Source organism: Phoenix dactylifera, chromosome 3 (assembly GCF_009389715.1).
Source record: "Phoenix dactylifera cultivar Barhee BC4 chromosome 3, palm_55x_up_171113_PBpolish2nd_filt_p, whole genome shotgun sequence".
Classification (NCBI taxonomy): domain Eukaryota; kingdom Viridiplantae; phylum Streptophyta; class Magnoliopsida; order Arecales; family Arecaceae; genus Phoenix; species Phoenix dactylifera.
In genome coordinates this window covers 20,926,399-21,057,945 of record NC_052394.1, presented here as the reverse complement: position 1 = coordinate 21,057,945, position 131,547 = coordinate 20,926,399, and the positions used below count along the sequence as shown (strand labels likewise).

At 38.6% G+C, this 131,547-nt stretch overlaps 12 protein-coding genes and 1 pseudogene across 19 annotated transcripts; 7 read left to right on the top strand and 6 right to left on the bottom strand.

Moving 5' to 3' along the window:
- Positions 1 to 3,297: 3,297 nt before the first annotated feature.
- On the bottom strand, positions 3,298 to 13,636 carry LOC103718312 (U-box domain-containing protein 43-like). The gene is made up of 5 exons (XM_008807068.4): positions 13,112 to 13,636; positions 12,218 to 13,009; positions 11,441 to 11,747; positions 7,256 to 7,726; positions 3,298 to 5,016 (listed from the first exon to the last, which is right to left on the bottom strand). The coding sequence occupies exons 1-5, from the start codon at positions 13,559 to 13,561 to the stop codon at positions 3,899 to 3,901; spliced, it is 3,138 nt and encodes a 1,045-aa protein (XP_008805290.1). The 5' UTR covers positions 13,562 to 13,636; the 3' UTR covers positions 3,298 to 3,898.
- A 4,172-nt stretch (positions 13,637 to 17,808) lies between these two features.
- Positions 17,809 to 25,009, top strand: LOC103718302 (selT-like protein). Its single transcript, XM_008807060.4, has 4 exons — positions 17,809 to 18,118; positions 18,223 to 18,293; positions 20,122 to 20,437; positions 24,640 to 25,009. The coding sequence occupies exons 1-4, from the start codon at positions 17,960 to 17,962 to the stop codon at positions 24,754 to 24,756; spliced, it is 663 nt and encodes a 220-aa protein (XP_008805282.1). The 5' UTR covers positions 17,809 to 17,959; the 3' UTR covers positions 24,757 to 25,009.
- A 6,026-nt stretch (positions 25,010 to 31,035) lies between these two features.
- LOC103718297 (probable ubiquitin-conjugating enzyme E2 23) lies at positions 31,036 to 42,253 on the top strand. The gene is made up of 8 exons (XM_008807048.4): positions 31,036 to 31,319; positions 36,908 to 39,043; positions 39,252 to 39,392; positions 39,485 to 39,955; positions 40,192 to 40,261; positions 40,352 to 40,491; positions 40,644 to 40,955; positions 41,618 to 42,253. The coding sequence occupies exons 2-8, from the start codon at positions 36,908 to 36,910 to the stop codon at positions 41,885 to 41,887; spliced, it is 3,540 nt and encodes a 1,179-aa protein (XP_008805270.2). The 5' UTR covers positions 31,036 to 31,319; the 3' UTR covers positions 41,888 to 42,253.
- Positions 42,254 to 46,271: 4,018 nt separating this feature from the next.
- LOC103718285 (UPF0051 protein in atpA 3'region-like) lies at positions 46,272 to 53,002 on the bottom strand. 4 transcript variants are annotated; one of them, XR_003387859.2, is made up of 5 exons: positions 51,445 to 53,002; positions 47,861 to 48,106; positions 47,665 to 47,768; positions 47,505 to 47,570; positions 46,272 to 46,682 (listed from the first exon to the last, which is right to left on the bottom strand). XR_003387859.2 is itself a non-coding variant. In XM_008807030.4 (2 exons), the coding sequence occupies exons 1-2, from the start codon at positions 52,891 to 52,893 to the stop codon at positions 47,888 to 47,890; spliced, it is 1,668 nt and encodes a 555-aa protein (XP_008805252.1). In that variant the 5' UTR covers positions 52,894 to 53,001; the 3' UTR covers positions 47,593 to 47,887. The 4 variants fall into 4 exon arrangements, 1 of the variants encoding a protein (XP_008805252.1); XR_003387858.2 differs by adding an exon at positions 47,075 to 47,276 and having other exon boundaries at positions 46,284 to 46,682; positions 47,665 to 48,106; positions 51,445 to 53,001; XR_605802.4 differs by having other exon boundaries at positions 46,278 to 46,682; positions 47,665 to 48,106.
- Positions 53,003 to 54,342: 1,340 nt separating this feature from the next.
- On the top strand, positions 54,343 to 60,464 carry LOC103718277 (internal alternative NAD(P)H-ubiquinone oxidoreductase A1, mitochondrial-like). The gene is made up of 8 exons (XM_008807020.3): positions 54,343 to 54,838; positions 55,248 to 55,467; positions 55,718 to 55,878; positions 56,087 to 56,152; positions 57,355 to 57,518; positions 57,968 to 58,082; positions 59,756 to 59,935; positions 60,015 to 60,464. The coding sequence occupies exons 1-8, from the start codon at positions 54,422 to 54,424 to the stop codon at positions 60,165 to 60,167; spliced, it is 1,476 nt and encodes a 491-aa protein (XP_008805242.1). The 5' UTR covers positions 54,343 to 54,421; the 3' UTR covers positions 60,168 to 60,464.
- Positions 60,465 to 60,599: 135 nt separating this feature from the next.
- Positions 60,600 to 70,350, bottom strand: LOC103718267 (pectinesterase/pectinesterase inhibitor PPE8B). Of its 4 annotated transcripts, none has more exons than XM_039124962.1 (7): positions 70,003 to 70,350; positions 68,366 to 68,397; positions 67,782 to 67,820; positions 64,965 to 65,045; positions 63,385 to 63,473; positions 63,179 to 63,249; positions 62,588 to 63,050 (listed from the first exon to the last, which is right to left on the bottom strand). In XM_039124962.1, the coding sequence occupies exons 1-6, from the start codon at positions 70,074 to 70,076 to the stop codon at positions 63,223 to 63,225; spliced, it is 342 nt and encodes a 113-aa protein (XP_038980890.1). In that variant the 5' UTR covers positions 70,077 to 70,350; the 3' UTR covers positions 62,588 to 63,050; positions 63,179 to 63,222. The 4 variants fall into 4 exon arrangements, with proteins under 4 accessions (XP_038980889.1, XP_038980890.1, XP_026665007.1 ...); XM_026809206.2 differs by having other exon boundaries at positions 63,179 to 63,229; positions 64,965 to 65,042; positions 70,003 to 70,329; XM_008807002.4 differs by having other exon boundaries at positions 63,179 to 63,229; positions 70,003 to 70,326.
- Positions 70,351 to 71,530: 1,180 nt separating this feature from the next.
- LOC103718258 (gibberellin 2-beta-dioxygenase 1) lies at positions 71,531 to 75,099 on the bottom strand. The gene is made up of 2 exons (XM_008806990.4): positions 72,976 to 75,099; positions 71,531 to 72,127 (listed from the first exon to the last, which is right to left on the bottom strand). Exons 1-2 carry the CDS (start codon positions 73,870 to 73,872, stop codon positions 71,819 to 71,821), a joined length of 1,206 nt encoding a protein of 401 aa, XP_008805212.2. The 5' UTR covers positions 73,873 to 75,099; the 3' UTR covers positions 71,531 to 71,818.
- Positions 75,100 to 78,035: 2,936 nt separating this feature from the next.
- Positions 78,036 to 81,190, bottom strand: LOC103718250 (monothiol glutaredoxin-S12, chloroplastic). 2 transcript variants are annotated; one of them, XR_605797.4, is made up of 3 exons: positions 80,721 to 81,189; positions 78,575 to 79,137; positions 78,036 to 78,311 (listed from the first exon to the last, which is right to left on the bottom strand). XR_605797.4 is itself a non-coding variant. In XM_008806974.4 (2 exons), the coding sequence occupies exons 1-2, from the start codon at positions 81,135 to 81,137 to the stop codon at positions 78,631 to 78,633; spliced, it is 924 nt and encodes a 307-aa protein (XP_008805196.1). In that variant the 5' UTR covers positions 81,138 to 81,190; the 3' UTR covers positions 78,036 to 78,630. The 2 variants fall into 2 exon arrangements, 1 of the variants encoding a protein (XP_008805196.1); XM_008806974.4 differs by having other exon boundaries at positions 78,036 to 79,137; positions 80,721 to 81,190.
- A 466-nt stretch (positions 81,191 to 81,656) lies between these two features.
- LOC120110098 lies at positions 81,657 to 82,788 on the top strand. Its single transcript, XM_039124033.1, has 2 exons — positions 81,657 to 81,772; positions 82,252 to 82,788. The coding sequence occupies exons 1-2, from the start codon at positions 81,676 to 81,678 to the stop codon at positions 82,545 to 82,547; spliced, it is 393 nt and encodes a 130-aa protein (XP_038979961.1). The 5' UTR covers positions 81,657 to 81,675; the 3' UTR covers positions 82,548 to 82,788.
- Positions 82,789 to 88,771: 5,983 nt separating this feature from the next.
- LOC103718880 lies at positions 88,772 to 90,921 on the top strand (annotated as a pseudogene).
- Positions 90,922 to 91,511: 590 nt separating this feature from the next.
- LOC103718240 lies at positions 91,512 to 99,798 on the top strand. Its single transcript, XM_008806963.4, has 3 exons — positions 91,512 to 92,585; positions 98,804 to 98,874; positions 99,370 to 99,798. The coding sequence occupies exons 1-3, from the start codon at positions 91,566 to 91,568 to the stop codon at positions 99,488 to 99,490; spliced, it is 1,212 nt and encodes a 403-aa protein (XP_008805185.2). The 5' UTR covers positions 91,512 to 91,565; the 3' UTR covers positions 99,491 to 99,798.
- A 1,310-nt stretch (positions 99,799 to 101,108) lies between these two features.
- Positions 101,109 to 106,876, bottom strand: LOC103718233 (asparagine synthetase [glutamine-hydrolyzing]). The gene is made up of 13 exons (XM_008806953.3): positions 106,667 to 106,876; positions 105,496 to 105,634; positions 104,518 to 104,613; positions 104,114 to 104,255; positions 103,793 to 103,983; positions 103,273 to 103,434; positions 103,115 to 103,195; positions 102,786 to 103,007; positions 102,464 to 102,598; positions 102,297 to 102,377; positions 102,021 to 102,107; positions 101,775 to 101,882; positions 101,109 to 101,622 (listed from the first exon to the last, which is right to left on the bottom strand). The coding sequence occupies exons 1-13, from the start codon at positions 106,744 to 106,746 to the stop codon at positions 101,377 to 101,379; spliced, it is 1,770 nt and encodes a 589-aa protein (XP_008805175.2). The 5' UTR covers positions 106,747 to 106,876; the 3' UTR covers positions 101,109 to 101,376.
- A 10,355-nt stretch (positions 106,877 to 117,231) lies between these two features.
- Positions 117,232 to 121,172, top strand: LOC103718225 (protein ESKIMO 1-like). The gene is made up of 5 exons (XM_008806941.4): positions 117,232 to 117,800; positions 117,894 to 118,065; positions 118,217 to 118,416; positions 118,511 to 118,666; positions 120,395 to 121,172. The coding sequence occupies exons 1-5, from the start codon at positions 117,361 to 117,363 to the stop codon at positions 120,762 to 120,764; spliced, it is 1,338 nt and encodes a 445-aa protein (XP_008805163.2). The 5' UTR covers positions 117,232 to 117,360; the 3' UTR covers positions 120,765 to 121,172.
- The last annotated feature ends 10,375 nt before the right edge of the window (positions 121,173 to 131,547 follow it).

The following is a 131,547-nucleotide window of genomic DNA, read 5'->3' as shown; positions in this document are numbered from 1 at the left end:
TCTCTGAGAGACCAATTAATTATTACACCAGTCCTCCAATCATGTTAATCTTCTAGCTTGACTCTTGAATGAGTCACTGGAAATGCTAATGCTAGAAATAAAAGAAAAACATGGTTACCAATGTCGCTGCATAATATTGTTACTCTGTAATTCATATATATTTCTCGAATTAATCATGATTAAATAGTAAAATTCATAAACAATTGAATAATATTTTGTAATAATCTATCCAGGAATGATTTACAGATTCTTATGACTCCAAAAAAAATCAAGAATGCTTCAAAAAATTTCAATAGTAGAAAATATTTTTCCTTTTGAACCTAATATGGTGTCATCCATATGAATGTGATAGGAGGATCTTATTTCAACTAAATAACAATGCTAGCACTTTTACCTGGTAACTTAATTATGAGCAACAAATTCGCGTACCTCCTAATCTTCTGTCATTATATCCTTTTCGCCGAGCATGATCATGTGTTTGACATAGGGCTAAATATCGTCTTATTTATTTTAAATCTCTTCATACAGGCCTCTCAATGATTAGAAACATAAGCATCCAAAGCCAGTCTCTTCTATAATAACATGTCAAAAACTTTAATATATTCAAAACTGTAGTATCTTTACATACATGAAGATATAAGGCAGTCCACATCTTATGAAGGTGCCAGCTAGCCCATCGATATTATCTTTTACTGATTAATTCTACCATCAGTGCCTTCTTTTAGCTTAAATTTATCTAGGAGCCTAATCTAATAAAAATATACTCAAGTTGAGACTTGGATGACTAATTAGAGTAGGTTAATGAATGATTACAGAATACAGAGTGCTGAAAGAGTAGGACAAAAAAGAGAGCTTGGAGACAAAAGGATTTTTAAGAGAATCATTTAGGTTGAAGCCATCCACTAATACAACCTAAAACAAAACTTATTTCCAAATACAAAAGAATAATAAAAATTCGAGGCAAGAACTCCAAAGCCAATATAAGAACCGGCTGACGAGGAATCAATTCTATTTTAGTTGAAAGCAATACATGTTTAAAAATCCGGACAGGACATGACCCTTTGAGATGTGAACAGAACTTGCAGAGGTTGCCTCACTTGGTTACTGACAGCAAGTCAGCAACTGGCATTGAGTGGTTCAAAGCTGACAGATGAAACCATAAATATTCCCTAGGACTTTGTTTTAGCTAATAAATTGCGAGTGATTATGAGCCTTAACACCAAAAAAGTGCTTCATGGATGCAAGTGAGAATTTCTAGGAGACTAAGAGCTTTTTCTGAATCTCATCCATCTTTTACCTTTGGAAATTAGCCATCCTTGGGAGAGATGTAGGACTACCGTTTCTCAAAACACTAGAAATCTGAAAGTCTTGTCCCCTTCACTCCAGAAGGGTCTATCTAAATCTAACCAGTGATTTGGCCTTCTCTGCTACCTGGGTCCATGGGATTTTTTTTTTGCTAGTCCCTCCCACACCATCTAAGTAGCAATGTTCTAATATGGCAATCAATATATGAATTATAGCTCTTAAGTGAACAATAGCAGATTGGAACATGCATGACATTAATATGGTCACAATCACATAGCCTATGATAGAACATTTTTTACCATCACATATTACTGCTGGAATGGAACAAGTTACCTACTGTATATGGAGTTTATAGCCTGAATATGCCGCTCCATTTGGTCTCATGAGAGATGAGGACTCTCTGACTGTGTAGCAACATTTGTGTATTGCTGCAGGCCTCCATGAAACAGCTGTTCTTCAACCAGGACTGGCTGCAGGGATTATGAAACAGGTTTCTACCCATCTAGCGTCCAAATTCTAATTGGTATTGAATTTTTCTTAGAACTAAATTTGACATTCCTACACAATATCAAACTTCTATCTGAAGGGATTTTTCTTTTCTAAAATTTCTTTTCTTGTTTGCATAGTATGGTTGAACAGTCTCATGATCTGTATCAACTTGAGTAGGACAAGCATACATTACCTTAGAGTGTTTGCAGCTCAGCTTAGTGGGAGATCCATAGAGCATACATAATGATTTAAAAACCTACCCTTTCTTTTTGAGAAGACATTAGCTTTACATTTACCAAGATGTGAAGCAAGCACCCAATATCACGTCGAAGAGGCCTCAGAAGTAGTCGCATTTCCGGCGCAAATTGCAAACCTTTCTGCATCTAGGTTAGCTGAACCTTTGCTTGGACAAATAAACATCAGCGAGTATCTTTAACAGTTTGTTGCATAAAACACCCACAGTACCTGTTGTAATGTTTAGATGCCAAAGAAAGTTCATCTGTATTTCTCTGTATGTAGTGAAGCCATCCATTGTACAATTCACAGCCCTTTCCAAGACCTCAAACTATCATAAGCTGATGGTCTGTCTGAAATCATCTATAGCCTGTTTTCTTGAACGAATGTCTATAGCCTGTTGAATCTAGGTAACTAAGCAAAAGCTAGGTCCATGCCCAGCTATTGGCGTCATAATGCCTTTAACGCATATTACATCTGTTCTTCCATGGAAGCCATGTCATTGATGGTTGCAAAAGGGATCCTATATTTGCAGATGGACCACTTCTGAACATCCTTACAAAACATGCATACTGAAAACTTTAAAATATTGATTTTTTATGCTAGAGATGTGAAAATGCTATGTATTTGCTTCCCATGTCACAGCAGCATCCATGCACTCAAAAATGGCACAACTCTGTTGTATCAACTGGAATTCTGCATTGCTGGCAGTCCCCAATGTGTGGCACTCCATTTACCTCAAAGCGTAAGCAGTCTACCAAGAGTAATCTTCGGAAGAAAATTCCCCGAGTTTAAAGAACCAAGAGAAGTCTACCAAGAGCAAGATGATTTATCCTGAGATTGGCTGCCCATGGCACCATTTAATTTCTAGCACATAAAAGGGTTCGCCTAATGACAAGGTCCCTTGCTTTCATGTCCTCACCCAAATGAGTGCAAGAAAGGCATAAACTACTCTCATCTTTAATATTTCTTATTTTAAAGATCATCTCAATGGGAGAAAACCATGCTGGTTGAACTCCAAATATAACTGAAATATATGTCGTGGCAGTCCTGAACAAAATGCAAGGTCAACATGCTAGTTTCCTTCACTTTCATCCATTCAACCGCCCTTCTTCAGCTAGTCATTAGATCCATGTTCGTGAGCATAATCTGGCACATGCTTGAGAAAAAAAAAAAAGAGCCGAAGGACCCATTCAAAGATATGCAGCAATTACATCTTTAAAACATCAAACATATCCAATTATTTGACAATAAGCTGGATTGCCTATCTTGAAAATATAAGTGACGGGGAAATCAATAACAGAAATAAAGAGGTTTTCCCTGTGCTGAAATTGTCATTAGTCACACAATCTGACCAATAACAGAAGGGAAAAACAAAGAATCAATTAATTCATTCTACAAATACAATTACAAAGTAGCAGTTTAAGCAGAGTTATAAGGAAATCTTTTATATAATCAAGACCATGTTACAGCAATCTGGAGCCTCAAGTTCATCGTAGTTGCGGTAAGCTCTGCCATAGCTTACTATACATTTTGCTTACATTAGAAACTTCTTATTGTAGAACTTAATTCAATCCTCGTGCATACAGATGCACAGCAAGGAGCAGCAGGCACCATCAGGCTTGAAACTGATGTATCTGCTGACCAAAATTGTTAAACACCTTATCTTCAAAATTCTACACATGGGCATCTTCAGTGCCTACCGATCTCATGTCCCGGAGATTTGCACCAATAAGCAGTCCCGTACAGAATCAGTCCTTCTGACTTTTAATCCAGCGGACTTGCAATCTTCTTACATCTGTATTTTCCACAGTTACATCAGTCAATATGACAACAAATGCATGCAGCTAATTTAGTTTAATCAGATAACTCATCGATTAGTCCTCCTCCCACGACTTGGATTTGAGTTTCTGCCTCCAACACCAGATAATTGCCTTAGATTAGTTAAAACAACCTGAGCATGCCTTCTGGTCCTGGGAGTCCCTTGTTTCAATGCTTCCACCAATGCTGTCACCAGACCTTGATCAGTTGAATAGATTTGGACAAGACTTTCTACTTGGAGGAACCTTTCCACCATTGATATCACTTTTTCCTGAAGCTCCCCTGGTCTAACCTCTTTGAATAGATAGATTGCAGCATCAAAAAAGCCGAGCTGTTCTAGTTCATTAGTTGCATTCTTAAGGTTTTGAGCATCTGAAACAATTGTGGAAAGTGCTTCCACTGCTGCTATTTGAACTTCTGTGTACTGATCATTCATAAGATCAATCAGTGGCTTGATTGCGTTTCCTTTCAGTAAGCAAAAGGAACTATCATCCTCACACACCACACCATGTAGCGGACATGAGACAGGAACCATTGGTGGCTTTCCACATATCAAGACGAAGGGAGCACAAAATCCACGGGGAGGTTGAGGTTCTGAGTCTCCAGTTGCAATCAATGCCCTTGCAGACTCAGAGAGGTACTTCAAACCAAGGGCTGCTCGCTCTTTTGCTCTGTTATGTGAACGACTGTTGAGTTGTTCCCGGAAAATGGTCATGAGGTGATTTTCTTGAACAAGGGCCAGTACGGATGGATCAGAACTCCTTGCATAGTGCAATAAGAGGCCAACAAGCCCTTCCACCATGCTTCTAGCATCCTTGTTCTTTACAGAAGAGCCGGACTGTTGCTCCTTGATATTGCCAACTATCCATTTCAGAAGATCAGGTCCTAAAATTGTTTTCACCTCCACATTTGAAATGGGAAGGTTGGCAAGTAGGCACGCTATTTCACATTTCTCACCAAATGAACATTCATTATCCAATAATTTTCCCTTTAGTAATGGAAGCTTGTCAGAAGCTTGAAGCTCCTCAGCAAGAACTTGGCCTAGTCTTTGAGACAATATACTTACAAGCCTAAAAGCATACATTCTATGTCCAGCCTCTGAGTGCTCAAGATAAGGTGTAATTATCACAATGCCATTCCCGCTTCTTATATAAGTAGCTGCCGTATCTGTAAAAGTAGAAAAATACAAAGGGAAAAACAGCAAGCAGGTAGTAAAAAAAACAAGATACCAAGAATTCTTTTTTCTTAGAAACAAAAATGCTAGAGATAGAAGTAGCACACTTGAATTTGAAGCTTGATTAAAGAAGCAAAATTCAAAATGGGTACCTTTAAGTCCAATGTCAATTTAACAAACAGAAAAGAGAGAGACGAGGTAAGCTGACTGAAGGCACTATAGAGAGAGAGGGATGTCGGTCTACAATCTTGTGGGAAGGATTTAAAAGTGCAAAATATGGGATGGTTCATTTATATTAAGAATCTTAATGATTTTTTTAAAGCCTAAAAAAAGGATTAAGAGTTTTCTTGCTCATCATGTGGCTGCAAAAGGAAAATCTAATAGCAAGAAACACTTCTCCATTCTGATCTAAGATGTAAAAAATATCCAAACATAATATATCCAAAAATGTCCAACTCTTGGCTTGTAGATATAAAGATGTATGCTTCAGATCAATGTTCTAAAATCTTGATTTTTAGAACCCACCATGATTTAGCAGCCTAGCTCTACCACTGCATCAATTTTGTCTCCACCTGATCTGGATGCAAGAGTTGTCCAAAATGTTTGACTTTGGGTTTTAGGGTACTTTAGATGTTGCATAATGGTGGGAATTTCTCAGTAACGTCTCCAAGAAAATAAGTTACAACACTAAGTATCCTAAATGCAATCTTATGCTGCCATGATACTGACACTAAAGCTGAAATTTTTTTTAACTATCTTCTATAATGCCTCGAATGGACTAATTTATCCTTTGTTAAGACACGTAAATTCAAATATGCACAATATTAATGAACGCCATGTATGTAAGGTCAAGTGTAGGACATTGATTATTGACAATAAGTTGCAACATTAAATCAAGTGTTGATATAGGGTTGTTCACCGTTTGATGGCCTAGTTAACATATTAAGGCCTGTTTGGATATTCATATAGGATTGGGCTGAAAATCCTATAGGAATCGGGCATATTGGCTCATTTAGCTTGCATTTGCTAAGAGCACCTAGATCCTAGACTTTGGGCTGCCAAAAGAAAAAAAGATATATGAAGATTTTTTTTTCTTCCCATAGAATTTGGGCTGGATGGAGTATGGTTGATACAGGGCCATACTTAAATGGACAGCCCAATCCACGAATCCTACAGAATTTTTAGCCCAATCCTGTGAGAATAGCCAAACAAGCTCTTATTTTTTTTATGGTTTATTATGATTAAATCTTTCGTTAGTTTTTTTTTTAATGTTGAATCAGTTGAATAATAATTCAAGCTTGAACTAAGCTTTAATTCAAGCTTGAACTGATCTTGAATCAATCGTACACTGAACTGGGACCGACCTTTTTTCAAGCTTGATACAAGCTTAAACTGATCTAGGCTTGACTTAAGGTTATTAAGCCGATTCAAACAGACCCATGCTATGCCCAGTTTGAAACTAAGCTCAAATTATACTTGATCAAATAATAAATGATCCACACTTGAAATCAAAATTCAGAGTCAAAAAAAGAAAAAAAAAATCAGGCCAACCTTGATCAGTCCCAGACTCAGTTACAGCCAGCAACTGACAACTTGAGATTAGGAGAATCAGGATTGGACTTGCATCATTTTCTGCATAAAATTCGAGAAGAAGCAATGCATTTCTACCCTAAGCACTTCATTAGTACAATAATCAACTTATAATTGACCAAACCAATAAAGTTGTCGGGTGTTGATACCGATGAATTGGGGTGGAACCCAGCCATCTCTTGATCTTGGCCAGGCTTCCTCCATTGCTAGTTCTCAAAATAATAGACTAATCTCACACCTAAAAAGCTAGGAGAAATACATCTGTTAATTAGGAGAACATTTGGAATCGTATATAGCCATATATGATCTTGAAATTATGATAAATCAGATTTTGTAATAGTTATGCACCTAATTCCAAGCTCTGGATCATTTGTATGTAACACTAATCACAATAAACAGCTCTTTGACATGCATATTGCACCCATAATGATGGGTGTGGATTACAAGCTAGTTCTCAATCCAGTGACTTCAGACAACTAATGTGGATGCCTAAGCGACTTATGATTCTCTTTATATTATTCTCTTGGTAACTAAACCACTAAACAATAAACCCTCAAAAGATTGCTCAATTCAAGAAATTTATTTTGAAAAGCCAGCTAACAGCAATTCACAACTACATTAAATCTTGAACGGGAAGCACACCTGATGCCTGAGGAGAAGATGCAATTCCACAAAGAATCTGAAGAACAGAAGCCTGACATTTGCAAGATGAACAGGATAGAAGATCCAAAAGTCTATGTATGATAAACTCTGACTGCACTTGATGCCCTTCTTTGTCTGCAAGTGACAATTCCCAGTGCCCCGAGTTTGCAACAATATTTGCTATTATTGAAGCTGCCAAGTCTTTCAGGTCAGAAGGATCATCTTGCTGTGTTGCGAAAAGAATTTTCAAAAGTGCTGGAAGCACACCCAAATTAAGAAGAACAGTAGCATTATCATCCAAGGTTGATAGATTATATAATGCCTGCAAGCTAGATGCCCTTTCCTCTTGCCTTGATGAAAGCATATCAACCAGTACTTTTCCTCCCTGCCTAGCAATAAAACCTTTGCCATTGCTTGTCAGAGTCATCTTCCCCACAAATGATGCAATCTCCATTCTAACATCTCCAGAACCTATGATCCAGAAAGAATATCAGATCATATTGCAGAAAGCTACTCCTGATTTGAAGACTATTTGCAGGAACATTGCTCATTAGCATGAAAAAAGGAAATGTCTAATAGTTGAATATCTGAGATGATGATTTTACGCAACTCTGAGACCAGAATACATATTGAATCTAATGAGATAATGGTTTTCACCCGTTGTTTCTTATTTGTTTTAAATAAAAAAAATAATGTACAAAAGGCAGTACTAAACACAATACTATGAAACCAGAATTATCTAAAGAAGAAATGCTAGCATTGGAAGAAAGCAAAAGAATATTTGAGAACTGGAAGAATTCCGTATTTTCCAAATTTTCTTACAAAATAATTTCATCTGCCCATTTCCAAAGCAGACTTACAACTGGGGGATTAGGGCCAACATACATTCATTCACATATCCATCATACAACTTCTAAACAAAATGGTTAAAATTACTTACAGAAAAGTTAAAAACGGATTTCAAGAGGTCCAGGGTTCAAAACCCATGGTGGTGTCCCCACCATATTTCTCAAAAACAGATAAGAAATAAATCCTCTATAAGAGCCAGTAATCTTTTAGTCAGATGATTGACATAAATGTTAGAAGGCAAAATATCTTGACATGGTTTCCACCAAGGAATACTACTGCACTACTCGATGCCCCTTGTACCATACAGATGACAAGCCAATACTTGGAACACCCCTTGCTACTGAACTATACCAACATGGTCGTTGGTATCACCTTTGCCATGATGGCACCAACTACTATACCATGTTGGTACAGTATGGTACATATCAATACTGTATCCTACCAGCAACCAACGGGTGCAAGTACCGATAATTAGATTTTCAAATTTGCTTTATACTAATGTGAAAATAAAATGTGTACAAGTCTATAGCTATAGCTTTTGTATTTATTGGCAATGCCAAGACATGCATGAAAAGTGTGAGTACTTACACAAATACTGTGATATTCCCTGCACCACCTAAGTTATCTTTCATTACATTAGTTTTAAAATGCAGTATAGATTTTTCTAGACATTTTTCACAATATCCACACATGCTAGTTCATATGTTTTCCCTATCTTTATTGACCCTTTTATGCAGATTCAAGCAATTATCCTTACAGGTGCCTCCTTACATATTGGTGTCCTGCATCATGTCATCCCAATCTTCTTCAATTTTCCTTCACTTGATCCAAAGCTTACTGCTTCGCTTACATACTCATTCCTCACCCTAGCCTTCTCAGACTTACCACGCATCCATCTCATCATTCTCAAATCTACCATGTTCATTTTGTTTGCTTAATGATTGCTGCTTCGTAAAATCATGCCTCAATTGCCAAGGCATGTGCTGGCATGCTTAAGAGAACCTTTCTGCTTATCCTCATCAATCTATACATTCTTTTGTATAACAAATCCACCAAAGAAATAAGTATCTCCGGGCCACCAAATCAATTAAGGCCTCATTTTTATTTCCTTTTTTCCATTGGAATTGCATTCCACATACTATCTTTGCATTCTACTAACCTTTAAGCCCTTGCCCCCAAGATGTTTTCCATATTTAGCATTATACCAACAACCTAAGCCCAGATAGCATTGACAATATCAGTCACGAGCCTGTACAGAAAAGGAGGATAAGGGTGGGCACGGAGGCCGATATCTCACAAACTTTATGTAGAATATTAGGTTTTAGTCAAAAAAGGGGCCTGATAAGATATCAGATTTTGTTCAGGACCTAGAGTCAAACCTAAAGCTCCATTGCCCGCCCCACCCCGCGAATGATTACAGAACCATGGATGTAAGCTTGTAGATCTGGTTCCAATTCAGGTCCCAAACATGTTCGATTGCGGATATAGCTAAACCAACCCTAATCCAATCCATTGCCACCCCTAAATGTGGAGGATTGATGACTAGCAATTAACTAAAAAATAACGATCGAATGCAAAATGAAGTGAAAAAAGCAAAAGGATAAGGTTTCAGTCTGGTTTTGCCCATTCATCACTACAGGAAGCATAAGATTGGCTCACTAAAAGAGAGAGCCAAATAATTTGCCAACCAGCGGATTATGCAATTTTAAAAAGGGAAACTATAGAAGGTTAAAAATCATCCAAACACCAAAATGAAACAAATAAGGATAAAAAGTAAAAAATCTGAAGCAAGGGATGATGACCAAGGTAGCAGTTGCAAAAACAATTGGAGACAGGAATATGGCATATGAGATATGCAAGGAGGAAGAAGAACTAGACAGAGTTTATAAATTTGACCCATTTATGAGTTTCATGCCCGGAACAAGAAGAGGACAAGGATAAGACAGTCAAACTAGAAGCAAGCTGATATAAAAAATTAAGATCACAAACAAATGTGGGACAAGCAAGCCATTGAGAAACATTAGAAAAGAAACAAGTAACAACTGGGAAGAATTTTTTGCACAGTGAATTAGAAAAGGATGAGAGATAAGGGGATCATGCAGGAAGAGTGTAATCATCATTTATAATGATGAGCAGCTCCAAAGTCTATTGTCCATGATGATGGTGATCAATGAGAGTCACTGAGTTTAAAAAGAAAGCATTATTGCTATTGGAGAAGCCTCAAAAGGTACAGCTTGATTGCCAGTTCATGCGCCATGAGTGTCAAAAGAATTATTCACCAACCACCCAAGTTGTGTAAAAAGGTGTACTTAGTTTATAAACAAATATTTTTTGTTGGAAGAAATGTAAAAGCACAAGACTTATTCTATTAAATGTAAAATATAGGTGATTATACACAAGAGGGGCATTGTCCAAAGCATATTAGATCAATACTCATGTCAATCTCACTAAGTGATGGCCTGTATCAATCCATGCCAGTCAGCAGGTATCATGATGGGCTACATACAGCATTTGGTCTACACTCCTAGATGTTAAGTTACAAGGCTTTAGTTTTTTTATTTTTTTAATTTGAGTACAACAAACCCAGCCAACAACTGTTTATTCAGTTGGTTGGCACGTCTCTCCTAAGAGCTTGCCCCTAGAAAAAGGTCTGAGGTTCAAATGCTAGGTATTGCTCAAAATAGTACGGCATGTCCCGTGCCAAAAGAACTCAAGTCCTTGAAGTCAACCAATAAGGAGAACAATGATAACAACCGAATCTTACAACATTGGCACTATCCACATGGAGCAAAGTCCATGTGTTTGACCGGTTCAAGACCCTTAAAACATAACACTATCCACATGGAGCAAATTCCATGTGTTTGACCAGTTCAAGACCCTGAAAACAGACATGGGGGAATAAAGAAAAAAAATCAAAAGCAAATATGTTACAATGCACCAAAATATTCAAAAAGAAACAAGAAAGAGATGCCACTCACAAGGGGCACAAAAGGTTTAGAGCAAGAAATAATCATATTATGATTGATATCTTTTTTTTTATTCATGTAAATTAGTCCTATTAACAATTATATATAGACGAACTGACTTGATATGTGATAAATTTTGAGTTAACTATGGCAACAGGAAATAGCAGATTGTTAATTGACAAGGTAGACAAGCATATGTTGGACAATCTAAAAGTGATACAGTTAAATTTTGATGATTCCAAAAAAAAATGCAATTGGAGATAGGATTTCAAGTTTAAATTTTACTGCTATCTTAATTTCCCAATAATTCAAGCAATACTCTAGCAGAGGACTTCTAAAGCCATTAAAAAGAAACAAATCGGGGGCATACCTTTGCAAAGTTGAGTGATTAATGGTTGAAATCTTCCTGCCATTGCTAAATGTTGAATATTCTCTTCCACTCTTTCGATGTTCTTTAGGACCTCCTCGGCTAGATTAGATAATGTAGGGCATTCTGAGTTTCCAGCCATACTTGAGAGAAGAACTAAAGCCCCTTTCTCCAGTGCTATTTTTTTGCAGTACCCTTCATCACATGAGAATTCAAGCAATAGCCTCAAAGCATACTCTTTTTCCATTTCTGAATGCCCAGTCAGACTACGTATCGCCAGTCTAGTTATACCTTCTTCGATCATAATTAGCTAGAAAAATAATACCAAACGCTTATCATACTAGATGCCATAAACAGGAACTTATTGGTGAACGGTAATTTCAGCTAAAGAACAGCACCTACTGAAAAACATAGAAACATGCACTGCTCATTTGCAACGAACAAATGGTAACCAAATTATGGTAGATGTTTGGTTCAGCTTTATGGGAGTTTTTGTTATCGGCAAAAAAAGAATTTCTAAGAAAAGAAGCATAAAAGCAAAGAAAAAACAAAGAGTTTAGGATTATAAAAAGAAATTAACACCCTTTGCCATTCGATACAACCATAATGCATTTATATGTGTCAGAATGTTTAAGTGTTGTTGTTGTTGATCAAATCTTCTCGTTTATCAAGATAAAACCTTATCATTGTTGAAAGGTGGCATAGGCCGGTGCATGAATTAATCCATTTGAAAGCTTAAAGCAATAGCAAGAACGGCGTTCGAATAAAAGCTAACCATACCTTGCTCTCGTCATCCTTGGTCATGCTATGCATGGCCATAAGTGCCTTGCCCCTCAACTGCGAACCCATTCTCTTCGACTGTCCGTCAAGCATCTTCACCACAAGACCAACAATCCCTGCATTCCTCACTCTATACCTGCTCGACGGGTGCTCCTCGGAGATCCTATAAATATTATCCAGCATCCTTTCCAAGCACTCGAGTGGACAGGACGATCCCTCGCCAAGATACTGCAATGCCAAGTTGATCTGGATCTCGACATTCCTATTAACCCACTCCTCGATCGCCCCAGCGAGTCCAATGTTAGGCTTCAGCTCCAGCGAGCTGAGGACCTGCCCGGTGACCGGGCACGTCGGGTCCCGGCCGTCCTCCAGGCACCGGTCGAACCAGTACCGGATTGCGGTGCGCTCGTAGGTCTGCGACGACTCCACGACGACCGGATCCTTCATCACTTCCTTGGTAAGCGGGCACAGAAAGTTCCGGAACGGCGGAATGTGGGCATCATCCTCGAAATCGGCACCGGTAGATCCGTCGGCGATGCAGGGCTCCATGGACCAGCTGTCGAAGATCTTCTCGAGCGACATCAAGATCCGCCGCTCGGCGACGGTGCTCGAGCCAGAGAGATCGGCGCGCAAGAACTTGATTTGCTCCGCGAGCTTGCCGTGGTCGGTGGAGTCCATCCCCAGGGCACGGGCGAGATCCATGATGATGGCGCTCTGCACCGCCTTGCTGCTCTCCCGCACCTCCGCCTCCTTCTGAAGCGTCGTGTACACCCTCTCCTCGTTCTCCGTCACCTTCTCCCGGCCCAAATTGAACCAAAATCAAACAAAGATAAGATTTTTCGGTAAAAAATCGAGGAAAAGGAGATCGAATCGAATTGGGGAACGATGGACTACTCGGAGATCGGCTTTCTGCATGTCGTGGGAAAGATCGGCGGCCTTCTTGCGGAGGTCGGGGATGGGGGAGAGGGGGGAGTCGAGGAGGGCGAGCCAGGAGGCGATGGAGGCGACGCGGTCGCGGAGGGACGAGCAGAGGGGCTTGCAGTTGATGAGGACATAGATCCGGCTCCGGGAGCGGTAGGCGGAGAAGGCGGCGCGGGTGGCTTCGAGGTCGCCGGCGACGCCGCGTAGGGCAGTGTGGACGGCGGGGGAGGAGGAGAGGAGCTCCGGCGGGGAGCGGGCGAGGTGGTGGGCGACAAGCTGGAGGCGCTGGGCGAAGCCTGCGAACCGCCGGGGCGGGTCCCACGCGAAGTCGTCCTCTCCGCCGCCGGAGGGTCCCAAAATCTCGGAAAGGCTGCGGGTGATGGAGTCCAGCGCGGCCGCCGGGGAGGCAGCGGGCGACGTCATCTTCGGGAGGCGGTCGGTCGGTCGGTCGGGTCTGGATGGGAAGCAGCTCCGCTACATTGACTCTAGTCCTTTACTCGTTCAGCAATAAAAAGAAACTCAGAGAATAAAAATTATATAAATTAAGCGGCGATGGTCCTTCTTCAATCTTCATGTAGGCACCCCTTAGGTGAGTGACACGTCACCCTGATAAATAGTATTAAACGTGAATTACAATTTTTATTAGTCATATAAATTTTAAAAAAATAAAATTATGTAGAATTCGAGCTACGAAATAAATAGATTATTATAGTTTCAAATTAATTAATAAAAAAAGCTATCACATATATCTGTTAGTTTACATCAATCCTTTTCCAACAGTGCAGGGTATTGACGCTCGGAATGAAATCATGGCCAGATTTTGAGGAGACATCCCATCGGACACGGACGATGCCGGCGATCCAACACCAACGGTATAGTTGCCAGAGTGAATGCGTGTCTCGACTCTTGAAGTCCCGCATCATGAAGGCGCCGTCGAGGACGCCTACGGCCCCTGGCTGGCACCTGAGCGTTGAGGGCACAAAGTTACCAGGGGATGGAGATGTCTCCGCTCCGGCGGTTCCCATCTCTCTTTATGCGTTGAGATACGTGAAATATCTGATGTGGCATATTTTCACAGATTGTCCATGCAAGGTGTCGTAAACGTTCTCCGTAGAATTTTTATTTTCGGCTAATATAATAAAATAGTAGGCTGCGGATTGGATGGTTGTTTATATGGCCAGTCATTTTTATAATATCTTATGGGCTAGAGATGGAGAGTTATTCTGGGCACTTCGAGATATTTTGTTTTTTGACTTTGTTGGATGCAACCATACTTGCTAAGTAGAAAAGTTCGCTAGAAAATTTTTACATGCCACGATGATCCATATTAGAAGAAAAGTTTTGTTGGTAGATTCCCGTTGAGAACATAGACTAGCGATCTCTTTCTTTAACACATTACTGATTTTACAGGATCTTCCTATCATCGTTATTACAACATGCAATGATGATGCCGGTGAACACAATCTACATAAGAAATAATAATAATAATAATAATAATAATAGAATAAAAAAGCAATGCCATGAGACCCAATTAAACTACCAAAATATGGCCGGATTTGATTTCTGGATTACCATCATGTTGCAGGTCGATGATACCATTGGGCCGCGTTGGCTTTAGAAAAAGTGGATTGGATTCGGTAGTGACGTGAAATACCTGTTGACCGGGGGGAAAGTGCAGCATGGGTCAAAAACTTTCTTCTTCCGGGCGAAAGAATGATTTTTTTTTTTCCGACGTGAACTGTTAAATCGCACCATAACTGCTTCAAGATCAAGCAGATAAAATAAATATTGAAATGCTTTAAGATTTTGTAATGCGTAACCCAATAATTGGCATCGTAGAAAGATACAACCCAAATCAATCTGCCGCAAGTAGCTTGCAGCTACAATGAAGAGATGCATATTGAGAGGCGCAATTAGATCGAGTTAGGTTGTATATAAATTACATTAGATGCGGATCAGATCAAAAATTTGTTAACTCAAATTTGATTTATTTATTAAATAGGTTAAAATTTTTGCTTTGAATTCGGCCTGTTTATTGAACAAATAATTTGACTCAATCTAAATTATTCATTTATTAAATAGGTCAAATCAGATTAAATAGATTAAATAAATTTTTAATAGATTAAATAGATTTAAACAAGTTAAACCGGTTAAGTTAGTCGAGTTAAATGGGTCAGAAACAGATTAAGTTTTAAATAGGTTAAATAGATTAGATTATGATCCGACTTATTGTTGAATTGGTCAGAATGGATCAAAGATCTTTCCAACCATATCTCAATTCAATAAAAATATAAAAAATCATGCGATATCGAAGTTAATAAAACGAGTTCAATATTTTCAACCATGCATCATCATAATATTCCAAAATAAAATATATTAAGTAATAAAATACTGTTCGTCAAATTAGTGCATCATGAATAGTATGATTCAAATTTATTAAAATAATAATGTTACACTTTACCAATAAATCTAAAAAAAGGTCACATTACTTATCTTATGAGCGAAACCAAACTACATGTCCAATTGATTTTCAAAATTCTTTTCAGAATCTCAAATTCTAGGGAGCACTTAATTGAAATTTTCGGTGAGTACTATGAGCCAAGACCATTGAAAGTCAAGAGAAAAAGGAAAAGGAACCAATAGTGGTCTAGTAGTGGTGTTCCACAAAATCTATCGTGGTGAGACGAAAGATGATGTAGATGTCTTTAAATAGCTGTTGGAGGCTAGGTTTTCTAGCTCTTATAGAAAATTAAGATAGAGAAGGAGTCTATCTCCCACTCCAAAGAGCTATCATTTTTTCTATCTCCTATTCCAGGTCGAACAAGATTGTATCTTTTTTTTTTGTCCATCTCCTACTCCAACTTTTACATCTGGACCAATCAAGTGGACTATGCTCGGTTTTTTATTAGTTGGGCTGGTGCCTATCATAAAAAGGAGAGATTATAGAGAGCATAGAGGAGTTTGGGAAGAACTTATAATAGAAGGTCTTGGAGGCTTAATTTCTTGCTCTAGGTTGTCACCATCGTGTCATAGTCCCACAACCCTTGACAAGGGATGTCATATGGGATGATAAACCTAGAATAGTTCTTCACCCAATAGCCTTAGCTTTTGGAATGTGGGACAACCTTATTAGTCATGTGGGCCCCTCACTAGGGAAACCAAGGACACGTAGGACTTGAGACATATGTAGGCCCCCTCTCTTGTGAACGAGTTGCACTACGATAAGAGCATGGCAAGGTTAGGTAGAGGAGATTATCATAGTTCCATCTTCCTTTATAAAGAAGTGCCTCATGGCATTATAAACTAGACTAGTCCTCTACCTAATAATTTAAGTTTTTTGATTTGTGAGTCTGTAACAATGGGCTTTTCTTTTTTCTTTTCATCAAAGAATAGCTGTGAAAGTGGCAAAACCTTAATGCAAGTACGAAAGCCATACAACATCACTATGTCAATATAAGAAAAATAAATGACACATCTAAATCATCTTCTTGTTGCTTAAATAAATGTCTAGCGTTAACATTGATAGCGTTAAACGAAAGAAAATTTGAGCTCAAATAATGTATTTACATTACCTGATATCTTTGTTGATGACAAGGTCTCTCTAATGCTGCATTTTGTTTTGCCCCAGCAACATGTCTAGTGAAGAAGATTGGGAATGTGCAGTGGCGGAGAATGGGAGGCGAAAGGGTGCAAAAGGAGGGGGCGCTTGATGAGGGGTTTTTAACTTAATAAAGGGGTCAAACTTTCTTTTCCCCCATTATTCCCATATATAGAATGGGAATCTCAAAACTACAATTTACTAAAAGAAGTATGGTGGAAACCTATGTCTGTATAGATGATGAAAACTACAGCACATAAGAAAAGGTCCATTTTTGGTAATACCATGGAAGACGTTCTAAATCATTTTTTTTTTTTTAGTAGGATGAAAATAACCTTAAAGTAAATACAACATGAATAATCCAAAAATAAAATATCGGAAGACAAAAATAAAGGACCAAATGATGTCGACAGAATGATTGGATATATAAGGAGCAACCTAATCCATAGCTCCATTCGTCTTCCGATATACATGGAAAACCTCAAAACTCATCAGGTCCCTTACAGTGTTCCAGATGTCCATCAGCATATGGGGAGCGGCTGCACATCCTCAACCATCTCACAACCATGCTAGAGTCTTTCTCCAAAATAATGTGGTTAGCCTGAAGGGCACGGATCGCATATCTAATCTCTTCCCATGCTCCACTTGGTTCAGTCATGGAGACAATATTGCCGTAGAGATGGCAGCCCTCGGTCGCCAAGACGGATGAGCTCAAATCTCTCATCACAAAACTTAGATCCTCCAGCTCTCCCTCCCTCTAAAATGTTGCCATCAAAATGGATCTTAGGTGCGTTGGGGTGGAGGCTTCTAAGTGAAGAAGAATTTCAAATCAACATTCAAAACTTGGAGGTGGAAAAGGAGGTTGCTTGATTTGGGAAGGTAGCAAGGCTTATTCAACCCCTAAATTTTAGGAACAAGGTGAATCACCTTTGACAAGGGGCCATTTATTCTTGAAATTTGTGGATTGGAGGATATTGGATTGTCATTCACTATTGGTTTTTCTCCTCCTTTTACATGATTTCTTATTGCCCCATTGCCGTTTATCTAGGGCCTAAACTGACGGTCACGATCAAGCCCAAAACCTCTTGGTCCACGAGACGTTTCCTTGCGGTGAGGAAAGCTAGAAGATCGGAATACCAGTACTAGTAGCCTCGCTTCAAGAGTTTTGCGTCCGGAAATCAAGAAGTCCCCCCAACCGGAGGGTGCGGTTCTAGCCGGCGACGATGGATCGCGTCCAGCTTCTCCTTCTAGGGTTTCCCGTCTTCCTCTTCTGCTCCGATCTCGTCAATCTTTTCACCCCTCCTCCCCCGAAGCAGCACCACCACCACCACCACCCGCCGCCCCCCTCCATCCACGAAACGACCGATTTCTCCGCCACCCAGGTATCTCCCCCAATCTTCGCTCGATTTCTTTCTCTTTTTTCCCCTATATTGTATCTTTAGTTCGTTGATTTTGCTCCCCCTGTGCGTTTCTTGAATCTTGGCAGAGTAATCATGCCCGAGGAGTGTATTACGGCTCCGTTGTGGAGTTGAAATTCTGTGTCTCTTGCTCTTACAGGTAAGTCCTTCTCACTTTTATTGCTTTACCTTTCTTTTTTTTATGGTTTATTTTGTTTTATGGAATTGTTTCTAGTTTTAATCTGACCTAGAACGTTTCTATGTAACCTACAAATTAAAAGTATCATCTTTGTGATCGTCTACAGTGGTAGAGTCTTTTAAGAAGAAAAATCGAAGATGATTATACCATTATAGAAACCACTTGATACCAATCTGTTTGAGAAGTAATTTTCTTGAATCCAGACAGTATAAAGGTGTAGTCTTGATTTTTCTCGATCCAATTATAATAGAAAACGGATTTGTAGAAAGCCTTTATAGAAAAGTTTCTTGATTTCTTGATCCAGTTACACTTGATACCTTTGTAAAAAACCATTGGATATCGGACAGTCTTCAAGATAGCAAAAAGGGGGCTGGAAGTTCATTTATCAGAAAAATTACAAACTTCTTGTTCTTCAAAAATTGTAAAATATTTTAATATTATGTAGATTTGTTATTTCACCGGATACAAATGAATAAAACAATTTTAATCATAATATTGTGAATGATCAAACCCAAGGCATAGAAAAGATTCGAAACATAACAATGCAATGATATAACAACATAGATGTTAGTTAAGGACAGTTTTTTGGGTGTCAATAAGTGGAGCTGGCATGGCTTATTTGCAGTCCGAACCTGAGCTCAGCTTGGGATTTTGATGCCATCTTTAAACTTGGATCAAGTCCTGGTAGCAAAGAAGATTAAGTCAAGCTAGGGTAGAATCAATGTTTGATTCAACTTAGTAGTCGTAGTAGATAATTATAATTTAGAATAGCTATCCTACTTTAATCATCATTGTACTATTATGATTTTGAAAGACCTTTGGGTGTTTTTATGACAATGATATAAATTGTGCTCTCGTTAACCATAAAAAAATTAATGGCAAAAATGAGTTACCTTTATTAACCCCCCCGGGGCAAAAAAGCCACCCCTCTATGAAGCATGTACATGGATATAATACATCAATGCAATACAATGCCTACAGCAAACCTTGAAAAAGTAAACCATATGGCTAGGAACAACAAATATATATTTTTAATTTTTTTTACATATATATGTGTAAAAAATACCCTTAAATCCTAGTAAGCTGTCAAAATAATATACTCCATATGTTATAAGCATCAACATCCACAAAGTCATTATCTAGTCATCATTCAAATCCATAGACCACAATTTACACTCCGTTCTTTAATATCAACATCAAAAGCTCCAAAATTAGCCATTCATCATTAAAAAGCTAACATTCATAGAAAATGAAAGAAAGAAAAAATCATTCCCCTCATTATTGGATGCATCCCAAAAGTATCTTGAGCGTATGAAGGAAGAATCAGGAGAGTTTTTTTTTTTAATAAAAAAAAGGATATATAGTTTAAGTATCCTAGGAGTATCCAATCAATAATGGTATCCGGTGCATATTTGACATGGATGCGGCATGTGCTTGAAGTATCCATGCTTCCTATTTCTTGTATCTTAGATTCCATTGCTTGTTATGTTTGACGGTCATGGGATTGGCTTTCTACTGCAAGCTCCTATTTGTTTTCTTACGTGGGAATGGAAATGTAATCTAACCTCCCTCATATACTAGATATCCAACAATTAATTTCTAATGCGACTAAAATGCTTATATTACCAGTAAAGAATCTAAAGTTCATGCTTTCTTCCATGAACTTATGGATAATCACCAAAATGGCAACGCTATATATTTATATTCCATGTAACAAGCATGTATGAAAATGGGATCTTCATTATCTGATCATTTTTCATAAATGATTACAAGTATTTCATTTTGTCAGGGGAAATGCAATGACAATGAAGAAAATGCTGGAAACTTCTTTTCCTGGGATAGAAGTAATTCTGTCAAATTACCCCCCAGCCCTTCCAAAACGTCTGCTAAGCAAAGTGGTTCCTATTGTTCAAGTAGGAGCTATTGCAGCTGTAGTGGCGGGTGATCAGATTTTTCCTAGGCTAGGAATAACACCACCTCCATGGTACTTCAACTTGCGTGCCAATAGGTTTGGAGCTATTGCCACAACTTGGCTTCTAGGCAATTTTGCACAGTCTACGCTGCAGAGTACTGGTGCATTTGAAGTATTCTGCAATGGTGACTTGGTAAGAGACCATGCTTACACCTTTTATGGCTAGTTTTAACTTATTTATTTTTGGCACATGCATTCATTTGATGCTACTTCTAAATCTATCTAGTTTAGACAAACAAATATGCTGTTGGTGTTATTATCTATATATTGGCAGCAACCAATCGAGCATTAGCTGTTTCAGAATTCATTGAAAAAAGCTAACGTCATATGTCAGATAATTTTCAACTGTTACTTTCGCTTCTTGGTTGGTGAAATTTCATAAATTTTATCTGCATTATTGTTGCATAAAATAACTGCACATGCTTCAAGAGGAACCAACCTTCCTGGAAAATACTTTGTTTTTGGTGTTATTCTGCTGGTAAGGCAGTGAAAAGTGGATCGTCTATGGGTGATAGAGGGAACAAAGTCCAGTATGAATCTTCCAAAAAAAATGTCGACATTGATGGGTATTCATGATGGTAGTCTGTCAGTGTATCACCTAATGACTTTGTAAATGGTCCTTCTTTCAGATTCTTAGATTTATTGCTACATTTCACTGATGTCTGGAAAGTGACTGAAAAAGGTGGCATTGTGCAAATGGACAAATGAAATATTATCTTTTGAATTCACATCCACTGTTTGAAGTACTCCAAATTGAAAATAAAACCAACTAGATTGCAGCGGTATTAGGAATAGGTTGCATGACTGCATCTGTTAAACATCAATCATGTTATCAGACCATGTTGTGCAATGACTTAGTATTCCCATGTGTGGTTACATGTACCTTATCTGTGAGTCGGATCAGAAGTTCAAGTGTCTTCCTGTCATGTTGGACATTTATATAAGCCCTAAAGCTTACTGAACTATTGAATGTTGCTGTTAGTGACAAAAAAAGGGGAAAAGAGAACAATCTATTCTAAAATATTGGTCTGTTCTTTTAAGCTCCTGTGTGATTTACCTCCATTATCCCCAAGTTGGAATTTTGGCTGTCATTCTTTATGTGAATAGGTAAACTTGTTTTGTTTTGCTCTTCTATATGGGTGACAGGGTATGATGAAAGTTACTTTGTAAGTTTGTATTTATTTTCCATCTGTGGCATGTGGCTTACAATCCTTTGTTAATGGGAAATACATGGTTGTTTTTTGTTTTATAAATATAACCTGTAAGATTAAATGGTCCTTGTTTTCTTAGTTGAAACATTTGGTGAGCAATTTCTCAATTAACTAAGGAATTTTAAAAATATAATTTTGTTATCAAAAAGTTGTTACATCCAAGATAGAGGGAGGAAGTCTGACCATAACTGGATTCAGCCTGCAGCCTAGAGAATGCTACTGGGGACTAATTCATCGTAACCATGATAATAGACACTCAATGGTCATATCTTAGAAGTTATAGTTATGGTCTCATCAATGAAGGGCCTTATTGTGTGAGTCTCAACTAATTCTGTGTATGCTTTTGCCTATCTGTTAGCTAGTTTATATTGTAACTAGTTACAACTACTGTGTCCATGTTGAGTTTGTTACGTGATTGTTGTATGGTGTTCTTATGCTTTTGCTCTTAAAATTGCTTATTAATTAGTATAGAGTTGCTGTGTATTTTATCCTAAGAATCATGCATCCAAATATTCTTCTCCCTCCTCTTGGCGACATTTACTTGATGTACCTATTTCATTTTCCATTTATGTCTAGCTGCAGACAAACATGATATATGGTTAAATATATGCATTCTCTGGATAACTTGTGGATGTTTCCTTCATAATTTATTTACAAGCACTAAGTTTGTCATGACTTCTACTTGTTTTTTTTTGGTGATGCATGATTTCGCCTCCTTAAATTATATTAATTATATTGTTGGTACTTGGTACTTGTCATGCTTATAAGAATATTAATCTAATTCATGATAATGGTTTTCTGTGAAAGCTCTCTGGTGTCTAAGTTAGAAAGAAGAAATGATTATTCTTCATTGTTAATCATCAATTTCACAATCACACTGTTGTCTCCCTGACTTTTGGACTCTAAAAGCCCTTGTACTTGTCATCCAATGACAAGCCTTTTCATTTATGATGTTTATCTTGCTTTTCCTTCTGTTCCTTTAATTTTTATCCCTTCCATTTTTTTGGGATGACCAAATGCAAAGGAAGAGGAAATAGTTGCTCATAAGTTCTTGATATATGAGATTTTATTCTTACCAACTAGAAAATAACTACCATCCAGAATGCTTTTTTTTACATGATAAATTGAGTCAGTGAAATTGAAAGCATGAAAAGCTTTGGTTTAGTTGTAGCCAATCTGAATTATGACTTTTTGATCAATTATCTAGCTTCCATCACCAGACTCCCACTTTGCTTTCATATATGTTTCTTCACGAGGACATGGAGGAAAAATATATACACAGCAAGTCAGTGTCTGTTGTGCCAATACCGGTTGTCCAGCGGCACGAGTCGGTACGGGCCTGCGTCGTGCCATGTCGGGCCTGTACTGAGACAGTAGAAGAGACGGGGGAGAAGAAGAATGGAAGAGAGAAAAAGAGAGAGAGGATGAGGCTGAGGGAGGCAAATGGAGGGCTGGAGAGCCACCACGCGGAGGAGGCGGGGGGGCTCTGTTTCCTCCGCGCAGCGGCTCCCCGGCCTTCGCCGGCCGGCCTCCACCTTCCTCTGTCTTCCTTCCTCTCCCTCTCGCTGCCTCTCTCTCTCTCTCTCTCTCTCTCCGCCTCCCCCCCCGGCGTCGTTGGTCTCATTTTCGTTACCGGAACCGTCCCGGTTCGCCGCCGGTACGGTTCTCAACGCCCTAAACCAAACGATTCGGGATGGTTCCGCCAACCATGCAGCACCACATAAATTGAAGAAACTTTTGTTTATTTCATCATTCTTGATGATCATATTGTTTCATGATCTTATAGTAGTATATCAATTGGAATGTAAGGAAGATAATAATTGGATGTTATTATCATATGCAAGTAACATTGCCAAAGGTATTTGTAATTTTTCTTGGTGTTAAAGTTGCATTACTATATGCTAGAATTGAATTATCTTAAAGCAACATGTCGACATGATTTTACTTGGTGCCTTGCCAATTGCTTCTTTGCAAAATGGCAAACTTTGGATGAGAATGCTAGGTTATTAAAATTCCTCGAAATTAGATCATCTAGTTAATAGAGTCATCTGTCTCACAATAACTTAATCCGTATATTACACTGGCAGTGTAGCATATGCACTTTTCCATGATGCCTTATTGTACCAAACTGGCTTGGCAAAAATACTCAAATCAAATTGACATTGCAAAATCGAAGGCTATGCAAATGCTGACGAAGCAACAGTTTCATCAAATAAAAGAATGGTGTTATCTTTCTACAGTGAGAATATTTGCAGTTCAAATAGCAACAAGCTGCATGTTGTTGCTAGTTTTGAGAATGGAGGCAAAAACTTGTAACGTTACTATAAGATTATAGGCATGATATTGTATCCCTAACAAAATATTTTGGATCTAAGGTTCATAACTGAGCATCAATTTTCATTGCAAGCAATCGGATTTCTCCATAAGTGGAACCAACATAGAGTTAGAAAAGAAGAGTATTCTAATTCATTTATTTATTTCACAAAGTGAGCTAGTGGATGTCTTTAATCTCTAGAACCTATCAATTAAATGCTAATTGTTCTAAGCTACACATGTAGATGTGTAAGAGGCCGAGATGGGCCTATAATTTGGCTAAAAAAAATCAACTTCATCCATCCAAAACTCGCATACTGTACTCAGGTAGTTTGGGTCCCAAATCTGATGCATGATTTGTCTAATCAGCTTAGGTAGAGGTCTTGCAAAATTGACCTTGTCTGTATATGTCCACCACAAATAGAACAGATTAAAATAGTTCACGATGTTGAACCAGACTCAAAAAGGTGGAACCTGATTCATACATGAACTGGAATTCCACCCAACTGATTTAACAATTGGATCAGTGTCGAAACCATATCACAGACCTGAAACCAATTCAAGGCACATATGGGTTATGCCAGATCTATAGGTACAGCTAACTATGTATTTTATTCTAGTAATTCAAATCATTATGATTTAGGGCCTCTTTGGATGGCCACTCAGCCAATGCATTGGAAACTACCAAAATATTCTTGCGATTATTTTTCTGCAGGTGGTTTATACTTTTTGCTTCTTGATGTTTCCTACAATCATATTATGGTACTTACAAACATCTTTTCTTTCTTTATTTTTTCCCCCAACCTTGTAGGTTTTTTCAAAACTGCAGGAGCACAGGTTCCCTGGTGAACTCGAGTTGAAAGATTTGATTGCCAACAGGTTGCCTAATTCTGCACTTGGGAAGAACCTTGGAAGTGTTTGGTCCTAGCGGACTGCAGATTCACTTCACGAAAGTTAAACACCACCTGATCAGTCCACTGATGTATGACATTTATCAGGAAAGGGATAGAGTTAGACAACTTCTACCTCTCCAAAATTTAGTTCTTCTGTCCTCATACTGTGTCCTTGCGCTCTGTATCTGTTGGTTCTCTGAATGATTTGAGTTTTTAAGGAGCTTTTTATATATATAAAAAAAATGAATCTCTCAATCATTGAATAATCTACTGGCAAAATTCCAAGAATGCTTTGGAGTTTGGAGCAGGTATTCACTAATCAAATGTCATCTGCCAGGGTTCCGATAATTAGGCATATAAAAAATTTCACCAGCTGGAGAAAGGACTTGTGTTTCCTTTTTGTAAACGCTGCTGCTGCTGACCTGGTACTTTGATTGCTATTATCATGCTTGGGTTCACATAATCAGCTTTAAAATTGTTGTAAGTTTAATGTTATTCTTAAAACTGGAAGTCAGAGCTGTTGGCGTAACCATCTCAAATATGCCATGTTTTTGATAAAATTATTCCTCGTTAGGTATTGGCAGGCAGCCCGTCCACAGGGTAAGCAGCTGGATTTTTATGCATTTTGGTGGATGTTTGTGTGTTCTATTGTGATTTTGATATCTTTTCTTCTGCGAGCATTTGTGTTCACTTTGGAAACCTCTCCACTGCAGTTATTGCCTCCACTAAGCTGAAAGATGATCTGTCGAAGGCACATACATTAAGAATCACTAGCTTGTGGAATGTCTGATTCCAATTTTAGAATGTCCATCACAAATGACTAAGTACGAAGTTTTCGAACATTCAGTCATTTGAGGACATCATTAGGATTCTCTATCAGAAAAATTGATGTTGGTTCATTTAAACGTCGGCAGAAAGAATGATGAGGAATTTTTCACGAAGTTGAAGCTAAAAACAAATGGCTCCGCCTCTGACCATGGCTGCAATTGATTAGATGAAGGAAAATTGTAATGGAGCTCCAGTATGTATCACAGAGTTCAGACCTAGCTCGAGTCAGAACAGGTTTACTGAATTGTGTTGGGTTCTTGCTTATCATGAAAATGTTGATGTCGAAATTCCTTCCTCGGTGCCACACTGTAGTCAAGTTGGGCATGGATGTAACACAATCACGACGGTGACCCAGCAAGACACAATCAATAGTCAGCAAGACCCACCAAATGACTGTAGTAGGTGAGTCTAAATTGCAACCAAATTTGGTTCTCATTGGATCCAGGTCAAGTTAGGCTACACTCTGGAACTGTTTGTAGTGCTTTTTGTGCCTAGATTTCATTTTGAGGAAGAAGCTATATCCATTACAAAATATGGAGAAATCCTGCACGAAAATGGATCAAGACAAACAAAGAAGCAACACTAACCAAATTAAGTATGATAAGAATTAATGCTTTCCAAGAGATCAAACCAGGGCTAGCCAGATTCAAGATAATAATAAGTTCCATGGAAGTTGTCAGCCAAAGGAGGGAGGCCTAGGTACTAAAAATCTTGAGGATTGGAATCTTATTAACGAAGATCGGATGAAGTCGTGGAAGCTTATAACGTGGCATATAACCGTTGGCGGAAGTCAGGTCTCAGATGTCTGAAATCTACGACCGGAATCTCACCACTGTGGAAAGAACATGCAAAAACTTGACAGGCTTTTAGAACTGTATTGCATTTAAGGTGTATGGTGATTGCATCCGCTTTTGGGATGGACTCGAGGCTGCTAACGCTTCTATTCTCTCAAACTCTAGATTCATGTCTGCAGAGTGAAAGCGACGTTGGCTTCTCCATGGAAATATATGGTAGGGAGCTTCGATGGTGCCTTGATCTCAAAGGGCCACTCAGTTATGAAGCTGACCAGGAACTCAACACCCTCATTGAGCTCCTGGCTAATGGAAGGCCTACAAGGGCAGCAGATAAGCCTTTCCGAAAGTTGAACACCGAACAAGACCTATTCTTGTGTGTCATCGTTTGTCAGGTGTATCAGTAGTTGTGGCCTGCTTTGCTCTTGCTTCAAGGCCCCAGGAAAGTGAAAGGACTGGAGAAGATTAAGATACCCAATTGGCTGCTGTTATAAAGAAGGTTACACACCGAGGATCTGTTACAGAGGAAAGTTTGGCTGGTTTGTCTACATGTCCACTGTGTGAGTCAAAGCCGGAGTCTGGAAGACCATCTCTTCTTTCTTATCAACTTTGCTAGATCCATTTGGGCGACAATCAAGTCTTGTATTGGCTTCAAGGGAAGACCAGCTTCTGTGCATTCTCTCTGGACTGTATGGAGGAAAGAAGAATCGCTGTGGGGAAGATGAAAGCCTGGGACCAGCCTCTAATGGCTATTATTTGCTAGAAAATATTGAAGGAACGCAATGACAGGGTGTTGTTGGGGAGAAAGAAAATGGATTGCCTGTGCTGTCACAAGGATGCAGAGAAGCATTACATCATGCTTGAATGTTCTACGTGTTTATTGAAGAACCATGACTGTAATCTGTAAAACGCTTGCCTTTTGTAATCTATAAATGTTCCTCCTCTATTTTACACAAAAAGAAAGTTTCTATGACAAGGGGAATGAACTAAAAGTACCTAAATCCTTTCAAAATCAGAGCTAATTGTTGTGCTGCTTATAGAATCTCGACAGAGCATACCAATCCTTTTTGCCTACCGAAACCTCCATCCTCCCACTTGCTAATCGACTTGTCGCCTCTTCTTCCAAATTCCATCCCTCGGACTCTACACACGAGATGGGGCAAACATTTTGGCCAATTTCATTCCTGTTGGGTGCATACAATATATTTTTTTAACAAGTTTCACCTTTTTTTTTATCAAACTCATTCTTTGTTTTAAAATACTTTTATATTTGTCCATCTAATATTAGGGTGCATCGGACAACTGATAGAAATATGGTTCGAGTTCATCCATTTATATCCATTTTATTCTTTTGTCCATTATCATTTGTTTCTATTTTCTATATATATCTTATTTTTGCTTTATTATTTTTATGTGATATTTCATTCTTTACTCAAAAATCATGATAGTTATTTGTTATTGATTTATTCATTTTTTTTAAAAAAATACTAAATGTGCACCGTATGTATTTGTGTCCTAGTAATAACAAAAAACAATTAAGCCAAATTCAGATTATGGCTAGTTATGCCTTGTCCTCAAAAATATTGTAAGTGCTTAATATTAGCTCATAAGAAGTTGTCTTAATTATATAAATAAACATAAACAAGAGTAATTTATGAACTAGCACTAGGTAGTATTGTTATCTTTGTGAATGGAAACTCATGTTGTACATCTGAACAAGCTTTTTGCAAACTACCCTTGCAACTATAGTTTATTATACATTTGCCTTCAAAATTCACTATTTGCATCTATACCTTTCAATATATATACTATATTATATGGATACTCTTTTTGTTAGATTTTTGGTTGATGGTGTTAGTAAATAACCATTTTGAGGATACAATAACTTTACTAATCTTTTGCATTAATATTCTTATAAACTTCTAAGTTTTTACTACAAACTGAATATTAAATATTTTCAGGAGTATTAATGTAAATGAATAATAGTGTCAAATGATATTCAAGCATAGGGGAATTCATGCAAAAAAAAGGATCATTTGAGGGTACACATAAAAATAATAATTTTTTGAGGGTAAATATGTAATAAGCCATATTCGCAAGGAGGTTTTTTTGCCAATATAGCTTATTGCAAATAAAAAAAAATATATTTAGATAAATAAGGACCGAAAAAATAGTTGGTATTCTAAAATTTGATTCTATTCTTTAATTAAAGATTTATTTATAATATCAACATTTTTTTTCGAGATATAATTAGTTAAATTAAATCTTATGTAGTGCTTCATTTGATGTCCAAATTATAAAACTGTACTCGCTGTGTCGATTCCCTCTCTTCCTTTGCCATTTCATTCTGATTCACATTCTAATTTTCTTTCAATTCTATGAACCAAACATGATGGTGTGCTTCCACCTCAAAATGATTCTTTAACGACTTTGTGCAAATCAAATATGCTTTACTCTTGATGCCTTTCCTTACACGATTAGGCATACTCTTTACAAGATGCTATTCCTTAAGAGCCACAATAGGCTATGCTTATAAAAAAGGCAGTATCAGAAGCATGTGCATGACTCAAAATTAAAGTATTATACGACTTTCTTCTTGAATCATTTATGAGTTGAAATTGTCATCACATATGACATTACATACACGTTGCTCGCCACTATTACCGGTCACCAAAAAAGTCTCTGCTCAACCATTGCAATCAAATGATTTATTTGCTCACACTAATCTCCCGTGAGTTAAGGCCAACAGAATCAAAAGAGAGGATACAACTCAGTGGAAAAGGAACAGTAGTATGGCTAGTCCAGAAGGTCTCTCCGGAATGATGGGCTGCATCAAAGGTAACCTAGTCAGCAGACCTATTCACCTCCCTGTACATATATACAGTCTGAAAGGCATCACACTTTCTCATCAGCCAACAAATTTTTCGAATATTTAGCATGCTTGATGGATGAGATTTGCATGCCTAGGCCTAGTGAAGAAGTCAAAGTGGAGTCATCTTTTAACCCTTGAACTAATCAATTATAAAGAAAATATAAAAACATATATTCTCAGCTGCTGGATTGAGATCTAACAACAACACACATTAATTCAAATCTGTACACGTGCAAGCCAGAGAAGGCTGCCGGTTGCACGTGCCACCAGTCCCTTTACTTGAAAAACAAACCATTCCGACTTAAATGGGCCTCCAAATTAAGTAAGCTGTGCACAACAAGCCCAGGCTCGGCAAGATTGGGAGCGATCCAAGTACTGTTCAAAATAAATAAATGAGTAAATTATAAAAACTTCCTTGAGGATTATTTTTACTAGCACTTATACTCGATAGTTTGTAAAACTCACACTTACATCAAGTTAGGTTAACAGCATTATGAATCCGTTTACCTCATATAAAAAGTCAAAATTGCTCATGAGCGATGAATAAAATTACAAAAAATCTTGAGATTAGAGATAAAATATACTTATATCTAATAGTTTGAAGAACCTGCGCTTATCCTCCTTAGGTTTATTTTGATCTAACACTTTAACTCATAGTTTAAATATTAGCAAAATCATTAACTTAAATGGAACTTAAATGCCACACCAGAGAAAATTTAGAAAATGACAAACTAGCTTTTAGTAATATAACATATATCTAAGGTGGAAAACAGCACTGAGTCTAGAGTTTGATCTTGATAAATCACTAGAAAAGGATTATGTGCAAAGGAAAAAAAACAATCTTGATTTCTCAGGCAAGTAGATGCCTCTAAAATTTTCTGTTATAAGAAATTAATATCAAGAGTTTTATCGGTTGAGCCAGCCTGTTTATGGTCCAAGCAAGGCTATCGAACCGCAACTGATGCATCCTCTAAAAAAAGAGTTTTCACGTATATACTGATTTAGATTATTTTGATGATAGACTGATAAAATTATCATAATTCTACGTATAGACATAGGAATCGTCATTCATAATGATAATGTTTAAGGAATCATGTCTACAATATTGGACAAGTAAAATTTAAAATCAGCAAATGATACATCGGCATTCCTGATCAAGAATAAGATTATGAATGCTCGTTGCTGGATGCTAGTCAAGAATAAAATTATGGATGCTCATTGCCAGATGCCAATTGGTTAGAAAGGTTGTCGTCAGTCGTTCGTTAGGAAGAGATGCTTATGGTGGGATGACGAAGCAAGAAAGAAATCATGGCTACTCAATCTAAGAGAAAAGAAGATTCTTAAAGACTAAAGACTTCAAAAAGATCGAGGAGTCAGGAAAGTAAAAAAAGAAGCATATTTTTTTATAGAAGTGATTTTGACTTTTTACAACACATAAATAGTTTTCTTAACGCTGTCAATTTAACGGGATAAAACAGTAGATTTTATAAAATACTGGGTATAAAGATAATAAACCTAAACCTTCAAAAAAAATTATAAGATTATTTTAGTTATTTTAATTTTTTTGCTAATATGGCATTTAGGCCTAACAGTTTGGCTAATACTGTCTTAAGATATGGGGCAAAGTATTGGATAAAAATAAACTTTCAGAATAAACATAGATTTTTTATATTATTACATGTAAATATAATTTATTCTCTAAAAGATTTTTATAATATTTTAAATAAATAAAACAAAAGAAATAGGATTTTGGTTAGAAAAGCGAAAGGGAGAGAAAGAAAAACATTTTATTTTGCTTTATACATATATATAGGGCTGTCCTCCCATCTAGCTCCCATTTCTCGACCGCCTCCTCGTCCTCCTCCGCCGCCTTCTCCACCGTCTCCGACGCTGTCCTGGAGACGTCCCCACGCCACCCTTCCCCTCTCCCCCGAGATCTTCTCCGCGGCCCGCTCTCCTCCTCCGCCTCCTCCCGGCGCCGCTCCCTCCGCCGGCAAGAAACGCGGTCGTCTTCCGCCGCCATCCCGGCCTTCCTCTCCGACGCCTGAGCGAGACAAGATAGATACCTTGTCCGCATCCTCAGCCCCTCCAGCTGGAACCGTGCCTTGTACGCCCTTCCCACCTCTCTTTCTTTTTCTTGATTTCTTTCCCTGGGTCTGCGTGTGGATTGGGGATAGGTGCACCTCCGATCAGGTCTTATCTTTTCTTTCTTTTGGTTCTGGATTTAGTTCTTGATCGGTTCTTGATTTGGCTTATCATTTCATCAGAAAGACCTGACTAATCACAAGATTTTAGATGAAAGATCGGTTTTTCGTTGTTCTGTCTCGTCGAATTATTTCTTTACTTGATCATTTTCGTTTTTTTTGAGGTGATTGTTATCTATACAGACAATACATTGACTGCTCATCTATTTGTTTTAACAAACATGGATGAAAAGCTTCGTGTGCATTTGTCAAAGGAATAATCTCGTATGAAATTTTGGCTGGTTCAGACCTTCTATCAAGTCTTTTTTCGTGTCCTAATTCAAGCTTCTTATGGTTTTAGCATCTCAAGAATTGTCTGTGATATTTCGCGACATTACGCTAAATAATTTAGCTTCATTACATCCAAATAGCTTTAGACTGCTATGCATCCAAAGTGATGCTGATGTAGTCGCATTTGGAATAGACCAAGATTGTTCAAGAAGTTCATCATTTAGGTATGATGTTGTCTTGTAGCAGCATATGATTACTACCCCAGATCAAGCTGTTAAAAATCAAAATACAAAGCAAAACCAACTTAGAAACTAGCTTGTTTAATTCTGATGTAAAATATGATGCATTTGTGATAAGAGATTATGTTCCCTCATATGTGAGCTAATGTGTTTAATGTGTCTTCTTTTTTTTTTTTTTTTTGCTAAACCGGGTGATCTATACAACACGTGTACGGATACACCCAATAAAATCGGAAAACAAAACATCCCGGAGCTTCCGAGGCAGCTCCCCGTCCCCAGCCCATAAGGTACTACCGGCATGGTTAGCCACATATGTGGCCACCCAATCCGCAGCTCCGTTGGCTTCTCTAAACACATGCTTCGCCTGGACCACCCCTCCGTCCCTCATCATCAACCAGATATCGCGGATCAAGGGATGGTCGGCAGCACCGACTCTCAGACCCCCCTGGATCCAACTAATGACCGTAGCCGAGTCACCCTCCAAGATGACTGATCTAGCTGAGAGCACATGCTGAGCGTGTCGAAGACCCGCCTAGGCAGCTCTCAGCTCCGCTTCAGGAACCGTGCAGTCAAATACCTGACAGCCTCCCGCCGCCACTATCCTGGAGGTCGGGTCCCGAATAACAAAACCCGCTCCACCTATCGTGCCACCATCCAGCACGGACCCATCAAAATTGACTTTGAGGAAGCTTGCGGGTGGGGGCTCCCAGGTGAAAAACACCGTGTGAGAAGCTGCCGAGGCAGAAGGGGAACCCCAGATATCCCGAGCTATCAAAAGTCCATGTAAGGAGGAAGCATGACTAATCTCTGCCGCCTGCGCCCGGGCGCTCTCCGCCACGAGCCTTGGCGACTTGCTCTGCTCACCAAAGGTTCGAGCATTCCTGGCCAGCCATATCTGGTATGCTGTGCAGGTCGCTCTAACCGCCTCTTGGCGTGTCAATGGGTTACCCAACCACCAGCGGATAGTTCGTAAGAACTGGTCCCCACGGGTCCAACCCTCCCATGGCAGCCCCGCCGCACACCACGCTGCCCTCGCCCATATGCACTGAAACAGTACATGGTCCACCGACTCATCAGCTCCGCATGCCCCGCACTCTGGGGGCATCCTCAAGCCCCGTTCGCTCAATACTACTCTTGTCGGAAGCCGAACCCAGGCGACCTTCCATAAGAACAGTGCGACCCTCGGATGGAGGCCTAGGCGCCAGACCCAGGCACACTCCGGCCCTGGCTCATGCTCTGACCGGAGCACACGGGAGAGGTCCCCCACCCTCACTCCGGTCCTGCACGACGTGCTCCACACCCGGGTATCCGGACCCACATACCCCGAGATCGGAAGGGACCTAACCCTCTCAGCCAAGTGTGCCCCAAACATGTGACCCAACCTAACCTCATCCCAGGCAACTCCGCCCGGGACATGGAGGTCACAGACCCGCAGTCCCTCCACTGCCTCAATGTCAACCATAGTCGGCCAGAGTCTCAAGGGTAGGGCACCCACCCATGGGTCACCAACCACATCAATACTCTGCCCATTGCCTATCAACCATCTAGTGTTCTCCTCGACCGTGGGAAGATATCTGGCGATCTCTCGCCACATGAATGAACAGCGACGCCCACTGCGAATCGCCCCTGCAGTGCCAGTACGGCCATATCTGCTAGCCATGGTCTGACTCCAGAAACCCTGTGGCTCCAGCGTGAATCGAGCTGCATGTCGGGCAATCAGCGCCTCACGTCGCTCCACCAGAGACAAGACTCCGAGGCCACCCTCACTCACTGGTAGGCAGACGCTCTCCTATGCCACTAGATGCATCCCGTGACCCCCTCCATACGACCCCCACAGGAAGCTCCGAAGTAGCCGCTCAATCCTCATTAGCACTATTTTCGGAACTACTGTGTTGGCCATGAAGTGGACAGGCATGGAAGCTAGCACTGACCTAATCAGCGTCAATCTACCCATCATGGAGAGTGAAGATGCCCTCCAACCCTCCAGTCTGCTCTGAATCCTCTGCACCAGACCAGAACACTCCGCCACCCGTAACCTCCGACCCGTGATGGGTACTCCCAGGTAACTCCAGGTCCCGTCCTGATCCGGCATCCCAAGTAACCCCCGAATCTCCTGTCTGACCCTATGCTCAGTGCTAGGGCTGAAGGAAATTGTTGACTTCTGAAGGTTTACCTTCTGACCCGACATAGCACAGTACTCCGCTAATACTCTCCTGAGTACTCGTGCATCCTCTACCTGCGCCCTGGCCAGGAGTAGACAATCGTCTGCGAATAGTAGATGCGATATAGACCGAGACCCTGGGGCGGAAACAAACGCCTCCAGCTCCCGGTTAGCACAAACACCCCGCAGAGCCCGAGACAGGACATCTGAACAGATGATGAACAAATATGGGGATAAAGGACATCCCTGTCTAAGCCCCATAGTAGATCTAAAGAAAGGGGAGGGCGTGCCGTTGATCAAGATGGAGAATCTCGACCCCTGGACACACCCCAACACCCACTCAATCCAGGTCTCATGAAAACCGAAGCACTCCAAAGCGCGTCGCAAGAAACTCCACCGAATTCTATCATAAGCCCGTTCCATGTCCAGCTTGACAGCCATCATACTTCGTCGCTTAGAGGCCCGTCGCAGATCCCACATCATTTCTTGGGCCAGCATGACGTTATCATTTTTTAATGTGTCTTCTTTAGTCTTTAAGCTTAACGTGGCAGAGGAGTATTTTAAAATTAAGAGAATTGACGTATTGTCTTTGAACTGACTTAGAAAACTGATTGTTTGTGCATCATATTTTAACGATCATTATCATGTAGGCTTGATGCAGAGAGTGGGACAGAAAACGAGAAAATTGTTCAGACTCATTTTTGCATGGAATAGCCTATTTTTCAATTTATCACAAAAAATTGCCATTAAATAAAGCTTTTTTAAGGTGGGAAAATAATTTTGGCACCAAAATCAATTTTGGTTAACTCACTAATGATGATTTTATGATTCATCGCTAAAACTTATGTCATTAGTAATGACATTTTAACATAGTTACTGTAGATATATATCCTTAATGATAAATTTATAGAGTGGTTAATAAAAGTCTATATTTTTAGTGATGATATATTATGTTGTCATAATTTTGGTGTCAAAAACAATATGGATCGAATCATTAAAGAAAAAATTAAAATTCATCGCCATTTCTCAAATTGTATGTAGAGTGGTGTCAAAAGTCTATGTTCGCTAAGAATGGGATATTTCTGGCATCTCCATCAAAGTCCTGTCCTTGATTTATGCATCATGTGGGCAATCCGAGTCATCTGTTCTCAGCCGCATTCCCTGTAGATTCCTCCCTAGGGATCTGAAGAACAGTTGAGATTTAACTGAGTTGGCAAATATCTTTACCACAGTATTCTTCCTCTCATTTGCTTTTCTACTCCATACATTGTAGTATTTAATGCAATTTCTAGCCAACATCAATGTTAGTTTGGAGATTGTTTTGACACAGTTGCATAATCTCAAACCTTTTCAATATTTTATAATATCTTAACATGGTGAGAAGTACATGGACTCACCCTTCCTTTTACCATTTACTAATTAATCCTTCTGGTTGTTTTTCACTATATATTTGCTGGAGATAACCATAACTTGCATTTATTCAAGAGCTTTTGGCTGGGAAATTCCTAGCTTGCTATTTGGCGCCAATGCTAATAACTGAATTCAATATGGAATGCCAGGACAATAATAACTGTTATGCTAGCAAAAATATATTGTTTAAATTTTATTTAGAATACCAATAATGTTCTGTATATTCATAGTAATGATGCTAGGTGATGGTTTTTCTTTAGTATTGAAGGACTATGAGATATACAAAAAGAATCGGAATTTTTAATATATCTCATTCTCTTTGAGCTAGTGGAGTGAAGCAAGCAACATATTTATCTTGCTTCTTTCTAACTTCTCAAAGAGTTCTATTGAAATTTCAATGTTTGGCGCTATTTAATAATGTTATTTCGGCACTTATCTCTCAGATGGAGAGAAAAAAAGGGGTGGTGGGTGGGTGGATGGGTGAGTGGGTTTTGACGATAGCACTTTCTAATATGCTCTGCAATTTGAATCGGAAAAGCCATTAAATCCATGCCAGAGTAAATCCTCTATTGGTACTGGTTGAGGACAGTGCATAATGCTAGTGATGCTATGCCAACTGAATTACTTTTAGTGAGGTCAAGATCAAGTGAGCTAAAATCTGTGAATGTTACCTTTTTCCCAACTTCCTATAAATACTCGGGGAAGTCCTGATAATGCATATTATTGGGCAACTTGCAAATTTAATTGGCTTCATCTTAGGTGCTTTGGTCAACAAGCTCCTTGTTTGAAGAGAGAGATGGTTGTTACCTCTCCCAACTTGAGGTCATGACTCATTTAGACTCAGATTCACATCATTCATTATATTCTTTAATTATTAGAGATATCGAGATGAACTATAGAACCACAAGCCATAAAATAGTAAGATATTCCACTTAGATATGTATTTTGTCACATGAATGAAGGGAAAGTGGTCCCCATGTTTGATCATGGCTCTTAGAAGCTAGCCTTGTAACTAGATAAAATTCACGCTTCTGGCATTTGGAAGGTGCATTTCCTCTTCATAATAAAATTACCAGCTAGTCCAAAAAATTATTTGCTATTTTGCCCACTTTTCTGCACTGCAACTTGTATAATTCTTAACTTAATCAACAGCTTGTTTGATCCCCTGGAAACCCTACACTGCACAAAAGAGGGGGGGGGGGATTGTTATCTATCTGAAAAGATGTTTGGAGTTATCATCTGTATTTTACACCCATATCTGAGCATTATTTGAAAATCAGTTGATTGTGGTTTCATTTTCATTGTTAACAATAGAATAACTTTATATTGACTAATTTGATAGTATGTCTATTGGTTGTTCTTTTTTTAAAGAAAAAAATATCAAAGAAATTTTAACTGTATCATTCATCAGATGGAAACTAAGCAGCATCTTGCTGGTGATGGGCTTTCAAAATGTACTAATTCAGTGGAAGTGAACAATTTGGTGGATCCAATGGAACTTGCAATGGATGGTACTGGCTCTGTAGTTGAGAAGAGTTCTGAAAATGGGGAGGCAATTAAGTCTAAAGAGCTTGCAGGAAGCCTGCCTAATGAGGCATTTGTATATAGGCAAGATGTTGTCAGATGCAAAAAGAATGAAGGGTTGCTCGGAGTTGTGATGGAAGTTGCTGGAGACTCAGATTCTGAGGGCAGCATCACAGACGACAGTGACAGTGAGGAGGATGAACATAGGAACGGTGGAGGCAGTGGTGGTGGTGGTGGTGGTGATGGTGCTGGTGATGATGACAATGATAATGAAGATGGTGGTGAAAGTAATGATTCTCTACCAGATGGCCAGATCAGAGTAACTTGGACTGATGGTTCTGAAACAATGGAGAATATTAGCGATATCACAGTTGTTGATAGAAACTTCTTGCATGGTGATATGGTTGCTTCTGCTTCAGATCCAACAGGACAAATGGGACTTGTTCTGGATGTTAATATCATGGTTGATCTACTAACAGCAAATGGAGAGATTATAAAGAATGTGTCTTCTAGAGATCTCAAACGGATAAGGGAATTCACTGTGGGTGATTTTGTAGTATTTGGACCTTGGCTTGGTCGAGTAGATGATGTTTTAGACAATGTGACTGTGTTGTTTGATGATGGATCTGTCTGTAAAGTTGTGAAAGCTGATCCTTTGCGTCTCAAGCCAGTTACAAAGCCAGTCATTGATGATGCCAGTTGTCCATACTACCCAGGTCAGCGTGTTAGGGCCGTTTCCTCATCTGTTTTCAAAACTTCTAGATGGATTTCTGGCTTATGGAAAGCTAACCGTCTTGAAGGTACTGTCGTTAAAATTCAGACAGCTTCTGTGGTTGTCTATTGGATAGCTTCAGCTTACCTTGGTATTGGTACTGATTCAGCAACTGTTCCTGCTGAAGAGCAGAATCCAGAAAACTTAATTCTGTTATCCTGTTTTTCATATGCAAATTGGCAATTAGCTGACTGGTGTCTCCTTCCATCACCTCCACAGCCATCATCCTCGGTTGATGATACTTCAAAAGCCGGTAAAGAAGACTCAGGAACAGATGTTCCAGCACAAGCAGCATCATTTCAGGATGAAACTGTCGAGTCTAGTCAGGTAGCTAGTTTGGATGTGCTTAACCTTCAGTCAGCTTCTGAGCATGTGGGAGATGGATATTGTGAAAACACCAAGACAACCGAAAATATAGAAGGAAATTCCCAGCCCCAGTATAACAATCCAGTGGTTCTTGATAAGATGAATAACTTAGGTGTAAATACTGGAACAGAGTCAAATGCTTTGCCAGAATGTTGCTCTTGCAGTACTTCATCATCAGTTTCAAAGGAACCCAGTCATGAAAGTTGGCCTGCATACCGCAAAAAGCTGCGGAAAGTCTTATTTAAGCGAGACAAGAAGAGTCATAAAAGAAACGAGACATTTGAAAGAGCTCTTTTCATTGTAAATACCATGACAAAGGTTGATGTGGCATGGCAAGATGGAACTAGAGAATTTGGGTTGGAGTCAACTTCTTTGATTCCAATTCACAGTCCAAATGATCATGAATTCTTTCCTGAACAATATGTGGTGGAGAAGGCCTCGAATGAAGGAGATTATTCTTCTGAAACAAAACGCGTGGGTGTTGTAAGAAGTGTGAACTCAAGGGAGCGAACAGCATGTGTGAGGTGGCTTAAGCCTGTTTCCAGGCCTGAAGAGCTGCGGGAGTTTGATTGTGATGAAGTGGTGAGTGCATATGAACTTGATGGGCATCCAGATTATGATTATTGCTATGGGGATGTGGTTGTTCGCTTGCCCCCAGTTTCAACTTCTGGTGATACAATCAATATTGAAGGTCATGTGGAGAAACAAGAACAACATGCTGATCCAGTGGAAACTGAAGGTGATGGTAGCAGGGAGAATGATGAAGCAGAGCAGGTCCCAAAGGATGAAGATTCTTCAAATTTTGCATGTACATGGGTAGGAAATATAATTGGTCTTGAAGATGGCGATATTGAAGTTCAGTGGGCTGATGGGACTGTCTCAAAGGTATATATCTGCCATATTATGGGGAATAGGTAGTTATACTTACATTGACATGTTTTGTACGACTGCTAGTACTAAAAGTTTGCACCATTTGGATACGTTAGATATCTTATTGTGGTGCAAGCTATCAATATGCTACATCTTTCCCTTAAATTTGCTTTCATCCTAGTCATCAGAAACTTGTTATTACATTCTTCACCTGTTATTTTAGGTTGGACCTCAAGCAATCTATGTTGTTGGTAGAGAAGATGATGGAGACTCATTTGATGGTGGAAGTGAAGTTAGTGATGATGGCGCTAGTTGGGAAACAGTTGATGAAAATGAAATGGATACACACGACAATACTGAAAAGGTTAATTCACATATCATTAGTTTTATTGCCAGGCTTTTTTTTAGTATTGACTATATCTATGATCCGTAAAAGTGTAAAACCATTATGTTCAGGAAGTTGATTCGCAAGGTCGTGTTGATAATTTCGTTGAAAGGGAAACTAGCACTATAACTTCCGAAGAGGATAATAATGCTGGACGAAATGGGCCACTTTCAATGCCTCTAGCTGCTCTTGGCTATGTCACTAGACTGGCCACTGGATTGTTTTCTCGTGGTAGAAAACAATCAGATCCATCAGGTTTAGATCACATGATTGAAAATGAATCTGAATCTGATGAGATTCTCGAGGTTTCAGAGAAAGAAACCAATTATGAGGCCAGCTACGAAAAATCTGAAGCCCTTGATGTTGTGCAAAATGTGCACAAGGTTGCTGAGGTACATAGTCAGACAGCAACAGCAGAAGATGCTGAGGAAAAAATGGAGGATGTTCCAGATAGCTCCACATCTGATGATCCTCATAGCTTCAAACACTTTGATATTGCTCAAAACCCATTGGACCATCATTTCCTTGGTGGGACTGGACAGGTAGCACAAACTCCTGTTCTAGATGCTTTTCTCATTTTCAAACTATTCATTTTTTAAGTTAATTGCACCTTTTCTTCTTTAAGCATACAATCACATCTGTTGCATGCAGGACTTTCATTTATCTTGCATCTTTGAACATATTTTCATATAGAATTACAGATGTGATAAGTATTGTTGGTTAAGGTATAGGTAGTAAATGCCCCAACATATATTAGGCTAACAAAACTAAGTTACAGAGCACTGGTGGAAGAAAGTGGGTGAAAAAGGTTCAACAAGAATGGAGCATCCTTGAAAAGAACCTACCAGGTAAGTCATGTAAAATTGTCACTCATCCAAAAACTTGTAAATGAATATACTTTTATGTTGTGAAGATCTAATTCTTTATTGTGATTACAGATGCTATTTATGTCAGAGTTTATGAGGATCGTATGGATCTCGTAAGAGCTGTAATTATTGGAGCATGTGGAACACCTTACCAAGACGGCCTTTTCTTCTTTGACTTTCACCTTCCACCAGATTACCCTCAAGTTCCACCGGTAAATAGAACCATATTATTTTATTCTCTGATACTCATGTTGAATAGTGGTTAGCTCTCACCAAGTATCTGGCTAAAATACATCAAAGGTGAACCTGTTCAAATTTCAAATTGCTTTTCACTTGCTTCTAATACTTCTTCTCAACCCTGCAGTCAGCGTACTATCATTCTGGTGGTTTGCGTGTAAATCCAAATTTATATGTGGATGGGAAGGTTTGCTTAAGCCTTTTAAATACATGGACTGGCAAAGGAAATGAAGTTTGGGACCCATCGTCCTCGAGCATCCTTCAAGTCCTAGTTTCACTCCAGGGCCTGGTTCTCAATTCTAAACCATATTTCAATGAAGCAGGGTATGAGAAGCAGGTTGGGACTGTTGAAGGAGAGAAGAATTCTTTACCCTACAATGAGAATACTTACTTGCTAAACTTGAAAACGATGTTGTATCTGCTGAGAAGACCTCCCATGGTAAAACAAATAATATGTTATCATATTTCTTTTTTGATCTATATCAAACTTATGTCAGGTTTTACTTCTGGTTGATTTTATTTTTGCTTTCTCACTGGTGCTCTTTCTTGTTTCATGATGATAAATTTGAGCATTTTTATATCAGGATATTTTACTTGCTTTAGGTGATTAAAAAAATCAACTGTATTTTCCATGACTTGTTTGAAATACTCGACTTAATTTAAGCTATATTATGATTGATTATTATCACTTCAATTTGATGTTGAGACTAAAAACATGATTCAGGCATGTTTGGAGAAATTTCACAAGCATATTGCAGCCATATCTTATTCTTCCTGCATGTTTAGCTCCATGCTGTTATTATGATGTTGTTTCCGGTAATGACTATTCACAGGCTTTTGGCTCTAAGTGCAATATGTTGTGGCTCATTTAATCTCATATTACCATCTGACAAATACTTGATAATGAAAAATTGACTACATTCTTGTAACTTTGAGTTTCTTTATCATTTTTTTTGTGAGAAATTCTTTGATGTTATTTTCTACTGTCATTAGTATTTCTTTGAACAAGTACTTATATGATCTTACTTGAATATAAAATGTATTATCTATTAGTTTTTTATGATCTCTTTCTTTTTTTTTTCCCTAACTGTGATGGACTAGCATTTTGAAGAGTTCGTCAAGGACCATTTCCGAAGGCGTGGTCATTATATTCTTAAAAGTTGTGAAGCATACATGGAAGGCTGTGTCATCGGTTCCCTCACAAAGGATGCTTGCATGACTGAGAAAAGCAGGGAGCATTCTTGTTCAGTCGGTTTCAAGCTTACACTAGCAAAAATTTTGCCCAGGCTGATCATGGCATTTAAGGAAGTTGGAGTTGACTGCCACCAATTTGAACACCTGCAGAAGTCCGAAAACATCCCAGAAAGTTGAGCTGCCAAAAGTTTTCTCCTTGGTGTTGTTTCGTCAAGGTGGTTTTTACATGCCTCATATGGTTTTGTCTCATGCACGTGGACATCTACTCACAATTTTCTTGCTTTCATGAAGCATTTGGGAATCAATTCCTGAATGCTGTTTATTGTTTCCTCTGCCCGTTTTGGAAACTGGGAGCCAATCTGCCTTGTATTCTCCCCATTATTTTGAACTGCAAGGGCTTCTTGGAAGTTGAACTGCAGCTCCTTCATGTTATAACCTACATTTCTGTCATCGTTCACATTATTCGAAGATTGAAGAAAATAAACATGTCCGCCTTTTTTACAATGAAAGTTGTAGGTGCATCTGCTTATGCTGACGGCCATACACTTTATGTTCTGTATCTTGTAAAAGGAGGGGGGGGGGTGGTGGAGGGCGTGAACAGCCGGATGATCAATTTGTCAAGAAATTATATCCTACACCACGTGCACCATGCCAAACATCCTTTCTATAATTTCTTGATGATTGCCCCATAGAAAGAAGATGTGGTGATTGGCGTGGTGCATGGCTGCATGGTACATATATTTTTTTTTAATTTTTGTATGTGAGGCTTATCTATTCTTCTACTTCAGCTGAGACTCTTATTTCAGTTTGCAGCCTTAATAAGTTTTTTTTAATATTTCTTTTATTGGTACAGAACATAGTTGTGCAGATTGTCCCAGAAAAAGAATCTAGTTGCGCAAAATATTTGAATTGTCTGTTTGCTATAGCATGGATGGAGAAGAAATTTGTGGAATGGTTTGGTATGGCTGACCTTAGACAGAAGGGGTTTTCAGGTCTCTGATGCCTATTGATCTCTTTTTTGCACTGCAACCATGCCAGTAATCTAGCTCATCTGAAGAAAATATGGTCTTTAATTAACCGAGTCAGAGGAAGAGAGGTCTTAGGAGCAACCATGCCCTTTTTTCAAGGTTTTCCTGCTTGCGTTCATAGGTTTTGCATCTCCAACCAGGTCTTTAGGATTTTTTTTTTATTTTTTGCTACTGGTCTTTAGGGTTTTAAAATGCCAAGAACAATGCCAAACCTGATGCAGTATTGAAACAGGGCAATTCTCAGCCAGCTGAAAATGTATCTTCCTTTTTTAAATAATATACGGATTTTCTCTCCTCCATTCTCCATCAACTTAACATGTGCATTTACGACTAGCAATCCTGAGAAATAACAATTTGAGAGTGATGGATTAGAGTTTGTATTTGTTTTGCAGCGAAAGAAACAAGAAACAGACCAGAACATAGCAAGCATTCAAGCAAGGGATAGAATAAAGACTACCCACATATTGGCAAGGCCAAAAAGCACTTTCTAGCCCTCCAAAAATACTTTTAGATAAAAAATGGTGTTTTGTAAAATTTCCGAAAAGTTGTTTCAGCTTTTGCGGAAAGCTGAAAACAGCTGTTGGGGGAAAGCTCCAATTTAGAGCTTTCCGAAAATGCCGTTTTCAGCTTTGTCGGAAAGCTGTATTTTTGACAAAAATGCCCATATTAAAATATAATAATTACATAGTTTGTTCCTTTATAAACCTAAAAATCTGCTGGAGCCAAGAACCTTAGCCGTCAGATTTCCTTCCGCAAGAAAAATTGTTAGAGAGATAAATGGTCATTCGAATGATGAAAAATTAATTTACACTAATAATTAAAATATTTTATACCTTTATTATTGTATTATACTATAAATATTGTTATATTACATTACATCATAATACAATAATATGTTATTTTAAATAATTTATTATTATGTTATATTATGAAAAATTAATTTATACCAATAATTATAATATTTTATACCTTTATTATTGTATTATACTATAAATATAATATTATAATACCTTATATCATAATACATTAATATGTTATGTTAAATAATTTAATATTATGTCATATTATGAAAAATTAATTTATGCTAATAATTATAATATTTTATACCTTTATTATTATATTATACTATAAATATTATATTATATTAATTACATAATAATACGTTAATATGTTATTTTAAATAATTTAATATTATGTTATATTATGAAAAATTAATTTATACTAATAATTATAATATTTTATACCTTTATTATTATTTTATACTATAAATATAATAGTATAATACATTATATCATAATACATTAATATGTTATGTTAAATAATTTAATATTATGTTATATTATGAGAAATTAATTTATACTAATAATTATAATATTTTATACCTTTATTATTGTATTATACTATAAATATTATAGTATATTACATTACATCATAATACATTAATATGTTATTTTAAATAATTTAATATTATGTTAGATTATAAAAATTAATTTGTACTAATAATTATAATATTTTATACCAATATTATAGTATTATATATAAATATAATATCATAATACATTATATCATAATACATTAATATGTTATTTTAAATAATTTAATATTATGTTATATTATGAAAAATTAATTTATACTAATAGTTATAATATTTTATACCTTTATTATTCTATTATACTATAAATATAATATTATAATATGTTATATCATAATACATTAATATGTTATGTTAAATAATTTAATAATATGTTATATTATGAGAAATTAATTTATACTAATAATTCTAATATTTTATACCTTTATTATTGTATTATATATAAATATAATATCATAATATGTTATATCATAATACATTAATATATTATTTTAAATAATTTAATATTATGTTATATTATGGAAAATTAATTTATACTAATAATTAAAATATTTTATACTTTTATTATTGTATTATACTATAAATATTATATTATATTATATTACATCATAATATATTAATATGTTATATTATCAAAAATTAATTTACTCTAATAATTATATTACTATTATGCTATATTATAATAATATTATTGTATATTACAATAATATTATACTATATCATATATTTATGCATTAATATATGTTATGTTTTATTATATTCTGTTGTATAATACTATGCAATGTCCTTTATGATAATTTTGTCTTACAAAAGTACTTTCTTAGTTTGTTTATCAAACATATATTAAAGTGCCATAGCACTTTACAAATGTAGTTACCAAACAGCAAATAACTTTTTATAACAGCTCTACTTCAGACAGTTCTACTTCTAACAGCTCTACTTCCAACAACTCTACTGCCCACAGCTCCCCCAAATAGGGCCTTATTCATTCCATGGTATTTGTCAGATCCAAGGTAATACTTAGAATGTATCATGAGAGAAGAAGACCACATAAATCATGGTCTGAATTACAGATTTAGACCATCCAGACCTTTCACAGAATCAGTGTACATTAAAAGAGCAAGGAGATTTGGGTTCATGCGCATGGATCGTGATGTTGTTTAAATGCATTATAGGATCCTCCAATTCTTTATCTCATAAAAGCACAGCGAAAATCAACTTCTATATAAACTATTCTGCTGGGAAGAAGGCTCAAAAGACTGAAGTGCCAGTGCCCACCACCAAATTGCACCAGATTAACTAGGAATCGAATATTTATACGACTTTCCTTCCAAACTTTTTATGTTCTCTCTGAAGTTTTCTTCGGTCATCCTATGAATGGGTAAGAGAGCAAAATCATATGTGACCCTCTCAGGCTCCGCTACCGGGACAAGCATCTGAGGACAGCACAAATGAAGCAAACAAGGAGATGAACAGCAGCGTCTTGCAAGGATTTTCTTCATTCAGAAAGAGTGCGTCACTTGCGTCTTTTTTCCGCATCGGAAAGCAAACGAGACTTCACAAGTTCTTTGTGTATGTACTCCCGGTAAAAATAGGAGAACTCTATTCCATTTCATCGTTCAAGAACAAGAAAGACGCGCACCTCGAGCAGAGCCCTAAGGGAGGACAAGGTTGGGGAAAGATTTGACCAGCCCACCCAAGCCCAGCCGCCCCTAGGAAAGCCTCGGGTAATTCATCAATTGTTTCAGCTCGAGGGTAACATGCTAAAATATCTACTGGTAAGGCTGGACAAACCTAGACCAGCTGATTGGAATAGTATTTCCATCCCAAGCACCATAACATGCAAATGAAGGCCAATGGTGGATGTGGATGTCACGAGAAAAGGCTGCAATGGAAATCTTGTAAGTACCTGCAGTCAGAAATGGGCTAACTATGGCACCCGAAGTTGGTAAACATCGCTCATGCTGGAATAACTGATGAAGGTCTCCTTTTTTAATCAAATTATCTTTCTTTCAATTTTTTTTAAAGAAAAAAGGGAAAAAGCCACCTAATATTCTTCAAAGAAAGACAAAGAATACAGGAGGAAGGAAGAAAGGAAGATTAAACAAAGTGTGATCTAAAAGATGAAAAAGATGCAATCAAAAATCAGGCATTCCTAATGTGAGAATAAATCTAGAGAAAAATTTCACATTTCCATGTTGCCATAAGTAATTCAGGAAATTTCTCGGAAGTTGCTATTGGTTACACAAAATTAAAAATCCTCTTTTTGTATAAATCATGTTCGATTTAGAAGTATTGTTCCCAATGTACCCGCTCTGTTTAAATTCCTCAGTGCATGTTCTGCTAAAAATGATATTAGTGGATGATTCAAAAGAGCTTCCAACTCCAACCCCTTCTGTGCTTCTTAATCAGGTCCTCTAAGGTGTAGCTTCATGTGTGCTGCCAAATTCTCTGCAGTTTGGATTCCTTACCCATGCACATAGTGCTTTCACTGAACTGTAGCTTATTTGAACCATCCATTAGTTGATTAAAATTTTGAACCAAGGGCCTCATTCAGCTACAAATATGGAACCTGAACCACCATGAGAAAACCAATAAAAGGTCAATCTAATTGTCATGTATCTGGAAGACGCATGAGATTCTTGAAAGGTAAAAGTTAATTAACAGACGTGTGCACATCAGCATACGATTCTTGAATGGTAAAATTTTATCATTATACAACAGCATGCCTTTCAAGATCCTCAGTTTGAAAGGAAAATAATTTTCCATATTTGTTGGGTCCCAGCCACGGATTTATTTTTCTCTAGCAACAAGAGTTACTTCTTGTCAAAATGTTGCTCAGACAACATCACGAAGCTCACACGATAATCGGCATTTATAACCACTAGGGACTTATTTGGATATTTCTACAGGATCGGGCTGAAAATCCAGGAGAAATTAAACCTGTTGGCCCATCTAACTCACATTTTTAAGGACCTGCAGCCTGCCAAAAATCCAGGAGAAATCAGGCCTGTTGGCCCATCTAACTCGCATCTTTTCGGCTGCAGGAAGAAAACAATATCTTTATGGGTCTTTTTTTATTCCCACAAGATTTGGGCTGGGAGGCCTTTGGTTGATAGAGCCATGTTTAGTGCAGCCCAATCCACAAGTCCCATAGGATCCAATCCTGTAGAAAAATCCAAACAGACCCTAAAGATGTTATATACTGCTTGTCAGGCCACCTCAACAAGTCATTTTACTAAGACATTCTCATCACAATCATCATCACCCTGCAATTAATATTATTGTGTGCAGTGTATCAGTGCTTGATTAGTGATTACAATGTATACTGTATATAAATCATTTGCTGCTAATTAGTCAAAGACTCAAAGGAATGAAGTTTCAGAGCACTTACAAATTCTGCTCTATGTGCTGGCAAAACCTGCATACAATTCGGCTTCAGCCAACAAACACATGCAATCTGAAAGACATGATATGACTGGTTATCAAGGTGATAAAAATTTTGGGTAATATTACATGTAACTCAGAATAGATAGGGTATCACAATTTAATACCTTTAATTCATATACTAAGCAGCTGATTCCCCGCTGACAAAAAAGGAAGAAGAAAGGACAATGAAGACCAGTACTATCAATTCCTCGTGATATTGGCACAGGATCTACAATATTGCATGTCCATTTACTAATACTTATTCACCCTTTAATGCTATACAAATGTTGACCTGTAGTCAACTTACAAACAAAAGCTCACCGGTCCATCCACAGCAACAATCCACAATTATCCCACAGAACCCTCCAGCTTTAGATTCATGAGCGCATTCACCTCTGATGCAAACTCTAGAGGAAGCTTGTCGAAAACATCCCTGCAGAACCCACCAATCATGGCTGCAACAGCCTTTTCATGATCAATTCCCCTCTGCTGAAAATAGAATAGCTGATCTTCACCAATCTTGGAAGTGCTTGCCTCATGCTCTACACGGGCAGTGGGGTTCTTTACCTGTTTGATATACAGTCAATTGATGAGCATGACAAGAAATAAGCAATTACTGTATATATTAGAATTCTAATAAAGATAAAATTGTAAGATGGCATGTATTAGCTGGCACTTATACAAGTACAGTGGATGGACGCATTGCAACAAACAAGAAACCAACAATACTAAGACTGTTTACTCAATTCAAATAATGCAAAAGAGCTTTAAAGGAAGTTGAAACTCATGCTGGAACATTAATCGATGTAAACAAAATCAAAATTAGCGCATCCTTAAAAGATTGGGTTTTTGAAAACCTGTTCTGCCATACCTTTTTGCCTCTGCATGTGGCATAACAAGATTATTTCTGTGAATGACCTGAGAATGCTCTAACTTAACAGAAACCAAATGCACATAAAACAGTCCTTTAAAAGTGTGGAACAGGAATTCTAGCAGTATTGAGAAAGGAACAGCCCTTAATTCATAGCACGAACCTTGTATAACAAAATGGACAAAGCTTAAACCATCTTAATTCAGACTATAGAAGTAACAACTCATTAGAAAAACAAGAAGGCCGATAAGAAATAACATGAAATCTCCCACTCTCCAAATGAGGAATCTATGGCTGTTTTATCCAATTTTGAGATGGCAGGTTAGTGGATGTACATCCTACTAAATTTTCATTAAAGATAATTTTTTAAAAAAGTGCACATCATATAAACTCAATCCAAGTTTTTGTTGATGAATTTTGCATTTTGACATGCAAACTGAAATGGAGGATTGAAATGAGCTGTCCTCTTAAAGACAAAATAAAATCAACTTTGTCTCAGGCAAATTGTAACAAACAGAACTATGGGATACCGAAATTGACAGAAACCAGCCACTTTGATTTTGATCAAAGAGTTTGATGTCTCAAGCTGAAGAATGAACACTAAATCAAAAAATTTCAAACCTTTGCAAAATACAATCAAAGCACCTGATGTATCTAGGTCCATTGCATGCAAAATTTGTCCATTCCCTACAGAAACCTATAGTAAGTGGAATTCCAATTCAATTCATTAATCATTTGCACTGGATTTAGTGATCCACTGCAAGATTACATGGTACAAAGACAAGTATTCCAAGACTGATGTTTCCCAAGCAAACACAATGTGAATCCAGAGACATCTCATATAATGATCAATCTCCAGAGCTATGTCCAAGACAGAATGCAGATGGAGCAGTGCTCATATTGAAAGAAAATATCAAACCTCTGAGCTAATTTTCATATCCCCTGGGGCTCCATTGCAGGGTCAGTAAAAAGAGTGCAAGTGCACAGTGGGAAAAGTCAGACACTACAAATGCACAAAGCATGGCATTAATCCAGTCCCTTGGATATCACCAATATCCTAGCTTAATTCTGAGTCGCATGAGGTATCAGAAAACCAAGATTAATATTGGAGACTGCATGTTTTTTTTGGCTTTCATGATTTCTTTTTTTTTTTTTGGAGGTGAGGGGAGGGGGAGATGGGGGGGAGATGTACATACAAAATATACAGTTGGACATGTATATTATTAGATATAAGAAAAAATAAAAAAAATACTTTTTAATATAATGTAGAATCTAATGAATCCTTATTTTTACCTCTATCGAATCATGCCAAACAATTAAAATCCAATAAAGATAGTTATTAAATCATCAGCACCATATAAAAACATTCCCCTTTGAGTAGCTGTTAATACGAATAACAGAAACTTTGTTATAGCCATCTCCGTACAGTCAATGTACTCTACAGATAGAGGAATACATAGAGTTGAACATAGTAAAATAAAAAATTGAAAAATTTCACTGAAATTGTTCATTCGGAAATTCCAACTGCTAGTTTTCAGATACTAGATATCCATCCTAGCCACTATGGATGTATTTGTCCAATTGACACTTCCAAAGGAATCAATGTTGGATTTATTGGATCCTTAGCAATCCGTGCGAGGATTGGTCATTGGGGATTTATAGAGAGTCCATTTTATGAAATATCTCAGAGATCATAAGAGGCACATATGGTTTATTTATCACCAAATAGAGATGAATATTATATGACAACGGCAGAAAATTCTGTGTCCCTGAATTGAGGTATTCAGGAAGAACAAGTTGTTCCAGCTCGATGTCGTCATAAATTCCATCATAGATATTTATATTATATTGGATGTTAACATGGTATTTTGTATTTCAAGACAGATACTTGGAAGAGCTCGAAAGATCATCCAGCAGGTACTAGGTGATATATCTGAAAGGGAATAGGAGATTTTCAGAACAAAGCCAAACCGATGGATGATGTTAGGAAAGGATGTGTACTGTTCATTCATGGCATGCAATAAAATTGACCTCGTTTTGGAGTGTGAGTTGGTCTAGCTTTTGACATTCAATCCTTTCTTCCTTCCCCTGCTTCTGACTTGCTCTCTCCTGGTTGACGAAATGATGCCATTTTTTTTGCAGTTTCGAGTTTTAAAACACCTCTACTGCTGCTGAAATGGGGCATCAATGTCAAGCTCTCTGGAACCATCTGATCAATCATTAAAGATTGAAGCCCTCGTGTTCCATCATATCATAATAATCTAGTAATTACCCTTCATCAAACCCCCCTCTGCACCAATGAGCAACAGTTCTACAAAAATCACAACCCTTCATAAAATGCCTCAATGCAATGTCAAGTACCTTTATGAATTTGGTTCAAGATCCCATTTGCCTTTCGGATGTGATGCATCAATCTCTTCTTCTATCCATATGACCAAATAGCCTCCATGAAATTCACAACCCTGAACAAAATCCCTCTCCCAGTCTCATCATATACTATCAGAAATCTGGATCAATTATAGATGCACCACACATAACTTGAACCAAAACCTTACCTTCCTGAGACATGATAATCATTTGTAAATCTTGTTTTCTATTCTCAGGTATCATCAATCAACACAAATCATTCACCAGAGTATTTTACATGCTGGATATAAATATGAATGTTCAAGTTTGGTGTCAAGTTTGTTAAGAAATAATATTGAACCAAAAGGTAGAAGTAATTTGCCAATTGTCACTAAGCAAAGAAGTTTATATGCGTGTGTATTGAAGTTTTAAGGAACTTCAAACTTCAATCCACTTATTGGAGTTTAATCAAAGAATCTCAGGAGGCGCTTATTCGCATTTTTTTTTTAAAGGAAAGAAAATAGATACAATTAAAGCAATCCACATTCACAAATGCCCTTTCATTATATACCCAACACCAAAGCATATTGGTTGAGCAGAGGGAAAAATGGAGCTAGCCCCGATACATCAAATCCTATTAAAGTAAACCATATTAACATCAATGCTAGCCCTGGTTTATGGGACATACCAGTATATAAGGATATGTGTTGGCACCGGCTGTGTCACCAATAAGCATAGAATCACACTGCGAGAAATTCCGAGCATTTGCTGCCTGGGGCTGGACCTGAACAAGACCTCGATAGCAATTCCTGGACTTGCCTGCCGAGATACCCTTGGAAATGATCCTACTCCTCGAATTCTTCCCGACATGAATCATCTTCGTTCCGGTGTCAGCCTGCTGATAATCTTTTGTCAGCGCCACTGAGTAGAACTCACCCATCGTATCATCCCCCTTGAGAACCACACTGGGGTACTTCCATGTTATCGCAGACCCAGTTTCCACCTGGGTCCACGAAATCTTTGATCTATTGCCATCGCAGAGGCCCCTCTTCGTCACGAAATTGTAGATGCCACCATTCCCTTCTTCATCCCCTGCATACCAGTTCTGCACCGTGGAGTACTTAATCTCAGCCCCCTCGGCGCAGTACAGCTCCACCACCGCAGCATGGAGCTGGTTCTTATCATAGGACGGAGCCGTGCAGCCCTCCAGGTAGCTGACATAGCTCCGCTCGTCGGCAATTATAAGGGTCCTCTCGAACTGGCCCGTCTCCCGGTCATTGATCCGGAAGTAGGTGGAGATCTCCATAGGGGAGACGGTGTCCTTGGGGATGTAGCAGAAGGAGCCGTCGCTGAAGACGGCCGAATTGAGGGCGGCGTAGAAGTTGTCCCCCGGGGGGACGACCCGCCCGAGGTAGCGGCGGACGAGGTCGGGGTACTCGCGGATGGCCTCGGAGATGGAGCAAAAGATGACGCCTTTCTCCGCGAGGGCCTCGCGGTGGGTCGTAGCAATGGAGGTCGAGTCCAGGACGGCGTCGACGGCGACGTTGGTGAGGCGCTTCTGCTCGTTGAGGGGTATGCCGAGGCGGTCGAAGGTGGCGAGGAGCTCGGGATCAGCCTCGTCGAGGGAGTGGAGCTTGGGCTTGCGCTTGGGCTCCGAGTAGTAGCAGAAGGACTGGAAGTCGATGGGTGGGTAGCGGTTGTCGGACCAGCGGGGCTCGCGGAGGGAGAGGAAGCGGCGGAGGGCGTCGAGGCGGAAGCGGAGCATCCACTCGGGCTCGCCCTTGAGGGTGGAGATGGAGCGGACGGTGTCCTCGGAAAGGCCCTTGGGGATGGAGAACGTCTCGATATCGGAGACGAAACCCCACTTGTAGTCCCGCTTCAGGAACCGCTGGATCGGGTCGTCATCCTCGCGGCCGCCGTCGCCGGGGGGGCGGCTGGGCCGGCGGTCGGTCTGGACGGCTCGGATCCGGAGGGAGGGTTTCTTGGGGTGAATTAGGGTTCGGTTAGGGCGGAACCCCAATCTTAGCCCCGGATCGAGAAGCGAGGAATTCGTTCTGTTTTTCCTATTATAAGGGTTTCGGATTTTGGGGGAAGCGATCGCCGGCGGGGTGAGGAGGGAAGAAGAGGAGGCGGCCATGGAGAGAGAGAGAGAGAGAGAGATGAAGTGGATATGAGAATAGAGGTGGGAGAAGGGAGAAGAGAGGGGGCGCGTGGAGGGGATGCGGCGAGGGATGGAATCGGGGTTGCGATAAGCTCCGCGTCGCCCACGTGGATTGATTGGAAGTGAGTCGGTTCCTTGGGTTTGATCCGATTTCGTTGGAACGAGATGTTCGAGAAAGTTACGGCAACAACTATGATGTCATGCAAGATTATTAATAAGCATGATTTAAAAGCCGCAGTCACCAAAGAAGCCCATCTAGAAAAATAAAACTAATAAAGTAAGCCTTCGAGGAAAAATATTCCCTACATGCAAAAAAAAAAAGTGTATAAAAACAATAAAAAATAAAATAATTAAAATTAGATTAAAAAATTGATCTCCTCATATAATTAGACTTGACCTGTTTTGTATCAAGTTTTTAAATGGAGTTAATTGAATTTGACGAAAGTTTATTTAAAAAAAATAGGCTCATTCTCTCAACCTTAGCAAATGAAGACCCATTCAAAACATAAACTTATCTGTATATAAAAAAAAACATAAACTTAACATATTTTACCAAGCAATTGGTTAGATATGGATATAAATTTCAAAATAAGAGTCAATTTAGCATGAACATAACTTGGAATAAAATGTCCAGTGCCGCTTGGTAGGAAGGTGAGGCCTTGGATGTTAATAGTTGACTTGACAGTGGTTTGATAGTATATATCAAGTTAATATAAAAATTTAGTATTATGCTCTCGAACAAATAGAAGTAAATTTTAAACATAACTCTTCATTAGATGTCTCTAACAAATTGAAATGTCTCTAAATTTTTTTAATTTTTCATGCATGCACAAACATATTTAGGATGTGTTAGAAAACCATCTCCTATGAGGATCTCCTTGTAGATAGGCTAGAGGGAGGGATGCGTCATATTATGCACCACCTGTCATCTTCTCACAAATAAATGGTGGTCGAAAAAAAAACCTTGGGAGCTGCACTCAATTATACTAACAGTTCGAGGGAAGAAATTTAGTGTCTAACTTCATGAATTCAATGTGCATGTGAACTTATCCACCTATCTCTTGTTACATGTTATGGGCCCTGATTACGTACCCACCACAAGCTCCAAACTTACAGGATTACTACTTCTCAGAACGGTTTGATGGATTTTTCAAGCTTTATACTTTTTTTGTTGTCGTGGCACACCGAACTACCTAAGATTTTGTAATCCATAAACATTTATCTGGAGGACCATCCATAGCTAACTTCTTGGATTTTAGAGAGCCCATATTCATCGTCAAACCTGACAGCGCACATTTATCCGGACCCACAACCCCGGATCAACCATCGGCTCCAAACTACGCACCGTGGCCCCACCCGACCGGGTCCCAACATCATTCATCACCATCCGTCCATCCATCCATCAAGCCGACCGACCCTCCGCCAGCTGTCGCCCTGCTGCTGCCGCCTCCCTCTAAGAACTCCAGCGGCATGGAGTCCGGATCCGTGCTCGGATCCCGTTCGCATGGCGTGGCTCCAAACCCTCGCCCGTTCCTCCCGCTCTCTGCTCTCCTCGAAGCCCTCCCCCTGGAGCCTCTCCGCCTTTCGCTCCGCCGCGACGGCGGCGAGCGGTGTTGGCGGCTTCTCCGGGCTGGGGCCGACGGAGGCCGGGAAGGACAAGCCCAGGCTGGTGGTGCTGGGGACGGGTTGGGCGGGATGCCGGCTGATGAAGAGCATCGACACCAAGCTGTACGACGTGGTGTGCATCTCCCCAAGGAACCACATGGTGTTCACCCCTCTCCTCGCCTCCACCTGCGTCGGAACCCTCGAGTTCCGCTCCGTCGCCGAGCCCATCGGCCGGATCCAGCCCTCCATCTCCACCACCCCCGGTTCCTACTTCTTCCTAGGCCGATGCGCCTTCATCGATCCCGATTCCCACACGGTGAGTACTTCTGAGTACTAACTTCTGATGAAGGACTCCCCATATCGTTGAGAAACAGAAGAAACGGTCAAAAATAACTTTAGCTCGAGCATGATAACAGTAAATGGTGTCGAAAAGTTTCTACCTTGCTGTATGAATTAGAGTAGTATCGTCATAAAGTGTTAAAGTTTCTACCTTTTACTTGGAATAGAATATTATCACCCTGTAAACCAGGATCTCACTTGCAGATTGGAGACAAAAGAGAAAAACCCGTTGATTCTAGAAGACTGGAGGACTGCTGCTTTACCTCTGATAGCTTAGAATCAGAGGACTTGTTCCTTTATACCATTTGATGTAGAAATTTTAGTTTGGTAATTTATTAAGTATTTTTTGTCTATAAAGTTAAGTTTTTTTTGTTTTGCTTTGAAAGGTGCATTGTGAGACCGTTACTGATGGGAGTGCCAGTGACACTCTGGAGCCATGGAAATTTAAGGTTTCATATGACAAGTTGGTCATTGCATCCGGAGCAGAGGCCTCGACCTTTGGTATACGTGGTGTAAGAGAGCATGCGGTCTTTCTCCGTGAGGTTCACCATGCCCAAGAGATTCGCAGGAAGCTCCTTCTCAACTTGATGCTGTCTGATGTGCCCGGTATGCCATTTCAGAGGATAGGAAACATCATGGATGTTATTGCATTAATTAGTACCTTGTGTAAATTTGTTTGCTTATAATGATTTCAGCCTGCTATGATATTTATTTTTTGCAAATAATGTTATGTAGTTCAAACACCGCCAAATCCTGCATTTGTGCAGTCTTTGAACAGCAAATATTAGGTTATATAGTGATTTGGTGTAATGCATTTAATACTTGTTTTTTTTTTTTTTTTTTTTTGCAAATATAGGCGTATCAGAAGAAGAAAAAAGAAGACTGTTGCACTGTGTTGTTATTGGAGGTGGTCCAACTGGTGTTGAGTTCAGTGGTGAACTTAGTGATTTCATCATTAGAGATGTTCATCAACGTTACTCCCATGTTAAAGACTATATCCGTGTGACCCTAATTGAGGTTTCCCTGTGATACCTCTCCAGCATGATTTTATGAACTTGAATTATTTTTTCCTCTATATCTCTTTTTTGTTCCTCTAATAGAGTGTTTGATGCTATAGCTCATAAAACATCGCCTAATTTAGTTACCTGAGATATTTATTTCTAGTCAATCTTGTCAAGAACATATGTGGATAAAAATCATCTGAACTCTTTCTTTTTTGTGTTAGGCAAATGAAATATTATCATCTTTCGATGTTCGACTCAGAACATATGCTACAAAACAACTCACTAAGGTCAGTGATTCTAAGCAAGAGATTGTGCAATCTCTTCTTTTGTTGATTTTCAATTGCTGTTTGTAAATTGCTTGATTGCTCTCTGCATTTCCATCTCCCTTAGTCCTGAATTTACTTCAGAAACTTTTTATATGAAGAGCATTATTTTCTTTTATGCTGCTATTGTTTTCAATGTTCATTGCTTTTGTATTGACCTTGTATTATCCCTTGTTAAATTGCTATTCGATTCTTTCTCCTTGAGAATTCAGTTCAACCTCAATGGCTCCCATAGAAGAATCAGTTTTATTTTCTCACATCTAGACTTTTGTATGGTCAGAAACATTTTTTAAGTATATATACTCTTATCATTTTGATTTATGTAATATGTGAATGCACATGCTCCATGGAACTGTCTATTTTGCGCTAGCATGGAAAGGAAGGTCATGATAGACTCTGATACATTATAGTTGTATAAGGTGTGATTTCTTTTTATCTAAAGTATGACTATCGTCTATGTTTCTGCGAGAGATAATGGAAAGAAGCTTATGGTCATGATGCTGCTTTAATGGATGGCTTATGTTGTCAAGTATTCATGGAGGCAAACTAACTTTCCATGGATAGAAAGCATGCTTAAGTTGCAGATTAGAGACTCGTGATAATTATCCTTCCAAAAACGGCCATAATGCTACAGAATAAAGGGCTATCTCTTGACCCAGTTTTATCTAGTTAAAAAAGATTGATGGTATCATGATTCAATCACTTAATCAAAGAAAAATAGTCAGAGGCACGTAGATTTCAAATAATAAATTAGATACTGTTTTTTCTGATTTTCTTTTGACTACTTTTCAGGGCTCTCTTTTGTCTCCCTTGTTTGCTTGTGCATGCATGTGTCTGATGAAAGATTAACCTTCTCTTTTATTTAAAGAAGAAGTAGAAGAAGAAAGATTAATCTGCTCGTACTATTTCTCTTTTACATTATATTTTACCAGATCCTCTTTCATTTTACATGCATATGTTTCTTCTCATATGCATGAAGGATCGACATGCTCTTAGTATTTCTCATTTTCTCATTTTATTATATACTATCAATTCCTCTTTGTTTTGTGCATATTTGTTTCTTTTGCATCTAACTTAGCATTGCTAGAGTATGCAGCCACTTCTATTGGCAATAAGTGACAATTAGATTTACAAAATCTGATTTTATGCATTCTGTATTATCTCAGTCTGGAGTTCGCCTTGTGCGTGGAGTTGTTAAAGATGTTCAACCTCAAAAGATAATTCTTAATGATGGCACAGAGGTTTCATATGGACTGCTTGTGTGGTCTACCGGTGTTGGTCCTTCACCATTCATCAGTTCTTTGCAGTTTCCAAAATCACCAGGCGGAAGGTAACATTGTTGACGGAGGATTGTCCTATAAGAGATCTAGGCACTTCTGTTAGGCACAAATATAGAAATTAGAAAATTTTTATTTAATTTGGGAATTAGAAAATTTTATTTTTATTTGGACTCTAGGACTAATATTTTGTGAGGACTTCAATACTTTATTTTTATGTGGACTGTTACTAGGATTTTAGGCCTATATAAATCCACTGCTATGTAATTGAAAACACAAGTTTGTATTATTGAGATTTGATAGTGTTGAGTTGCCCTCTCCCTCTGCCTTCTTCTCTTTGCAAATGAGGTATAAACTTTCCATTTACTCGAGGGCTGAGCTGCATGCAGGCACAAATCAAACATTAAGGATGAGCAAAGCAGTTTCACATAATGTCATGACATTTTATGCTTCTACAGCTCATATACGAGGGATGTCTCATAACTTGTACATTCCTTAACAGGATTGGTGTTGATGAGTGGCTTCGCGTCCCCTCCGTGCAGGATGTTTTTGCAATAGGAGATTGTAGTGGATTCCATGAAAACACAGGCAGACAAGTACTGCCAGCATTGGCTCAGGTTAGTTAGCATCTCACTGTTTATTATATTCTTTTCTTTTCCCCACTCGGTTTGCATGAACAAACAGGTGCATACCTGGAGCACAATGAGCCATTGTCATGCTGCCACTGAAACTCATGCTGTTTTTGAAGGGGAGTCATGCTAACTGCATCCTCTTTCTTCTAGAACAAATTTATTTGGATAGAATTTCCCTCTGGACTTAAAAGGACTCTTCCCGAGATTCCTTATGACTATACAAGTATACAATTTAACGAAAAGAAATAATTTCCTCCAATGTTGTATTGTCTTTTTAACTGACTTGGTTGGCGTTAAATCTCTAGATGATTTCATCTTTCTAGGATTCACCAAGCTTGTGGGAATTAAATCTTAACCAGCGCATTCTCATGGTCTCTGATAGATTTGACAACTTCCCCCAACTTAAAAAAAAAAAAAAAAAACAACTTTTTCTCTTTCTCTCTCACCTGTCCATGCCCTATTTGTTTCTCTTCTTTATATGTTCCTGTGACTTCTTCTATCCCAAAGTGCCTCAGAGTTGCTTTATCTCATTTCTTCATTTTTTTTTTCCTAATAACTACTTGACCTTTTTCAATAAGATAATTTGTCTATCAAAAAAACTGTTTCAAACCTGCAAGATTAGACATTCTACCTCAAAATTAGGAAATTTCAGAATATTTCTGAGGTTGCTAAGACAATTACCCCCGTAAATATCATCCAAAAATTGAGATGCTTTCCAAAAAGAATACAGTTATAATGGCTATCTACAGAGAGCATGTTCAGTTGAGTTGGGGTTGTATCTTTCACACAAAAGAAGGATTCATCTTCCTTTGCGCGAATCCACGATCATCCACTGGTCACTTTGAGATCTGTGCAGATAGATGAATGGCAGAGTTTGGAATGCTTTGTGATCCGCGCAGTGGATGATCCAACCGTGGTTTCGTGCAAAGGAAGGAGAAAGATAGGCCTCGATTCTATTCAGCCTAGGGTCAAATGCCACCAGCCGTAGCTGACCAATAATGCCCTCTAAAAGTAGACTTTCAACAATTACTATCATCCAGAAAAATTAAGATACCTTCTGGATAGAATATAGTTACAATGGCTATCTGCAGATAGCATATTCAATTCAGGGTCAAATTCAAACTGTCATAGTTGATCAATGCAAAATGTTCATTGCAGAAGAGGCTGGCCTCTGCCTTGTTGTATATCGGTCTCTTGAAGACTTCTCGGTTTGGTTAGAAATAATGAGATGCAAAGTGCTGATTCAGATTTCTTATGCAATCAAGCTTACCCTTGGCATCCCACTAAATCTAGATGTGTTGTTGCGAGAAATTAGTGAAGGCTTTTGGCTTATTTTCCTCTTATTTTAACATCCACAGAGGGCTGTTGAATGACATCATAAACTTCATTTATTATGTTTTATCCAATTAGCAACCATGTGATTTTACCAAACAAAACTGGGAGAGATGAAGCTGATGACTGTATGAAATATTCTGGAATGAATGGATGGATTGCACTTTCTATCTAGAACATCATATAATTTAAAAAAATATGTGGGAGAACTAATTTTTTTTATTTACATAATATAAATGGCTGGAAATGCTGAAATCTGTAATTACTTTTGTGTTCTCACCATGTCTTAATTTTAAAGAACTCTTAAACTTGACTGTTCAAAGCAGGTAGCTGAGAGACAAGGGAAATATCTAGCTGCCCTATTGAACCAAATCTGTAGAGCAGGTGGAGGGCATGCACATCATGCTGCAAATTTGGAACTAGGAGCTCCTTTTGTTTATAGGCATCTGGGCAGCATGGCTACAGTTGGCAGATACAAAGCTCTTGTAGATCTTCGTCAGAGCAAGGTTAGTTTTCCTACGTAACTTGTGTATATTATCGTTATCTGAATTCTGTGATGAAACTAATGCAGTAATTTTCCCTCAGGAGGCAAAGGGACTGTCTCTTGCAGGATTTATTAGCTGGTTCATTTGGCGATCGGCATATCTAACTCGTGTTATAAGTTGGAGAAACAGATTCTATGTGGCAATTAACTGGGCAACAACGTTTGTATTTGGTCGTGACATAAGCCGCATTTAGCATAAATTAGAAAGGTAATGCAGGTATACGTTGCAGCAATTGCTTTTCTTTTCCCTTTTCTTTGACCTCAAGAGCATTGAAATGTATCAGGACTGGTTTCCTGTTGCCAATGTTTACTAAATAAAGTGGCATTTGCCATTTTTATCAGCCTCAACTTCTAATGATTTAGGCGCAGATGCAAAAGGGTTTAATGAAATTGGAATACCCCTGATTTTTGATAAATTGTAATGAATGATCCTCCAATACTTCTTACACTTGTTCTCTTATTCAAAATGAGCAGGTGCATCTATTTTCTTCCTTTGGGTATGATCCTATTACTTTACACCATTGTGGGCATTTTAGTTTAGCTGCCAATGTATCAAATACGATCATTTGCAAATTTATGCTCCATGTTTCTTATATGTTTTGTCATGTTTATGAAACCATGTGGATTCATTGTATGGTCATGGAAAACAATGAAAGACCTGATTGTCCATGGGCTTGCGCCCGAGGATGACGCTGTCCTGGAAGACGGCGGCGGCGGCGGCGTTGCTGATGATATACCGCTGCGCCTTCATAGCCCTTGAAGGCGCAGCGGTAGCCGAGCCCGGTGCTTCCCGGCTCCTGCCGTGTTCTCGAATCTAATGTTCTGGGCTATGAATCCTGGAGCGCTCACAGCTGCACGATCGGTAGTGCTACAACATGCCATAGATTAGAACAATGATGGTAATTGCTGTCCCGAGTTTAAACAGGCTAAAGAATCGAATCGGTGGAGTTTAGTTTAATACAAAGAGAAGAGTAGAGTAGAGCTCTCACCAAACGAAGCAGATCCAAAGGTGGACCAACCATCATAGTTTCTGCGATTGCCGGTGATGATCGTGTCGAACATCGAATCTCCAAGTATCATCAGATTCTTCTTCTGCCTCGGCACCACGACATGTTCCTCGTATATGCCTTTCTTCCCGTAGATCACGTAGCGCTTGTCGCTGTAGTCGGGTGCAGACCTGACCGCCTCTGTTATGGTTGTGAAGTTCCGGTTGCCGTCGGTCGCAACTACGACGTCAACGCCAGTCCCATTCACAGGGGATTCGATGAGTCCATGCAATGATGCCATGGCATCGTCAGCTACGATGCTGATGTTGCTAGAATCAGTTGGAGCCCTCTCGATCGAAGCCTCCACCATCTTCACGCATTGCTCATAGATCAGCTCGAAGAAATCGGCGACCTCGAGGAGCCCTCGGAGGCAGGTGTCCTGATTGGTGAGGGCGGCGGTAAGCCATGCGACCACATTGGCCTTGCTGCGCGCGGTGATGCTACCGTTGCCCGAGACCGACCCGAGGGCCCAGTGGAGCTCGTCGGATGAGAGTTGGAGGAGCTGCAAGCAGTCGTTGATGGCATGGCCGAGGCGAGAGCCATTGACTGCGCCGACAAGATTCGACATGATGGCGGTGGCCTTCTCGACCTCGTCGATGGCATTCCTTATCGAGTGGAGCGTGATGGAGTTTGGTGAGGGGGAGTTGGTGGGGGGTGGGGAAGAGATGAAGGGAGGAAGATGAGGAAGAGAATAAGCGGAGTGAGTTTGGATGGAACGAAAGATGAGACATGTAATTATTATTATACGAAAGATTGATATATGTAATATATTTTCTTAAATGAGATGGATATTTAGGGATGTATATTTATGTGTACATATCTATGTGGATTTATTTTAGCTGTGTTGAATAGTCACTATGAAATTTTATAATTTTTGCCCGTATTCTGGTATTGTTTATAGCTATTCTTTATTTTAAATTTACTTCATCTATATCGACGTGAGGTAGGAAATTTTTACTAGACTGTAAAAGTCACACCACATCTTTCATTTTACCTTTTCAAAGTTACAGGATGCGTAGTTGGCTACAATTGGAATCATAAGGGAAAGAATAAGTAGATAGAACATTAATGATACCAATCAAATATTATGAATTGAGATTATTATTATCTAATTATGTTGAAGTTGTGATGAACTTTCAAATCTTACATGTTCATGACAAAGAATATGCACCTAACTCGAACTTCTTAATTTATTTGAAGTAACAATGGAAATGTTCATGCAGGTTGCTACAATTTGCTATTTAAACCTTCGAAGGAAGAAAAAAAAAAGGAAAACCAAGGGACTCGAACATGCGACATCCAGAAGGAAACATTATCACAACGTAGTCCAATGTAGCTGGCCTACATCAGCCATATGCTAATAGAAGGTACTGATGCAAGCATGTCATTATAGATAAAGAGTGCTTCCATAAAAATAAAAGAGCCCATCTCGATGCGCACATTCTTCCGGAGCATTCATGATTTTGTGAAGACAAAAGGGAGATAGCATAGCAGAGGAGCATGCAAAGAAATCACATATGGTACATCATTTTGTCCCAACTTCACCCAAATCAACATTCAAATCAGCATAGCAAATAGCACGCATGGAAATTAAAAATAGTACAACGTATATTCTGCTGAATTTAAACAAACTCCCCTACATCCATAGCCATGTCAAGATACAAGAGAAACTGTGCTGCTCATGCTCCGAGCCTGGCTGGAAATAAATTACATCTGCCCAAGAATCAAATAATCATATAATCATTACATGGAAGGAACAAATAACAGACTATTTTCCCCCTACAAAATTATTCAGAACTTAGAACATATAGCCATAGTTGTACTTAAAACAAACGTTTTTGTCGATCACACATCAGGCTGGAAGTACAGTAAATCTGCTCAAGGAGACAGCTTCTGAACAGATCCGACCATCATAACTAGCTCTTCAGAAATGACTCAAAATCCTTCAGAAAATTGGGGCAAAAATAAAATGATTGAGCATGACATTTCTCAGTTAGCAGGCTGGTTCTGTGGGTTCAAAACAGCCAGAATCTGCATAAAGGAACATCAAATCTCTTATTAGTATTCAACTATTCATCTGCATATCAAGAACATTTTTCAACATACCCAAGGATGTATATTGAAAATTTTGTATATAAGCATGATAGCATGCCATCTACCTTGTCTGTGAACTCGCGAAAAGTCCGTCCTTCCATGGCCCTAGTCAATTCCTGTGAATAGGTGAAAGGTACTTTGAGCAAGTTAAGGACTAATATTGAGTTAACAACCAAATAGATAACCCCATGGGTCTAATTTCAAACATTTAAAAGTCAATTTCAATTAAGAGGAATAGACCAACATAAAGTTGTGGTTGTGAATAAACTACATTTTCTGGCTTTTCAGAGCTGTCAATTTTCTGTATTAATTTACGTAGCTCTCCATCCTTTAAGGCACCTAGAATTTCGCTGGATTCCACTGCATGCAGAGAAATGTCATGAAAAGAGCCATGTATAACCAGACAAACACGAAATGGGAAAGAGAATTAACATGTCAGAAAATGCAAGCAAACAAAACTGTCATGCTAGCCTGCTCCTAAAAAGTAGATACAGAAAGAAAGAAATGAATACATAAATATATGAGTTAATACTAGATATATTTAAAGAGTGACACAAACAAAAGGCAGCCCAAATGAACTAGATTTGTTGATACCTATCAGGACATCAAATTTTATAATACCTTATTTACTTAGAACAAACTGACACTCACTAGATATCTGAAAGTATATGATGATACCAGAAGATGTTATGAAGATAGCAGTAGCCATCAACTTAACAAAAGAGACTGTAAAGACATCTAATGCAGCATCGTTTTTACAAGCAAAGTATGGCTGCTCCATTATCATTGAGTCAGGAAATATGGCTACAGAGGGCCTCCAAAAGTCTTTTTCACCTTTTATGTTACCAAAGTGAGGTTATAGAATGTACAGAAACCAGCTTTTAGATGGCAATCCAGAATTTATGGGTTTTGCACGACCCCAAATGATTACTCCACTTTCGGGGCAGCATCTGATCAAAACTCATGGTTAAGTATCAAACAAGCCTATCAAATGCTCCTAGGGTTGTCCAACTGTTGCAATATGTGCCCCACATGGCAGCATAGATTATGTGACACATTTCAGGAACCCGAGGAAATATGAGAGCATGTTGACCCCACCTACCCACTTTTTGTCACCTTCTGCAAGAAAGCAACTCATAAAACAACTGGTTTGCAACAAATACAAAAGCTGAAGACCATCAAAAACAGCTGGTCTGAATTCATCTTTCAGAAGCAAGACTAGGAAGTTGTCCTGCCAAGTTCTAAAATTACAAAATACACTCATTTTGCACTAATAAGGAGATCACCGATCTCCATATTACAAGTTTTATTAGGCAGATCTCTCTCTCTCTCTCTCTCTCTCTTATATAGCCATGGTAGCAATCGTCAACGAGATATATCCTTGTAGAGGAAAGAAAACAGGTTTACGCAAAAGTGCACGAGCCAAGACAACTGTAAGCGCAGGTTTTCCACCTCTACAAGTTTTGACAAAACCCCAATTACCACCAAATTACTTATATTGTAGAGAACTCTCATAGCAATGAGTTTTCTAGACTCTAGAGGTTGAAGTGCTGAACACTTCATGGCAACTGGACACATGGGCACATGGCACAGATGTCAAATGTCCAGGAGAAACTAATCAGCAAACATAAAGACAATTTTGACCACCAAAATTCAACATCAACCATAATATATTTCAAAAATAATACATCGTGGGTTCACAAATATGCAATCCAATACGTTTGAAAAGGAAAAGCATGATTATATTATGTCAATATGATCTGTGAAGCATGAGAAAGAGTAAGTTCTAAAGCTTGACATTAAAATAATGCACATAATTGAATCTGCCATATAAAGCCAGACAGACAGTACCTATAGATTGAAATTGTTCTTTATCAACAACCCAGTTTGGTTCATCTACTTGATATGATCTTTCAGGTAGCTTCTGGACTGCTGCATAAGATGAAGAATATAGACATGTACATGAGGTCATGTTTGGAACAAGTGGAATCCCTTCACAAGTATATATAGCTGACAATATACTTTACTGCAAACTAGAAACTAGCGACATGCAGTGCATGTTTGAGTAAAGATAATGAATAACATAAAATATACAAAATGAAATAATTAAAAAAATTAAATATTAGATTAAAATAAAACTTAAAAAACAAAATAAAATAAATTTAAAGCAAAATGAACATAAAATACAAATAAATAAAATAAACCAAAAAAAGAAAATATTAAGAAAAAAATAAAATATTAGAAAGAAGATATCTGACAGACAAATGTGATCAGATCAACTATTACTCAAACAGAGCTTATTTTTCCTTTTTTCTCATGTCCCCAGTGGAGACAACATGGCTCAGCAAACATGGCTAGATGTATGGTGGTCCAAGTGCCATGGATAGAGTGTTCCACAATCTCAATGGTCAACAATCTCATCAACACTTAGTCCTGCCCTAATCCCATTTAATCAAAGTATGTGCCAACTGTATTGTGCCATGAGATTTTTTTAGAGAAAAAGATAGCTTTGAGGGCTTCATATTGGGTGAGCTGTCTCATGATTCCTCAAGTCTCATCTCCCATCGTCTTCTTAACTAGCCAAAGGAAGACTGAAATGGGAACTTCGAGATATGTGTCAGAGGCAAGCTCTCCTCAAGATGACGATCTTGGTGGTGACATAGGGCACAGCAGCTAGTTATGTGAAACCCTGTCCTGTTTGGATTGGGGATCAGAAAGAGAGGTATTGGAACCCTCTGGATCTGACAATGGAGAGCTTAATAAAGTTAAAACCACTAAATCTAATTCAGAATTTCAAAGTTTCCCCTTACATCATTTGCAATGGACTAGGTTTTCAACTTAAATTATAAATCCAATTTTATGGTTAACCATTTATAAATGGACCCGATGTTCAACTTTGAAGGACTAATTCTCTTATATTCCTATGTATATACAATTATAAATATGCCCATGTCATTGTGCTTGAATTTAACAAAATCGTCTGTTGATATAGTTGGAGTATTTTTTTTTTTTTTGCATAAATTGTTTGATACACCCCCTTTCAGCAAACTTATCTCTTGTTTCTCTCAAAGAAAAAGAGTTACATGATGAAGAGGGAGTGTAAATATCTATGGAAAAACACGACACAATATTTTTTATTCCCAAATGAAAAGGATGGCAGCATATTATTAAGAGGTACGACTAAACATTTTGAATGGCTAAGAAAAAGGAAAGATCAATTAGAGAGAGTGTGACTGGTAGTAGTCCATATCATGTAGGCAGCTATACTAGAAACTAGAAAGTGTAGGTAGAGAGAGGGAGGGAAGGAGAGATTTCACGAAGGATATCAATCAAGAGAGAAAATTAATGGTGCCAAACAAAGAAAGAAACCTGATCTGGAAAGAGAGAGGTAGAAAGAAGGAAAGGGAAGAGACATGGCCCATCCTAAGACCACAAATAGAAAGGAGAAATTAGTTCCTTCAGGATATCAACTAGAGAGCATTTTTTTCTTTTTTTATAGTAAATCTCAAAAGTTCATTCTTTTTAGGTAGGAAAAATTGCTGTGGACAATCACATTAAAAAGGAGGATAACAAAATCGATGCCCAAGAAGAGTGAAGATAAGTAATTTTAGAAGCATAGTTATAAAAACTCAATAGGACCAACCAGGTCGATAGAAAAACCAGTGAATCAGATCCCTGGCTGGTCCAGGTTTCACATGGAACCAGAAATGTGGTTGAACCAGCTGGGAACCACTGACCTGACCCCATTTTTTAGGAAAAATGGTGAACCAAGTGGGTCAAATAAGGGTGAACTGGCTAGCTTTAAAAAGTTTCAAAAATAGCGATAAATGCATGGTTTTGTAGAGATTCAAACTGTTGATCATGGTTTGCTTGGAATGCTCTCAATCAATAGGACAACAATTCATTGCTAGGACCTTAACAAGCGATAGAAATTATATCTAGGCTTAATGTTATTCAAAGATGCTATTTACTCAATATTTTTAATCATCAATTCTTTCCAATAAACAAGAAAAATAATCAACTCCTTTTCTCTATGGTGCAAAATTAAAGATAAAATATATGCTTCATTTTATGCATTTGGATACTTTTAAAGCTTTACTATTTAAAATAAAAATATCAATCAATTTTACATATTTTCCTACCTTATATACAGCTTTGATTGTGTTTTTTAAAATTAAATAAATCATGATTTATCTATTTATTATGTAATTAGAAAATAGTGTAGAATGTAAATCAGTATGTTGTATTATTTAAAATGAAAAATCATAAATATTTCTCATTAAACAAAGAAAAACAGATATAAATAGTTGTGCATATTTATAAGTTATAGCTAATTATGTACATATTTTGATTTTTTTAAATATTTTTAATTATAATCCAGTCCAACTAATTAACCCGGTGGTTGGACCAATGACCTGGACAAATAAACCCTAGGTAGGTCATCAGTCTGGTCTTTATAACTATTCTCAGAAGTTCTGGAATGACATATATAAATTTCCAAGTGATACATATGCACGTGCACACGCACAATAAAAAAATGATAACTAATAACAAATGAGAAGGAAAAATCATATCTTAGCATATAATAAATGTCTGAAATTTAGAATGAACAATTTGATGTACAGAAATGAATGTAAGTTTAAATATATGAAGTTACATAATTCTTACTCAATTCTTCCTCAGGGACTGATTTCTTGCATGGATTTTCTGCATCAATCAACAAAGAAATTCTCAACAATGGGCAGAAGATAAAGAGAAATTACATGAAAAAGTGAAAAAGTATAGTGTGATAGTTGTTCAGAGTATAGTGTATACTGCAAAACTGCAAGAAAACAGTTTTTTGAATGATAAGTTAATGTCCAATTTTTAAGGAACTGCTTGCTATGAGTGCCAAATGGATGTGGAATAACCAGGGATATTTGATTGTAGAACAAGATGAGCTACTCTCTCACTAAGTCATCAGGCACCAAGGGATAAATGGATTACCATGAAGCCTCAAACAGGTTCAACTTGCTTCCAACATGTTTAGGCAAAAGTTGTGTGTACAGGATGGTGCCAAGTGACCCAGAAAGAAATCAATGGCCAATAAGAATTTACAATGATCTACACCCTGAATACTGTGTTTTTGCACTATGCATACCCCCAGATTGATTAGAGCAAAACATTGTAGTTCAACATTTTAGGGTTGAAGCAAATTTTTGAAACTCTTTGAGCATAACAATGCAGGAAAGTGAAATTGAAAAGGGCAGCACCTTTATGCTTCTTGAAACATCCCAAAGAACAACTGCATGTTCAAAAAGTACAGAAAACAACATATCAGTAATGTTGCAGAGCTAGCACTTCAAACCAAAATATTTCTCCTTAAAAGAAAACATTAAAACAGATTCCAACTCCAAGATTTAAAAGTTAAAATTTCGTGGGGCAATGATGAAGAAAAACAAGCATCATAGCTAATGGTAAACTAAAAAGAAAAACTTGGATACCCAATATACTTGATATCATGACCTAGCCTTATCAATATGTTGGCTTTTTGGAACACAGTCTTTTTAGCCAGATACCAAGAAAAACGGAATCAACAGAAAAAAAACATATGATTTGATGGGCTTTTTAGTTATCTACATATGTTTTATACAGCTGTGACCTACAAGAATACAAGTTTAGTTTCTTTTTGTTCAACTTTAACAATTTATTATGCCCCCGATTTTTAATAATTCATTCTTTCTGAAGTGAGTCTAGTCATTGTTATGGTCGTATGGAAATTATCATCCTTCCTAATATCTCCATTTTGTTATTTCCATTCATAATTTTGTTCATCCTTGATATGTGCTTTTGGCACCAATGATTCCTTTACCCGAGAAGTCCATATCCATGTACAGATCGAAGTACATATATCCATATTGACCAAATTTTCAACATGATGGTGTAAATCAATGTTTAAACAACAGGATTCATCAAATTTTTGCTCCATCATGATACTAGAGAATGTCAATTTACATCAATAACCCTTAGCTTTTCCTTCCTCAATCAGACAGCACTTTCTCAATGATTTGAGCAATTAGCTGTATCTTTCTCTCATATGAGCACCCTTTTCACCATCAAAAAAGATAATATCTTCTGTTCACTTTGTAGAATCATCAAAAGAAAAATAATCTCAGCTTGAAATTCCATCTAAGGGTACGTCCTTGATCATATAACAAAATCAACTTAAATGGTTCTCAATAACCTATGCTCTATCAGCTCTACCTATAACAGCAAGCATAAGCTCCCATGAGTGATCTCTCTAAATTTTCCTTGTCAACTCGATCACCATGTGCTCAATTTGTCAACACATTATTTTTCTTTGCTCCAGAACCTAGATATCGGGCCTATTTCTTGCTAACACACGTAGTTGTGGCAAGACTTCTTGTTTATACCTAGAAGCGTATTCTTTCAAGGTCATTCCATTTCTCCTATCCTTTTTCACGTGCCACAACTTCTGCTACTTCTCTATAAGGTTAATCATTATATATCTAAGATGAAAGCGTCCTGAATACTAACAGTCTAACGAAAACTGCACATCTATAATTGATGCGAAACAACAGAATATCCCATGTTTTCGTCGTCTAAATTCACAAAACAGGAAGACCCTAATGTTCTCCAAACCTCCTTAAAAGAAAAAGAAAAAGAAAAAGAATTTATAATCAATAGAGTTAAAAGTGAAACTTTTAGCTATTTGATCCATAAATCCGAACACAACTAGCTGGGACAGTTCTGGATGGCTACGCTTATGACTCCGCCGATTAAAAAACATAAGAAAAAAACCAATTTTTCTAAATAGAACTATTGCTATGAGCTGAAATGAAGAGAGAGAAGAGGGGGGTTAGGGTTTAGGGATTAGGGTTTTTCTTACTAAGGAGCGAGGCAGATGGGGCATTTGTACTTGGATTGCGCTTCTTTACAGACCTCACACGTTCGAGGGGCCATGTGTCCCCGCACAACGACTCCTCGACGGCCTCTGGTGTTTGATCGGTGAAGAAGCGATTGGAAATTGCAGTACTCCTCCCACTGAGGAACGGCGCGAGCGAAGATTATGGCTCCAGATTTTGGGAGAGAGAGAAAGGGGAGAGCGAGGAAAGGAGGCGAGGCAGAGGAACGCCGGAGGGAGGGAAGCGAGGAAACAACGGGGATTTGCCTCGGTTTCGATCGATAAAAATAAAATCAGAAGTAGTCGGTCCGAAACTATATAAACAGCATAAAGACGGCAACTAACATGCCGACTTTATATAGGTAAACTCTTCTTCCAAACCTAAATAAATTCAGCACGTTATTTTTGCTATTTTTGCTCCTAGTTAGAGATGAATGGATCACAACCACCAATCTTTCGCACCCATAAAGCCAAGATGCAAGCAATTGAATGGTTATACTTTTTGAAAATGGCGCACTATGGTGGCCTCTCTTTTGGGTCTAGGCTCTTATAAGAACAGATAGAAAAGACAATAGCCGTTCTTTTTTCACTACACTAGAGAAGGTTCTTAATTGATGTTTTGCGACATGGGTATGATGGATTTAGTGTATAAGGAGTTGAGATTACTTAGGTTATGCCTTTTTCTCCTTTTTGACAGATTATGTTGTGTCTTTTTAATCATATTAAGCCTCTTGCGTCTCTACGTAGCATTCTCTCATTAATGCATAGTTTCTCTTACCAATGGATCATCTCAAAACAATTAATAACCACTATACTTAAAATAAAGGCTGCAGATCTAGACTAATAAGTTGTCATAGGTTACAACTAGCAGCATTACGCACCCATGAGCATTGGTGGAGAGAGGTTGGGTTCATATCAGAAGTTCAAAGAATGTCCAATTGAAGTTGGGTTAATAATATGGAAGACATATCAGACCATAACAATAGCAAGACAATAGCGTGATTTGATATTGTTACATTTCACAATAAATACTATTCAGCTAATATGAAAATTTGACTTTCAAAAACTTGATTTTATAAATTTGATACACAAAAAAGGAGAATCATTATTTTTGGTATATAACACTCATTAATACAGAAGAAAAAAAAACCCTCAATACTGGCTATATTTAAATATCCATTATATGTAGTATGAGAAAATAATTAAGGCTTTTGAAACCATTTTAATGCATAGAGCAAAAATAAATTATAGTGACCACAATTTTAAATTTTGCTATGCAAAAGAGTGAAACAAGTGAATGCCCAGATGTCAGTGTGGCAACCATTTTAAATTTTTAATTGCCTTTCCCATTTCATGCAGCTTATCAGCGCTCCTGATCAAGGTGGCATCAAAATATTGCTACATACCATGATATTAAGTAACAAGTCTAATTAAGGTACAATCATAAGACTGCATCAGCCAAAGTAAAACTGCATTTGTCGCTTCACAATCCACTAAGATAAAGACAATGTAATGGCAACAAAAATCAAATTCAAACAATTTATCAACTAAAGGATTACAAACATCCATCAAAATACTTCCTCTTTAACCATGTAGATCCCATAAGCCACAAACTGAGAGCCAGTGTATATAAGGGTCCACCATTTCAGAGGAAGAGACAACAACATTCTAAGTGACAAGGAGGCATGCTAAAATGAATGCTAGAATGGAAGAAATAAGAGTAGCTCAAACATGGTAACAAGTGATGAGATGATTTCTTCTTTTTTTTTCTGTGAGAAGAGATCAAAAGATTAAAATTATCTCATATCCGGTATCTGAGCAGAGGATCTTTGAATGGGAAGCGTTCATGATAAATCCTCCAAGCATATTCCTCCAGAGTAAATGTTCGAAACTTTCTTACACCATCATTACAACCTCCATCACCAGCATCAGCAATACTCTGGTCACAGTCATCTACTGCAAGTGGCAACAATGGAGAGATGACACTATCCAAAGGCAAGGTCACCAACAGAGACAAAGAAACGCGGCCAGAATAATTGGAACCGTCTGAGCGCAGGGAAGTGCGTTGAGGTCTACCCCTCACCTTTTTGAACCTTGCATTGCTCCAAACCTTCCAAGTAAAAATTAGAGCATGTGTCACAGATCTAAAATGCTGCAATAGAATTTGGACACGGCATCCAACCAGCCTTTAATATGGATACGGCCTACATGTTTTTAGTTCTCAGAATTTAGTTTTGAGAACATGTCATCTTGGTTAGTGTAACTATAAATCATGCCTCTTAAAGGAGGAGATATTTCTTTCGTTATGTGCAGTGGTGAATGGGCTAGGTTGGGCAATGAAATGCAAATATGTGGCTCAGATATCTCATTAAGCCTGAAAAACCATCAGCATTTAAATTTCATGCATACATATACTGTTATATATAGTACATATTGAATAATTATTGATAACTACTATGTCATGTTCTTTATTGGTGCATTTTATCTTCTATCATGTTACAGACTTATTCCTCTTCATAAATTAAAAAAAAAAAAAGCTACGAACTGTGTGTGGAACCGTTAAGCAGTTTGTGGTGGTCTTTGATTGTGACAGAGAAGTTTTATCTATATATACGATCATAAGTGTTAGCTATACATGATGGATAATGTATAGAATTATAGTTTACTTGAATAGCTTTTGCTAAACTGAGTAGAATAGTGATTCTTTTTTTTCTTTTTTGAAATCTCCACGAGTGGCAGAGTAAGCATGTCCGCCAGTCACGGAATGAATGCAACCTCGGCCAGTTCTTTCCTTAGATATCGATTTGACTATCAACCAACCATGCCTTATTCCAGATTAAAAAAGAAATGGCAGTTTGGCTACAGGATAAGGAGGATAATTCCAGCTTGTTCCGCACTATCCCCAAACGAATATGGGGATTATTACAGGAGGAAGCTTGGGTTATCAGTCGAACTCACCTGAGCGATATCTCCGAGGGTGACAAGGATCGAGTCAGCACAAGGCTCGACGGGAATCCACTCGCCTGAGTCCCCGAGCACCCAACTCGGCTCTCTCCACTCCTTCATCTCGTACTGCAGGCTGACCACATATGGATAGCATTTGCTCTTCGTCGTCGTCCCCACCTCCATCCCCTCCTCTCCCTCCCCAGTACTCGAGCACTCCGAGACCCACATCAAACACCTCGCCTTCCTCTCTCGAAACGGGCTTTCGGGAAATCCTCCGGCGATCGAGGACAGCATCTCCACCACCTCCAATCCCACCCTCTCCAATCCCTTCGCATACTCCACCAAAGATGGAAAGGATTCGAACCCATCCCAGCCGGCTTCGAAGACAAAGATCGAATCTTTGTCATCGGACTCGTCGCCGTCGTCATCGTGATTGAAGCCCAGAGAAGAAGGATTGGTGGTCGCAATAGTGCCAGAGTGGAGGAGGGATTGGGATTCCAGGAGGGCGGACGCGGGGAGGTGGGAGGGGAGGCCGTGGTCGGCGAGGTGGAAGAAGCCGACATCGGCGGCGGCGGAGAGGAGGAGGTCCGGTCGGGGTTCGAGAAGGGATATGATAGGAGGAGAAGGGTTGGGGGGATGGGAAGAAGAGGGGGAGGAGATAGGGGAAAGGCGGGAGTATTTGGGGAAGGAGGAGGAGAGGCTCGGCGTGATATGGAGTTGGTCGAGGAAGCGGGAGAAGGCGGCGTCGGCGTCGGCGGAGAGGGATTCGGACACTTGCTGGTTTGATGGTGTCGGAGGAGGAGGCGCCGGGGTGTGGCCGTGGACACCGCCGCTACCCTGAAGTTGGTGACGGTGGGTGGAAGTGTCGGCGGCGGCGACAGCGGTGGAAGTGGAGGTAGTGGAAGCCATGGGGGAGGAGGGGGAGTGCAAGGACGGAGACAAGACTGAGTTACGCTTCCAGAAATATTAGATGAGACTAGGATCCAAGGAAATCCACATGGATTCCTACAGCAACCTATACTAACTTTTCATAAAATTTTGCCAATATAATGTCGCCACCTTGCAGCGGTGGTAGACTTACCTGTCCTCCTTTGCCAGTGGAAGTCAGTCATTCTTTTGATTTTTATATGCTTACATATATTTTGGAGATTTGGCGAGTGGGTCGGAGGTCAATAGCCATTAAAGCTTGCATAGAATATACATGACCTCGTCCTGTCCCCATCGCCCTTAATTAAAATTTTTCCGAGGCAGAGTGGGCGAATTCATAGTTATTAATGGTGACGGTTACGTTTTAGCTTAGCTGGGGTTCTGCCACCAGGTTGCATGGCGGCTTCTGATGTTTTGGAGGTGGAAAGGTGGGCAAGGCTGGCTTTTCTTAGAGAGAGGTTTACTAGTTATATACTCTAAAGCAGCTTGGAATAAAAAGACTGAATTGACCAACAAGATAATTACAAGAGAAGAGACACGGGTACTCTAAATGGATAGTTTGATGCTTCACTTACTCCCCAAAGTTTATTTATATTTCGTGTTAATCTTTTTTTTTATTTTTTATAATGTAAGTGAAGGCTAGTGGGCTGAGTCCCAGTAGCCACCAAGTTTTATTGCAAGATGTAAACATATAAAAATTTCAAATAGCATACACAGATTCAGCTGTGAGAAGAGGCAGAAGAAAAGCATCCACCAAAGAGAAAATTGGGCTGGCATGCACTAAGGGGAACACTTTCCTAGTTAGCAGCTTATTTAGGGGGATGTCTTCTCTCGATTTATTATCAATTAGCTGAAGGAATAAGAAATTTGGTAAGCATATGGGGCCCACAATAACCAGAATATTGTACTCAATAATCAGGACATTTGGTTTGAAAAGGATCCACCACAAATCTACAGTTGGCTTTTATTCAACTCTCTCTCTCTCTCTCTCTCTCGTGCACATTATGGGAGCCTAGCTGGTGTCACATTTGTCAACCGCAAATGGGCGACAAAAAGGCTTATAGACCAAATCTATCTCATAAACCTTTCCACATGAGTGTAAACTTGGTCTTTAGAGCAGTTGAACGTGTCTTGGGGAATAGAAGAAGAATTGAACGTACTATGAATTTTTCTTTCTTTTGGGGAGGGGTGCAAAAAGCATATCCCTACTCAAGCACAAACTAAGGCCCTGTTTGGAAGAGCTTTTGGAGGGCCAGAAAGCACTTTTTGGCCCTCCAAAAGTACTTTTAGATAAAAAACTGTGTTTGGTAAATTTTTCAAAAAGCTGTTTCAGCTTTTGCGGGAAGCTGAAAATAGCTTTTGGAAGGAAGCTCCAATTTGAAGCTTTTGGAAGGAAGTTGTTTCAGCTTTTTCGGAAAGCTGTATTTTTGACAAAAATGTCCATATTAAAATATAATAATTACATAGCTTGTCCCTTTATAAACCTAAAAATCTGCTGGAGCCAAGAACCCTAGCCATCAGACTCCCTTCCATAAGAAAAGGTATTTTTCTTTTCAATTTTTGTATGCATCTCTTGAACCACATTTTAGAAGAAAAAAATTTTAATCCTTCTCCGTACCTTCCAAAATCAATCTATTATTTTTTAATATTTTATACCTTTATTTTTGTATTATACTATAAGTATAATATCATATTATATTATATCATAATACATTAATATGTTATATTAAATAATTTAATATTATGTTATATTATGGAAAATTAATTTATACTAATAATTATAATATTTTATACCTTTATTTTTGTATTATACTATAAATATAATATCATATTATATTATATCATAATACATTAATATGTTATGTTAAATAATTTAATATTATGTTATATTATGAAAAATTAATTTATACTAATAATTATAATATTTTATACCTTTATTATTGTATTATACTATAAATATTATATTATATTACATTACATTATAATACATTAATATGCTATTTTAAATAATTTAATATTATGTTATATTATGAGAAATTAATTTATACTAATAATTATAATATTTTATACTTTTATTATTGTATTATACTATAAATATACTATATATTACAGTATATTATAATACATTAATATGTTATGTTAAATAATTTAATATTATGTTATATTACCAAATATTAATTTACTTTAATAATTATATTACTATTATGCTATATTAACATAATATTATTTTATATTACAATAATATTATACTATATCGTATATTTATGTATTAATTTATGTTATGTTTTATTATGTTCTGTTGTATAATACTATGTAATGTCCTTTATGGTAATTTTGTCATACAAAAGTACTTTCTCAGTTTGTTTACCAAACACAAAACAAAGTATCACAGCACTTTACGAATGTAGTTACCAAACAGCAAACAGCTTTTTATAACAGCTCTACTTCAGACAGCTCTACTTTCAACAGCTCTACTTCCACCAGCTCTACTGCCAACAGCTCTCCCAAACAGGGCCTAAATGCTTTAGTCATGTACAGTTAATTAAAATAATAAAGATACCATATTGTAGCATGATTATAACATATTAACTACAAATTTGTTTATGACCGTAGCCAAATAAAACTTTTTCATTTGCATCGCAATGCTAGATGCCTAGACCTTTAAGAAATCCAGGGTCGCATGGATTAGTTGTTTTTAGAGAAATCCAACCCAGCAATAAGGTTAGTCCAAAGAAAACTCCCTCTACAAAAGGAATCTCAGACTGCCTTCCTCACATCCCTCCTCTCGTTCTCCTAAAGGTCTCAATCTGTTCATCTCCCCCATGCGATTGCCAACCTCAATAACCCAAATAAGAGTGCGAGAATTGGTACTGGATCTTGGCTCTCATACGAGTAAGCTAAGTGGCTCCCCCCCCCCCCCCCCCCCCCCCCCCCCCCCCCCCCCCCCCCCCCCCCCCCCCCCCCAAATTTCTCCTTGAACCTGATAAACAATAAATCATGGGGAGAAGACTCTAATCCAAGAAATATATCAGAAGACCATAAAAAGTTCTGACGAATGGAGCCATGGACCCTTATTGTCAATTCTGTCCTACTTTACCATCCGCTTTAACTATTGCATAAAGCCATAAAAAGTCCCACTTATGAGTGCCCTGTGTGCATGTTTGTTAATCATGTATTCATGCAAGTATATGTTGATTAAAATTTAAGATGATGATGAAAATCCACAACTGGGTGTCAAGGGCACCATATATAGCAACGAAGTTGGTCGCAAATCCACTTTGTATGTTGGGTTCTCTGTCTGATGGTGAGTGTTCTGTTTGAGTTGATTTTCTTTGTGTATTCTTGTTCTCGTTTTCGTACAAATATTAACATTTGGTGAGGATAAGCATAATGATGTATTGCTGCAGTTGTGATTCTTCTTTTTGCACTTTTAGTCACTTTTCTTTTTATTTCATTGTCTAATGAAACGACCCGTGGCATACCACCCTTTCCAGGAGAAAGATAGACTACAAAGGATCATATAGAGGATCTAGCTGATGCAATCATCACTAATTATTGAAGGCACGCCTTCAAAATCAATGAAAGCAAAAGCAAAAACATCAACTCTTTCGGTCTTGAAATATAGTTATAATTTTTGATTAATATAGATGTTGCCATATAGAGTGAATTCTCCTCGCAGCTATATATCTTATACTTGACAATAAAATGAAATTTGCTAGGATGGGGAAAGATATATCAACGGTGGAGAGAAATTAGCTCACCGGGCGATCTAAAACATCTTCGAGCTTTCATCAATTTATTCAAGACTTAAAAGCATGCGGTCACTCAAAGAGAGGCTCAAGAAAGTTAATGCAGACATCCTAGCCGTAGCCTCTTTGTGAGTGAGTACACAAAGTTTGATCATCTCTAGTAAACCAGCACATCCTTTCCTAACAAAGTTTTTCGAAATTTTATGAAATCATCATCTTTGAAATGTTAATATATGGTGGACAGCATGTCCCCAGAAGGAAGCCAACAAGCTTGAATTACTCCTTCCAGGGTCCAAACATTCCTGCAACCTAGTTCTAACATTCCACCACCAACCATAGAGGCACTCCAGCTCCTGCCTAAAATACAATGAGCCACAATTGCATGGAAGGGCAAAGTTGAACAACAAGATACTAATCGAGTGCATTATACCATCCAAAATGGCATACAAGATAGCCAGTGCTTGTAACATGGGTGTCATGTGAATCCTGTCATGCTAACTCATAATCCCACTGAATGATGCTGAGTTAAATTAGCTCAGGATACATAATGCGGATCTACAAGGAAGCCTGAGTGCAGAAAGACACAAAGAGCCCTAGTTCAAGCCAGGTCACCACTGTGGAAGATGAGTTCAATATTCATACCTAGTGCTCACCTCTGGGCTGCTTACCCTTCTGAATTCCATCCAGAAACTTCAAAGCATTAGATGAAGGAGGTTCTTTTTCCTTATTTCCCAATTGAAAGTAATCCAATACTAACATAACTTATACAGATATACTTTTTTTTTCTTTTGAGAAACAAATATTGTTCTTGATCTTTTGGCTGCTCTACTGTTATCTCTGTTCTTGATTAATAAGCTAGTATTTATTTTTGAGATCCTCTAGCATTACTCTTGGAAAAATGTTCAATACAATAAAATGGTCTTAGAGGATCATACCTTTGTGTCCTTCAAATGATACTTGCAATTCAAGGTACTCTCAACCACAGGGAATACTACTTCTGGAACAGTGCAGCAAGCTCCCCTTTCTCTGCCATGGAGTAAATAATATCACATCCTCCCACAAGCTCCCCTCCAACAAAAACTTGAGGAAAAGTTGGCCAGTTGCTGTACTTTTTCAGCGTCTCCCTCAACTCATAGTTGTACTCCTCATCAAGAACATCCACACACTCAAAATCCACACCATGGGACTCCAATATCCCCACCACCCTCTTTGAGAAGCCACATTGTGGAGCGCTCCTTGATCCTTTGATGAATGCAACAACCTTGTTCTCCTTAACCAGTCGATCAATTAGCTCCTGCAGTGGGACTGTGAGCTTAACATGGCGACCAGGTGTCAAACGCAAGTCTGGTTTCTTCTGAGGCAAGCGGAACCAAGTGTTATTTCCAGTTTCATTGCCTGGAGGGACTTTCCCAGTGGCTGCGATGTGCTCTTCCATCCATGATTTCCAGGCATTGGTCAGCACTGTCCGATCAGGTGCAGCTTCATCTACTAGCCCCACCTACAAGGATAAGGTGCAGAGATCTGAGTAACATATTGTGGATAATGATCCTACATCAAATTTGTGCTCACTGGTGCATGCCTGGAAAATAGATCTTTAGCTTAAGCTAGTAAGTTTGAGTGCCATTTTTGTCCATTTCTTGTTATTTAAAGATTTCAAGGCTTTGACATTTTCAACCACAGAATTCATTAAATTCACACAGTGATACGTTGCAACTGCATAGAATGGACACAAAAGCAATCCTTATGATGTTCAATTCATGCCCCTAATTCCCTTCATCATAGCCAAGTCCACTCTGCTGTGATATAAAAAATGGATGAAACTACCAAGATATACAGATAGAAGTATTAATATTCAATATTCTTGATTCAATTAAGAACACTCTTAGACGATGCTTTTGGAAATCAAAAATGCAATTTAATCAGCAAAGTAAACATTAAGAACATTTCACAACCATATCACATAAAATAGTATCAAACAAAAGCTCTGTCAGGTAAAACTTATGAATTGTACTATCTTCAGCATGAAGAGATTTGAATCAAATTAAGACAATGCAGTATGTCTAAATAAAAAAAAGAAAAATCCCTTCCTTCCATCCATAGTTTTATTTAAGGATATAATATGTTAGTGTGTGTGTGTGTAGATATAAGCCACATTTCATTCAATAGTTTGTCTAGCTAGGAAACTAAAAGAATTTGATGAGCATCTCCATCACCAATAGTCATTCTTGAGAACTCCAAGGTGATTAGAATTATATTTTATAAAGTCAAGAGCGCACAATGTTTTGGAAAGGAAGCTAGTTTCAGTAATATAAAGAGAAATTAGGCCTTCATTCAGGATATGGTTCAAATACAGCGGAATGCATCGCAGACAAGAGAACCTAGAAATGTGCAGAGAAACTTTTAAACATATAGGCATCGAAATTAGTGGGACCACAAAAAGGTATACATAGTGCAACTTGGAGGGTGGAAGTAAAATATGAGGCAAAATTGTAATTAGATTTGATGGCCAAATTAGTTGTTCAGACAAATAGATTTCACTACTTATGAATCTAAATTCTTCCACAGAGTGCTAAGATTACAATGTATTCAATAAGATTAATGCAAGAGAATATAATGGAGAAACAGTCCTAGTATTTTTTGTGATCGCTGACTGCCAACAGTAATAGGAAAATCATATAAACTAGTTCAGCCACGAATTATTGTATGCATGAGTTTTGGGTACGGCCCATACCCCATGCACATTAGATGATTTTGTTAAACATTTAAGATTAAATGAATGGACGTTACAACCAAAAGGATTAATTATATTAATCAAAGGTTAAGAGCAGGACTAGTACATGGCAAAACGAGAGTGAACTATCTGAGAAGAATTTTGGGAGGACAGCCCCAAAGACAAGTTGAGGGGGGTAAGCAAAGATGAAGAAAAATTCACAAAAAACTAAGTACAGAAAATTTTAAATGACTTTTTTTAAGAATATTTTTGATTAGATAGGAAGTATCTGCTATCGAGTTTGTTGTCTATGTCTATGTTGCATGTGTAATTATATATAAACTTTTGAAAAGGAACTCGTAATTATAAACCTTTACGGCGCGGCAGAGGTCGGGGACCGACTTGGCGTGGGCGGCGACGCTGGCCGCGACGTTCCGAGAGATCCCGATGAACTGGAGGCCGCCGTCGCCATCGTAGACCCCGTAGACGCCCGCGGCGGAGGGGAACTTGCCATCCAAGCCCTCGGGCCCCTTGGGGACAGGGACGAGCTCGGTCTCTGAGAGCTTCCCGAGGGCGGCAGAGACGACGAAGGGAGCGGCGGCGGCCGCGGCGGCGGACGGGCGGCGCCTGGAAGAGGAGGAGAAGGAGCGCAGGGACGCTGCGCGGCAAAGAAGAGCGAAAGAAGAAGAAGGTAAAGAAGAGGAAAAAGAGGGGGAAAATTTGGGAGAAGGACGAGCAAGGAGAGGGGAGAAAGATTGGAGTCCGCAGAGATGGAGGGATGCGACCATCTTTTTCCTCTCTCCGCCTTCCTCTCGCCTCCTCGGGAGAAAATTATAAGGAATTGCAGATATGGTGAAAGATTTTATCTGCACCCAACACGTGTCCTTATATGATTGCACCCTACCTGGCACGTGATATGCACGTTATAGGTATTAAATAAGTATTGACTAATCACTAAAATAGCAACCATATTTTTATTCGTCTCCTCTAATATTAAATGTTAAACACGGGCCTTCTGGAAGGTAACCCATTAATACTCTCAACTCAAACCCGTCCTTACTTTCCAAAAGAGGACACATTTAGTTGGAGCATTTTAAATCCTGTCCAATGTATCTCGGCATCGAGCGAGAGTTTTGAATCATATCCGTTAGTTATATCTCAGCATCCACAAATCTTTCCATGAGAGAAACAATCGATCTTGTCACCAATCTATCCAATAATTAATGTCCTTAAATGGCCTGATACCGTCGGTTCTTTATATAGAGACGTGAGGATGCCCTCTTTTTATCAATAACCAAGTTCAAAAGGCTAGAGCTGAGGTTAGGGATGAGATCCAAGTTGTGCTCTGTTGGTGTTTGGTGGCTTCTCCTGTTCTTCTCCGACATTTCAATCTGTTCTGCTACGAGACTCCTTCCAGTTTTAGGTAATCTAGTTATTTCATTATTATTATTGTTGTTGTTGATGACGACGATGATGAAAAGAATCTGGATTACACAGCGAGATAACCCTCCAAAATTTTAATATTTTAATCACTAATTTGACAATATTAGATTTACAGTGATGCATATAAAATATTTGCTAGTCTCCGTATCTCTATGATATTTTTGTGTATTCAAGACTTTTAACTATCCATAGACCGAGATCCATCAAGAGACTAAAGGCCTCGATGTTTGATTTAAAATTTTGTTGGCGTTAAAGTAGTGTGCTCAAGCTTTCTGAACCCTAAAAAATTTTGGACTCATTTCTTTGTATTGTCCTTGATCATTATTTATTTATTTATTTATGTTTTTAACCCCTTTTTTTTCTATCCATCTATCTCCTTATTGTTTATATAATAAAGATATTTGCTAGAGATGTCGTTTTTTTATTTATTTCTTTAACTTTCTCTATTCTCCTGAACAGGAGAAGATACGAAGGCACATGCCGGCGATGTTGGCTCACTACCCAGCTCAGGCGACGGTCATGATGGAGACAGGTCTCGAATCACAGACACTGTTCACGATTATACTGGGGATCCTCCCCCGCAGCTACACAAACCCCCACATAGTCTACCGGCGGATGTGATGGCGGCGAACCGCGTGTACCATTCTGACCCAAATCCAAGCGTGGGCCCACCGAGGTTGGGGCTCCACCCTCGCCGCCCTAAACGCCCTCCACCAAATGAGGGTCTGCCACCTTGCACGATGCCCCATTGCTGAACCTTGCATGGTTATGGATGAAAGGAAGCACGTTGGCAATAACTAGCTTATGAATAAAGGAAACTTGCTTTAATTTCTTTTTTCTTTTATTATTGATAAATAATCTAATTTTTGATGGTATATTTAGTTTTACCTATACCTGGCACCGGTTTGATTTAAAGTGCCACTATAAAAAATCATAGAATTCGCTAAATTTTAGTAGCATTTTAAAGAATAGCAAAAAATAACATCTTGCGCTGCATGTACGATAAATTGCTAGATATCGGCTTGTAGCTTGTTTTTATTCTTTCTAGCAATTGAAAATATCTTTTGATTGGCATATTCTTGTTCGTTCGAGGATCTTGGCCTCTCCATCAATTAAGATTATTCCATTAAGAGAATACATTAATTACGATTCAAAATAAGGATGCATAAGGTTGATTGAACTAAGAGTCTCGGATTCTATTAGATTTTATATTAAAAACTATAAATTATTTAAATAAAATATATCATGTAAAAATATTAATATATATATATATATTAAATACTGCTTTTAGTTTTAAATTTCAGCATAAATGAAACTAGATGTATTAAAGAACATGTAAGAAAATATTATATGCAAATGCAAAAATATATTGAAATTGTTAATATTTTCAATTTTTTAAATAAAATAATTTTGAAAATATCGTAAAAAATAAAATGAAAGTATTCATTTGTTATATTTTTATTGAAGAGAAAGGATGAAACTTTTATGAAAACATATTATAATATAAAATATTTTAATAATTCTAGTGCATGGAAACCAGTAATCCCTATTTCAAGAAGCTAATTGCTTCACTAGTCATTCTACAATAAGTTCTAATAATTATCTTTTAGGAAGAACATGATGGTAGGCTTGAAAACTGTTCATATACAAATTAATTGCATGAAAAGAAAAAAAAAGTAGGGAGATGAGAAACATTGAGCTTGTATTTTTGACAATATAATAGCTTCGATTTTTTTTCTATCTTGGTGTACAATAGAACAGGAGAAGACACTAATGCTACTCAAATTGTGACAACCATTGAATACTCTGACCCCATCCGACCTCTGGGCCACTCCACAATGGTAACAAGTCTCCAAAGATGACAACATTGGCCTGCACCCAAATATGGGGCACGACCCTTCATGCCTAGCACATTGCTTACATGATCAATCACTTTGAGAGTATCATGTAGGCTAAAAATAAAAATGATGAGGTGCCTCGGGTACTTCATGGCATTTTATTTTTTAATTTTATTGGATACATTTATACTCGTACGAATTCATCCGCTCTAAAAAAGATAAAAAAATACAAAAAATAATAAAAATAAAAACAAAGGCGGAACCTCTCGATGGAGACAAGTTCCTGAACCCAAATCTGAGGCACGATTCTCGATGCCCGCCACCTTATGGAGACAAGTTTTCAAGGGAGGCAAAAAGGTTGGTGTTGACTCTGCAGACCAGAGACTAAATCTGGCGATGATCGACCGACTTTTATAGTGCCAGAGTGCTGATTATACCGTTACATTATGCAGCTTATGGATAAGTAAAACATGTAGCACTATTTAGCTTATTAATAAATGAAAAATGGTTCCTTTTGGTGAAAAGTTTTATTAATTAATTTTGTTGTCCTTCTGAATGAGCAATGTTATATGGTGTCATATAGTGCTCTTTGTTGGGTACTTGTTTGATTGAAAATATATGGTTGGTCTATTAGGCATCGAAATAATTGACATAATGCATGATTTTTCAAGAAATGCTTCCAATTCAAGCGACGAATTTATTCAAGTGGACAATTAGCACCGTAAAGATTGAACCTGACTTAGAGCTTATTTGGCATTGTTGGAGTGCGCGAATAAGTAAATCCCCCGAGGGGGCAGGGGGTAACGTCCAATTCCCAGGTGACAGGTCCAGTTGAAGACCGGATATCCCTCAAGGGGGCAGGGGGTAACGTCCATCTAATCTGGAAGTAGGTGTTTGAGCGAGGTGTCCGAGCGAGTCAGGGAAGGAAAGTGCTAGTTGTTTATATACGATAAAAGTGGTCTTCCCCGGAATGAGAAAGAGAGGGATTTTGACCTTCGTTTTTCGGGAGAATGAAATAGGGGATCTTTGACTTTCTGGTAAGGCTTTTCCTTGACTTTCCAGGAAGGAAAGATATGGGATTTATACTTTCCGGTAAGATAAGGTAACAAATGTTATTCACATGCGGAAGAGAGTGAGAAAGGTTAGAGCTTTTAATAAAAAAATATTTATTATTTGATAACTATATTTTTAAAATACCGTGAGCCAGTTAATGTTTGATTCTTAGGCCTTTTTATTTTGGGCTAGGCACTATTCTACATTGAAAATTTTTAAGTTAGGTTGGTGGCATCGATGAACAATGTTGGCATTTTAGACACAACCTTCTTTCTTCATTTTATTGCATAGCATTAGTCAGACTAAAAGAGTTATAAAATATAAGAAATTGAAAGAAAGAACTCAGATTGATGCAAGCAAGAAATTAATATGGGAAATCAAATCCACACGCTTTTCAATCTGAATGAATTTCACATTGCATCTCGAAACATCGATATCCAATTTCGTGCGTCGCTTATCATGCCGGAGCTCAAATAAAGTGGGTGATTTAGATGGGTCGTGGCTTCCGGCGGATCCTTTCGGTGCTTCACGATCTTTAGACCTTTTCTTCTATACTCTCTAGGAATAGGATATTTCACCACTCAATATGGATTCCGCTCGACTATACTTCTTGGAATACATCTCTCTTATTCCAGTATTCCCCCCGTGAAGTTGTTAGTGATATTTTGCTAATGCGGAGAGCCAAGTATTAAAATGTTGATCAGCTTGGGGTGGGGTAAATATTATCATGACCATGTGTAATTTAATAGATAAAACATAAAATAGAGCAGAAACTCTTTGTTTACGGAAATGTGACTTCACTTCGAATTCTATCTCCATGGTGAGTAGTGGAGGATAATGATTAGAAGATACCCTCTGCAAATATTGTATTTGAGCATGGGGAAAGATCCATCCATTTGCCATGGCTAATAAATCCAATTAAAAGAAACCACAAAGAAAGTTACCTTTAGTCCGACGGATCCACGTTAGGTCTTAAATAATTTGAAATTACGAGCAAAGAATCAGCCTCAGATGCCAGCTGTCCCACTAATTTCTAATTATGGAACGATGAGACGCTTTTTGTTGTCACAATATTATTGTCTTCCAGTGCTTTCCTTAAAAAATTAAGCTCGTTGGAGGAGACAGAAAAGTTGACTCCGATGGAGACTGAGCAGCCGGACTGTACCAAAGTCGATTCCAAATAAAGCGCTGCTCAGTCCGTCGGATACATTTCATCTGGGATTCCCTACTGCCTTAGACAACTTTGGCGACGATATTTTGGAGAGCGGCACGAGAAAAAAAAAAAAAAAAAAAAAAAAAGGCTTCATCATCAAAGATTCGAGTTTCTAGATGATCACTGCTGGCGGTCGCTAAATTTTTAATATCTCTATGTCAGGAGCAGAATTACGGACGGCTTGGATCAGATTATGCCATACCAGACGTGCGCTCCAAGCTATATCGATCATATTAGAGGGTGACTCAGTTACTGTGATCAGTTGGATTCAAAAGGGCTAGAGCGAAGGGAGTGGGGTATACTTCTTATTTCGAAATATTATTGTCTTCCAGTGCTTTCCTTAAAAAATTAAGCTCGTTGGAGGAGACAGAAAAGTTCACTCCGATGGAGACTGAGCAGCCGGACTGTACCAAAGTCGATTCCAAATAAAGCGCTGCTCAGTCCGTCGGATACATTTCATCTGGGATTCCCTACTGCCTTAGACAACTTTGGCGACGATATTTTGGAGAGCGGCACGAGAAAAAAAAAAAAAAGGCTTCATCATCAAAGATTCGAGTTTCTAGATAATCGCTGCTGGCGGTCGCTAAATTTTTAATATCTCTATGTCAGGAGCAGAATTACGGACGGCTTGGATCAGATTATGCCATACCAGGCGTGCGCTCCAAGATATATCGATCATATTAGAGGGTGATTCAGTTACTGTGATCAGTTGGATTCAAAAGGGCTAGAGCGAAGGGAGTGGGGTATACTTCTTATTTCAAAATATTTGGAATATAGCGAGTGATGGAGTGGCCTTTTAGGCTAAACATGTATATCGAGAGGCCAACGAAACAAAGGATTAGGTGGCGTATTATGTGACATGCCACTCAAGAGATACCCTGTAGGTAGGAGATGGCAAATTACTTAGAATATGATTCCTGGGAAACAAATTCCTAGGAAGAGGATGCCTAGGAAAGTACTTTTGGCATGTTTGGTTGACCATGGGAAAGTGACAAATTTCCAAGGTGCTTATGTTTGGTTGGCCATCCACTTTCCTAGGAAAGTTATATATAATTCCTATTATGCCCTTAATAAAAATTAGTTTTTTAATGCCTCTTTAATGCTTCTTTAATGCTGAAGGGACGTTTTGGGAAAAAGTAAAAATGGAGTGATTCCCGCCTCATGGGAAAGTAACTTTCCCATGTTTCTCATGGGAAAGACTTTCCCATGAAATATGGGAATCACATTCCCATGGGAATACAACTTTCCCTTCTCTCTCCTTTGAAAACTCCAACCAAACAAGAGGCATCTCATTACTTTCCCGTTGACCACACTTTCCCCCCTTCTTTTCCCGCGAACCAAACGAGCCCTTCATGGGAAAGTCTTTCCCATGAGAAACATGGGAAAGTTACTTTCCCATGAGGCAGGAATTATTCCATTTTTACTTTTTTCCAAAAAGTCCCTTCAGCATTAAAGAAGCATTAAAGAGACATTAAAAACCTAATTTTTATTAAGGGCATAATAGGAATTATACATAACTTCCCTAGGAAAGTGGATGGCCAACCAAACATAAGCACTTTGGAAATTTGTCACTTTTTCATGGTCAACCAAACATGCCAAAAGTATTTTTCTAGGCATCCTCTTCCTAGGAATTTGTTTCCTAGAAATCATATTTCTAGGAGGGAAAATGCTTCCCGCGAACCAAACGAGCCCTACCTGTTGTATTCGTTCAAGCAATCTATGACGTACTTGTTTTTTTGGAAACAATAAAATAAAATAAAGCGCCTGCCCCCCAATGGTGGAAACTTCTCGAACTCGCCAGAAGCGGCTGCGCAATATGCGTTGGCGCCAAGCTGGTTCTTCGCGTCCCAGTTGCAATAATTTCCAGTCCAATCTTTTCCCCCTGGTTCCATCCTTCCTAGTTTCCAATTATCTTGATTCGCGGGAGAAGTTTCTCCGATCCATGGTGGGCTACCACGCTTTAATTCTTTATCCCCCTCGAGTTGATTCTTAATCTAAGTGGTTTATTCTATGTTGTTCTTGTTGTTACTATGGTTATTGTTATTATTTGAGAAAAAAGTTTGGATCTTGGAAGGTTGGTTGAGATTTTTTTGTTCAAATACAATATATATTAATTTGGCGGCTATTCTGGTAGATTAGATTGCTAGTTTTTTTTGGTTTTGGTTTTCGTTTGCTGTTTAGTTGATTGAGAAGGATTAGGGTTTGTTAATGTGTGGATTTCTTTCGATTGGGAAACAAGATTAATTTAGTATTCGTCACTTTAGGATATGCTATTCCGAGAAGTTGGATACCGTATATCGAACTCTATTGATTTCTCTGTGGGAGAGTAATCTAGGCTAGGAATGGTTGGTTGATCATGTAGTCTCTGGTGGCTGAGCTATTCTACTTTAGAATAGATTTAGAATTTTCTTCATCCTGAAAGAGGAAGCTCAACCCACACATGCACACACACATGCAGCACTTATTTATGAGTTAGTCTACGTTACTGACAAGTAATAACACAAAAACTTCCTGTTCAGGTGGCTTGATGTGAACTACATGATTCCTGTCGTATGTCCGGCAACGCTGTACCAGTTGGGGAATTTGATGCCTGTTCAGCTGGATGCAAATGGACTTATCTAGTTTAGTTTGTATTCCCATCATTTATCTGATAGAAAGAACTTTGCATTCAGATAGATGGGGAAGGCTGTTGTGATAAATGTATCCTGCAGAATCTGGGAATTCTGAAATTTGATACTATAGCCCTCGTTCTTCCTTTTTCTTTGCTTGATGTTGGTTTTAGATGTTAATTGCCGAGTTAGCTTTAAACGCTTCTTCTGTTGATATACAATTTCTTGGCTGTGGCTCCATGTTGGAATGTTTTCTGTCCCTTGCTGATTATTTTGCACATTTGCTTCCAACTTTATTCTCACATATTTCATCAAATTCTTTCTTCAAATCTCATTAAGATTGTTTTGTTGGCATCACAGATGGAATCACCAAATTCTCACTCATCTTAGATCATTGATATAAGTGTAGATGTCCCTGGGGAAGTTTCTGGCTTAGGTGGTAATAAGATATGTGGTGTCACCACTTGTGGTTTGTCTGATTCTAGAACAAGCTCCAAGGATGCCAAAGAGAGATCTGCCTCAATGCAGAAGCTACTAGCAGCTGTTGTCCTTTGTGACATATTCATGAGTGCCGAGGCGGTTGGTGGCATTAAAGCAAACAGTCTTGCAATCTTAACTGATTCAGCTCATCTCCTTTCAGATGTTGCAGCATTTGCCATCTCCTTATTCTCCCTTTGGGCACCAGGATGGGAACCAACGCCACTCCAGGCATATGGTTTTTCGCAAATAGAGATATACTTGGAGCACTTGTTTGCTTCCAGCTTATATAGCTCTTAGTTGGGATATCAGTTTACGAAGCCACTGCAAGACTCATTCGTAACACTGGTTAAGTGCAGGGTGTCTTGATGTTGCTCTCTCGGCATTTGGTTTGGTGGTTAACATTTATCATGGCTGCCTTGCTGGCTCATGATCATGGTCATGGTGGACATGGCCACAGCCACCAAGTTCACTCAAACCATGATCACAGCCATAAGCATGATGACCACAGTCATGACCATGGACATGATGTGGAACATGGTCACAGCCCATCACCATCATTCAGGAAATTCCAAATGCAAGGAAGAACATGAACCTCTGCTAAAGCCTGCTGAAGATGCCCCAAGCCGAAGTCCCAACTTGAAAGAAACCAGAGGAACATCAATGTGCATAGTGCCTATCTTCATGCATTTGGAGACTCCATTCGCTGCATAGGGGTGACGATTGGAGGGGCCATTATATGGTACAAACCTGAATGAAAGATGATTGATTTTGTTTGCACACTTGTTTTCTCTTGTCATTGTGTTCATAACCACAATCATGATGCTGAGGAACATACTTAGAGGTCCTCATGGAGAGTACCCCGAGGGAGATTGATGCAACCAGGGTTGAGAAGGGGTTGTGCGAGCTAGATGGTGTTGCAGCCATCCACGAGCTGCACTTATGGGCCATCACAGTAGGGAAGGTTCTCCTAGCATGCCAGGTGAAGATCATCCGACAGGCATATGCTGATATGGTGCTTGATAAGGTGATAGGATACATCAAAACGGAGTTCAATATTAGCCATGTTACCATACAGATAGAATGACAGTAGGTTTGTTTTCCGGTGATATCTATGAACAGGTTCTTGCGGCAGCAGTAAGGAGAGAGGTATACATATTTCTGGTTCATTACTTTCGGATGCAAATCTTTCTACTTTATCACAGCAGATCATTCTTTCCTTTGATTTGATGGAAGAAATGGTAATTTGGAACTGAAAGTGAATGGACTATTAGATTTGGCAGGACCGCTTTTCATCTCATATTGACTGACTTATAGGCTGTTAGAAGTCCTGCATTGCTTGTGAGCTATCAGTGGTGGTTATTGATGTGTATATCGCTTGCTGAAATGTTATAGTCGGATTTTAGCGACAGTTCAGTTATATCTGCTCGGTGGGACGAGGAAGCATAAGCAAGTTTTGTAGTTCTTTCTGGATTTTTTAACTATAGTCTTGCTATATACATGGACCACAATGTTTATAAATGTTTACGAGTCTAGGCTACAATGAACTTCCAATGCATTGCCGCAGTATCTTTGATAATTTGAATCAACTGCAGCAAAGAACTTGCAGAAGATAGGCCATTTTCCCTTGTAGTGTAACATGCTCCCTCTTGTTTTACTCCCTCAATCTGTTCTTGCTGCTGTTAGATAGCTAATGAAGTGATGTAAAATTTTCTAGGTGTAGCAGCTTTTACTGGTTTTCGCACTGCTAGTGACTTTGATGGTTTAAAGCAGCTGCTGCAGTGGATGCTCTGCAAAGTTTACATTGAACTTGCACAGTGGTGGTGAAAAATCCTTTTTGGCATGAAAGCGGATGTGTTTGTGGTAAATTACCACAAGGTGTGATGTCTGGGATTATTAAAATTTGTTCAGGCATTTCCATCACTAGGAGTTGCACCAACACTTCTCCTATTTTTCTGTTGTGTCTGGTAGGTCATGTATACCTGTGTATCAGTAGATTAGTTTCTGAATCTTGGTGGCAAGTGATGGATATGTTTTTAAAGAGTTATAACCTCTTCTAAACTTCATGCTTTTTTCAATAGTATAACTGACAATGAAAAATGTCTTGTAATTAGAAGATCAAACTCTGCAACTCTGTATTTGATTCCAGTTTACTTTCTGCATTACCAGATTGAGCCTTAAAACGGAGCATATCCATGCAGCACTAAAGTAATCCACAATCTTTTGGTCTTTGGGGATGTTGTTGGAGGATGGAGGTGAAAAGATATAAAAGAGTCACTGTGACTGCAAACTGGTTAGAGATGCTAAACCCAGGAAAGGGTTTTATGCGGGCTTTGGACCATGATTAATCAAGTTTGAGGCAGGAATATACAACACAATTGCAAGTAGTAGCTCTGCTAGATCGTCATGATCCATCCGACTTGCAGGAAAAAAAAAAAAAAGCCTCGATTTGACAGTATACTTTTAAAAATATTTTAAAAATAAAAAAATATTTTTATATTTTAATAAATTATAAACGTTATTTTAAAAAATAGTAAAAAAAGAGAATCAAACATTTTCTTATTTCGTTATTATAGAGGGTGAATGGGAGAGAGGAACCGGCAGAGACCAAAGGGGGCCCGCCTTAATTCACCTAATCCTTTGTCTCCCTTACCCCTCTTTTACCTCCCACCAGCCGCTATTTTCTCTGCCCTCCAGTCTCCGTGCCTATCACTAGACCGATCTCCACCGGTTCTCTTTTCTCACATTCTCTCGTTTGATTTGAAGGAAAAAAAGAAAGAAAGAAATCTTGAAACACACAAAATGCTGTGCTCGATCTCGACCTCGAGGTCGAGCTCCAACTGGCTCGATCGCCTCCACACCTCCAAAGGCTTCTCCATCCCCGCCGACCTCGATCTCGACCACTTCCTCTCCTCCAACCCTAACCCGGACCCCAACTCCAATTCTTGCTTTCCTCCTCCTCCTCCTTCCGAGACTCGGCCCTCCTGTGCGCGGCGGAAGCAGCATCCGCCGCCGCCGGTCTCCGCCTCGGGGAGCAAAACTGCCGGCGAGAAGGAGCAGATCTTCGATCTGATGAGCTCCGCCTTGGCGGAGCTCTTCGTCATGGGGGACCGCCCCGCCCCCGGAACCCTAAGGGCGAGCAAGAAGAGCTCCCGGAAGCAGCCCAACCCTAAGGCCTGCGTCCCCTCCGTCTCAGCGAGCATCGGTGGCAACTTCTTGGCCGGTGCGCCGGCGGCTTGCCACGTTACTCCGGCGACTTCGCCGTCGAGCGCTGAGAACAGCGTGGCGGAGGCCAAGAAGAGCCGGACGAAGGCGAGAAGGAAGCGTGGGACGGCAGGAAGTCCTGTCGAGTCGGATTTGTCGACGTATTCGAAGACGGAGGTGACGGTTATCGACACGAGCTCCCCAGGTTGGAAGTCGGAGAAGCTCATCTTTAGGAAGGGGATCGTGTGGAAGGTCCGGGACAAGAAGCTATGGAATGTATGCAGGAAGAAGAGGAAGCTGGGTCTGGTGGAGAGATTGATCAGCGAGAAGGAGAAGGAGCAGCCGTTGATTGACATGAAAGTTCCGGCTGGGAAGGAGCGTTCAAGATCAGTGGATGAGGTAAGAATATTCTTGTTCCGTTATTCTATTTTTCCATTTGCATGTTAAATACTAAAGCAGCTTATGGAATATGATGATGTTGGTGGATCAAATTCTTTGTATTTTTCTTGAAAGTTTGATGTTATAGAGCCAGATTTGTGCCAACTATTCCATAAACGTGTTCTTTGATCGTGTTATGTTAAAAATGTTAGTCTTAGGTGCTTATTTGTATATACTATAGAATGTAAATCTACTTATCATTTCTCTGCATGCTACCTGTTGATTGCAGTGTTGATATGCCCTGATTGAAAGGTAGGCTTAAGAGGAGAGGATGTAGAGGTAGTTTAAGACATAATAATTTCTTGGTGGCAATGTTAAAACTATATAAATAAATAAATGCAGGAGTAATCTTTGTTGGGAAAGACAAGCTGCAACACAAAATAATATTCATAGATCTGAGCATATTAGAGAAACTATTGATGAATGCGGCATTTACCTTTAAAGATCATGAGAGATAGTTTGCAATAAATAGTTAGTAAAAGCTTACAATTTGAATATATCAGCATGCACCTATTTTTGTAACACCTATTTCAACTATTTGGGGTCGACTTTATTAATTCTCATCATTTATTTTTTCATTAAAGGTTATTTCTGGTGTTATTGCAAGTTTTTCCAAATCGTTTCCTCATAATTCATTCGATCTTATCCTCGTTTCCGAACATTCAATAAAGATTCAAGTACCTCTTCATATTGAAGTTCTTAGTTATTCTACATGCCATATCATCTCAATTGGTTCTTTAGCACTCTCTATTAAATTAGCATTTAGTTATACGCCTCTGCCCATTCTGTTTCTTTTTAGCATTAGACCCTTTTCATTTACTACATTTTTGAACCATACAGCATTGCAAGTCTTATTTGTTTTTTTTTTGAAGTTGCTAAGGAATGCATTGGTCATGTAACAACCTACAAACACCTCTTCTAACCCATAAACCATAAATAGAGAGCTTTCTCCGGGCTATTTCGTGTCTGATGTATTATTGCTTATTCGCCAATCATTCTTTTAAGGGTTGTGGAGCTTACCGGAAGATTCTATTGTGGGGTTTGTTATCACAACTGAGTTTTCTTTCTTTTTTTCCTACAATATTGTTTGAGCACTCAGCCCAATTGTCTTAACAAGTTTCATTTTTGATAAATTCTCAAAATTCTTTAATAAGATATCACTGTTGTTATTCATATATTGGGAAGTTTGAATCAAATCTCATTCTATCCAAGTCCTGAGCATATAAGCAAAATTCTTCAAAATGCCATTCTCTTGGTTCAAACTTAAGTTTATACCCCAATATGAAGAGATACAAGATGTCTGGGCATAACTACCTTATTTTAACTAGTACATAGTCATGTACAGTGTGCATGGAATTGAATAATATTTATTATTAATTATGTCAGTAATTACAGTAAATGATCCATTTATAAGAAATATAATAATATAGAAACATGTTCAATATAAGTGCTACTAACCAATGGTTTAACAGAATTTTTGAATCAGTTGTTATCTTTTACAGGGAGCTCAAAACATGAGGTTATGTTTCCTGGAGTTGGAGTATCATTAGTACTATTAGATCATCAAGCTGATTGTTTATATACTGTATCAAATTAAATAGACTTCTTATATGGTGAATATTTTTTTAAACAATAAAATATGTTTGTCAGTCACTAGTGCATTAACTCTAAAAACTTAGTCATGACCTGAATATCCACAAAGGATTGAAATCTATTATAAGCATTTGCTAGTGATAAGCAATATTTGGCACTATGTCTATTTCAACTGATTTTTAATACATCTACGACTTTCCACCATGTCAAGAGAAGAGACTTTCTTTCCATTTATGCATTTGATTATTCTCTTGTTTGCTGTTATTGTTTTTGATAGTGGTAGAAGTACAAATTGCTTTGTTGAGAGAAGCATATTGACTAGTGATTGCGGGGCCCAATTCTTGACCGGAAGGGACACCAATGGCTTCTGCCCTTCCATCCCTTGGATGGATAGAGGGGGAGGGCAGAGCTTTTGGTTTTTTCATGTTGTCAAATAGTTGAACAATGAAAATAGATGGCGAGTGCCTGATCGAATTGATCAGGTTGGAGGAAAAAAGAGGGTTGCAAATGGTGTAATTTGCAGATACATGTGAGATTTGAATCCATGCTTTAAGTTTTAATACAGAGCTCATTAGAAAGCATTGACTAATATTGTGAAATTTCAAGGATATATGTCTCTCCTTTTGCATTAAGATGGATTTATCTAAGTAATTTATATCAAATGGTTTATGGTGTATGTCTTGCAGTTCCCACTAGAATTAGTTGATAGAGTATCTAATAGATAACATTAAGAAATTTTGAGCAATGTCCAGTGGAGAGATTTGTATAAAGAGATGGGGCATTTTGAGAACATTCTTACAATTTTCCAAAATTTAAATATCTCATTCTTAATATGGCATCAATGAAGGAAAGAAAATAACCTCAGACCTTTCTAACAAGGCAGGCAACTAGACAATAAACATAGTAATCATCTACTCTTTGTTATTATACTTAAACTCTTAAAGTGCTTCTACTCCATGACATTCTTTGTAACGTATATTCTAAATTGAAATATCATATGATGGTAATTGTACTGAAGTGATGGCTGGTGGTCAGATTATGCTTATTAAGTCAGATACCTTTTCGGTTACTCAATTTGTACAACAACTAGCAGTTTATTTGTATTGTTTCAATGTGCAAGACATAATTTCTGAGGTGAGGTGAGTGGTTGGTTATCCGAAGAAGGAAATGAGGATGGTATCAATTTCATCAAAAAAATCCATAAGGATGCGCACTAAGGATGCAAGATAAACCTACAACTTGTGTCTATCTTGATTTTTGTACATTCCTAAAGGCATTATACAAGACATAGTAGCATATCTAAGGTGTTGTATCTGTCATTTTTCTACCCCTTTCTACTTTATTATCCCAATCTTTTCTACTGTACTTACTATGAGTGTCCAATATTTTATGGTAATTGAAATAGTGATTTCACTATTAATTTGAATAGTACTTGGACATGGTTGAGTCTATTTGTTTGAGAAAACGAATCTGAACTTGAACATACAAGTAGCTTTTACCATATTTTATGCCAGTTTTATTCATTTAGTACAGCACTAAAATCAAACTTGGCTCTAAACATAACCAGCCAGGGTTTGTCTAAAACCAACAAGAGACATTACTCTAAATCTCACCAAACTATTCGAGCTAGCAATATGTGCTCACATGACCAGTGGCCTTATCAAATTGAGTTTTTGTAGTAAGAATGCAGAAAATTATTCCACTTGGTGTTTTGCATTCATTATCTCTGGTAAATTAAATACTTTCCCTGCACCCTTGGCACTACCAATTTTTTTTACCAAACACCATCAAGACTAACTCTGCTAATGGCTACTTTGCTTTTAGTTTATCAGATCTGAATGATTCATGCTTTTCCAACTAAAAGAAAAATCATTGTTAACAATGCCTTGCAAATCTTGATATGCTCAACAACAAAACAAAGAATGTACCATGAAGACTAACTTGACACTTGATGTGATGGGCCAAGTTAAGAATATTAAAAATATTGTTATGATGGTCCGTGCAGATCATCACCCATATTCGTAATTCTAGATGATCATAAAATCCATTCACAATATGCAGCCATTATTCATTGCGAAAATTATAAGTTTTGGAGAAGTGTGTGATTTGGACTGGGAATTTATTGTCTTCATCATGTTTCTTAGCTTCGACGACAAGTGGAGATTGTTGATGAAGAGTTCTTTCTTTAAAACTTGGTTATCCATTCTATTGACAAACCTCTGTTTTCTTTCATAACTAAGGTTGTTTTTGGCCAATATTGAACTGTTTCAGCTGCATTCAAACCAAAACTGATCCTCAAAATCTTAGTATTGTTGAATGTCGGTCAAAACCGAGCCACAAAACTGAGCAAAAGTAGCCTTGTAGACTTTTATTTTTTGAAAAAAAAGCTTTATTTTGGTATAATATTATTGATGAGCTATTCCTTAAAGGTCGAGTCAATTTTGGATGATTTTTTCTTTCTTTAATTTTAGCACAAAGAAGAATATTAGATGACAAAATATAATATTTGACAGGCTGAAACATATGGATACTTTCCTACTATGATACTTTATAAATAGCTAGGTTGAAGATACCAGCATTCATAGTAATAAAATCTTCTTTTTCTATATCAAGTATTTATTGATGTTTATAACTACTTACATTTGATTAGATGGCCACTTAACCTCAAACATATGAGGACATTCCAAGTTTAATATATTTCCCACTTCTACTAAAAAATGATGAAGATAAAGAAAGACATGAACATAATAGGATTGAAAAGTTTCAAAGCATTCAGTGAATTTTCAAACAATTGTAGTTCAATATGTTGATGGTACATGTGTTCATGTACCAATATCCCTTGTATACAGTTGTAACTTAAGCTTAAATCGTCAAAATTATAACCAAGAATCTATATAAGTCAAAGTACTTTAAAATTTGAAAAATACTTTCTTGAAATACTTGGCACCTTTTTACCTTCAACTTTTAATTTTCTCATTTTTTTTCTTTTTTTTTTAAATCAAAACTCCAAAACTTGCCAAAACCAAAACCAGAACCAAGTTTTATGATGGTGACTAGAATGCTGGGAAATAAGGCGAGGTGATCCTTTTGTTCTTTCTTTTTTTAAAGTGGTCGGTGTTTGGGCATTGATTCCTGTGATATACTGATGTATAACTTGGTTGTAAAGGATTTTGTCAGGGCTTTTATGTGTGACTTCTAGGACTTACTGCTGTTTTCCAATTTGAATAAGAAGTGGGGCTTTCGGCAAGCCTGCCTTTAAGGGGGTGGAATGTTTAGAATTGTGATTCATTTGGTTGAAGTTATTTCAAGTTAATAAGTAAATCAACAGAGGCCTTTTATGCTAGGAAGCTGGGTGGAGGAGTGGGCTGAAACCCTTTTTTTCCTCTTTTCCAGAGTTGGACGAGGTTTGGACTGAGGAGTTAGGGGGAGACTGTGGGGCCCTCTTTATGAGTTGAGAGTCAGAAAGCTACAGAGTTGCCGCATTACATGGTTAATGTAGGTAGAAGATTGGCAGGGTGTGAGGTTGTTTTGCTTGCTCCATTTTTTGGGGGTGAACTTGTATTCATTGTAAATTCTACTTTTCCATTTGCTTGTTTCAACAAAAGATTGAAAAAAATTGGAAATCTCATTTCTAAATCTCTGGATTTTTTTTTGTTTCATGGGGAGATTCTACATTTCCTTTTCTGGAGATTCCCTTGCATCCAAACATCTTAACTCTCTGATGTATGTCAGAAGGGCGTTATTTCCTAATATGCAGATTGGCGACTCTTTCTTTCCTTTTTGTTTTGGTGCACCTGAGTTGATGGAAAAATGGTAGATATTTGTTTTGAAGTTCATCATATTGTTTAATTTATAAGATTTTAAAATTTACAAAATGATCTGCATCAATATTTATGCAAGTATTGTTTAAAATAGACCCAAGAATAAGATTTTGCATGATAAAAGAAAAAAAATTGATTTTCTCTATCGCCATAAGAAATACATAATAAATAAGCTTGTGCATTTCAATATATATAGAGAAAGAAGTGAATTTGAATTAAGTGATTGAAGACCTTGAAAATTTCCAGTCGAAATTGTTTGCTGGAATTTATGTGCTGGGTCTGAAGGAAGCCAGGAATAGATGGCACAACTTTTTTTTTTGGGAAAGTCTCAGTCTTTCTACCAAGAAAACGTCCATCTTTGATATATATTAGGTTGATTTGGTAATTACAACGGAGATGCTGCAAGCTTCATAAAGCATTCAAAGGAGTGGTATGCCTGACCATTGCACGAAATTCATGCATGAATTGCATGGTACAAATGATACAGCATATTTGCTTGCATGGTTGGCAGTGCATGAACGTTTTTCTTATATCAACCACTATGGTCATGCTGGCCTTTCTCCACCAAATTTTTTCAACCTACACTTATTGCTCTGGTCATGTAACTTTGGTAGCATTCTATCATGAATCTGTGCATATGTTATGGTTTACACAAGTATACTGCTTTCATTGTAATGCAGTCAGATATGCCTATGTTATTTACCATCCAGCTGCTTCAATGCTTTCTTCCGCAATGACTATCTAAATTCTTTCAATATGTTACAGGGAGGAGCTCATGCTGAAAAGATAGATGCTTCAAATGAGTCTGATGATCAAATTCAAATTCCTATGAGAAAGTAAGGCTGCTTAAAAACTTGACTAACCTATGCCATTCTGTAAAGCTTTCCTATGCTTGTTGGTCATGAAGTAACCTTCTCTCAAATGCATTGTTTTCATATCAGTCGATATAATAGGGTGAGATAGCACTTTGTGATACAGAATACCAAAATATTTTTTGTTGGCTTATAAGCTTATGTATCCCCAGATATTATCGCATTTTATATCAATATATAGGCAAGATTGTGGGTCTTATTTATTATTCTTTAGTGGATTTTTTAATTGCTAAATATTAGAACCGCTGTGTAAGAGAAAAGTTACTGTCATTTTCACTATATTGGCCCATAAATTCCTCATCAACTGAGATATCCTGATGTCTTGGTCGATGTTGAAGACTATTCAGCCTTTGACCATAGTAGATTGATGTCTGAGCTCACATTGGTATTAGTCACACACCAACATTATGGCGTATCAGAGTTGAAAACCTTGCTCACATCCTAGTTCATACATTGCAGGCCAAAATTTTCAAGATCACCGCGTGTTCCAGCAGCCAAAGATTCTTCTGTTTACTGTTTACAAGTTAGTACAAGCAGGAAAAATGGCTCGGCATGTCCCAAAGGTACTCCAAAAGGATGATGAGACTGTGAAGTGTTTTTGGGAGATCGCTATTAGGAGGATTTTGGAGAGCTATTCTTTGTTCTCTGCATCTTGAAGAAATGCAGACTGCTCTCTGCAGGACAATATATGAGCGAAGGTGGTTAATGAATCACTGGTTGCATTAGCTCTAAACTATTAGCAAGGGCATTAGAAGCTGTTCATTGACTCAAAGCAGTGGGTTTTGAGTGAATTCATTTCACAAAAAATATCACGAGAGTGTCAAAGCTATGACATGCCTGTTCTGGATCAAATTCATCCATTTAATACCCATTTTCTATGAATTATCAGGCTGTTTCTAGTTTTTTTTTTTTTTTGTGGTGAAAACGGCAATTTATATAGCTCTAACGTGAGTACAGCCTGCTAGATCAACAGAAAGTAAAGAGTACAGGGGATAGGGAATATCGCCTATGGAAGTCCAGAGGACCTCTTCAAAATATCGGACGACGAAAGAAGCAACCTAGTCTGCTGCTTGGTTCACCTTCCAAAAGATATGTGCTATCTGAAGATCACCTATCTTCCAAACCAATCTGCGGGACGCTCTGATGAGAGGGTGACCATCTCCATACCTATCCAGCTCACGTATCCAGTCAATTACCACCAAAGATTCCACCGAAGAATCTTTCTCGAGTTGCACCCGCTCGGCTGTTTTCAGTTTTTAGGTAAGCTGACTTGGTCACATTGATGTGCTTCATGCCTGGTTGTTTTCCCTTCTTTTTTTTCCCCTTCTCTTTCGAATTAAGAGGATGCCGTTGGATTTCATCTGCTGATCCTGACTTTAGACCTAGTATGAGTAACTCCATAAGCGATCACTGAGCTTTTAGACATTGCTTCCTTGTCGTAAAGGATTGTTAAGATGGCAAGATGTCACAATTTGTGAATGTACTCTGACTTGAAAATCAAAGCCTACCTTGTTTTAACATGAGAAGTCTTATAAAATGACGAAGTTTATAATGGCATATCAGCTTGCAAGGTGAGCGCTGACTTGCAGCTTGCAAGCGATCTTTCTGCGAGCACTTTCAAGTATTCTACAACTCGAGGATATTGGATTGTCCAAGCGCCACCAAGGGCATCCTGTTCTTGACCATATACCAAGTTTCTTTCTTATTTTTGCCAGAATGCTTAGCCAAAGGAGATCATCTTGTACAGTTGACGGGAGATTTCAGTTTGTTTTCTCTAGGTCATCTCGGTACGGATGTCGCTAACAAGTGCAGTTGATTCCATTGTATCTTCTTTCTACCAGTTATAAACCATAAGAAGAAAACTTGATCTTAGATTTGGTTCTAGATGTGATTATGCATTACCACAACTTGTAGAGGTAAGATGTTTGCAGACCAAACTTTTCAGACAAAGGTAACCGAACATTTCTCTTTCTAAAATACTGGCAAAATATAACTAATTTTAGTCTCTTCTTTTTTGGATGGTGAAGAACCATGAATTTCTACCTTTATTCCGGTTAAAGGTTCAAAATCAGGGAGCATGAGTATCGACCCGGCCCTGGATGCAAGTACATGACAAGCAATCGTTGAAAGATGATCTTTATGGAAGCCCTGCCCTCGGTCTATGCATTAAAGATCTTAACAGTGGTACAAAAGTGAAATTGACCGCATTCCGTTGATTAAATTCATCAGCACTTGCCTTGAGTACCCAATGCGGAAAATCAATTTCCTTATAAATACTTGCTGCATGGAAGGAAAATGAAACCACCTAACAAGTTGGGACATAGTCATAGAAGGTTTACTTTTGATCCAATACAAGCAATTGTTCGAATACTTGTATTACATGAACTTCGACAAAAGTACAATAAGACAGATAGAATCCATGCAAACATTACTAGTCCTTAGGCATATTGATAACTTGAGAAAAATTCAGGTCTGGATGGTGAGGCTTGGAGCTGTTACTTCGACCATCCTTGGCTTCTTGAGGGTGATCATGGCAGGTCCTTTTCCTTCTGAAGAAGTGGGTGCTTGAGGATCATAAGCTGAAACATGGACACCAAGAGCAGCCCTCCCTGAGGGATCAAGGTTGTTCGACCACTGAGAGTCCCACTCCACGGCCTTGGCTGTGCTGCAAGCCACACTAGGACCTCCCGGGACTGACAGCCTTGCAGAGTTCTGCGGCACCAAATCAAGTTATAAGGTCAAATAGACTCTCCACTAGGATATTTATATTTAGAGAACCGGACACTCTGTAGATAAGTTGTAGATAAGTTATTTCCAGGAAACATTCTGTAGGTAGATAGTAGATTGTGGTCTGAGTGGATCACCTGGGAGAAGAATCTCTCAAAGATCATTCTATAGTAGTAGCCTTCTTTTGTGGTGGGTGTGTTGTGTGGATAAATGCGCTCTGCATTCAGCATCATTCTATCTGTCACCTGTGATTCATTTTTTTTTTAAAAAAAAAAATAGTTTTTATTAATTATGAAGAGAACTTTCTTTTCAGCTAAAACTGCAAAGAGAATTTACAGTGTGAATTAGCTGTGGTGGGGAAGAGAAAGGGAGAGCGATATTACATGATCTTCTGCATGGGCCTTGAGACCATCAATCCAACTGTAGCCAACACCATCACTGAACTGTTCTTTCTGCCTATACAGAATATGCTGCACAAACAAAAATTCCAGTTTTTTTAGTTCTGTCAGCTATCCACGCATCTAAAGAGGACAAGAGTAAGCTTACATCCTATAGTTTAGATTTCAACTCTTGCCATGCTTTGAGCCAAAATAGCATTTCAGAAGAAAGTTAAACATGTTAAGCAGTTGATTGTTTTAACATCCTGATAGTTTACAGACCTTGGGCAGGTACGGTTTTTCCTCATCATCAAAAGCCTTCCTCAATACCCACTTCTCAATCCGACCAAGATCAGGCTTGATCTGTTAAACAGCAGTCTTAGTGTAAGATAAAAATGGGGTATGTTTGGAGCATATCATCAGCAATAAAAGTTGGATGCTCATCACACCATTTTCCATTCAGGATCGATGCTCATTGCGACATTTATAAATTCTTTATCCAAGAACGGCACACGAGCTTCGAGCCCCCATGCAGAGGTCGCTTTGTTTGCCCTCAAGCAATCATACTGGTGGAGTGCTTTGATCTGCAAAAGACATAGAGCAATTCTGCCATCATTAAAACCACGAGAGAGAATTATGAGAAGGCATTTCATGGCAGAAAGAATAAGTACTTGATATGAAAGGCAGAGGCATCTGGAGCAATCCAGATCATGGAAAAAAGGCCAACAGACCTTTATTTGCAAGCCTTTTGGTGAGCATTAGTCCACCTACCTTGCGACATGTCTCGCCGTGGAACTCTTCCTTATTAGGTGCCTTGTAGAAGTACAGATATCCTCCAAAAATCTCATCCGAACCTTCACCTGAGATGACCATCTTCACTCCCAATGCCTTTATCTTACGGGACATGAGGAACATGGGGGTACTTGCTCTGATTGTAGTCACGTCATATGTTTCGATGTGGTAGATTACATCCTCAATGGCATCGATACCATCCTAGCAGTCACAAAAGTTCAATAACTTGATGTATTTTCCAAGCTTTGGAAGGTACCTCTGCAGAAAAATTTTAAGGCACTTATGGAAAATATTGTCATCCTTCGAACCTGAACTGTGAAGTGGAATTCATGGTGAACAGTGCCCAAATAATTGGCAACCTCCCTAGCAGCCTTCAGATCAGGTGAGCCCTGCAAATGATCATTTCACATGCCTTAAAAATTGCTTCACTACAGAATTAGAAAGTGTGCAAGAGTGTAATGCTGACCTCTAAACCAACACAGAAGGAATGGAGTTGAGTTCCCCACTGCTTCGCAGCTTTCGTCCCTGCCAAGTGACGAGCTGTGACGGCTGCAACTAAAGATGAATCAAGGCCACCAGATAACAGCACTCCAAATGGAACGTCTGTCATTAACCTCTTAATGACAGCCTGAAAAAATTAAGAAAGTAGAGTAGTTATGCGGCAAAACCATTCGAATCCGTTTTAACTAGAAGATATAGAGTGCCAGAGAAAATAAGGACTGTCTGTTTTCCAATCTAATTGGTGTTTGTTAATCACCAAGCATCACAGAAACCTTATAATGAAGTGACAAATGGTGATGTGATGAATTGTATTGACATAAGCAATATAGGATCATTAAGGTGATTTAGAAATTCTAAGTAGAGAAATATCGTATGTCATATGTATTAAGATACGGTCTTATGTTCCCATGAGGGCTTGTCCTTCAAGAGGTCAGGGTTCAAATCTTGGGTATTGCTTTAAAAAGAAAAAGATGTAGTCTTCTTACATCTTCGAATGCCTTTCTCAGAACAAGTGGATCATATGGGACTGATGGGATAGATTCGGAGTACCACGGAGGGTTGTACCATCTCTTAAAGCTACCTTCTTTGCTGGAGTACAGATGTCCAGGAGGAAACAACTCAAAATGCTCACAGTCATCATTCAGCCCCTTCATCTCAGATGATATCCAAATAGAACCTGAAAGAGTAACAGATTCATATGACCTTACTATAGAGATCGCTATCCACTGAAATCTGAGTCCTACTAAGAGATGCATATGAGATCATAATTGAGCCAATTTTGTCCATCTATATGGTTTTGTAAATACCATCAAGTCCCCAGCCAAGGTAGAGGGGTGTGACTCCAATTGCATCTCGAGCAACAAGGAAGCTATGGTCGCGAGTGTCCAGCAACACAAACGAGAAAATTCCATCCAGCATATCCACAAAATTTTCTCCATGCTCATCATACTGTCCAAAAAATGGAAACAGAGAGGGAACCCTGATCAATCTCTTACATGTTAAATTTTTTCAATCATGAGACTAATTACAACAGACAAACCTAAATTTAAAAAAGGGAGAGAGAGCTACAAGTGATGCTAAGTTTAGGTATGCCTTTATTGCCTTGATTTCAGCAGCACAAAATGATGAATCTGTGCAGTGTGCTACTTGTGATCTCAAATGATATCGAAGAACACCGGCGACAGAACAAAAAGAAATAAGAGGTTCTCACCAAATGAGCAATGACCTCACAGTCACTCCCTGTCCTGAACTTGTGGTCAGATAATTGACTCCTTAACTCTTCATGGTTGTAAATCTCTCCGTTTACCTGTTACATGCACAAAATTCGGTCGGTCATCCATGACGGCGTATAATAGGCACATCAACAAGGAGGAGAACAGGCGCAACTTTGTTTTCTTTAAATGTAAATAAGTTTGGAAAACATATTTAGGCTAGATATGCTTACTAGTTATACATGCCAAGACATGAGAATTGACCTAATGAAAGCTAAGAGAGACTTACCTATTCATGCATACAAACATATAACATCTTCTTATCAGATGAAATTTGTACAGACCAAGCTTTGCTTTAAAGAAGAGGAAGATTGGTGAAGATATATTAGGTCACAAATTCCTTGCTCTTAATTAAGTCATGTAACGGACATCAATAATCATATATAATCTCTGAGATTTGTTAAAGAGCTCAAATATAATTTGTCTTCTAAATATAGACAGTGAACTTAACATTCCAAAGCCAAAATTCAAGGGTGCTCAAGGTTTATAATCCCGGTTGAGAACAATTATGCTGTTAAAGTCAACTTGTTCGCTAAGTTTCCTACAAGGGTGCTATATCACCCTATAAGGTTCTCTTTTTATCTTCTTGAGTGCATAGAATTACAGGAGGCCTTACTTCATTTTCTTTTTTATAATGCATTTTTCATTTTTTTTATATAACACAGGGTGTCTGGAATATGTTATTCCAAACATTTCAAATTAACAACCACCACCAAGCGTAAGTCTTAAACTACACCTCTCTGGTTTTTTATCAATTATGGAAGGCTTTACTCTCTCTATGATTGTTATAATCTATTTTCTTCCTCTTGTTTTCATGCAAGGTATACAAATTATCTAATTCTAATAACCCATGAACAAAGGTAAGTAAAGAAAAGTTTCTGTTAGGTTTGTGATAGAGATTCTCTTATAGGCCATACCGTCACAATGACAGTTTTGTCTTCGTTATAAAGTGGTTGATCTCCAGAAGCCGGATCAATGATTGCTAGCCGTTGGTGAGCCAAAAAGCAATCACCATACTGGTGTAAACCACTCCAGTCAGGACCACGATGCTTTAATCTGTCACAAAGATGAAATCGGCCTCTTCAGTTCATTCAATCATTTATCCATATGGAAATGATAGGGAAACAAACCTCCATCTTTACATCATTTAATAGAGATATATCTTCAACAAAGTATCTTTGCATGCAGAATCATATATTTTTCAATTGGAATGTTAATGAATAACAAATAACTCCAAGGTTTTAAATTGGCTATGAAAATATTCGATGATATTGATACAACAAGAATGTCTCCCTGCATAATTTCACAGTTATCATCCATGATATGGGCTCGAAAATGCTCATAGTTGAAATAAACTATTTGTCGTATTCAAAGTGATGGGAGCTTTCACCAACTTTTCCTATCTAATATTGTTTTTATCCAGGTTTTGATAGAAAAGAAATATAAGAAACTATATAAAAAGCTCCATTCTTTTGGCTTACTCCAGAGGAGGAAACATCACCATGTGAAGGCGCCTATCAATCAAACATAAAACAAAAATGGAACAGTATGTATATATAGGTAATCATAATATATAGACGTTAGCATGCATGAGAATCACATATGAGAGGTAATACACTTGATAACTCTCGATAAATAGTATAGCTTATCAACAAGAGTAATCTTGAGTCTTGACCATCCCCCTAATATATGTGTATATATATATACATATATAAATTGATGGAAAGGGAAGCTTTTAGCCCCCCACACCCCCCTAATATATTATCTTACTATAGTTACATAATGATGATATCCCGGAATAGCATCACTGGGAATCCCTAAACGAATTCTGGCGGAAGTTTTATTCATGCATCTTACTTGGTTAACAAAATGAACACAAAAATGATAGAAGGATGATTTGCCCATTTAAATGGTTGGTAGCTAAAAATTTAAAACAGACAACAGGATGAATAAAATGCCAAATAAACCTCATCATGATGGCAATCATAAACTAGCCTCACAACTTCACCCCCTCCAGTGGACAGAAACAAATGATGGAAAAAAAAAAAAGAAGAACAGAGATATAAGTATGGATGGCTAAATCATTGCCTGCGAGAGAGCTCCAGCACTCGAACCCTCTTCGCCTGCGAGTCATCGGAGCAACCCAACACAGCAAGTATCCCACACATGACTGGGATGAAATGAATCAAGAGAACAAACACCCTGACACCCAAGCAACAGCAAGAAGAAGAAAAGAACACGAGAGAACAGAGGAAGCTTTCGAACTGGTTATGAGGGCATGCTTCTCTGGGTGCCGCCCCTGGTGCGCTTTAAATAGGCCCAAACCGAGCCTTATCAGAGAGACCGCACCCTTCGGTCTCTCTCTCTCTAATTATTCATTAATTTGACCCCGTCGTCATTAAAACATTGTTAATTGCGTTGTTAGCCCTTCGCTGCGTCGGACGGCGCCTTTTCATCGCGTCGTTCGATGGCGGCGTGCGGCCATCCACCGCTGATCCGGTGGACCCCGCCCATAAGAGAGTGGGGCCCGCCGCCACGCAACGGAAGCTATCCGTTTCCCGGTTCACGAGAGCTGACTCAGCTGGGCCCCACTCCGGGGTAACTCGAAAGGGACTGTGGCCTTTTTCCCGCCGTCCGTTCTGTGATGAACGGTGATCGCCGTCGATCAAGAGCGGTCGCTACCACGGAAACGTTGAACGGATAAAAAGGGGACCCTGGAGGCCGTGAAACGGCGTCCGATCCCCCCATTCGCCGGAAAACGAAAGATGGGAGAGTTGGCGAACGCTGATAGGATGGAACTTTCTTGATGAATTTGCTCTCTTTTATTTATTTCTTTGATCCCTCTTTTTTTATCCAATCCATCTATTTTTATTGAGACGGGATGCAACGCGAGGGAGACTTTGTGCATATTTTATTAATAGAGTGGATCTATCTTGCGATATTTCTCTTCTTTATTTGGTTTCCTCGTCCCATTCTTGCAACTAACTATCAAATTCTTGACTTATGGAATTAATTACTGAATTATTAGTGAAGTTCATATTGAAATATATTCTGAGTTTATGTTGCCTTGATAAAAACAGGCTGTTCTTTTATGTAGTACTGGTAGTGGTCTTCTTGCCAATAATTTGTTCATTTTTATAACTTTTCTTCTCTTTTTGAAAAAAAAAAGAATTGGGTATCAAGGCCCTATCTGAATTAATTCAGACTTCAGATTGAGATAAAAGTTCTAGAGCAGGCTAACCTGAGGAAAAGAAAAATAGAAAAAAAGATATGATAAATTCTCTTCGTGTTGCTTGTTCAACTGTTTTCTCCGATTATGTTTATTCTTCCTTTTAACTTAACTATGAAGTATGTGACCTCCCTAGTCATTCAAAACCGAAATTTTATTATTCATTGCATTGCTACTACTATACAAAGATCTAGAATTAAGTTTTAAGTGGACATGTTGAATTAGGGTCCATATTCAAAACCGACCAATTTACCATTGGATTGGCTTTTGGCAACCCTAAACTTTTTGAAGAATCCAAATGCGATCCAATCAATCAGGAACAATCTTCATGCAAACTCATTTGTTTCAAATAAGTGGAGAATCCTTTAAGAAAGCAGTATTGTCATTTCTGATACTCATATCTTACAATGAACTACTGATACCTAATAAAATAATACGTAGCATGAAAGGCTGTTCTGGCAAGCCAGTGCCTGTCATTTGGACATTATTTTCTCCTCTCGCATGCAAGGTTGTTTCAAGCTTCTCTAGGTATGATTGAGTTTGTTGGATTACCAACCAATATGCTCACAAGCTTGATGTTGGGTGGTGAACTAATACAGAAGGAATAACGAAAGCTTGATGTTTGTGATAACTAATTGGTTGGGTGCAGAAATTTAAAAATAAACAAAAAGGAATAAAGAAAGGAAGTAAGGAACTAATACAGAAGGAAAACAGTTTTTTTTTTTTTTTTTTTCAGTGTGTGAGCAATAAAAATAACATGTATTAAATGGAAAGGTTTCTTGCATGTTATCACGCATTCACACATTTATTTCCTTATGTTTGTTTTTGGTCCTCGATTTAATTTTGCCACAAGATCATGGTCTCGTGCATTCAATTATTTAGTTTAACCAATTTACGATACCATATCAACTTGAACATAAAAAATTCCACATCTCCTGGGCTTGTTATTATTAGGTCACGGGTTGTAGGTTCTGCACCAAGTTTATATACTAAAAAACTGAAGGAAAGAATATGTTTTGGCATATGCTAGGAACATGGAACTTTCTATTATTTTGGATTTTTAGAATGCAATGATCATCCGATTTATAAAAGATTGCTCGTCCGTTCATCAAAAATGTAATGAAACAGACTTTGTTCAGATTTTTTTGCTTTTAAAAAAGACCACTGAGTATTTGGTTACAACAAGATACCAATTAAATAAGACGAACCTAGATGACCAAATGCATGTGCTGCTTTCATACTTATTAAAAATAGTCTGACTGAAAAATGAATACATAGCAAGTTGCACTGTTGGTGATAGCATCTCCACCTGCCTCCTCATTGTATCAATCAATGCAACTAATTTATTCTAAATTGAATATCTAGCCCACCGTCAGGCCAATCATGTATTTAGAGAGGCAAACGGGGCCGCAGATTAGGTGGCTTCGTACGTGGTCAGTCACGTCGGAAGTATACACCTTGTAGGTTAGCTGTCTAAAGCGCTCCAAAACCTTTTATTTTCTGACTTTATTGGATGTATCCATACTAAATTTGTATGAACCATTCATCTTAGCAAATATATATATATATACAGCCCACCACTCCTAACTTGTAGATAAGAAGATCGTTAGTTTAATTTCAGAATGGAAATGTTGCTTAGACGTTACAATTCGTGCATTAGCCACTGCAATATTATCTAACCACCATGATTGTTAGTGTTATTGCTTATATATTTAATCATAGTTGATACTTTATTTTATCAATTTTAGCGAGGGCTAAGGTGGCTTGGAGCTCCTACGTCTAGATGCAACAAGCACACTTGATATTTTAGAACATCATGCAATCATTGCAAGGGATTTGTATGATCTTCTAAATGCAAGAATATATCATCCAAGGTCTTGTGATCTTATGGAGTATCCTCATAAACAGTTGAGTTGTTGCATAAATGAGTCGTAAAATTTCTCATTGTTCCCGACATTGGGCCCTTAAGACGGACTGTTTACTAATAGTAGCTAGGTGGGACAACTTACCCATGTGCACGCATGGATCCAAATAAAATTTGACTCCACAGATCACGCATTGACATAAAACTTTCATCTGTCATTCATGTCTTGTGCGATGCCTTCGGCTCGCATGACAAGACTACCCAATACAGCAAGATATGCGAAAAATTTGGATTAAAACTAGCTAAAACATGAAATTATTATATAAGACTTTTCATTACGATAGGCTAAGCGAAACTCAGCAAGATTACATCTCGGACCTATTTGGAGAAATACCTTATGTTTGAAAATTAGATATGTCTGAAACTTCTAGATAGATTGAGGTAAGGCTTTTTTTTTTTTATTAAAAACATAACAGGTATTTTACATAATTTTTTCAGAAAAATAGAAGCTTGGCTAAACATGAGCCACTCTGAATTATGCCATTTTTTCCGAGTTAATCAAAAATACAAAAACAATTTTTCAAAACATCGTACCTGGGCATTAATTTTTCAGAAAAAACATTCCAATTTGATGAAATTTTTGCATAAGTCTCCCTCAGCAATCCTCGTTGATGCTGCTTATTTTAAGTGATTTGGAGGTTGGTTTTGCATGCCGTAATTTGCCAGATTCAAACATATCTAGATCCCCACGGCTGACGAGGATGTCCATTGCGTGAAGCTAGCATGAACTCTCTCTCCCAGCGACTGCCCTTTCTCGAACAAATCAGTTTTGATGTGTCTCAATTTGGAAGGCAAGCCCAAAGCCTTCGTGCCCTGTGGACTTTCTAGAGACGAAGAAAGATCCACCCTTTGATGAGAAGAGCTTGGGATTAACTTTCTATGGTTCTTAGTTGGCAAATTTTGGCAAGGATGGAATCCAAAAATCTTTCACAAAAAACCAAAAAAAAAAAAAAAAAAACTCCACACCTTCGAGATTTGGGGAAGTTTATGTTCGAATAAATAGATCGACAATCACAGAAACCTTGCAAACTATTTGGCCCCATTGATATGTCGGATGGGTCTCTTTGATCTTACCGTTGCACTCTTGGTGCATCTTTTGCTACCCCTTTGTGTATTTATTAGTGTACCAGTAAACTCTCGGCCTTTACTTCAATTTGGTAAAACATCAAGAGGATAGATACTACTTTGGTTGATGTTTAATTTCTCGTTCATCCCTTGCAGTTAGGAAGATGATCTGTTCGGAGCTTATTCTTAGCTGAAGTACTCTGTTTGGAGCTTATTCTTAGCTGTCGTTGTCTGAACTCATCTTATTCGACTGGTTCTAATCTCTTGTTTCACACCATGTATCTGCTCCATTATCTCTGTTTTCTTTGGACAGCAGCTTAAACTTCTTACATAGCAGGTTTCCGTAGTTATATTCTGAAATTATGTTGTTGTTTTTTTATTTTGTACAGCAGGTTTCAATACCCCTGCTGCTACCTTCATACATAAACTCTTATACATAAGCTTCATTTAGTAATAAAAGCTGGGTGGCATCTTGCCTCCCTTATCATCCAAAAAAAATAAAAGGTTCCATAGACTTATTTTCTTCCCTTCGGTTTAGAGATTTCTGTTTTCACTTCTGCAGTTACTGTCCCTTATACTTCTTTTTTCTCAGACTCCTTTTCTTCTTTTTCAATCCTTCTTTTACGCCGATATACGTACTTTTCTGTTAATAAATTGGGTGTCTTATCGAGCTCATAGCTCCTTAGAATCCTTTCCATCAAACAAACAAACAAACAAACAAAAAAAAGTTCCATTTAGTACTATATATCTGGTCTTTGTAAAATGATAAAGAAAAAAATTTGCTCTCTTCTGAAAAAACATATGCTCAAGTCATAAGAAATGGAAATGCTAATTATTAGTTCAAATAGCCGTGAGGAAATATATTTTACTCCCAAAGGTGGAGGCACATATGAATAGTTGAGGAGGGGAAAACTTTGGAGGAATACGAAGAGAACTTATTTAGGGAACATATCCGTTGTCTCTCGACTTTTACCTCGGTACATGACTCTCTAATTATTACCTTTTTCTTTTCTTTTTTTTTTCCATTGTTTGCACTAACCTTATGTATGATCCTCCAAATTGGTTGTCATTGTTTGTACTAACTTTGAAGTGATCCAGACGATCTAAATCTAAATCTTGTTAAGCTCAGCTTGTTCATCTCCATCACCTCCTTTGAGGGGAGCTCATCTTGATAAGCTTGATATGGTGGTTCGCGTTTTCTCTGTACTTAGGTGCTAGAAGCTTGTTTTGGTGAAGGTTTCGTTTAATTCTTTGACTCACGGTGGAATGGTTTTAATTTTTGGCTCGGAGTCTCCCCGTTTCTAATTAGATCTCATGTCTCAAACCCAAGTCCAAAGATGGCGGAACGTGATAATGTTTAATCGGACGTCTCATTTTCTTCTCTCCAAATCCTTCCCTTTGTATTGATATGGGTCATATTTAAATAGGCTGCCCAAAATATGAATCTAACAAGAAATCCATCCTAATCCTGGTAGAATTCTCAAACAAGCTCTAAAGAAAATTTTTAACAAACAAGTAGGATCATAGATCATTAGGAACTATTCAAAAGGTAGAGACTAGCGAAAATAGGTAGGATCAAAATCCCCACTTGACAGTTTGTTCACACAACGAGCAAACCAGGATTAAATTAGAGTTATGAGGCTTAAAAGGTATTCGCTTTGATCCTTGGTTGGCTTTAAGCTTTAGGATTTTGGACCGACTGAAAAAGGATCTAATAATGAACTTGCGACGCAGGTTCATTAGGGTTTTAAGTGTGGCTTCAAATTATATACAATCATTGTTAGCTCAGGAAAATCATGTCCACCTATCCCACTTTAGGGGACACCTCCCATGGATCAAACACTTAAAAGAGGGTCCTAATCCTACCCTTTTTGTTCCTGAGAGTTGTCCCACTTTTCTAATAAAATGTGAAGCACTTCAATATGGAGAACTTTCCAATGAAAGTTTCCTGAATAGAGATTATTTCTAGATGCTTGATGGACCTCAAAGAATGCAAAATGGGAAGTCAAACACGGCATAAATGATTCTTCTTTGTTTTTTAAGGCTAATTCAGGTCAGACCATGAGAGCAGAGCTATGACTATGTTGGGTGCAGGCCTCCTATTGAAGCCATACAGCCTTTGCCCATCTGGGCTTCTCAAACGACATTAAAAAGATGAAGTCCAACCGGACATGGATGAACACGGTAGGGTCCTCGAAAATTCAAATCCAAAAAAAAGGGGTGAATTTTCTAAAATCGTAATAGAGTTTTATTATAGCAAATGCATACACATGCGAAATTTCTTCCAAGAAATGATGGATACTACTAGATTTACACGCATGATCTAATTCCGAACCGTAGATCCATGGCTAATGACTTCGAACATACTCCTTTTGTTTTACATGACCTAGTCATTAAACTTTGGCATCTTGTGGTTCTGTACCATAAATTAAAATATATTTTTTTGATCACTGGATGCATAAATTAGAATATTGAAATTATATAAGTTTCGGTGTATATGTAAGACCTACACTAGATATAACTTAATCCTGATCCTATGTATGTATGTATAACATACTTTAGTGACATTAATTCCTAACTCACTATCACAATAGCAGTTGCTTCAAGCAAAGGGTTTCGGCTTAAATGCAAGACGTGCATCTAGCATGAACTAGCATGCAGTCAACCTTTATATCTTTGTTTACCGAAAAAATCATTATATCTTTAACCTCGATATGGGCACATACATTACCTTGATAGATCATTGCATCCATATTTGACAAGGTCAGATTGGATGCATGAGCCTTTAGCATTATGTTTTTTGTTTTTTGTTTTTGTTCTTTATTCAAAATTACACTTTTCAATAACTAGAAAGAGAGGAAACCTAGCCAAAATTAGGTAAGGAAGGCACTTCAAACCAGGTCGCTGACACCATCCTCCAGTAACTTTGCTAACTACACTAGCTTACATCCTCTTGTCTTCAGAGTTAATCCGAGTCTATCGTCCGGATTTATAGCTGGACCTAAATTGAATTGTAAAGGACAAGAGTTAGATGAGGACCACTTCAAGGTTTTCCCTTTAGTAGCCAAAAGGCCTCAACTTAGTTGGCATTGCTCTTCCTTCAAGGGAAATCCTTCCCTCTGAAACATGGCCGGGCTTGTGAGCTAAGTACCAATCCATGAGTGTGGACATTGTGGGCACACAATTCCATGGCATGCATTATAGGTAAGGACAAGCTATTCCTTATTCTTTACAATATCACTTCCGATAGTGGAGTCCGGTCCTGCAGGCCCTCCCAATCTAACCACCAGTTTGCTGGGGGGGGGAACTGAAAATCCAAGTACCCAACTACTTTGAGGACACTTTCTAGGTCAGCAAAGAGAGTACTTGTACATGGGAATATGGAACTGAAAAGATTTGGATAAAGTGAGGTGTCTAATCTCAAGAGAAGAAAGAGATGACTTCTCTGCAAGGCAAAGAAACATAATTTTATATCAGCAAGATCTTTTGGTTCGGGCCATCTGATTTAATCTCTAATTAGTTTAGTTGTTTAGATCAGCTGCGTAGACTTACGCAGTATTTATTAATTTATTTATTTTGAGAGGACATCAGCAGTATCTATCTTATTGGTCAAAATTGCACCAAATCCAAATCGGCAGCAATTGGATCATGCCCGAATCATGCTACGTTGAGCCATGCAACCTGGCTCGCATGGAATTAGACAATCTTGAACGCAAAAATCTCCTCAAGGTGCAAAAGACCAAGCTATTTAATGGTTGCCCTTAGGTGGCGTAACAACGACGACGACAACAACAAAAAAAAAGAAGAAACAAACAAAAAGGAATAAAAAAGAGAGCAAGCTTAGAAAGGAAGTGGGAAAGAGATTTAACCATCTAAGAGCCCTTGGCTGGTATAGCGGAGGGGCTCGAATGCTGATATCTTTCTTAATTCTGCGGTCATGAAGATCCACGTTTGAAACACATGGGATTGGAAATGAAGGTGTTGACGTGTATAAGATGTATAGAGTCACTCGTCTGAGGATAGATAGAAACAAAGTAAGTGGAATCTTTAAGAACAACTTGCTGATTCAAATAATGGCGTACGTCATGGTTTTATAAGATTTTACCAGTTTACTTTGGTGAACATTTTAATGGTTTCTTGACCATTTCTTGTTTTCTATTCGTCATCAACAGTTGGCTCCAAAACTTTGATTGGGCTGAGACAGCTAAGATTGACGTGAATCTATTACAAAGTAAAGATTCAACATGGGACCAGCCATTCAACATGGGAATTATTTTGTTCAAGTTTTCTCCCCCGGCTGCACCGTTTTGTCAATGTTTGCTGTTTATTTCAAAAGCCTTCTTACGTACGTCTTCCATTCACATGATTTTTTTTCCCTATATAATTTCTATTGTTATCTAGTTGTTTAAATTAAATCGGAATCCGTGCTACTTCCGATACTGAGTTTCTTCTGATTACGGGATCTCAACATATTCTCCACCAATCCTCAGTGGAGTGGTTAGCAAATCGATTTGGACTTGAGGTCTTCATCCAAAAGTATTCTTAATGTTAAACTATATCTGGTCATCCAATTCAGGTAGCAAAGTTTAAAAATACCATGTGGAGAGTGGAGACTCCTCTTTGCAAATTGTAACACGAATCACACACCTCAATATAATTATGGATTGTTTATGCATTGATCAGAAAGTGGATTCCTTCACCTTCGGCACATGGCAAGTTTATGCCAAAAGATCTCATCTTTCCTAATTATAAATAACCATTCTAGTAAACTAGCAAGGTGCTCGGTAGTTAATCCATTAAACGATTCATAAACAAACTGTTTAAATAGGTTTCGTTTTGATACAAATGGGTTCAATTATAACCGGGTTGATTCGATTTTACTTGATTATTAAATAGGTTCGATCCAGATTTAGAGTCCTAATCTAGTTAATCTATTTTGAATTATTAATAGTAGGGTGGGTCATGAGTCAAACAGTTATAACCCTTTTAATACATGCTTAATTTGTTTAATCTATTGAGACTCATTTAATTTATTTATCAAACAAGTTATGTACCATGAATCATGTTGCCTATTTAATAAAATAAGTTGGGTTTGGATGTGGATTTTTAATCTGAATTCAAATCAATAAATTTTTGAGTCAACTTAGTTCCACCAACCTAATTCTATTTTCACATAAACTCTTTTAGAATTAAATTTGATGATGCCTAAATTTGCATGAACTACTGTCGGTCACACAAAATGGTCAATACGTCCCAAGGAAGGTGTGAGATGCTAAAATATGGAGAGGCAGGTATGGAGAGGTAGAGAATCTAGCGAGGTATTTGGACTGGTACGGTACAATCATGGCAATAAAATTAGAAAGTAGCATATCAGCTTTATTTCTAAAAGGATGCACGGTTAAACCAGCATCCCCTGACTTCTTTTCTCATGGTAGCTAGGATGGTAACTTTATTGAAATCGAGATGGCATTGGGATTGACAAAGTCATTAATATAAAGACCTGTTGACTTTTCTAATCGATCGACCTGATTGGTACACCCACTCAACAGCACATTTCAAGTTTCATGCCGAATAAAAATCTGCCACGTTAGCTAATTGTAAAGGTTTTATGCAACCGAGGTTTCAAAAGTTTCAGACTTATGCAGGGCTTGGTGCAATGAGATTTCCTTTTTTTATATATATACATAAGAAAGCAAAGCCACCCGATTTTTGTTAAAAAAATTTGTATCTACAGAAAATACTTACAATAGATTTATAAAATAAAACATAAAATAATAACATTTTTTTTATAAAAAGTAGTGATATGTAAGCAGACCTGTTAAACTATTTAACAAGCTGAATAATCTCATAAATAATTTGAAGGATCTCTATATCTTCAATATACAATTATATTAGTTTTGTATTCTGACGTGAATCAATTTTTTTCTAAAAAGAGAGATCAACATCTCTCAACCTGCGGCGCCAATACTATAAAGTTATTCCCAAGTTTGAGATGAAGATCAAGCAGTTTTTCTGAATACAAATTCTTTTCTGTGCTCGGTGCACGGAGACTTAGTAACATAGAAATTTTCATGTATGCCATTTTTGAATTTTTATTTCTATTTTCGCCTTGGGAGAGCAGGGTGAGAAGTGAGGAATTAAACCATGTCGGATGAAGGACCACTTGTGAAAACTACTTACCCAAAGTAAACACAAAATGTTCAAACATATGACGTGCTGCTACTTGTCGATATAATACTAATAAAAACCAACGCCCTTTGAAAACCTTCCATGTGACCCACATGACCCTTCCATTCTCCTACTTCATCAAACGGTTTCCTTCTTGTAGTTTCCATCTTTAAGAGGGTCTTAGGGTCTTGGTAAAGAAAAAGGAAGACGTCTCCATTCAAACAAAACTGAAGAAAATTCTTCAGAAAGCGTCCTCTCACCAAATACATAGACCAAGCACAAAAACAAAACAAGAAAAAACAAATAGAAGAACACCGCTAATCTTTCCAACCCCTCAACCTTTCTTCCCCTCCTCCTCCTCCTCCTCCCCCAAACACCCAAAATTCCCCAGGCCCTATGCACACCCCTCGCCGGAAATCGCCCCTCGGCCCGCCGGAGTCCTTCAAACATGTCCGGAAGAGCGGCAGTCTCCCGATCTTTGTCGTCGTCCTCTCCATCTTCCTCTTTGCCGTGGTCATGTACAGCGGGGACATTTGGTCCCTCGCCGAATTTTCCTTCGGCCGGTTCAGATCATTAGACGTCCTCCCCCAACTCCTCTCCGACGACCAGCATGACGGCCGCAACACCGACGCCGTCGCCGAAGACACGGTAATAACCGTGCCGGAGACATGCGATTTATCCACCGGCGAGTGGGTCTACGACGACGTGACATACCCACTATACCATGAGGAGCAGTGTGAGTTCCTCACCAAGCAGGTCACCTGCATGCAGAACGGCCGGCGGAACGACACGTACCAGAAGTGGAGGTGGCAGCCTAGGGACTGCTCTCTGCCCAAGTGCGCGACTCCCTATTCTTCTATAATTATGTTCCAATGATAGCATTTCTTGATCACCTAATTATGCTGATGGCTTCTGGAAATTTGGTCCAGGTTCGATGCGAGGCTACTGTTAAAGAGGCTAAGAGGAAAACGTTTGATGTTTGTGGGGGACTCGTTGAACCGGAACCAGTGGGAATCCATGGTTTGCCTGGTCCAGTCCGTGGTCCACAAGGGCAAGAAAAGGCTCAGCATCGATGGCCCCCGTAATATATTCTATGCCAAGGTACTACCGCCCAATATTTGACATTGAAATTAACCATCAAACCTTATAAATATTCATTTGCCAATCGTTTCAATTAATATGGCCACCTACAATGCTAATGGTTGCATTAAAATTTATGCTGAGTTTTGGTATATATGTATTATGTATGAAGGAATACAATGCTACGGTGGAGTTCTACTGGGCGCCGTTCCTCGTGGAATCGAACTCCGACGATCCGTTGATCCACAGCATTCCGGAGAGGATCGTGAAGGCCGATTCGATTGCGAGGCATGGGGAGCACTGGAAGGGGGTGGACTACCTGGTCTTCAACACCTACATTTGGTGGATGAACACGGCCAAGTTTAAAGTCCTGTGAGTAGTTTGGTAGAATTTGTTACTAAGGGTAGAATAAGCGATCTCACTTAATTGTGGATGAGCTTATTGCAAGCATTAAACTGTGTCGCAGGCGGAAGAAGGCTAAAGACTGGACGGATTACGAAGAGATCGTGAGGGCAGATGCATATCGACAAGTTCTGAAAACGTGGTCCAAATGGGTGGATGAGAACGTGGATCCCAACCGGACTTCGGTGTACTTCATGAGCATGTCTCCTAATCATTTTAGGTGAACAACTGCTATCTTTAATTCTGTCAACCTTTTCATCCTGCAACAAGTTAAGTCACTCGTAGGTTTACCATGCCGTGTCTTTAATTTTGTTAGCCATTTCATCATGAGTCTGCGATTGACCAGCTTCATGCATATAAATGGTATTTTTACTTAGGTCTACAAGGGAAAAGACTAAGTAATAAACACTATAGCATAATTTACCTTCTAGAATATATGACGAGGGATCGAAAATTATAAAAATCAGGTCGTGCATTGCTGTGATTTTGCTTAGGTATTAGCTTATGTCATTACATTAACAACAACAAATTAAGGTTCTTTATAGACTAAAAATTAACTGAAAGTCATTTGAGATGGTACGTGAGCAATTTATATAACTGGCCTCATAAATAGGTATCACATTGATTAGTGCTGGTCCAGTGCTAGTCTAGCTGTCATGCAGTACTATTGGCACGCAATTACCTAACGAGTACCATATGCTTGTTCCCTCGTCATACGGTGCCATACAGCGTCCAAAATCACAGAAAGGAACTCGATGTGACACTCATTATTTTAACTCACTGGTTTTATGAGAAAATTTTGTTACAGCTATAAAAATGCACGAGACCGATCAAACGATATAAATTATATAAAAATAGAAATATCTATAATTACTAGCCTGCTGTACAAATTTGTTTGGAAAATATAGTTTAGACGAATAAAGTTCACAAGGGATCTTGTATGTCAGCTGAGTTATTGACTTAGATAATTTAAATTCTGAGTTAGATCAATTTTTTGATGGTTAACTTTCATGCAGGCAATTCAAGTAAGATTTCAACTAGATAATCTCATTCACATTGCCCGTCCTCAAATAGATTGCATATTTTCACAATAATTTTGTATGTAAATAATATAGTAATAATATTCCGTCTTTGTGCATGTTCAAGTTTGGTACAACATTGGGATGGTAAAATCTGATTTTATGGAACCAGAGTAATTTTTTTTTTTACCCGAGTATATATTCAGCCATGTAGATTGTAATTAATGTAGCTTTCTCACCTAGAAAACTCCTCTCTCTCCTTTTCTTTCTTCTCATTCTAATAGAACAACATCATTTCACATGTCATTATTCAGATTCCGTCGACAAACTAAATCACTACCATTCAATATTGACAGTTGACATTTTGGAATTAAGCGGGTACCTTCATAAATCTTTGGTTGCATGATTGAAGCTAGCAATCTGGCACCCCCCCGGGTTCGGTTAACTGCTCCCACTAGTTTCTATAGCGATGGGATAGCTTTAGTATCATCTTAAATTTTATATCCTTGTCTTAGATATTTCATCGTTTGTATGTCGTCAATATTATTTCTATGAAGAAATAAGCCACCACGTTGCCGACAACGTCACCACACTTTGGAATCTACTTTTTATAATTTTTTTCCATTGGCATTATATGGAAGCTAGCCATTTCTTTCTGCCATGTCCTCTTATCAGGCCAGCAACTCCTCGATATTATTTATGCCAGGAATAAATCACCACCTTGCTTTGGATTGAACTCTACTGTTTTTTTTTTTTATCTTTGTTTTTCATTGGCATTATTCGAAGCTGGCTAGCTATTATTTTTTTGTATATATGAGATCTGCTATGAATAGGATCGATGGTGTTCTTGCTGTAGGTATTAATTAAATAAAGTTTTTGTATTATATGAACTTTGATTAGTTGGGATGGTGATTAAATTAAATGTATAGGAGTGAGGACTGGGGGAACCCAGAGGGAGTGAAGTGCGCCAAGGAGACGCTGCCGTTGCTGAACTGGACGGGCCGGCCGCTGGAGCTGGGCACGGACCGGGAAATGCATGGGGTGGCGGCGAACATGACTCGGTCGACGGGGCGAGTTGCCGTCACCTTCATCGACATCACGGCGCTGTCGCAGTACCGGAAGGATGCGCACACGTCCGTGTACACGGTGCGGCAGGGCGAGCTGCTGACGCCGGAGCAGAAGGCCGACCCCCGTACCTACGCCGACTGCATCCACTGGTGCCTCCCTGGGCTCCCGGACACCTGGAACGAGCTCCTCTACGCCCGTCTCCTAGCGGTCGCCGCCAAGAACCACCGGTGACCGATCGATGCACGCCTCCCATTTAATTTTGGGCTTCTTTTTTTGCTTTTTTGATTAGTTTGGTTTTTGAGTCAGTGTTGGAGGAGGAGGTGGAGAACAGCTGGAGCAAGGAGGGTTTTGGTTGTTTTTTTTTGAAAAAAATTTCTTTTGATTTCTAGGAGCTGGCACGCGGTTAGTTGACTTGTAAACCATAGGTTGGCAAGAACGTGGTGATTTTTGAGTCCGGATGAATTGTATATTGATTTGATAGTGTGGAAAGAATAATTAAAGGAAAGAAGGCATGAGAAGGATACAAGAGAGAGTTGAAGTTTCCTGGATGCAGATCCTCTGCAGCTGAAGTTACAAGTATATCCCAGAAATGAGGTGACTCGCAGAATTTAATAAATAAAGTAAAAATAGAAATGAAAACAATTTTTCTTTTTCTTTTTTTTTTGTTGGAGAACAGATGGAAATCTTCATTTGTAATTATCGAGCACAACAAGTTGGGTGAGAGTTTGGGTTGCATGGTTTTATGGTAAAAGACAAAAAGTGACAAGCTGCCATCTCCAGAATAGAGAAGAAGAACACTATTTTCTTGGAAGGCAAAGAGGAAAATAGAACTCAAAAAGAATAAATTTTAATATTGTTGTTGCCAATACCCTATTTATAAAACTCCAATACTAAATGAAAAAAACTAGCAAAACAATCGGTAGATGTCACGCTTATGTAGAAGTTTTTTAAAAAAAGATAAGATATAAATGATAAGCTTATAAGCACCAAAAATACGGAAACCAGACTTTTGGATTATCCCTTACTGTTGACTTATTAAACTCAATGGCTCTAAAAATTCGGCAAATTATATTATTTGACGAATCTCTGCAAAAGATCGACAGCTTGCTGATCTTTTCTCTAGCTTGTCAACATGCATTCATCGTGGTACCCAAAATTTCAATAACGTCAAAATTCTTTTGAAGCTGTTACCACTACAGAAAATCCGATACTTTTTTTCCGACGCTACGAGAAAGCGTCGAAAAAATTTGGTCCAACATCAAACCTTGTCGACGCTTCTAAAAAACATCGGTAAATCTTGAGAATCGACGATGCTTAAAAGCATCGTCACCCCTCTTCTCAGTCTCGATCGATGCCCTAGCTGCCTCTGCGCTGACATCAATCTCTCCTCTCCTCTCCTTCATCAATCTCTCATTCACCACCTCTCATCTCCTCTCCTCCTCCCTCCGGCACCGATATCAATCCACAGCCTCGATCGGCGTGCTCCATTCCGCTTCCCCGCCACCGTCGATCTCGCCCTCGTCTAAGGTAAGCCTCCTCCTCCTCCTCTTTTAAGCGATATCTAGAATTTTGGGGGAGTTCCGATGACAAATCTTCCGGCGCCGACATCAATCCACAGCCCCGATCGGCGTGCTCCGTTCCGCTTCCCCACCGTCATCGACCTTGCCCTCGTCTAAGATAAGTCTCCTCCTCCTCCTCCTCCTCTTTTTAAAGCGTCGTCGGAGCGATATTTAGGATTTTGGAGGAGTTCTAGCGACAAATCTTTCGGCATCGACATCAATCCACAGCCTCGATCGGCGTGTTTCGTTTCGCTTCCCCACCGCCTTCGACCTTGCCCTCATCTAAGGTAAGCCTCCTCCTCCTCCTCCTCTTTTTAAGCGTTGTCAGAGCGATATCTAGGGTTTTGGGGGAGTTCCAGCGACAAATCTTCCAGCACCGACATCAATCAACAGCCCCGATCGGCGCGTTCCGTTCTGCTTCCCTGCCGCCATCGACCTCGCCCTCGTCTAAGGTGAGCCTCCTCCTCCTCTTTTTAAACGTCATCGGAGTGATATCTAAGGTTTTGGGGGAGTTTTGATGACAAATCTTCCGGAGCCGACATCAATCCACAGCCCTGATTGGCGTGCTCCATTCGGCTTCCCCACCGCCGTCGACCTTGCCCTCATCTAAGGTAAGCCTCCTCCTCCTCTTCATCTTTTTAAAGTGTCGTCGGAGCGATATCTAGGATTTTGGAGGAGTTCTGGCGACAAATCTTTCGGCGCCGACATCAATCCACATCCCCGATCGGCGTGCTCCATTCCGCTTCCCCACTGCCGTCAACCTCGCCCTCGTCTAAGGTAAGCCTCCTTCTCCTTCTTCTCCTCCTCTCTTTAAGGCGTCGTCGAAGCGATATCTAGGGTTTTGGGAGAGTTCCGGTGACAAATCTTCCGGCACCGACATCAATCCACAGCCTCGATCGGTGTGCTCTGTTTCACTTCCGCCGACGCTACGAGGACCCCGGCCTCCGCCACTCCCAGCAGAGGTAGAGCTCTACAGCCGGCGGAGATGGATATCCGGTTTCTCTTCTTAGAGCAGGTGAAATTTCTTTCGATCATCCCCATCTCGTCGACCTCTTCCCTCTTGCCCTAAATCTAGGTCTAAGTCTTTTCTTAGATCCGATCGCAGGACGGACCTGGCAAGTTGGGCGGAGATCCGGTGGTGCTTGTGGACGGCGGGTCTCGGTTCAAATGCTAGATGCTTCTGAGAAGGTTTTTCCATTCTTTTTCTCTTCTTTTACTTCCATTCCTCACTTTTTTTCCTTCTTAGATGCTAGATGCTAGATGGTGGCCTCAGGATCTCCACTTTCTTGTCTTCGAAGCCGAGGTTAGGGCGGCCATTGAGGGATCAAGCTCTGGCGCGTCTTCGTCCTCACCGGCGGCTCGTCTACTAAAGAATTTTTTTTTTTGAAAAAAAAAATCATCAAAGAAGATTAATATCCTGCTTGATATAGAGTTTAGATTTTTAAATTATTTTATCAAGATAAATTTCAAGTATATTAAAAATTATTATTATTTAAATTTCTATTTTCTACATATACTCAAGGTGCATGACTAAAGTATTCATAGCTGCAATCCTCATTTAATGAATGCACTCCACTTTTGCCAACTCGACCACTTGGGCATATAATTATGGATGTTTTCTTTCTTTTTAGTATAATAGGATTAATGGGAAAATTAAGGACAGATAGCAGGAGTTCAGAATGGATGGATGCAGCTTAGGATGAAATTCATATAACTAGGGCTTTTAGAATGGATGGATGCAGCTTGAAATCACATTATTAAAACTTAGAAGAAAAATAGTTGGTAGCATCCAAAAAAAAAAAAAACTATAACATGTTTGATCTATCCGACCTACAAGAAAAGCTTCATCTTTATAGGAACTTGGAAATCATCAGAGCAGAACAAGGATAAATTACAATGGGCATCAATCTTGCATGCCGTTACATGTTAGTGTAACATATTCAGCCTGAAACTAGCCCAAGCAATTGTGGGCTTCTAGTATTAGGTTCAATTGCGTTTTGGATGAAAAAGGAGGGCTTGGCCCAGGATTTCAAGCCGCGTGGGCTGGTCTAGCCATTGATAGCTCTAGTTATATGAACTTCATCCTAGGCTGAATCCATCCATTCTGAACACCTGCTACCTGTCTTTATTTTTCACCTTAATCCTATCATACCAAAAAGAAAGAAAACATCTATAATTATATGCCCAAGTCGTTGAGTTGGCAAAAGTGGAGTGCATTCATTAAATGAGTATTACAGCTATCGACCATCTTTCTGAGGTTAATGAGTTGGCAATGCCTTTCCCCCTCCATCAACACTTGCACATCTTAATATTCATGGCTTTTCCAAAAAGTAATATTCAACTTCATACGAATCCTTTAGAGATAAACTTTATTTAACATTTATTCACAAATCCAAAAGATTCTAATGATTGATGGTATATTGTAGCTGAGAAAAGGCAAAAATGATTGAAGACTAGTGAAGGTAGGTGCATGGGAGAGTTTAATAGCTAGACATAACTTCTTTAATATTTATACGAGGACATTGTTAGAATTTTTTGTTTGTTGAATAAAAAATTATCTACAAAATTAGTAGTATTTTTGATAGAAAAGATGACAAATCATGGGCTCAGCTCTCTCTTTCTCTGTGTGTGTGCGCGCATGCTCATGCTTGCACATGTGAGTGTGTTCGCGTATGTGTGCGCGGATCGATTGCTGCTTATGATATAGCACGAATCATTTCTCCAAGTTGTAAGCAGTATGATGATGGTCAACATAGATAGTAACTTTAAGCAATACATTAAATGCAATATTTAATACTTGCCATGCTAACTACATGTTTGATGCCAAAATCCAACTTACAGTTGCATGTTGATGTCATACTTTCTCTATAGTCAGTGACAGATTGTTCTTCCCATTATTCGCCACTATGTGGTAGTAGCAAAATTCTCATGGAAGAAATAGATATACCGTGTGCCCGATGAAGGATAGATCGGATATATGGGAGGAAAAAGGCAGAGGATTGGCTTTATTGCTCTTTTTTCCTCTGACGCGCTTTAAAGCATGGTTTGATTTGAATTTCATCCGACGCTATAGAGAAGCATCGACCAATTTCAGCACCGTTTCAAAATTAGCCCAATCATGAAACCACCTGGTTGGATCCATGGGCTGCTCAGCAGTGTGGTTAAAAGGGGAAAAAAAAAAAAACTGATTTTAGTAGAATAACAAATCACAACCTAATAATGGATTAGCTTCACGGTCATTCTTTATATATTGCAATAAAAAATTTAGATATATAATCATGTACATAACATCAGAAACAATCATAACACTCATTATAATGTTACAGCAATCACCAAATGCACAACCAAAGGGCTGCCTGCATGCATCTCAGCATGCTATGAATACCATCCACCCAGAATGTAGCCCTTTTTGGCCATAAAAACCAAAACCCCTGTTCTTTTTTCCCATTATTCGTCACCATATCGTGTCGTCGTCGTTATAAGCTAGCCTTTACAATCTTCAACAGAAAATAATAGATATAAGTATAGGAAAATAATGGTTTATATATATTTCATGTTTAGACTATAGTAGTTCGTATTTGGATAACACCACCTTAGCCTCCCTCATAGAGATGCTAATACAAAGATAATATAACAATATGAGCAGTGTTAAGGTCAGGTGATAACCATTATGATTATAATGGTTATGACATATATTTGGCAATTATTACATTATCAGCCACTATACATGTTAAAACATAGCAAAGGTGCTCGCTGTTTAAAACTATGCATCACATTTAACTGGGAAAATTAGAATTATAATATAGATGTTCAAGATGGAGCATTTGGATCAAACCAATGGTTGCATGTGTGCTCTGCTACTGTCTTATACTGCATATCTTCACATAGATTGCTTAGCCTAGTTGGTTGCACTATGAAAATTCATGATGTTTGTTGTGGTTGAAATCTGGCTTGAGGGTGACCATGCTGAAGGAGTCGGAGGAGCTGCCGGCCAGGCCCGATAAAAGATACCACCTCTTGTGCGCCTGCGTACCTGCACAAAGCCTCGCCGGTGGATTCCGGCAAGGGCCCTCAGATGTTTATGTTTAGAGTAGATTTTAGTTGGTCCAAAAGTTTCAGGCATTATCTAATGTGGGCTATTTATAGTCCTCGCAGAGATGCTCAGGTGGCGAAGGTATGACCCATCCTCATCATGGAAGGAGATGGCCTTGGCTAGGTGGCGTGCAGTCATGGCTTGCTTGAGGCACATGGTGTAGACTGTTCTTGTAAACGACATGGCGTTGACAGAGGTGGCAGGGTATGGCCCCTAGTCGACGTATCGTGGAGTGGCCAGCAAGTAAAGCATGGCGTGGTGAAGCTGTAATGTAATGTCACATATGCGGGCGTAGGCGCGCGCGCGGGTGCACGTGTGGATGCGGCCGTCGGCGAAGTTGGACTCGCTTGGAGGCCGTAGCATATACTTGGCGAAGTCAGCTTCGTGAGCACTGAGGTCGGGCCGACTTGGGGGCCGCAACATATGTTTGGTGAGGTCGGCTCGGTGGACTCTGAGGTCGGCTTAAACTCCTCGATTCTTAATTGACTATGCAAGGCGCCCCCACTTAGATCGGGGCGCCATTGCCTGCGGTCGATGGTGTGGTCGAGGATACCTAGGGCCCTGAGCTCGGGTCGAAGCGCATCGTCGAGGATACCTGACGCCCTGAGCTCGGGTCGGGGCGTGTCGTCGAGGATATCTGGTGCGCCGAGCTTCGGTCGGGGCGCGTCGTCAAAAGAGGAAGCCTCCCATACCAACTAAAGGCTACACCAGACAACGAGGCCGAGAACTGGCGGAATACCTACAAATGGAACTTCATTGTGGATACCTGCGGTCGACGGGGTCTCTTCGGCTCTTGGTCGGCACTGCAGGGCACCCTGAGCTTAGGCCCGAGACGTCATTGTGGATACCTGCCGCAGACGAGGCCTCTTAGGCTCTTGGTCGGCACTGCAGGGAGCTCAGAGCTTAGGCCCAGGACATCATTGTAAATACCTGCAGCCGACGGGGCCTCTTCAGCTCTTGGTCGGCACTCCAGGGCGCCCCGAGCTTAGGCCCAGGACGTCATTGTGGATACATGCGGCCGATGGGGCCTCTTTGGCTCTTAGTCGGCATTGCAGGGTGCCCCGAGCTTAGGCTCCGGACATCATTATATCATTAGAGAAAGTTGTTGTAGGTTATGGCAGTGACTTGATTTGTGAGAAGGGGCCAAGGGGTCCGAGATCTGGCCTGCTCAGTGCTAAGGTCTGCTTGGCCAAAATGGGATGGTCTGTTATGTGATTTGGGCCTTGTCCTTTTGGTCCAAGCCCATAAGGGCTCTTTAAGTCATTTTAAGCCTAAACTTTAAAGCATGGGTGTTGTTTTTTTAAGATAAAAACAGAAGCACCAAAATCAGAGCTCTTTGTGAGGGAAGATGGCTAGGATTTGGGAAGAGCTTGTGTGTCCTACTCCTATGTCCATTGATACTCATTGAAGCTTGTGTTTTCAAGGGTGTAGTTTCTTCCAACAAGTTGTTTGGAAGATTTTGTGTTGGAGTTGACTTGTTCATGCTCATGAGGTAACCCTTGTTTTTCTTCTTTTTTTAGATTGTGTTGGCTTAAGTGATATTTGTTGATACTTGAGTAGAAATCATTGTAATTTGTTTATTATAATGGAAGTTTGATCGGAGCATGACCCATGGATATAGGCTATATGCCAAACCACATTAAATCTTGTGTCTCTTGTGTATGTCTTTTATATATTTGATGTTTTGCTACTTATAATCAGTCCATACATTTTGCTTACCTAGCATTGGTATTTGTGGTGATTGCTTGCCATATTTGGTTGAGTTTGTGATCTCACAAAGTGAGGGAGTGTTTTTCCTACAGGTCCCACGCTGGGTAGGACAATCCATTTTGCCCCTCATCAATGTTCTTTCTTTGGACATTATACATGGATGTCGTAAATGTTTTGGCCATTAATAAAGCTCTTGTGCAATGTTGTATTTTCAGTAACTGAAGCACCTATCTAGGAATATTATCAAGTTATCAGGTGAAGCTCTTGTTCTCACAGCATTTGTCACCATCTGTATACTCCTTTTTATCATGAATCCCTTACATTGAGGACCATTTACAGCTCGCATCGTTTTGCAACTATTCCAGTTCTGGGTCCTTCAGTAGCATCTATCACACTCGGTTCCTTGGTTTCTTAAAAGCATTGGAAGCACGCTATTTAATCCAAGATTAATCGAAGAATTGGAAGTTTGAAGACGTCCGATGCCGATGAGACTTCTTCCTTTTTGAATTGGCTGCTTTGAGCTAACCACGGTTTCAAATGAGCCTGATGCTGAATGCAGTTGTTTCGTACTGTCTATCTTCTGAGTGAAATCCACTTCAGGAGATGTGATAATTTTAAACAGATGTCTGTCTCCGATCGATGAGATAAAATCTTTCTATTCCGTACTCTAACGTGTAATCTGCATGCTTGAATTCATATTTGTGTTCTTGGGGTTGGGGACATTCACTTTTTTGTTTCTTTTATTCTTTTAACACTGTTAAAGACCTATATTAATGCTAATGAAGTGCTAATGATGAGCTGATGGAAATGGAAAATACATATACATTTCCTTTTCATTTTTATTGTTTTCTAGTTTTCAACTCGCATGCCATTGTCCGAGCTTTCTATTTCCCGAGTTTTTTGTGAAGCACGGCGCCTTTGCATTGGTCTAAGGATCTTAATTTTCTTCTGTCCTGGTTTTAAATTGAACTTACATTACCATAGAGTGAGCACTACATATTATTCGGCAAACATCATCTTTTCCTTGTCAAATATGGTTTCCATTACTTTGGCATTAAGCACAACTCAAACTTGAAAAAGGCTCCATGAAAGGATTGATTGAAATTACTTAGCTATAGCAGTCCATCAAGGAAAATTCATGAAGCTATCTATATTACCATGCTAGTTTGGCTGACTGTTCAGGGGAATTCGAACTCGCATCTTGCTGCAAATCTATCCTCTGATATCATATCAACTAACCTTAAAAAGCTTAAACAGACAGGAAAAGGATTAACAACATAAATCAGGCTCAGCAATTGATTTAGGACACAAGGAATGAGGCAACATATAAAGATGACGTTCATATCATTGAACCAGACCACAACCTTCTTAGTCAAAAAGCAAGTAGACTCCCTGCTACTGGATTGCTCATACTACTGTTGGTGGATGTCTCATGAGGTTGGACATTCCTAAGACACAGTGCTCCTACGTCGCATTCCCTGGCTGCTTCTTCTCGTCCTTCTCCTAGTTCTCTTCTGTTGTCCCATGCTGCTCCTTCCCCATCATCTCTTTCTGCCCTTCTTGGCTTCAAGCTCCTCGAGTTTTCCTCCACAAACAATGCCAAAGAGAGACAGCACACGTAAAACCAACGAAAGAGCCACAGTAAGGTTAGGGGACATTGTGAACACAGTATTCAGTCCTTGAGCAGGATGCTCCTGTTCACAAAGCTTCATTTGCCTCTCGAGTTTGGCCATCTCCTGTTCCGAAGCCATCGTTGCCCTGGCTTGTTGCTAAACTTCTTTTTTCTCTCTTTACTATTATGATGCCACTCTATTAATAGGATCCAGCAAGTGGAATTGGAGGTACGTACTTTCAAGGGAGGGGCTCAGAAAGAGAGAGAGAGAGAGATGAGAACAATGAATGAACTATTTAGTCAGATGGTTGATATGGCTTTTAATGTTTATCATCATGCTTGGTATATCTTTATCATCATTTTAGATACCAAGGAAATGATGAAATGTGATATTATTTTGTACTCGGCATACTAGAGAACCGGTTACTACCACATTCTGATTTATGGTGCCGATGATGTCGTGATTATTATATATTCAATTTTCTTTTGGTTGTTGTATTGATATTATAATCATTTTATATGCATTCTCGGAGAGGCCAGTAGTTATTAAAGGTATAATCACATTAAAAATATTGGCTCTTTATTCTATCATTCCTTGGGTCTAATTACATTCCTTGCCATGCCTAACTCATTTGCAGGGCCTCACAAATGCAATAGCCCAATGCTGATATGCGACATGCATTTGAGTTATTCACAATGCAGGTCTCGTAGTTTTGCGGCGTGCTTGGCCAACTAAAAGTGGCTAGGACTGAGGCATCGAATCCTCTCCTCCCTGATGCTGGGGAAATGGATTTTAATTATAATTAAATTGAATCTGAAAGATGTACCATTTTATTGCTGAACTATCCTTTGATGATCACTTCCAATAACTTTTTTTTTTTTTTTTGCTTAGGCAAAAGGGGTAGGGGGAGGAAGGGACCAGTCCACCCCCGTGTAGCAACCCCACTGGGTTCCCGCCCCACCAGGAGAATGTTCGATGCGGGTAGACTCCGTTTTACTCATACCCTCCCCACTTAAAGGTGAGTACGTTACACATGGCACCACCAAGCTACACGTGGAAGGAAAGCATAACCGCCAATGAGCCATTCGGGTGTAGGGCATCCGGTCCCCGAATTTAATCGACGCCTGCGCGTTTCGAACCCGGACAACTCGGGCGGAATTATCGCCCCCTTACCACTAGGCTACCACCTTGGTGGCACTTCCAATAACTAATCATTCTCAGAAAAAGCTTCACTTATGGTGCCTGCAATATACACTAACTAAAATAGGTTCTATTAAAAGGACGACAATTTCCTTTCGCGAGCGTGCATACTTTGTGATCAAAATTTTTTAGCATTTGTTGGAAAGTTATTTTAATTTATAATATTTTTTTAACCAAAATATCCATAATAAAATATTATAATTACAGAAAATATCTCTTTAGATTACAGAAATCTTAGGAGTCCCAACAAAAGAAACAAAAATCCTAAAAATTAGTTCCTAAAAATATTATATTAATAAAATATTAATATATAATGATAATCATTATAATATTTTATATTTTTATTATTGTATTACATTATAAATATAATATTATATTATATTTATATCACAATACATTGATATTTTATGTTATATAATATCAAATTATATTACATTATTATACTATAGTATATAATATTATGTTACTATATTATGATATATTACATTACAATAATATTATACTATATCGTATATGTATGTATTAATATATATTTTATTTTATTATACTCTGTTGCATAATATTATGCAATGTTCTTTATGATTATTTTATCATATCAAAAGTACTTACTCAATTTGTTTACCAAATACATATTCAAGTTCTACAATACTTTAAAAATATAGTTACCGAAGAGCAAATATTTTTTTTATAAAAGCTCTATTTCAAAAAATTCTACTTTCGAAATCTTTACTACTAACAACTCTGCCAAATGAGGCTTAATACGTGACATTTCTACTCCCAGACCTTCCTGGAGATAAATTGGAATCCTTTTATGGGACTAGGGCAAGAGATGCCATCAT

Bases quoted from the DNA above. Each gene is read 5' to 3' on its own strand.
- LOC103718312 (XM_008807068.4), bottom strand. From the start codon at position 13,561: ATGACGTCGCCCGCTGCCTCCCCGGCGGCCGCGCTGGACTCCATCACC. The intron at 11,748-12,217 runs GTATGGTTAGCT...TTATTTTTCTAG, and splicing joins CCAAGGATGACGAGAGCAAG to CTAATTATGATCGAAGAAGG. The intron at 7,727-11,440 runs GTATGCCCCCGA...TCTGGATCATAG, and splicing joins AATCACTCAACTTTGCAAAG to GTTCTGGAGATGTTAGAATG.
- LOC103718302 (XM_008807060.4), top strand. From the start codon at position 17,960: ATGGATCGCGTCCAGCTTCTCCTTCTAGGGTTTCCCGTCTTCCTCTTC. The intron at 18,119-18,222 runs GTATCTCCCCCA...GAATCTTGGCAG, and splicing joins CCGATTTCTCCGCCACCCAG to AGTAATCATGCCCGAGGAGT. The intron at 18,294-20,121 runs GTAAGTCCTTCT...TCATTTTGTCAG, and splicing joins TGTGTCTCTTGCTCTTACAG to GGGAAATGCAATGACAATGA.
- LOC103718297 (XM_008807048.4), top strand. From the start codon at position 36,908: ATGGAAACTAAGCAGCATCTTGCTGGTGATGGGCTTTCAAAATGTACT. The intron at 39,956-40,191 runs GTAGCACAAACT...ACTAAGTTACAG, and splicing joins TCCTTGGTGGGACTGGACAG to AGCACTGGTGGAAGAAAGTG. The intron at 40,262-40,351 runs GTAAGTCATGTA...TTGTGATTACAG, and splicing joins CCTTGAAAAGAACCTACCAG to ATGCTATTTATGTCAGAGTT.
- LOC103718285 (XM_008807030.4), bottom strand. From the start codon at position 52,893: ATGGCCGCCTCCTCTTCTTCCCTCCTCACCCCGCCGGCGATCGCTTCC. The intron at 48,107-51,444 runs GTATGTCCCATA...TATATCAAACAG, and splicing joins ACACATATCCTTATATACTG to GTAAAGAACCCCACTGCCCG.
- LOC103718277 (XM_008807020.3), top strand. From the start codon at position 54,422: ATGGCGTGGCTCCAAACCCTCGCCCGTTCCTCCCGCTCTCTGCTCTCC. The intron at 57,519-57,967 runs GTAACATTGTTG...ATTCCTTAACAG, and splicing joins CCAAAATCACCAGGCGGAAG to GATTGGTGTTGATGAGTGGC. The intron at 58,083-59,755 runs GTTAGTTAGCAT...TGTTCAAAGCAG, and splicing joins TACTGCCAGCATTGGCTCAG to GTAGCTGAGAGACAAGGGAA.
- LOC103718267 (XM_039124961.1), bottom strand. From the start codon at position 61,587: ATGTCGAATCTTGTCGGCGCAGTCAATGGCTCTCGCCTCGGCCATGCC.
- LOC103718258 (XM_008806990.4), bottom strand. From the start codon at position 73,872: ATGGCTTCCACTACCTCCACTTCCACCGCTGTCGCCGCCGCCGACACT. The intron at 72,128-72,975 runs GTGAGTTCGACT...TTTACTTGGAAG, and splicing joins CCCTCGGAGATATCGCTCAG to GTTTGGAGCAATGCAAGGTT.
- LOC103718250 (XM_008806974.4), bottom strand. From the start codon at position 81,137: ATGGTCGCATCCCTCCATCTCTGCGGACTCCAATCTTTCTCCCCTCTC. The intron at 79,138-80,720 runs GTTTATAATTAC...TTATCCTTGTAG, and splicing joins ACCTCTGCCGCGCCGTAAAG to GTGGGGCTAGTAGATGAAGC.
- LOC120110098 (XM_039124033.1), top strand. From the start codon at position 81,676: ATGAGATCCAAGTTGTGCTCTGTTGGTGTTTGGTGGCTTCTCCTGTTC. The intron at 81,773-82,251 runs GTAATCTAGTTA...TCTCCTGAACAG, and splicing joins GAGACTCCTTCCAGTTTTAG to GAGAAGATACGAAGGCACAT.
- LOC103718240 (XM_008806963.4), top strand. From the start codon at position 91,566: ATGGGAGAGAGGAACCGGCAGAGACCAAAGGGGGCCCGCCTTAATTCA. The intron at 92,586-98,803 runs GTAAGAATATTC...AATATGTTACAG, and splicing joins GTTCAAGATCAGTGGATGAG to GGAGGAGCTCATGCTGAAAA. The intron at 98,875-99,369 runs GTAAGGCTGCTT...CATACATTGCAG, and splicing joins ATTCAAATTCCTATGAGAAA to GCCAAAATTTTCAAGATCAC.
- LOC103718233 (XM_008806953.3), bottom strand. From the start codon at position 106,746: ATGTGTGGGATACTTGCTGTGTTGGGTTGCTCCGATGACTCGCAGGCG. The intron at 103,984-104,113 runs GTATTTACAAAA...TTACTCTTTCAG, and splicing joins CCTTGGCTGGGGACTTGATG to GTTCTATTTGGATATCATCT. The intron at 103,435-103,792 runs GTAAGAAGACTA...TAATTTTTTCAG, and splicing joins TGAGAAAGGCATTCGAAGAT to GCTGTCATTAAGAGGTTAAT.
- LOC103718225 (XM_008806941.4), top strand. From the start codon at position 117,361: ATGCACACCCCTCGCCGGAAATCGCCCCTCGGCCCGCCGGAGTCCTTC. The intron at 118,066-118,216 runs GTACTACCGCCC...TTATGTATGAAG, and splicing joins GTAATATATTCTATGCCAAG to GAATACAATGCTACGGTGGA. The intron at 118,417-118,510 runs GTGAGTAGTTTG...ACTGTGTCGCAG, and splicing joins ACGGCCAAGTTTAAAGTCCT to GCGGAAGAAGGCTAAAGACT.